Source organism: Adiantum capillus-veneris, chromosome 22 (genome assembly GCF_014529385.1).
Source record: "Adiantum capillus-veneris isolate H3 chromosome 22, ASM1452938v2, whole genome shotgun sequence".
NCBI classification, from domain to species: Eukaryota; Viridiplantae; Streptophyta; class Polypodiopsida; order Polypodiales; family Pteridaceae; genus Adiantum; species Adiantum capillus-veneris.
This window is the reverse complement of record NC_140952.1, coordinates 73,618,338-73,762,516: the sequence shown is the minus strand read 5'-3', so window position 1 is coordinate 73,762,516 and position 144,179 is coordinate 73,618,338. Positions and strand designations below refer to the sequence as shown.

Here is a 144,179-nt window from a genome sequence, read left to right as displayed (position 1 = left end):
GAATGTTTCCTTGTCTACCCATGAATGTACACTTTTCAGGATTTAAGCAAATCCTAGAAAGTCTACATTTTTCAAATACTTTTTTGAGGTGTTCCAAATGATCATCCCGGATTGATGAATGTACGCATAGATCATCCATATACACTTTAAAGAATTTCCTAAGATATTCTTTAAAAGCATGGCTCATCAATCTTTGAAAGGTGGCAGGAGCATTAGTTAACCCAAAGGGCATAACCCGATAGGCAAAAATACCCCATTCCATTGTAAAAGCAGTTTTATGCTGATCTTTTGGGTCAACCAACAGTTGATTGTATCCTGAAAATCAATCTAAGAAGCTGTAAGCTTTCTTTTCTGCAACTCATTCTAAAACATGCTCAGTGGTTGGAAGAGGAAAGTTGTCTCTAATGGTAGTTGTATTCACTTTTTTGAGGTTGTAACACTCTCGTAATTTTCCATTCTTCTTGGGTACTACCACAATTGGAGACACCCAATCTGTGTGTTAAATTTCATAAATAAATTTGGCTTCCTTTAGTTTCTCAATCTCTTCTTTGATCTTCCTGCAAAATGTTTCATTAAATGTGTATGGCCTTTGTCTACTTGGTTTTGCATCATCTAATCATGGATATGGTATGTTGACAGATTTTTGGATCAACACCCTTGAGATCCTTATAAGACCAAGCAAAAATATCGCGGATTTTTTTCAATAAGATTAACAAAATCTCTTCTTCTTCTTCTGTTAGGTCATTTGCAATGTAGGCACGCCTATGCTCTTCTCCTAGTTTAGCCAGATCTATCTTTTTTGCGTTTCTAGGTCCTTCGTAGGACTCACCTTGTTTTTGTAACTCCCTAACAGGTTGTTCGACTATGATTTTTTGATCTTGTAGAGTACATTTCTTGTAATTGGATGGAACACTCATTAGATGTTTACCATTCTGTTCTGTGGTTTCCATTTCGGTTTTATATATCTCCTTTAGAGCTTTTTTCAACTCTTGATATTTCTTTTTCCGTTCAATTTGTGTCATGGTTGGCTCCTTGTCCTGTTTGTTGGCTTTGCTTGAGTATCCTTCCTTGTTATTCTCAATGTTCTCGACATTTTTGGATTTTTGTTTGAAGGATATCTGCCAGTGATTTTGTCCTTGACACAATCATGTGCATCTATCTACATCAGGAATTGTGTTCTACTCGAGACTGATGGCATACGTCTTGTTTTCACATTTCTGGTGTCTCATTTTTGTCTATACCATTTTTGTATTCTCGATTTCTGGTTAGGAAAGTCAAGAAACTTTTCCTCCCCTCCTTTCAACAGTAGCTTAGCTCTCACATGTTCTTTTTTTGACCCCAAATCTTATGAGGTAGCTGAGTGTTCATCTAACTCATCTGTTGCATCGTAGTAGAGGTCTGAAAATACTTTTGATCTTTCATCAAGTCCTTGGGTTCCTCAATTTCATCTTCAATGTGAAGGGTTGAAATCATTTGGATGGGAATTATGTTGTAGCCATCCTTATTGCAAAATTGAGTAGGCATAGGCGTATTCACACATACATCCATTGTCACTAAAATTTGAGTCCACTCAAATGGCTCAAACAAATGTTCTGGAAAGGATTCAAGTACATAGGCTTCGTCTGTGCAATCCCTTTCTAAGGTACATTCTTCTCTTTTTAAGCTCCCATTTTTGAAACTCCACACATCCAAATAGGAGTGTCTTTGTTTAACCAAGAAGGAAGATTAGTTTCAGCCGAAGAGGATGAATCAAAATCTTGTATGCGTGTTTTCAAGACATCTCTATAAGTGTGATCTTTTAAATTAACCCTTATTATAGATCCCACTTGCTTCAAGTACAGATAGTTGTTTCCCCAATCTTGGATAAGATGTACCTATCGCATGAAAGGTCTTCCCAATATTATTTCGTAATTGAGTTTCTTCCTAATATGATTTCGTAATTGAGTTTCTTCCCAAATTCTACTATGGCAAAAGCCTATTGATATTCAATCCCATAATAACTATCACCTTTTCTAGCAGTCCTGAGGGTCTTTCAATATGTCCATCAGCCAATTGCAATTTCATTGGAGTTTGTCTAATGGCTAGTTGTCCCTAGGATTCCCATATTGTTTTTGTGGCTATGGCTATGCCTGATCCACTATCCAGTATTTCCATGGTTTCAATGTCATTATATTTCACTAGAAGGGTAGTGTTTCCTTCTTTGCCTTCATAGTATTCTCTGACTTTGTTCATTGAAACAGATCAAATCTCCTTGTTATCCATTTCGTGTTTCAATCTTTTGAATTTTTTTACGATGAGCCTCGTTATCTTCACCTTCTCTAGGGTTTTATGTAGGTCATTCCATAAATATGGTCTGATTTCTAATAGTTCTCCCAAAGTAAGAGTGCATTGGATGGGTGTAGACATGATTGAATGAATGTTGTCTACATCTAGGGTCTGTTCTGCTCTTTTTACTTGAGTGGTCTTACACACTATGGATTCATCTTCGTTATCTCCCAAGTAAGAGGGTAATGTTTTCAAGGTCAGTGGTTTTGAAATTCTTGAACCTTCAGATCCGCAGTCCCCATAGAAGGATCGTACATCCACATCCATATCAGGAGGTAGGTTGTCCAACCAAACTTCCTTTATAGGAGCTGAACTTAGAGTTAGGCTCACATCATTGATCTCTCAAAAATTTTCCCATAAGTGTCCTGGCCAGTCTTCCTCTACGAATGGAATTCCGTCTAAGGCATCTTCGCTGTCCAGCATTACAATTTCTGGTTCTTTTTTTTCAAGGTGGGGTTCTACCACTGCTTTGGATTTTCTTTAGTTTCTCTTACCACAAGCTCTTCAGGTTTTACGATACTTTTGAGCCTGGGTTTTTGTTTTTCCAGCATCTCTTGCGTGATTCTTACCAAGTTTCGATAAGCTTCAAGCTTAGATGCTTCCATGTCTAGAGAGGAATAATTTTTCCATTTGTTTGCCATGTTTTGGCATGCTTTAAGTCCTGCTTGGTAGGCTTCCAAGGTTGCATTAATAGGCTCAAAAATTTTATCAACTAAAATTGATCCTCCAGATTTCATGGTTGTTTCTTTGATTTCACTTCCAGTTTCTTTCACCTTTTCCTAGAATAGCTTTTTGCTTTATCCTCGATTTTAGCCCGTTGTTTTTGTTTTCTCATCTCATATCTTTTGCTTCTGTTTCTTTTGATCCCTTGAGAGTAATTTTTTATATTCTTCGAATCATCAAAGGAGTTGTGTTTCTTTTTCTTAGGCTAGGCTCTAGTGATTACCTTGATTGGAACAATCGGTTCACTCTCAGATGAGCTACTAGGTATCACTTGGACTACATTTACTATTATTTTACCCTTGTTTAAAGGATTTTTAGGACAATCTTTTGGAAAGTGTCCACCCTTTTTGCAACATTGTGCAATAAGCTTCAATTGGCTTGAGGTTCTTATCAAGATCTACGCATTCATTTTTCCAATGATCATCTGCACCACAGTTATGATAGTTCCCCGTTCTTGGCTTAATCATGGGTCTTACCATGGGAGGTCTGACACCTTAATTAACTATATAATACATTGGTGTGAGCTCTGGTGGAGCATAAGTCACAGGTTCTTCCATTGGTGGTGGATGTGAATTATACCAATCTCCTTCTAACATTACTGTAGATGGACTAGGAAATCAGCATAAGGTGTAACAGGCACAAGTGCTTGTTCATCTATGACTCCCTCATGATGCATGTACTTTACAGGCACTGCATTATGTCCTCGATACGGAGGTTGTTGACCCAACACAGGTTGAGGTCTTTCCATACCCATCGGTGTTCTTTGAGCTTGGGCCATATTAGGTTGGTATCTGTACATGGGTTGTCCTTGTGGCCTCATGGGCACATACTGAACATTCCCATCATACTTTGGTTGAAAATAGCATTCATTGATCTAATTGTCGGTCCATTTACCCTCGATTGCACACCATTTTTGCGGTCTAATTGGTTGGCCTTGTTGAGGTATCCCTTGCCCTGGTCCCCTCGTAGGTGCTTTCTGTTGGGGTATAAAGCCCAATGTGGTCGCCCAGGTAAGTGGGCGGGCCGCCAGGTATGTACACATATTCTTTTGTAAAAACCTAATAAGAACTCACTATGCTCTACACATTACAGTAGAGCGAGTTCACCATATCGTCGTGCTCTTCTTCTCGCACTCTCTCTCTCGCGTCGCACTTCCGCTCGTACTCCTTCAACTGGTATCAGAGCTCAGATCGAGGCTCGGGCAGCACTGCAGGAGGCTAGAGTCACCAGCTCAAATTGGAGTGAAATTCGACAGGCAAAGACACGGCCCCAAATCTTGTGGGAGAACCCGTAGGACTTGGTGTGCTCAGAATTTCATCCCGAGGTCATCTCGGTCACCGTTCGGCTTCGACAAAGTTCTGCGCAGGCCATTTTCGACTACGTGGTCTCAGCGGGTGCAGATCCGACTCTGCAAATTTGGGATTTTTGGCCTATGACTTTAGGTGCTGAGGATATCGACACTCCCAGAGTGTTGATTTGTGGTTATCTACACATCGAAGGACGGCTCACAGTTCTTGGAGGCGTGTCACATACGACACGGGCGCATCTACACACAGACTATAGGCGACATCCACTAGTTCATCAAGTAGCTTGTGTTTGCTGCTTGATATTCCAGATTTCATCCTGACATTGCAGGTACTTCCACATGGCATGTATTGTCAGAGATGATATATGTCTGTTGAGGGTTTGTTGGCTGTGAGTCACGCAGCAAACAACCGCCGTAGCGGTTACAGCATACAGTGGGAAATTTGTGGATGTATGACTTTGTGGGAAGTCTATGTACTGTCAGATTTACTGCAGCCTTTGTTGAGGGTCGAGTGAGGTTTTATTGAGCTGGGGGATTCTCGAATGTTGAGATCCTTTCGGTGATATAGGTCTTGGAGCGATCCCTCAAGCACCCTTAGATAGGCAGCTAGGATGTATTGACTGTGAGTTAGACAGTTGGGATTGCATATTTGCTTTACTGCAGTTGAGGCATTGTCACAGTCTATGCTTGCAGGACAGTGACAAGACAGTCAGAGACAGTACAGGTGCAGGACAAGTTTACCCACAGCTTACAGTGTTAGAGAGACAATGGTTTTTTGAGTTGTTTTTTGGTCTGTTTTTTAGTACACCAGAGCCATTTTACAAAGGAGACTCTGCCAAAATTTCTGCAGAATCTGAAGCTTTCTTGGTTCATTTGACAGGTTAATATTGGTTCAGAGGTCAAATTACAAGGGGAACTATGCCGAATTTTTCCCAGGAAAGTAAACTACTGTGAAGCGTAGCTATGGCTGGATCACAGGACACTGCTCTTTACAATATCAAGAAGCTGGATGGAACCAATTTCTCATTGTGGAAGAAGCAGATTTGGCACGTGTTGGTACAAAAGAAGCAGATAAAACCTATAAAGCTCAAGGGGATAAAACCAGAAGATATGGACGAAGATGAATGGAGCGAAATGGATGAATTGGCACTTTCTACCATTATGCTGACTTTGGCAGAAAGCGTTTACTTCAATGTAGCAGAGGAGATTTCGGCTTATCAACCATGGTTAAAGCTGAGTGATCTTTATGAGAAGCAGAGTGCAGCTTCACAGGTATACTGGCTTAAGAAGCTTGTTGACTTGAACATGAAAGAAGGGACACCTATGTCCAATCATCTGAATGAATTCAACACAATCTATAGTCAGTTGTCAGCTCAAGGTGTCAAGTTTGATGAACCTGTTAGAGCTATGTTCCTGTTGATCACATTGCCGGAAAGTTGGGACACTTTTCGCACAGCTTTGAGTAATTCTGCACCTCCAGATGGTTTCAACATAGCAGGTGTAGAAGGAAGTCTACTTACTGAAGAAACCAATAGAAAGACAATGGACAAAGGCAAAGGAACAGCCTTAGTTGTCAGGGGAAGGACCAAAGAAAAGTACAAAGGTGGAAAGAGGAATCAGTCTCGTAGCAAGTCCCGCAGTGCTAAAGGCAAGAGTGACATAGAATGCTACCATTGTGGCAAGAAGGGTCACATGAAAAGAGACTGCCGAGAATGGAAAGAAGAAAAAGGCAAAGAGAAAGCTGAAGACCATGGTGAGAAGAACAAGTCCTCAGTGCAGATTCAAGAAATAAATGTGACAAACACTGTTGCAGAGGATGACAGTCTAGTGTCAGGAGACATCTACTTCTTGAAGAATACAATGGACTCAGCTCTTCTTACAACATCTGATGGAAATGCACTAAGTGACTGGATTATAGACTCAGGGGCATCACTTCATGTATCTCCAAACAAGGAGTGTTTTACCTCTTATGTGACCACTAAAGATCATGTTCGGCTAGGCAATGGGCAGACATGTGAGATCTTAGGTGTTGGAGATGTTCAATTGAAGTTTTAGAATGGCTCTTCTTTCACGCTAAAGAATGTGAGACATGTTCCCGCAATTACAAAGAGCTTGATCAGCATAGGTTTACTTGATGATGCTGGCTACGTCACCACTTTTGGACAGAACATGTGGAAGATATCCAAGGGTTCTATGACAGTAGCACATGGACTAATGTCTGGAGGACTTTACATGATTTATGTATCAAATTTCTCTAAAATGTAATCAATGTAACCGAGCAGCCGAACGTTTCTTTGTGGCATAGTCAGTTAGGACATATGTCCAAGAAGGGAGTGGAAATCTTGTCTCGTTCTGGTTATTTGCCTGGCTTTTCATTTAATGATTTTGAATTCTGTGAACATTGTCTGTATGGTAATCAAACACAGTAGCCACATAACCATAGAAGCAGTAGAAGAGATACACAGTTGGCACTTGTTCATAGTGATTTGTGTGGACCTATGCCTAACCTATCTCTAGGGGGAGCTTCTTACTTTATGACATTTATAGATGATTACTCGAGGAAAGTATGGGTTTACTTTCTCAAGCACAAGGATGAAGCGTTTAGTGTTTTCAAAACGTTTGTGAAACTTGTGGAGAATCTGAGTGGCAAGAAGCTTAAATGCTTACGCACTGACAATGATGGAGAGTATGTTTCAAAGGCCTTTCAAGACTTTTGTGAGTCAAAAGGTATAAAACGTGAACTTACTGCTCCTTACAATCCTCCTCAAAATGGTGTTGCTGAGAGGATGAATAGGACCATACAAGAGAAGGTCAGAAGTATGTTGTCTAATGCACAGCTGCCAAATGGGTTTTGGGCTGAAGCTGTATCAACAGCTGTTCATCTTGTAAATAGATCTCCTAGAAAGGTTTTGCAGAAGGATTCAGTGCCAGAGATGGTATGGTCAGGCAAAATGCCCTCATACAAGCATCTCAGAGTCTTTGGCTGTGAGGCATATACTCACGTTCCAAAGGAATTTAGGAACAAACTTGAGCCAAAGAGTAGAAAGTGCATCTTTCTAGGCTATGGTAATTCTGGTGAGATGGGGTACAGACTTTGGGATCCCGAATCCAGAAAGGTTGTCCGCAGCAATGATGTTCACTTTAGTGAATCCAAATATCATTCTAAACCAGAGAGGGTTGAGGTGATTAGAAGATTTGTCTTCCAAGAAGATGGACCTGCACGTGCAAGACGAAATGTCAGGGCTCAAGAGGAGCAAGGACAGGATAGAGTGGAACCACAGGTTGTGGCTGAGCCTGAGCCACCTATCGTGCGTAGATCTGGACGTGTCACGCGACCTCCTGATAGGTTTGTTCCATCTATGAACTATGTCATGTTGACTGATTGCAATGAGCCTTCATGTTACAAGGAAGCAGTGCAAATGAAGGACTCCGGGAATTGGCAATTGGCCATGCAGTCAGAGATGACAGCTCTGCATAAAAACAAGACATGGAATCTAGTTAAATTACCACGGGGCAAAAAGGCTCTACCTTGTAAATGGGTTTACAGGTATAAGATCACCGCCCATGATAGTCAGCCAAAGTACAAAGCAAGGCTTCTTGCCAAGGGCTTTAAGCAAGAACAAGGCATTGACTTTGATGAATTCTTCTCTCTGTTGGTCAAGATGACTACATTGAGCTGCTTTCTTGCATTGGTTGCCATATTAGATTTGGTGTTGCACCAAATGGATGTCAAGACAGTGTTCTTGCATGGTGATTTAGATGTGGAAATTTACATGCAGTAGCCAGAAGGGTTTGTTGAGAAAGGCAAGGAAGATTGGGTATGCCAGTTGTTAAAGAGCCTTTATGGCTTAAAACAATCACCGAGGGCATGGTACCATAAATTCCACAAGTTTATGCTTTCTCAAGGCTACAAACGTAGTGAGTTCGATCATTGTCTATATACAAAGAAGGCTAAGGATGGCAGTTGGCTGATCCTTTTTTTGTATGTGGATGACATGTTGATTGCTGGCAAGCACTTGGAAGAAATTTCAGCTTTGAAGTCAAAGATGGCAAAATCGTTTGACATGAAAGACATGGTTGAGGCAAGTCATATACTTGGTATGCGTTGAGAGAGACAGATCAAAGAAGTTGATTTGGTTATCTCAAACAGAGTATATTGACAAGGTTTTGCAACGTTTCAATATGGAGAAGGGAAAGGCATTGAGTGTTCCATTGCCACCATATGCGAAACTTAGCAAACAAGATTGTCCTGTGTCTGAGGAAGAACAGGCTGAAATGGATAAGATTCCATATGCGTCTGCAGTGGGTAGTTTGATGTATGCAATGATTGCTACTCGCCCAGACATTGCATTTGCAGTGGGAGTAGTAAGTCGATACATGTCAAACCCAGGCAAGAAACATTGGGAGGCAGTGAAAGGAATATTGAGATACCTAAAAGCTACAAAGAGTATACGTATATGCTATGGGAGTCAGAAGCTAAGTGTAAAGGGTTTTACAGACTCAGATTATGCAGGTGACTTAGACAACCGAAGGTCTACGTCATGGTATGTCTTTACATTGGCTGGTGGAGCAGTATCATGGCGTTCTAGATTACAAGATTGTGTTACTCAGTCTACTACAGAGGTTGAATATGTTGCAGCATCAGAGGCATGCAAAGAATCAATTTGGCTTAATCGACTAGTAACAGATTTGGGAATCAAAGAAGAGATGCCTGTGTTATATTGTGATAGTCAAAGTGCTATACAATTGGCTCGCAATCCAGTTTATCACTCAAAGACAAAGCATGTGGATGTGAAGTATCATTTCATCAGGGAAATGCTCGAGGATAAACAACTTCAGCTTGTCAAAGTTCACACCACAGAAAATCCTGCTGATCTACTTACAAAAGGACTTCCCTCAGAGAGCTTTGCGCATTTTTGCAAGCAGTTAGGTGTAGGGTAGTACATCACTTCTCTACATCTCTTGTATATTAGCTTGTATAGTAGCTTCTCTCACACTTAAAGTACCACATTGGACTTTAAGTGGGAGGTTGTTGGGGTATAAAGCCCAATGTGGTCGCCCAGGTAAGTGGGCGGGCCGCAAGGTATGTACACATATTCTTTTGTAAAAACCTAATAAGAACTCACTATGCTCTACACATTATAATAGAGCGAGTTCACCATATCGTCGTGCTCTTCTTCTCGCACTCTCTCTCTCACGTCGCACTTCCGCTCGTACTCCTTCTCGTACTGCTTCACTTTCTGCATGTTATTCATCATGTCATTCATCCTTTTAAGCATGTCTTCTATGGCTAAAAGTGGTGCTGCGGCAGCCGTTCCCACTTGTAATGGTTTAGTGGATGTTGTTTTCTCACTTTGATTATCCCTAGAGACATCTTTTTTGTTGAAAATATCACAATTGTCTCCTACGTCAATAGCATCTGACCCACATGCTTCTAGGGTTTTATGCTTCTTGGTATACAGTATAGCATGAAGTTCTTTGTTTAGGAGTCCCTCTAGAAAAAATGATACTAGTCATTCTTCTACTGGTATCGCTAGCTCTGGGCATCTGGAAATGTATTGTTTCATTCAAGTTGCACAATCCCTAACAGACTCACCATGTTTCTGTTTAAAGCTGTAGATTTGAGCTACCATATTGTGTTTGATCCCTGTTTTGGAACAAGCAGCTACAAATCCTTGAGCTAATGTGTTTAAGTCCATGATTGACCTCGGTGGAATGTGTTGAAACCATGTACATTGAAATCTAATGGAGCTATCAAGGGACAAGACCTCTCAATTACTCCCTTAATTGGAAAATTGAGGCTTCATGTCCAAAGCCATGTGGCAAAAAGGATTTCTTCATCTCCCCTCTCAAACATGAGAATGTTAATCATTGGGGCACCATGGTTTAACCGCATGGCTTCCAACATGAATTTCCTTGAAGGAGAATCTACTTCACCTACACGGAAAAGAGCATGCACATAGATGCTAATGAGTCAGGGAACACCATATCCTTGCAATAAAGGGAATCAAGAGGAATTGGAGTTATCTAATTTCCTAAATGGATCTCAAGATGTTTTCATTGATGACATCCCTAGTGAGCTACCTCTAAAATGAGGGATGATGACCATGCAATTGATTAAAGTGGAGCTGCTACAAGTTAAAGAGAGGCTTTACACCGACATGCAAGTTGAGGGCGTAAATCAAGACCACCTGAAGTGAAGGTTGAGCTGGTTAACAAGAATCCAATGTACTTGATTCTGTTCACAAGAGCACCCGCAGCCCTGCAGAAGGATCCTACTTTCTGTCCTGTACCAAGAATAAGGACTTGGCAAGCACACAAGCCACTAGTAAAGAAGCGGCCAACTTGGTTGAATTATCACAGATTGCCTACTCCAACAAATGGACCACCAACGGAATTGACCAACGGCCATAGTTATCCTGATTCCTATATCAATTTGATAAAATTAGCTATTCTTTCACAAAGACGATATAATTTTTGCTAACTATGGTCGTTGGTCTATGTGTATCACTTCAAATCGAGCTATGGGAGTCAACAATTGACTTTCAATTCGAATTTGGCAAAAAATCAAAGGATTAATCTGCAACTTGGAAACTGAGTAAACATGTACCAATTTGGATCCGATTGAACACAAAACTGCCCGGTGACTTTGTATTATGTTGGTCTAACATTGTACAAGTTCAAAAGTCAAAACTGGTGTCACTGTGTAGCAGTAGTAAATAATCACAATTATTTACTTTCTGCCACTTTTTTGCAATTTTTGGATTGGTTTGCCAAGTATGTATACAACCTGTTAAAGTCCCTTGACAAGTTTCAACAAGTTTGGACAAAATCTGTTCAAGTTTATCAATTGTTTTGCGTCTGCAGACTCTGATTTTAAGAATCTGGTCTAAGTCTTACTTTTGTGATCCAAATTTCACCAAACTTGATTTTGAGGTCTACTTGCTATGCTTGACCCTGTGGTATGCTCAAATATGCAAATTGTCAATTTTTGAAGCAGATGTAAATAATCGCGATTATTTACTCCAGCTATATTTTTGCAAATTTTTGTCCCAACCTTAACACAGATATGTTAAGCACTTCAACTTGAGGTCTCTAGCCAAGTTTCATCAAGTTTGAACAAGTTTTGGTCAAAAGGTCATCAATTTTCTATCCGCAGACTAACTTTGCAAATTTGGTCACAATTTTCAATCCAATTATCCAAATCTTTTCAGATTTAATTTGTGGGCTTATAACAACATGATAAAGCTAGTGGTATGCCAACTTGGTCAAGAAAGTTGAAAAATGGGACAGATGTAAATAATTGTGATTATTTACAACAGGTCCAAAAATCTGCCTCCAAAAAGCCCTTCAACAGTATCAAGAATTGTCAGTCACTGACAATTCTTGACGAGGAATGGTAACTTTTTGCATCTTTTTGGTCAACTGAGCATGTACACATGTTTATCACATCAATATAAGCCTATGAATCAAATTTCACCAAGTTTGGATAAATGTTTTCCCAATTTACACTCAAGTTTCAGAAAGTCAGTACAAACTTTAGTTTTTACCCAGTTTTTTGCCAGTTTGGTGATCCAAATCTTTTGTGCCTTTACAAAAGTCATTTGTACACATGCAATGAGTCAATGGTATGAACCTTGGTCAAATCTGAGCTAAAAGTTAATAATCACGATTATTAGCTTCAGGCTTGAAATGAACCAATTTTTGCACTTTTTTCAAGGACAGTCCTTTTATGAGTTATTTTAAGCCTATGAATCAAGTCAAAACTTAATTTGGCCTAAAATGTCAAGAAAAAGTAAATAATCTGAGTTTTGGCCAACTCTTGAAATTTTTACCTCAAAGTGTCCTTGAGCTTACCCACTAGTTCAGACAATTTTTAAGCTTACTCTCCAGTCGGATTGAGTGGTTTGGAGTCTTTTTGTGCTATTTCTAGCCGTAAACCTAAAATTCTGTAACTTCAAATTCAACTCACAATGATTCTTTTGGAGAGAGCAATGTTCTGAAATCCACCTCGGATCCTACTTGCTTTACTCCCAGGTTCTTATACAATGGGGTTGTGGAAAGTGTCCACAAACACTTGTTTTCTTGTTTTTTATGGTTTTCTGAGCATTGATCTTAAGACTTGTCTCGTCTATTGATCATCCTCAAAATACTAATCTAGTTCTACAATCCTAAAGGCACTCAGCAAGTACAACTTACCTCCACGCTACCTCTACATATCAAAAGACAACAATATTAAGCTATGCAGTTTCTAAAAGAAAGTTTTTAACTCTAGGAGATCCTAGATGAAGTTAAAGGATAACTTCACAAGACGCTCGTGTTTTTCCCTAGTTTAGGTCTCTTCGATCTCCGACAGGGACGCCAAATGTGGGACACGTGTTTAACCTCACTATCCTATCTTGTTGCAGTTTTAGCGAGAACCACGATTAAATTGTCAATTCATGGGATGAAGCTAACTTGACTAGTGTCTAGAGGCTACAAGAGGTTGTCAATCTCTCAAAAACAACTAACAACTCGCATCTAACTCAAGCTACACTCAAGTGACTGAAATCACCAAAAGCCAATCGCTCTTCGACAAACAAATCACATTCGTTACAGCATCAAATTTTATCCAAATGTAATGAAACTTCTAGGTCATGTTTATAAGACCTAAGCACACATGCTTATGGTCTCAAACCCCACTTTAGGTCAAGTGCCAAAATCACAATTATTAACAGTAGTGGATTTTTGACCTAGTCGTTTTCGACCCAAAATGCATCTAAATGCTTAGCAATGCTACCCCAATACTCCGCCTATGCTTAGTTTTCGATTTTGAAGTATAAATTCCTACTTATGATGAAATTAGGGCGACGCCAAAATCTACGAAATACTGTGATGTGTTTACGTCAATGCGTAGAGCTCTTATCTACGGTTTCAATGCAACAAACGCGACTACAATGTGACAACCGGGGAGGGAGTAGGAAGTGCAAGAAGGAGAGAAGTGAGCGCCATTAGATCACGCTGTGTATTTCATTATCCAAAACTTACAAATAACTTACAAAAATTGGCTTTTATACCTTAGCCAAGGTTTTTGGTGGTCAAAACTAATAATCTGGGAGCTCTAACTAAAGATAGGCAATGACAGGTTGATACAATCTGGAAGCTTGTAGCTCCGACTCATCAATTACAAGATTTATCCAAAAAATAGGAGTTACAATATTCCCGATTTATCAAGAATAATAAGTGTTTTACATGGAAGCTCCGAAAAATGATATCCGTGTTAGCTTGCTGCTAACAATCGTAGACACATAATGCTTAAGTTTTTCAAACCTTTCTTGGTGTAAAGGTTCCCAATTTATCTTGACCCCTTTCTTCAAAGGTCAATGAAGGGTGAAGCTATCACTGCATAATCATTTATAAAGATTCTATACAAGCCTATGATTCCCAAGAATCCTCTAAGCTCACTTAAATTAGATGGTTGTGACCATTTAATAATGTCTTGAACTTTAGTAGGGTCCACTGAGATTCCTTCTTGTGAAACAATAAATCCCAAATATTAAATCCTTCGAGTGAAGAATGAACACTTTCTTATCTTTGCATATAGCTTGTGTTGTCGAAGAATATCTAGCACCTTCGTTGGCTGGGCTTCATGTTCTTGTTCATCCTTTGAGTAGATTAGAATATCATCAAAGAGGACAAGGACAAGATAGTCTAGGTAAGGTCTAAAGATATCTGGTATCAATCTATTGAATGTAGCCGGAGCATTAGTCAGACCAAACGACATTACTATAAATTCAAAATGGCCATATTGGGTGTTGAAAGTTGTTTTTGAAATATCTGATTCCTGTATTTTGATTTGATAGTAACCAGATCTTAGATTTATCTTTTGAGAAGACCCTATAACCATGTAGCATATCCATCAATTTGTCAATTCGTGGTATAGGATAGTTTTTATTGTTACCTGGTTTAGTCCTCTCTAGTCAATGCAGAGTTGTAGATTCTCATCTTTCTTCCTTTGGTAGAGTATCGGTTCTCCCCACCAACTTGATTTACTTGGTCTAACAAATCCATGTTTTAGAAGTTGACAAAATTTCTCCTTCAATTCAATGGCCTCTAGTAGCACCACTTTATAAGGTCTCTTCGACAGAGGTTCACTTCCTAGACGAATCTCTATCTCATGGTCAGTTTCTTGATTAGGAGGAAGAGAGGTGAGGTCTTCAAGAGAGACATCTGAATATTCATGAAGCTAAGAGGGTTTTGTATGGCTTGATTTTGGATTGACCTAATTCGGTTAAACCACAAATATTTATTGTCCATGTTTCATACTTTTGAGTAGATGGGTTGCTTTAACTAATTGAATCTTTGGAATCCCATTCTTCCCCTGTAATTCACTAACTATCTCCAAATCTCAAACCTCCTTGGCCATAGTTGATGCTAGCTTGATTTCTAGATAACCAATCCATCCCAAAAATTCCATCATACATTTCAAATGGTAGGTTCTAAAGTAGCTTGCCCACCTATTTCAAAAGCAAGGGTTCCCACAAAATATCAAGATAGCACGGTTTTCCCATTACCCAATTTTAATGTCATAGGTTTAGCTTGTTTTTTATTTAGGTTCAACTTTTGCAAGCATTTTAGGGATAGAAAAAAATAAGTACTTCCATAATCGATGAGGAGATTAAAACATTTACCTTGATGGGTAGCTAGTGTTTGTATAACAGCAAATTGTCTTTGTGCTCCGTGGTTGTCAATAGATGTATAAATAGTTTCTCCCTCTTCTTCTTCACCAAGGTTAGGCTCTCCTATGGCCGCATGTGCATGGGTGTTCCTACCTTGACCTCTTCCAAAGGCCCTGGCCGCTCTTCCTCACCCTCTACCTTGTCCAACGTTATGCCCAAAAGGGTTTTTTGTCTACTTCAGTTGCTAATGTTGCTCTATTAGTTAGACGTGGGCATCTAGTCCAATAATGTCTCAACTCTCCACATTCAAAGCATTGGATATCCAAGAGTAGAGGATTTTGGCCGTTAGCGGCATAAGTTCTTGCATTTGTCTATCATTGGAAAATCTTCTTGGTTGCCTAGCACCATTGAAGCTCTCAATCTGTTCAACTCTTCTTCTAATCTCTTGCTCCTTCATTAATTGTTTAGCTCAAAGTAGTAAGGCATCTTGTACAATGGTAGGTTTCATGGCTTCTAGTCGCGAGCTAATTGGTTCTCTTAAACCTTGATAGAGACCGGCTACCTGCTGCTCTATGGTCATTGGTGGTGCATAACGTCTAAGCCTTACAAGCTTTGAGTGATATTCTTCTAGGGATAAGCTGTATAGTTTCGAGCTAAAAAAACTCATTCATCTTTATCGCTCCATGGGCAGGAGGTAAGTACCTTTCCTTCACTGCTTGTTTAATTTTCCTCCAGCTCTGGTAGTTCTCCAATACTCCCATGTCATGACAATGTTGTTTCCACCATAGTTTTGCTTCCCCTCAGAGACAAAACATCCCTAGCATTGCTTGGTTTGCAAGTGCGATCTTCCCAACAGAGAAGTAATCATCCATAGCTTCAATCCATACTTTCGCATCCTTCTCAATATCATCATCTTCTTCTTCAAAAGAAGGTGGTTGCATTTGCTTGAGTAAAAATTTCTTCTTCTAAATTTTTGTGTAAATAGCATTGTTTCGAGGGTCTTCCAATATGGGAGTGATTCAAGGGTTCGCTTGAGTGTACGCATATATTCATATATTAACATCAATGTTTATACTATCTCAAAACACTAAGGTATTTTCTAAAGTTAGACTTATACAGTCCACTAAAAGTTCCATCACATGACTTAACCAATCATGACTTATCTAGCCCATTTAAACTCAATCACATGACTTAACCAGTCATGACTTATCTCAATCACACCAGTCATGAATTATCCAATTCATTAAAAACTCCATCACGTGATTTAACCAATCAAACAACTTTTTTGAAGAAAAATAAAACTACTTGATCTTCTTTTCAAAAAACCATCAAAATGTCATATAGGGGGGTCTATAAAGATCTCTTCATGAGCAACATATTAGAGGTTTCAAGTATAATTGTGATAAACATGAGCTAGCATGCTGTAATATTTTGGTGGATCGGGCCATGGATATAGAAAACAATACACACGAGGAAGCTCGAGGTAGCCGATGAAAACTTTTTTCTTCAAGGAGGTTGATCGAGTGCAATTGTCGATAACCACTCAATTGGCATGAATTATTGATGTCACTTTGTCATAAAGCCATCGATTACGGATTGTGATACCATCAGGGGCCATGATGGTGCTTCATAATATTGGAAGTATTGAGTCGGCTTCAAGTCTTCAACCCACTTGATTCAATGTAGGTCAATTTCCAAGTGTTCAATGTGACGTGCTTGAATGGAAAAGGTTGATCCACAAACCCAAAAACTTGTATATAACCATGTATTTGGTGGGTCAAAATTTATGTGAGGTGCAAAAAGATTTTCAAGAATGAGGAACACATTCTCTCAAAATTCAAAGCTTGGCGATTGGCAAGCAGTGTAGAACATTGCTTTAAAGACAGTTAAATAGTTGGTGTCCATAAATTTGTGCTACAAAATAAATTGAATAATAGTGTCAAGCTATGTACTTATGCATTCAACCCCAAGTATAGTGCATATTGTTTAGAATCCAAACATTTAACCTAACGCTTTGATACCAATTATGAGGTCCCCCACTCGAAAGATTGGGGCGACTTGATAGTTGGCCTTCCTTTATTCTCAAGTTTCATTGATGACACCCTACTCCAATTCCATGAAGCAATGATATGAGCAATATAAGAAAGGAATTCCTCTATCCATCACGATCGTGGTTGTAAGGGTCATACACTACAAGCCAGGTCAATAAATCAAGGATTTTGACGGAAGCTAATTCCTATATCACAAAGATAAAATCTCATTGACATACCTAAAATCTATAAATCAACGTCTTTTTTTCCACATTGAAAAGGCATGGCCGCCATTCATAAGTCTTAAATGTGATATGAGACTTATTTTTAAATAACTAGTAGTCTTGTGAAAAGTATCCGACTAATCGGGTCTACCCATCCATAGATATAGTTCCGTTTGGATACTAATTTCCCACTATCCACACCACACTTACTCGTTCCTCTTGTTTTTTAATTACTACCACATTGTTTTACATGTACAAATAGGGTTCTTTATTAGTTCAAGGCACAGGTTCTTTCATACAGCCCTTCAAATATCCCCCAAACAATTCTTTCTCAAACACGGTCTAATGAAGACAATCCTATATTTTAACATAAATGAATTTTTCAATTTTCTTATGAGTTTGTCACTACCTGTGGACTTTCTCTGTTCAACCAATAGAGACATTGCAAAGGATTTACTTATTTGCTAATCCCAAAATGCACATATTTCTTCAATTGCTAACCACAAGGAATATTATTGATCGCAAGGGACAAAAAGAGAGCTGATAACATCAAATTATTCCATGCTAATCGTGGGATCATGTCTCCAAATGTGAGTTCCATCTGGACAAAAAATATTCCTTCAGCAATTCTTCTCTTTAAGTGTTTCTTTAAACATGATCTACTAACTCCTAATATTGAGCAGTAACAATTTATCAAGAAATTCCTTCACTCCTCTACGAAATCATATGCTTGCTTCTTATGATACAATCATGTTCCTTGGACAATTCCTAGGCTTGACTTCTAGGTCAGCATGTATAACAATGCAAAATTATAAATTTGTCTTACCGAATTAGCAACATGTTCAACTACCTCCCATGTTGGAGGTTGAGCGGCTTCAGCTTCTTTCGCAGCTAATACCTCCACCTAAGCTATGATTGGAGTTGTTGATACCTTTATTTGTACCTTTCTTGGAGATGGAATGGTAGGAGCATCTTTGAAGCTTTGTGTCACTCGCTTCAGGGCCGTATCGCGGTAGAGAAGAGGGAGAGCATCTCCGTTAAAATCAGAGTTACTGCTTTTTTGCTTGTTGACAATATGTAAAAAGAGAGAGAAAGAGAGCTCTACGATCCAAGGGATAGCACGATGGTGGTAGAAGGGAGTTGGAGATGGAGATGGAGATGGGATGAGGTAGAGAGATTGAGGGAGAGAAGATACCTCCAATGTCAAGGCAAGAGAGCTTTTGCTTTTGAGAGTTTTTTGTGTGTGTGTTGAAAGTGAGGGAAGAGGGGCTTTTATATAGGATCTCAAGGGAAAAAGAAAAAGTGCAAAGAATAGTAAAATGTAAGAAAATAAATTTATACAATTTGCGGCTTTTTTTTGTGCACACGCGATTTGGAGACTCTAATTTTAGGAGAAGCTTGTCTACTTTGAGAAAAAACAAGCTCTAATCTTGACTTACCTATTTTGTTTCTTTAAAAATACTCTTCCTTTCCTAATAATACTCTTTCTTTCCTAAAAACACTCTTCCTTTCTTAGAAACATCCTTCCACCCACCGAAAAAAGATCATGGAGGAGGAGTTCCTCAAGGTGAAGGAGTTTGTTCCCTTGTCTCAGTAATGGAAGAGCTCACTATCCAATCGTGAAATATGAAAGGACTGAAAACCTGGAAGAAGAGCGTCCTTTTCTGGGATGAAGTTAGAAAAGTCAAGGAGGTCAATTGTTGGGCCATCCAAGAACATCACTTGGATGCTTCTAGCAAAGGAAAGCAAGTAGTGTGGAAGAAGTTGGTGTTCTATGGAGAAGGAGCTAATGGTTTCATATTCATCCTCTCAACTATGGATAGAGACCTAGAGCTACAGGTAGTTGTCAATCATCCACCTAGAAGAACTTTGAGAGTACAGGTCAAGTGGATTGATCAGCATATAACTATTTTCAACGTACATGGTCCTTGTATGGTGAAGGAAAGAAAAATTGTGGGAGAAACTCAAAGGATGCCCTATTGAAGGGAAATGGCTTCTGATTGGATACTTTAATATGGTAGAGAAGAGCAGGGATAGGACAGGAGCTGCAAGTATATTAGCTAGCTTTGAAAAAACAAATGGCTAAGTCTATGTGAGGAATGGGCGTTCGTGGACCTTTGGGATGTGGGTCCCTAGATTAACACGTCAGGCTTCACGTACACAAGCTTGCAATATGCATGGATGGCTTTGCAGCTTGATAGGTGCTACTACTCCCACCATGCCGAATGGATTCCATCATTGCTGGAAATGAAAATAGTACCTGCACAATATATGCCATACCACTTGCCCATCTTCATCAAGCTTAGGAAATCCAAAGGGGAAGTGCACCCTCAAGGGTCTAAGAAGCTGCTTCCTTTAGGAACGCACCTTTTCAGAAACCCTATTTTCATATGCTTGGCCAAAAAAGTAATGGACAAGCTTAACAAAGAATTTAATGCAAAATCTCCAAAATCTTGGGTCTCCTTTGCCAAGAGTATGCAGAAAGAGATCAAAAATGTAGTCCCTAGACTCAAGAAGCACCAAAATGAGGGTTGAGAGCAGTTGGAAAATGAAGTGGAACGACTGACAATTAAAAACCATGAAGGAACATCCTATGAAGTAAACCACAGAAGGTGGGCTGAAGCCAAAGCATACTTGACAAAAATCCATCTAGAAGAAATTTGAAAGGCTGTTCTTCTATCAAGGGAAACATACCTTCAACCCGAGGCCTCTAATCAAGCTCATTTTTTCAAGGCCTTGAAAGTCAAGAGGCCGAAACCTAGTCCACTCACTTATAGATAGGGAGTGGAAGGAAGTGAACGATCAATAATAAATGGTTAAGTTGATGCTTGACCATTTGAGCTAGGCCAGCCAAAAAATTTATATCCTGAGGTCGCTAAATCCAAAACCAACATCCTGAGGAACGTCAAGAATATGGTTCGCAGTCAGAAGTTGACCTCCTAGAGAAGACTTTTACTGAGGAGGAATTCTTCTTTGCACTAAATTCATTAGCCAAAGAGAAATATCTTAGATGGTGTTGGGGTATAAAGCCCAATGTGGTCGCCTAGGTAAGTGGGCGGGCCGCCAGGTATGTACACATATTCTTTTGTAAAAACCTAATAAGAACTCACTATGCTCTACACATTACAGTAGAGCGAGTTCACCATATCCTCATGCTCTTCTTCTCGCACTCTCTCTCTCGCGTCGCACTTCCGCTCGTACTCCTTCAATTGGTATCAGAGCTCAGATCGAGGCTCGGGGCAGCACTGCAGGAGGCTAGAGTCACCAGCTCAAATTGGAGTGAAATTCGACAGGCAAAGACACGGCCCCAAATCTTGTGGGAGAACCCGTAGGACTTGGTGTGCTCAGAATTTCATCCCGAGGTCATCTCGGTCACCGTTCGGCTTCGACAAAGTTCTGCGCAGGCCATTTTCGACTACGTGGTCTCAGCAGGTGCAGATCCGACTCTGCAAATTTGGGGTTTTTGGCCTACGACTTTAGGTGCTGAGGATATCGACACTCCCAGAGTGTTGATTTGTGGTTATCTACACATCGAAGGACGGCTCACAGACACGGGCGCATCTACACACAGACTATAGGCGACATCCACTAGTTCATCAAGTAGCTTGTGTTTGCTGCTTGATATTCCAGATTTCATCCTGACATTGCAGGTACTTCCACATGGCATGTATTGTCAGAGATGATATATGTCTGTTGAGGGTTTGTTGGCTGTGAGTCACGAGCCAAACAACCGCCGCAGCGGTTACAGCATACAGTGGGAAATTTGTGGATGTATGACTTTGTGGGAAGTCTATGTACTGTCAGATTTACTGCAGCCTTTGTTGAGGGTCGAGTGAGGTTTTATTGAGCTGGGGGATTCTCGAATGTTGAGATCCTTTCGGTGATACAGGTCTTGGAGCGATCCCTCGAGCACCCTTAGATAGGCAGCTAGGATGTATTGACTGTGAGTTAGACAGTTGGGATTGCATCTTTGCTTTACTGCAGTTGAGGCATTGTCACAGTCTATGCTTGCAGGACAGTGACAAGACAGTCAGAGATAGTACAGGTGCAGGACAGGTTTACCCACAGCTTACAGTGTTAGAGAGACAGTGTTTTTTTGAGCTGTTTCTTGGTCTGTTTTTTAGTACACCAGAGCCATTTTACAAAGGAGACTCTGCCAAAATTTATGCAAAATCTGAAGCTTTCTTGGTTCATTTGACAGGACGATATTGGTTCAGAGGTCAGTTTACAGGGGGAACTATGCCGAATTTTTCCCAGGAAAGTAAACTACTGTGAAGCGTAGCTATGGCTGGATCACAGGACACTGCTCTTTACAATATCAAGAAGCTGGATGGAACCAATTTCTCATTGTGGAAGAAGCAGATTTGGCACGTGTTGGTACAAAAGAAGCAGATAAAACCTATAAAGCTCAAGGGGATAAAACCAGAAGATATGGACGAAGATGAATGGAGCGAAATGGATGAATTGGCACTTTCTACCATTATGCTGACTTTGGCAGAAAGCGTTTACTTCAATGTAGCAGAGGAGATTTCGGCTTATCAACCATGGTTAAAGCTGAGTGATCTTTATGAGAAGCAGAGTGCAGCTTCACAGGTATACTGGCTTAAGAAGCTTGTTGACTTGAACATGAAAGAAGGGACACCTATGTCCAATCATCTGAATGAATTCAACACAATCTATAGTCAGTTGTCAGCTCAAGGTGTCAATTTTGATGAACCTATTAGAGCTATGTTCCTGTTGATCACATTGCCGGAAAGTTGGGACACTTTTCGCACAGCTTTGAGTAATTCTGCACCTCCAGATGGTTTCAACATAGCAGGTGTAGAAGGAAGTCTGCTTACTGAAGAAACCAATAGAAAGACAATGGACAAAGGCAAAGGAACAGCCTTAGTTGTCAGGGGAAGGACCAAAGAAAAGTACAAAGGTGGAAAGAGGAATCAGTCTCGTAGCAAGTCCCGCAGTGCTAAAGGAAAGAGTGACATAGAATGCTACCATTGTGGCAAGAAGGGTCACATGAAAAGAGACTGCAGAGAATGGAAACCAGAAAAAGGCAAAGAGAAAGCTAAAGACCATGGAGAAGAACAAGTCCTCAGTGAAGATTCAAGAAATAAATGTGACAAACACTGTTGCAGAGGATGACATTCTAGTGTCAGGAGACATATACTTCTTGAAGAATACAATGGACTCAGCTCTTCTTACAGCATCTGATGGAAATGCACTGAGTGACTGGATTATAGACTCAGGGGCATCACTTCCTGTGTCTCCAAACAAGGAGTGGTTTACCTCTTATGTGACCACTAAAGATCATGTTCGGCTAGGCAATGGGCAGACATGTGAGATCTTAGGTGTTGGAGATGTTCAATTGAAGTTTCAGAATGGTTCTTCTTTCACGCTAAAGAATGTGAGACATGTTCCCGCAATTACAAAGAGCTTGATCAGCACAGGTTTACTTGATGATGCTGGCTACGTCACCACTTTTGGACAGAACATGTGGAAGATATCCAAGGGTTCTATGACAGTAGCACATGGAGTAAAGTCTGGAGGACTTTACATGATTTATGTATCAAATGTCTCTAAAAATGTAATCAATGTAACCGAGCAGCCGAACGTTTCTTTGTGGCATAGCCGGTTAGGACATAAGTCCAAGAAGGGAATAGAAATCTTGTCTCGTTCTGGTTATTTTCGTGGATTTTCATTCAATGATTTTTATTTCTGTGAACATTGTCTGTATGGTAAGCAAACACAGCAGCCACATAAGCATAGAAGCAGTAGAAGAGATACACAGTTGGCACTTGTTCATAGTGATTTGTGTGGACCTATGCCTAACCTATCTCTAGGGGGAGCTTCTTACTTTATGACATTTATAGATGATTACTCGAGGAAAGTATGGGTTTACTTTCTCAAGCACAAGGATGAAGCGTTTAGTGTTTTCAAAACGTTTGTGAAACTTGTGGAGAATCTGAGTGGCAAGAAGCTTAAATGCTTACGCACTGACAATGGTGGAGAGTATGTTTCAAAGGCCTTTCAGGACTTTTGTGAGTCAAAAGGTATAAAACGTGAACTTACTGCTCCTTACAATCCTCCTCAAAATGGTGTTGCTGAGAGGATGAATAGGACCATACAAGAGAAGGTCAGAAGTATGTTGTCTAATGCACAGCTGCCAAATGGGTTTTGGGCTGAAGGTGTATCAACAGCTAATCATCTTGTAAATAGATCTCCTAGCAAGGTTTTGCAGAAGGATTCAGTGCCAGAGATGGTATGGTCAGACAAAATGCCCTCATACAAGCATCTCAGAGTCTTTGGCTGTGAGGCATATACTCACGTTCCAAAGGAATTTAGGAACAAACTTGAGCCAAAGATTAGAAAGTGCATCTTTCTAGGCTATGGTAATTCTGGTGAGATGGGGTACAGACTTTGGGATCCCGAATCCAGAAAGGTTGTCCGCAGCAATGATGTTCACTTCAATGAATCCAAATATCATTCTAAACCAGAGAGGGTTGAGGAGATTAGAAGAGTTGTCTTCCAAGAAGATGGACCTGCACGTGCAAGACAAAATGTCAGGGCTCAAGAGGAGCAAGGACAGGATAAAGTGGAACCACAGGTTGTGGCTGAGCCTGAGCCACCTATCGTGCGTAGATCTAGACGTGTCAGGCGACCTCCTGATAGGTTTGTTCCATCTATGAACTATGTCATGTTGACTGATTGCAATGAGCCTTCATGTTACAAGGAAGCAATGAAAATGAAGGACTCCGGGAATTGGCAATTGGCCATGCAGTTAGAGATGACAGCTCTGCATAAAAACAAGACATGGAATCTAGTTAAATTACCACGGGGCAAAAAGGCTCTACCTTGTAAATGGGTTTACAGGTATAAGATCACCGCTCATGATAGTCAGCCAAAGTACAAAGCAAGGCTTCTTGCCAAGGGCTTTAAGCAAGAACAAGGCATTGACTTTGATGAAGTCTTCTCTCCGTTGGTCAAGATGACTACATTAAGATGCTTTCTTGCATTGGTTGCCATATTAGATTTGGTGTTGCACCAAATGGATGTCAAGACAGCGTTCTTGCATGGTGATTTAGATGTGGAAATTTACATGCAGCAGCCAAAAGGGTTTGTTGAGAAAGGCAAGGAAGATTGGGTATGCCAGTTGTTAAAGATTCTTTACAGCTTAAAACAATCACCGAGGGCATGGTACCATAAATTCCACAAGTTTATGCTTTCTCAAGGCTACAAACGTAGTGAGTTCGATCACTGTCTATATACAAAGAAGGCTAAGGATGGTAGGTGGCGTATCCTTATTTTGTATGTGGATGACATGTTGATTGCTGGCAAGCACTTGGAAGAAATTTCAGCTTTGAAGTCAAAGATGGCAAAATCGTTTGACATGAAAGACATGGGTGAGGCAAGTCATATACTTGGTATGCGCATTGAGAGAGACAGATCAAAGAAGTTGATTTGGTTATCTCAAACAGAGTATATTGACAAGGTTTTGCAACGTTTCAATATGGAGAAGGGAAAGGCATTGAGTGTTCCATTGCCTCCATATGTGAAACTTAGCAAACAAGATTGTCCTGTGTCTGAGGAAGAACAGGCTGAAATGGATAAGATTCCATATGCGTCTGCAATGGGTAGTTTGATGTATGCAATGATTGCTACTCGCCCAGACATTGCATTTGCAGTGGGAGTAGTAAGTCGATACATTTCAAACCTAGGCAAGAAACATTGGGAGGCAGTGAAAGGAATATTGAGATACCTGAAAGCTACAAAGAGTATGCGTATATGGTATGGGAGTCAGGAGCTAAGTGTAAAGGGTTTTACAGACTCAGATTATGCAGGTGACTTAGACAACCGAAGGTCTAGGTCAGGGTATGTCTTTACATTGGCTGGTGGAGCAGTATCATGGCGTTCTAGATTACAAGATTGTGTTACTCAGTCTACTACAGAGGCTGAATATGTTGCAGCATCAGAGGCATGCAAAGAATCAATTTGGCTTAATCGACTAGTAACAAATTTGGGAATCAAAGAAGAGATGCCTGTGTTATATTGTGATAGTCAAAGTGCTATACAATTGGCTCGCAATCCAGTTTATCACTCAAAGACAAAGCATGTGGATGTGAAGTATCATTTCATCAGGGAAATGCTCGAGGATAAGCAACTTCAGCTTGTCAAAGTTCACACCACAGAAAATCCTGTTGATCTAGTTACAAAAGGACTTCCCTCAGAGAGCTTTGCGCATTTTCGCAAGCAGTTAGGTGTAGGGTAGTACATCACTTCTCTACATCTCTTGTATATTAGCTTGTATAGTAGCTTCTCTCACACTTAAAGTACCACATTGGACTTTAAGTGGGAGGTTGTTGGGGTATAAAGCCCAATGTGGTCGCCCAGGTAAGTGGGCGGGCCGCCAGGTATGTACACATATTCTTTTGTAGAAACCTAATAAGAACTCACTATGCTCTACACATTACAGTAGAACGAGTTCACCATATCGTCATGCTCTTCTTCTCGCACTCTCTCTCTCTCGCGTCGCACTTCCGCTCGTACTCCTTTAGATGGGATGGACTCACCACGGAATTCTTCATTGAATTTTGGGAGGATTTGAAATTCTCAATCACACAAATGGCTAACGAGATATTAGTCAATGGGATCCTTGATTTAGGCTTATAAGGGGCCTCATTGAACCCATCCCTAAGTAGATATGCTGCTCTCAATTGAAACACTAGCAACCTATAACTATGATGTCAGTGGCATACAAAATTATAGCCAAAGTAGTAGCCTTGAGGATCTCTCCTAGCCTGAAAAAGTGGTTACTCCCCACCAACACGTCTTCATCAAAGGAAGATCAATTCACGATAACATTCTGTCAGCCATGGTCAGAGTAGAATACGCCTCTTTCACCAAACAAGAGTGTGTATTATTGCAGTTGGATCTAGACAAGGCCTATGACAAAATCACATGGTCGTTCATTGAGGATATCATGAAAGCTATGGGCTTTGGTCCACAAATGTGTCGGCGAGTTCTCTCCCTCAGTGCTGGAAGTCATTCTGAGCTTTTGTTTAATAACAAAATTGTGGGGGCTTTTGAAGTGAAAATCGATAAATCAGTGCTTTCCATTAGCTTTTCCATTGGATCCCACCCTCTTGTTACAATGATGAAAGATAGTGTTGAGAGAGGGGAGATCCAAGGTCTCTCCCTTCCTAACAATGATCAATTGGTGAAGCTATTTCTAGATGACTCCCTTTTGTTCCTCAAAGCATACCTTCTTTACTGAAAAGAAGAATAAGAGGCTCTCACACATTGTGGTGAGAAGATCCACCACATCTTGTGTCTCTTGCTTCTCTCTCATCTTTTCCCTCTCCGCACACGCACCACATTTGTGCACTCTTCACTGAGAGGAAAAACAGGTCACTTACAAAGATGGCAAGATGTATAGTCAAGAGTCAAGCTTTACTACATTTTTTTTGTCTTGATATTGTCATGTGTGTTACCTATCTATTTAGCAAGTGTCCTAATAAATCTTTGTAGTTTAAGACTCCTTATGAAGCATGGCATGAAAAATGCCATATGTATTGATCACATACACGTTCTTGTTTGTTTAGCTTATAATTTGGTGCCATCCAAAATGTATTTTTTTTTGTAGCAATCATGAAATCAAAAGTTACAGGTTATACCATCCACAAACAAAATGTATCTAGGTTTCAGAAGATGTTGTGTTTGTGGAAGACTTTGTTTAGCCTTTGTTGTCATGTACCAGAGATAGTAACATAAGCTCAAAGGACATTTATGAAATAATGTTGCCTCTTTTTAATGGTGGAAAGTTGAATGTAAGTTCCAATGAGACAAATGTACAGCACATGGGGGTTTTGAAAAATGTTGCAAATCGGTCTATTATTAATGCAGATGTACATGATGTACTTGATGTGGAAAGGGTTGAGAATGAAGAGGCTAGGGGTATGCCAAAATGGTTGGTGCATACTTTGCATGACATTAGTTAGATGCACCTATAATTAGTCATACTCATAATTAATGTTCTTGCCATGCACATCATATACATCAGATTTTTATGCTGTCTGTTTCTAGTTTATGTGATGAAGAGAACCCTTTTTCTTTTGATGAAGCACACAATTTAGAACACTGGATGGATGCAATGCAAATCAGAATATGATGCACTCATAATTAATGTTCTTGCCATGCACATCATATACATCAGATTTTTATGCTTTGTCTATTTCTAGTTTATGTGATGAAGAGAACCCTCTTTCTTTTGATGAAGCACACAATTTAGAACATTGAATGGATGCAATGCAATCAAAATATGATGCACTTATAGAAACTAAAACATGGACTTTATGTGGTTTGCCTCCTAGAAAAAAGTACATGTTATGAAGTGGGTCTACAAGTTGAAATATAAGTCGGATGGTGAGATTGATTGCTACAATCTAGACTCGTTGCAAAGGTTATCACAGCAGAAACGCATTGAGTATGAAGAGAATTTTGTTTCCACTTTTTGTATGATAGTTGTTCGTCTTTTATGTGCTAGGAGATCATTTTGGATGGAATGTACACCAACCGGACATTGTTACTGCTTTCTTGAATGTTGATATATTTGAGGAAGTATATGTAATGCAACATTATGGTCTTGCCAAGAAAGGACAAGAAACAAAAGTGTGCAAATGCAAGAAAGATTTGTATGGGTTGAAGCAGTCTCCTTGTGCTTGGTATGAGAAATCAGACACTCATTTGGTTACATAAGGCTTTCATAATAGTACAACTAAAAGCACATTGAGGTACTCTATCATGGAGAGACTCTTAGCAGGAGAGATCAGCTTGGCTTATGTGGTGACATGACAACCTTGCAGATATGTTCACAAAGGCATTTCCTCATGAAAAGTCCAAAGCTTTTCGCAAATCTTTTGGCTTGCTTTCCTTTGTCAATTGATCATGTCCTTAGGTATGGCACTTCCCTATGCACTATGTGCCAGCTCTTGTTCACCACATCACTCCTAGGGGGATTTGTTACCATGTATGTGGTAGTGATGTGTGCAAAGAAACTTAGGACCTTTGGGACACTTTTTCCGTCACTAGGAGGTTTTTTCCCCTGCGCATTATATATACGCCCATCACTCTAGGCCTAACTTATCTTTCTATTTTTGCACTAAGCAATATACTCTCTCTTGTGTGCCTTGAGCTTCTTCATCTTCTCTAAGTTGTGTGTGTGTACCTACAATCCTAATTCTAACACTTTCAAAACATGGAAATCAAGGTTCATAAGTCATAAGTTTAACCCGTTTTGATCCCCAAAAGTCACGCTAAGTACCTTAAATTATTTCCCTCATCATAATGCATATTTCTTGAGCTTTTGAAACCTTTATACCCGTATCTCTATTCCACAAGGACTTCTTGGACATGGAAATATCATCTCAAGATCATTTTCAGTCATTTTGTTCTCGAAAACTTCCATCAGAACCCTAAGCCAAATCTTAGTGGCTTGTAAATGTTCTAAGGCTCTTTTAATACTCTACCCTTTTTCTTGCCATCTCATTCACTATGTATCCCATTTTAGGTTTGATACAAACATTTTCTTTGTCTATGCTAGAGAGAGAAAAGTACTCGTCAAACATTAGATTTTATTTCGATCCCTCTAAAACATTTGTAGGCTATTGAAATCACTTTTTATAACTTTCATACTACATTACACTTACCAAAAATTAAATTTGGTGACATTATCGTGCCTTTACATTCTAATCATCCTTGACTATGAATGTATGAAGTGAGAAGGTTACATGTTGCATCAGATCCACTTTTTGCATCTAAACACCATTCCAAAGTAGTTGTTTGAACTACTTGATTCTTGAGAGAATATGTTTGTTGCAAGCATGTTATTAGAGAAATAAGCATACACCATTCCATAATAGGATGTTACATTATTTTGTGTTCCACAATCGTTTAAACATTGTATGCATATTGAAATCATTGTACACAATGAAGATGACACAAAAGAAAGAGAAAAAAATTCAACTTCATTAAACATTTCTATTCATCAATATCTTGACCATTACCTAGCTCATTCGCAAGGTTAAAGTTTGAAACTAAGGAGAAAGAGTCTTTAAGTCGAGGTTTTGCCTTGGTATTCAGTCAAATCTAAGACTTAATCATTTGATCATGCAAAGTAGATAGTATCCATTGACTTTTGTCTCCTTGATGATCTTAAATGGTCCCTTCACTCCTTTTGAGAAGAAGGAGTACTTGGACTAGGACTAAGATGTTTATGCTTTGTTTAAATCTCCAAAGAGCATTTAACAAGTCTTCTTCCAAGAGCTACCACATTACCTGCTTGGGTGGTACACTCTAAAATCATGTAAATATATGATGTGAGTTAAGTAGGAGGCATTTTTTACTTTTGAAAATTTTAGCAATATATAATAGAGATATGTTAACAAGAATGGTCCTTTAAATCCATTTTGGAAAAAAACACATCAATTCATCAAAAAAGAGGAGTCAATCTATTAATGTCAACATTTTAGCAGAGGGTTTTCTTGAGTACCTATGAAAGCACATTATATAGGGCGTTTCTTAATACTGGACCCCCCAAGATCACTTGAGGAATATATGCTCTTGGTCTAATTGCTCTAGAATGTGTTGCATGATGGTTCTTTATCTTCCATGTATGAGATTTTTGCTTAGAAAGGGTTGTTTTCTCCTCTTTGATGACTTAAGGACTGCTCTCTATGCGGGAGGACTTCTTCTATGAGATGATACACTTTGTCTCTTGTCCAATTTAGGGGACTCCCAAGAGATAATTTTTCCTTTGGGTAGTCCTTGGAGAACCAAGGATTGTATCCTCTGGATTTGCATGTCTTCCATAGCTTGTACTCATCTTGCAGAAGAAAGTAAATTATTGACATCTAGTTGTGTCTGGATGACTAGTTGCAAGCTAGGATTACTTTGTGCTTTTTGCAATCATTATGCAAAGTGTTTAATTGCATGCATCCCTTGTGTGGAAACATCATCATCATCAAAAATTATTCCTAACAAGTCATGTCAATTTATGCATCAAAAAATCATCTTGTGAGTCAAGAAGGGTTCTTGTAGCACTCACACTCAGGTTTAAGTTTTTTTAATTAATCAAGATGGAATGGAGAATGATATCATTCGCTTTAAATTTCCACATCCTTCTAGGCTTCTTGATAGCTCAATAGTGGTTAATCCAAGGGAAAATGCTAAAATAGTCCACTATTAAGACTAAATCTCCCATGGTGTTAAGCTAAAAGGATAATACATTCATGTCTCCCTTATCTTGGTTAATCAGGCTCAACCTTTCATGGTCTCTACACTTGAACCATCATCTCTTCATAAGAAAGGAAGACCAAAATCTATGATATCAATGTAACCAAATTGTAACTTGCAATTGATAATTCGTGTGATAATTACTATACTACTTGATTATGATAATTAATTGATTTAAAAATCCAAGACAAGAAAAATCAGACATCAAGATAAAGTAGAGGGTCTAATTTTTTGAGGTCGATTCCCTCTCAAAAGGGATTTTCCATCATGATGAGAATTTTTTTTCCTAAGAAAAAGATCCTTCCCTTAGTTGATAGAGTTACCCATAGGGCTACAAACCACCTCTACTAGAGAGAGGGCTACATCAAAGGCATGGGGAGACTCTCCCAGTGAGTAAACAAAATATGTACAATGAGGCTAACTCACAAAATGGGAGGAGGAAAGAGCCACACAGGTGAGCGGTAGTGCCATCTGGCTGCACCCTGGACCATGGAGAAGAAGGGCCTTGGGCGCCAGAGTCGTAGAAAAGCCTCTTTGCACTCTCGCATGTGATTGAAGCTGCCATAAAGTCTCTTGAACTGACCCCTGAGAGTATGAATCGGCTCCAACCAAAAGTCATGAATAGTCTCCGTCGGTGGGACAAGACGAGCCTCAAAGATGCAGAAGCAGCGGGCCCACCAAATGAACCAAAGTGCCACGCCACAGATGAGCTCCCAGCACACCTCTCTTTCACTATACCACTCCTGGGGGGTAAGCTCTGTGGCAGGCTAAAGCGTAGGTCGATCCCCCCTAAATCACTATCATCCTGTTGGTGGAGGCTAACTCAAAATGGAGCGCAGGGCCCGTGAGGGTGGACCAGGCTACAGCATCCAAGTGAATTGTCACGCTGTGGAAAGAGCTCGAATCAATCAAAGAACTCGAAGCCAAACCTAATGTGCCATGGGGAAGTCCTACAGACAGTGACTCTCACTCTCCAAAGGATGACCACAAGCTGCATAGGTTGCCGAGACAAGCCACTATGTACTAGCCAGCTCCCCACTACTGTAGCTCTATGTGCAACTAGCCATTGGAACAAAGTAACTTTCCTCGGCTGTCTGGAGTCCCACAACCGCTCCCAAAAATCTCCCAAGAACTCAGCTGTGAAACCCTCCTCCTGCCAATGAGGTGTTGCAGCACGACGAGCCTCTCTTGGTGCGGCCAGTATGTGTTGCCCCAGGCGAACAGTGTCCTGAAAGAAGGGGATCCTAGGGTGATCGACTAAAGAGAAGGGGTCTCTTCAAAACCACTCTCCAGGGTCCCATTGCACTCATGCCAGGGGGAAGCTCTCCAAATCCCAAAGCCGCCAATGGCCTGTCTCAAGATCTACTAGGTTAGGATCTATGACACACATCCTCCCACACATTAGCACTACATATATCCTCTAAAAAAATCACTCTGCCACCTGTACAGCCTCTATTGAGACTCTGTATAGATGACCCTCTCCCTGGATCTCAAAGAACACGGGGGGTACAGACTCTGAGCAAGCACAAACTGTGATGAGAACCTTCAGACGCGGGAAGGCCCCCATCCATCTAGGAGCTACTGTCTCTAGAGGGGTGAGCCACTCAGTTGGTAAAGCCTCTCTAATGTCCTGGAACATGCTCTGCACCCCTCTCATGCCTCGTAGCTGGATGCTCTGTGTCTCCTTAGGCAGCCCTAAAAATTGAAGCCAGTAGTCAATATTGCGGGTCAGGCCCTCTGCCATGGTACCCAAGAAACATGAGGCCTACCACCAACCAAGTGGCCTCTCTGCATATGAACCATGGGGTTCCAAACAAGGGGTTGTCTCAAGAGATCCTCCATGCAGGTGGGCTGGTGTTTCTCCAGGTCACTCCTCAACTCCTCCTAAGACCAAAGAAGGCTTGCACAGCAAACCAATCCTCCAACCTCCTTCTCAAATCAACTTTGCGCATCTCTGTGAAGATCCACCTGATGGAAGGGCTCCAAGGGCCTCCTGCACGAGGCACATGAGCTTGAAGTTGGGGAAGCAACAACTCCTTCCAAGGCTACTCCCCTGGAATCAGTCCTCTAACAACAAACTTTCCAAGAAGGGCTCTGCTCTATTGTGTTGGGTCTATGATCCCAGTCCCCCCTAAGAACATGGTAAAGTGATGACCTTCCAGACTACTTTGGCCCAGGCTAACTGGGTGTTGTGCCCTGACCAAAGAAAGTTCTTGATCAGCCACTCTAGCTGGCTGATGCAGGAGCTCGAGAAGATCCAACAAGACGTGATGTACCACATAGTAGCCAACAACACCTAGTTGTCCACTATAACTCTGCCTGCCAAAGAAAGTTGTGCCAAACTCCAATGTAGCAACTTCCTCCTAATGGACAGGAGGAGGGAAGCACTCTGCTGCTCAGGGGACAAGTTCAGGCCAACCTGAAAACCCAAGTAAGGAACTGCAATCCCTTGGGGAATCCATCTGAAACCCTCACCTGGCTACCAATCATGCGTATGAGCATAGAAAGCAATTGTCTTCCTCCAGTTGATCAATGCTCTTGATGCACAACAAAACACCTCAAGAGACTACTCACACCTGTGAAGATTGGCCTCTTGGCCCTCCAAAAACAAAGCCGAGTCGTCGATAAACTTAGCGTCTAGTAGCTCATCTGCCCTAATAGGGAGCTCGAGACCACACAAGCGAACCTGCTGAGAAGTCAAGAACCTACTCATCGCCTCAGCATAGAATAGAAAAAGGAAGGGGGCTAGATGGCAACCCTGTCTCACCAAACATGTGACCATGAAGCATTCCCCTTGTCCCCCTACCAAGAACACCTGACTACGTGCACGCCTGTAGAGAACTGACACACCTCTAATCCAAGCATCTGAGAAACGCATCAGTGCCCTCCTGGAAGTCCCACTCAACTCTGTCATAGGCCTTCTCAAAATTTAGAATGAGTATCACCAAATCCTCTCCTCAGAGACGTGCAAGGCAGACGCCTCCCAAAGAGTGAAGTTGTTGTCAAGGATACTACGCTCCTTGACAAAACCTGACTGGGTCCCATGTATAATGCTCTCTAGTAGTGGTTGAATCCTCAAGCTCATAGCCTTTGCTAGAATTTTGTAGGATGAGTTGAGGATAGTGATGGGTCGCCACTGTCAAATCTCATCCGAGGAGCCTCCCTCCTTGGGAATAAGGTAGATCATGCCCTCACTCATGCTATCATGCATCTCGCCAATGTGCAAAATGTGTTGGAATGTGCTGCAAAGATCTGAACCAAGCAGGTCCCAGTACTCTAAGAAGAAGTTGGGAGTCAAACTATCCTCCCCTGGACAACTACCACGGGGGAGTGCTCTGAGGGCCTCATGGAGCTCCTCTTGGAGAGGAAGATCAAGTCTCTATCGCATCTCCTCAGTGACAAGGCAAGGCATCTGCACCCAAACCTGCTCTCTACATGCATCCTGACACTCTGATTGAGGTTCAGTTGACAACAAAATATGGTCCATTATGATGCGAATTATAGGTGCATGCAACAAGAAATCCAAATCCATTGAGCTCTTTGTTCATTATTGCGCTCTATGAAAGCTTAGAACTTCACAGGCTGGGCTATTAAAAGATCTGTTTGCCCCCTTTGTACTTGCAATATTGGCATCCCTCTCAAAGACATCCAATTACCCAAATCATGTTAGGAAATATGACGTAGCTAAATAGATATTTGAGTAGATTACTTAATGGAGAGAGATAGATTTCACACACAAGAGATTATAGAGTAGAGAGAGAGAGAGAGAGAGAGAGAGTACACTTGATATACGTGGTTCACCCAATGTGGGCTACGTCCACGGGAAAGCAGCCACTCAATGGCTTTAGTACTTCAAAACAAGAAGTAGGTTACAAAGGGATTATACCATTTTGGAGCTCCCGCCTTGCTTCACTCTCACCACCTCACACTCAGCTTGTTGCATCAGCTTCACACTATGAAATGTGTGTAGAAATGGCCTCCTTTTATAGGCCAAAAGGGCTGTCCTCTCTCATGAGAGCCAATCATGTGTAGCCGACCTTGTGTAGATAAGTCCAAATCGGACCCTTCAATCCGCCCATGTGTGGCCGCCCTTGAGAAGCCAAGTCCGCTTTTGAATTCGGCCACCAGCCATTGAATTCGGCCACCAGCCACCACCGGCCATTGACTTCCAACCACCGGCTAACCGGCCAACCGACCGGTTGTTTTCCGACCACTTTTCGACCGTCGTCCGGCCATAATATTCCGTCGAAAAGGAATATTCCAACGAAGGAAAAAAAAAGTCTCGGGGGCTTCCACCCCCGAGGCCCCTAAAGTTGCCCATGAATTTTGGCCATGAAAATTTTGGTTTCCGACAAGTGATTTTCCTTCACGCGCGATGGCTTCTCCTCATAATGGGGGCCTTACAAATGTGCGCTTTTACCACAAAAATTACAAGGGGTAAATCAGGCTCCATACTTAACAAATCAGGTATCCATGCAAAGAGGGAGAGTAGTCAAATTTGGAAATTGAAAATCATGATCATGTAATTTAAACGAGAATCTTTTGATATTTTAAAAAAAAGCCTTTTCTTCCATCAGGTCGTGATAGCTTAGCTGCTAAGTAATCATAAGAGATGCAAATAACTTGCATGACAAGTCATAATCTCTGCTTTTTGCTTCTTTTCCTGCTTTATGGGTTGACCGTCCCCCGTTTACGAACCTTGTGCAAGTGAACTACAACTCAAGTGTACCCTATGTATTTATCATAAGCTCCATTTCACATGATAGCTTCCCTATGCAGTTCTTCCGCTATTCCCAAAACATGAAAATGACTTTTGAACCTGTTTTCATCACAAAAAAGTATGCCAAGTTTCTTAAATGAGTTTCCACATCATAATGGATATATCTTGACTCTTGACCCTTCATACCCATTCCACAAAGCCTTCTCAGATAGAAAACATGGCGTCTTAGGGTCATTTCTTAGTCATTTTATTCCATGAAAAATCTATTGAACTCCTTAAAAATAAATGCTAGGGACTTGCAAATTTTCTAAGGATACTTTAATTCTTTAGCCTTATTCTTGCCATTCCTACTCACTTTGTGGCCATTTTAGGTTAGATATACAAATATTTTCCCTCTTCAGGCTAGAGAGAGAAAATTACTCCTCCAACCTTGGATTTTCATTTTTATCACCCAAACATATTTGGGTGATCAAAATGAAAGACAAATATTATTATCGAATCAAATAGAATCCATGATGTTCCTGACCTAGTATTGGAAGAAGGTTATTGGTGAGAAGAATGAAGACTAACTACAACACCTTTGACACCCCCAAATATGGATTCTAGTAATACTATCTATGTTTATTTTCATACAAAATAATGGAAATTTTTCACGACAAAAAACATGAACCCTAAAAATCATGCATTCCGATCAATATGATGTGAGAATGTGTCATAAACTGAGATGGAAGAAGCTTGTTGAACAAACGGTTTTCCCAACGTCTTTGTGGCTAAGGTAGAATACATTGTTGTGTATATCATAAAATATAGACACATACACCCCTCTACCTACTACTACTGGCTCTACTTTTGTTTTTCATTACATAGAATCTCCCCAAGATGCTTTAGCATCTCTAATTAGCATGTCCATGCACGTCACCATTTAAAATCAATCTTAATGAGTAGGATTTGAACACATCACATATATAGTATGAAATTCAACCTTAACCACTAGGCTATATGCCTACGATGGTCCTTGAGCCTCTTTGAGCCATAAAAAAAAAAATCCCCCCCCCCCCCCCCCCCCCCCCCCACAAACTAATTAATTAATGGCTTTTGAAAAATTCGTTTTGGGTGCCTACTAGAAATGAATTTTTTTTCATACCTTTAATAAGAAATTTTCAATGGTCACTTTAAATTTCTTGGAAGTGATTGCTATGTACATGTGCCAAACTAACTAGTTCCTTACAACCTTGATTATTGAAGAAGACAAAGGTATCAATACCAAAACCCATGAATAATATGTCAAATTATTTGCTTGCATGTCAGCAAAGACTAATAAATCAAATTTCACATTCAAGGGTTCGATCAAACAAATATTCGACTGAATATGATTCGATCAAACAATGCTTGCTTGTATGCTAGTGATCTTTGTATACAATCAAAGTGCAATTCTTGCAAAAAGCTAAAATTGGCTAGTCTAGCATTACCTGGTTGCTTCTTTTGTCTTATACAATTTCTAGTAATTCAATAAGGTTTTGGGTAGTATTTTATTAGTTTAAATTTGGGTGCGATTCAAGATCATATAAATTTTGCTATATAATTTGCATAAATACAATAATTCAAGATGAATAACACAAGGCAAGTGTCAAATGTTGCAGACTATTTGCAGGAAGATATATCTCTGTAAAGATCTGTCCATCAAATCGTGGCATGCCCATCAAATATTGATCAAGGTGGATAGGAGAGCTGTGTGTGTGGTGCTCGTCGCACACGAGTTGTAAAAAGAGAGACTCCTTCACCAACCTTCTCGAGGAAGCTTTGAAGGGAAGAAGACCCTCTCATGTCTGAACATTGCAGACAAAGTAAGTCCCTTGGTCAAAAATATCAGTCACTACGAAGCATAGATAATAATTTTATTAATGAGAATGGATAATCTTTTTGTTAATATTCCTCGTGTTGTACACCGGCATCCACTTCTTGATGAAAGGCTCCATCAACAATTTCTTTCCTAGGCACTAGTATACAATGACCCATAAGCAATCCATAATCTACTTGTCGATTGCAAGTGTCCATGCTCCTTCAGCTTGATCCACTCAATTATATCCAGCTGTTTCACAATATATTTCAAGGCCAGTAATCTTTGTCACAATCCAGGTGGCAACTTGGCAATAAGCGCATATAAGAAAAACTAATTTGAACTCCACAAAAGGGCTAGACATTAGAAGAAACATTTGAGAATATGATTTAATATAGCGATGTAAAGTACCTTGATCGATGTTTAACTGTTAAAATACAATCATTAGACACTAACTTACATTGGCCTCTGAACATAGCAAAATTTACAATTAGGTGGTCACCCAATACCGAGTTGTGCCGAAGTGACAAGTGCATTAGCAGATTACAACAAGCAAATCGTGATACCTAATAAAATAGGCGGCGCTTCAGCACGCGTATAACTTACTACGTAGACGCACAAACCCATTACCTTAGGGTTGAAGAATGGAACTCAATATGTTGACTACATATATCAATACATTTCAAAACGTTTCAGTGTTCCTCGGAAAACGCATGTTTGATACAAAACAGGCGGAGTAACAAGACAATATGTTGTTACCCAGCTCCAAGGAATCTCTTCACACCTGCTTTCTGCTCTGCAGTGAGCCTACTAGGAAACTTGACATCAAATTTGATCCGCAAGTTTCCTTTCTTTCCAGGTTCTTTGGCTATAGGCATCCCTTCTTTCGGGACAACCTTCTCATAACCTGGAGTGATGATTTCATTGCAAGGTATGGTTAAGGTCCGCCCATCGAGAGTAGTCAGAGTAATTGTTGTGCCTGTCAATGCCTCAACTAGTGAGACCTTTTGAGTAAAAATCAAGTCATTTCCATCTCGCTTGAAGACATTGTGGGGTTTCTCATCAATAACAAAGACCAGATCCGCAGGTACAACATTGGGTTGTCCATTCCCTTTCTCTGGGAATGTTATCTTCGTACCCTTTTTCCAGCCAGCTTTTACCTCGATGGTCAAAATCTCCTCTACTGGTATCGTTTTCCTGAAAAGCGGTCATTCCAAAAGACCTCAAATATTGTCGATTGAGCAGCTACAGCAAAAAATTAGTAGGCAAGGAAAAATGAGAAAAATCACATACCCAGTAGCATCAGCAACGCTCCTCGAGATCTTCATCTTTCTCGTCGATCCGCTATACAGCTCTTCTAATGTACAAGGAAGCTTATTTTCAACCGCGGCTGCTTTTCTTGGCCCTGCCGGAGCCCCGGACTCATTGAACGACCGAAAAACATTCTCTGTACCACCAAAACCTCCAAACATGCTGTCACTAAAAGGGCTCCGCCCACCCCTTCCACCCATGCCACCCATTCCGCCCATGCTGAAAGGGCTAGATCCTCCAAAAAACTCTGCAAAGATGTCCTCAGCATTTCTTGGGTTAAACCTAAACACGTTGGGTCCGTCAGCACTGGTAAAACCACCTCCACCAGCGCCAGGAGGTGGTACCTGCCCTTTCAAACCTTCTTCACCGTACTGGTCAAATATAGCACGCTTTTGAGGGTCACTAAGAACCTGGAAAAGGGCCATTCACTTGTACAAAATTAAACACTGAAAGCAATGGCAAACTTTCTACTCACAAATGGATACACAATCGTAACAAGAGCCCACCCTTTACCCGGCAGCTTCATACCTCATCCAGAAGGACCAAAACTGTTATCAGATGAATCGAAGACGAGTAATAAAACGACGTTCCCACACGCATTCAGGATTTGGAAAATCAAAACACAGATCCATTCAACTGACCAGAATGAGGATTCAGGTGGTGCAGGTAGGCTGCAGTTTGACTGCACATATTAAAGTTTTGACTGGGCTATTCAATTAGTTCTAGGGCTTGTGTAAGACGGGGGGGAGAGATTTCACAATGAATTCCTTAACCTCCCTTCAGCTATGCATGCATTCACAAAACACCCAGAAAATGCAACCTTTTCTTCATAGAAGCAATGGCCTCTCATTGATTAACATGAACTCCTCTTACAATAGCTTCCTTACGATAGCACAAGATACAGTAGCTGTGACCGGCTGGCCTAGTGCCCAAGGGATGTTGGACAGCATAAACAGTAATTTTCAGCTTGTAAAGCCATAAATTCAGCACTTAGATAATGGAGATATAAGACAGAGTAATTACGAGAGAGAGAGAGAGAGAGAGAGAGAGATGGGATCAAGAGAAATGCTACACAATACTGGCCCCTAAATAGGCACCCCTCTCGGTATTTGTTTTATTTATGTAAAAGTCAGCAGCACAATTGTCACAAAGTGATGCCATGGCATGACGTGGCTAAAGAACGAACTCCGGACAGAAAGGGGTCAAAACCCTAGTGAAAAAGGACCGACGAAGTTTTACCGAACTTTCAAGTCTTGCCAAGTGGCCTATTTTAAAGTTCAGTTCCACCAACTTATGGGATCATGTCTGATGGGGCCTAGGGACACAAGGAATTAAAAATAAAGCAGGCCCACTCTCTCACCCCCATTACGTAGCAAACTGATGATGTGGCAGCTATACGGACGCCTGCGATTTGCGTTGTTGACGTGGCAAGGCCGTACAATTTGTTCTGGGTGTCACAAACTGGTGACGTGGCTGGCCCCTGGACACACTTTGAGTGGGGCAGCAGATACACACACGGCCCCCGGCTGGCAGCACCAAGAAATGCGGGCAGGTTGCTAACGTGGCTGTTCCGCGTTTCGCGCCATGATTCCCACTGTCAGGCTGACGTGGCATGCATACAGAAATTCCATGATTTGCGGGCAGCTGTACGAAAAATGCTTTTTACGCCAACTGAATTCTACGCAATATTTTGAGAAGCTTTTGGGGTCAAATTGCTTTATTTTGCAAGGCTTTTCACTGAAAGCTTTTGGGGCTCTGCTTTTGGACATCCCTTGTAAACTAATAAATAAGAGGGCAGGGCCCTCACAACTCAGAGCATCTAGACGCAAAGTCTGAGAGTGAGAACCCTCCCACTCTCTTGTACTTTGAACACAGACTAAGATTAATACAAAAAGAAATACCAAAAGGGGCGCCAGTCTTTGGGGCCAATATCTCTAGGCACGGAACTCAGTCGGGCCGTGTCGAATCAATTGTGAGCTGTGAACTGTTTTGAAGTGAATCTCTGCTGTGTCGCGACAGAATCTTGACTTGGAGTGTCCAAGTTTGTTACTTCGAGGATGTTTATAGAGCAAGAATTGGAAGAGGTGGTTGATACACGGATTACTCAGCTTTTTGACGCGAACAATAAAGCCAAAAAGCACAACAAAAAGCAGAAGAAAGGAACTGACTTCCGGGGTTATTTGGGTCGTCGATCTACTTTTGCCTCGGCAAGAAAGCAGAAGAAGCATGTGCGATTTTAAGGAGTATCTTCTTCTTATTCTTCTGACGGTTCTTCTAGCTCTTCGAACTCGAGCGAAGAAGACAGGAAAGGGAAAAAGCGAAGCGAAAAGCAAAGCTTCGGAAAGGGCAAGAAAAAGGCAAAGAAGCCTAAGTTCCGCCCAAACTATCTGCTTCTTTTTGGCGTAAAATTTGTGATCTTCAGATAGTTCGGACTCCGACGATCACAAATTTTACGCCAAAAAGAAGCATTTTTATAAAGCCAACCAATATGAATTTCTCAAGGATAAAAGCAAGAAAGTTCGAGAATTTAAAGGTGGACAGTCAATTAAGTTTGACACTTTTTCTGGATTCCGAGATGCTTCGAGGGCTTTGGCCTTCATACAGCAGTTTGATAGGCTACCTCTTACTCCAAGGGAAATGCTCGAACATGGTGGTCCACTCTTCTATTGAACAAGAAAGCACCAATTAAATGGTTGAAATTTAAAAGGCTTTTTATTTCTTGGCTGACTCGGGAGTACGAACGCAATATACGAACTGCTTGGAATCATCTTCGGATGACCAAGAGAAATTCTTTGGACGCATATTGCGAGAGATTTTGGAGCTCTTTGAACTGATGAGATGCGAAACGGGGCTTTGCCATACATTCAAGCAATCTAACTTACCCCACAGATGAGATCATGACGCAGAGAAACAAACAAACTTCTAATAATGAAAGTAGAAAGAAGAAGAGCCCCCAAGACAAGAAAGATAAGGATGCACGACCCCGGCTCACTCTTCGAGAGAAAGCTGTCACAAGACAAGTACCACGTGCCAATAGAAAAGAGCAAACTCAACAGACTTTTAGCACTTCAATAACAACTGAACTGAAAGAGAGGCGACACGCGACACAGTGGCGAAATTCCACCCCAGAGAGTATTAGCCCCAAACCTTGGCGCCCCTTTCGGTATTTCTTTATATTGCATCATCAAAGTACAAGCCGGTACTCCAAACTCTGCACCTTCTCCATGAAGCATGCCAGAGAATGAGCCCTAACCTCATATTGAAAGGCCCTTGGCCTGAAAAGCAATTACAATAAAAAGCCTTTAAAACTCAAAAGCTTCTGGTCCAAAAGCAAAGCCAAAAAGCTGCCAGCGCAATTTACGAAAATCCGTACAACCTGCCACGTCATCAGCCAGCGCAAAACGCGAAAATCCGTACAGCATGCCACGTCATCATGCCATCACAATTTTTGAAAATCTGCCACGTCATCAATTTTTGTGTGTGTGCAGGTCCTGCTTCATTTGAATCGTTTATGTCACTTGGGGGCCCATCGAACGGGGCCCCCATAAGTCGGTAGGACTTCTTCTTCTTCTTCTACTTGTTCTTCTTAGGGTTTAGGCCCCTCGGCCGGCTTCTGTAAGTTGAATCCATTCTTTAGGATTTGACACGTAGCAGTTTGTTACATCTCCCCTTCTTGAAAGAGAGTAATCGTCCTCGATTACAGCATGTCTGCAAAACAACTCAAGTTAGCTCAAAAATTTCCGAGGGACAATCAATTTGCTCTTTTTATTAAGGAGTTAGCTTTCTCCTTTCTGCTCTTTTGATCAAGGAGTTAGCTTCTCCTTTCGGCTGTTTTGATCAAGGAGTTAGCTTCTCCTTTTTGCTCTTTTGATCAAGGAGTTAGCTTCTCCTTTCAGCTGTTTTGATCAAGGAGTTAGTTTCTCCTTTCTGCTCTTTTGATCAAGGAGTTAGCTTCTCCTTTCGTCCAGATTGGAACTCTCGATATATCGGCGTAGTAAAATTAGCCATCACACCCAGACCGTACTGATCTTCCATGGGTGTCTTGATGCACTAAAATTACATACCCAGGCAATCTCATCCAATTAGGAATATTCAATAATTGGCACATCACAATGCAACACAAATGCTTACATATGCATGTTACAAGACACAACAAACAGCGCCGCTGAGCACTCCCCCGAGACAAACGGTCTGCGGTATGAAGCTACTCAACGACTACCTCGTCACTCCCCCCGCAAATAACCTAAAAAGGCCCGGGCCATGAGCTCAGAAAACTATACAACCAAACGCTCCCCAGACTGCAATCTGCGTCGCTTGGAGGTTCAAGCATACAACCAAACGCTCCCCAAGCATCGACCTGCGTCGTTCGGAGGTTTTCTAGCATACAACGGAACGCTCCTAGGCATCGGCCTCCGTCGTTCCAAGGTTCAAACAATACGAAAACAGTATTTCTCACTTCTCCATCCCGGAGTAAAATCATCAATCAATGAAACCAGTATTAAAACCAAAATCAAACATTTCAAATCGGCACCAAAACAAGTTCAAAACAGATACCATCCATTTCAAACAAATTCCAAACAGGATCACCAAACAAGTTCTTAAACACATTTCAAACTTAAAAAGCAATCTCGACATCAATCGAGCTCGAAAAGTCAATTGACTTTCCATCCTGAAACAGTGTTTCTTTGGCGACAATGGTAGTCCCAAGATAGCAATCGCATCGAGCCTCCAGGTTATCAACTCGAGAAGAGACATCTATTGAGAGATGTCGAGAAATTTCAAGATCTAATCTGCTAGGTTTTCCATGGCAAGCATTTCACGATACCCCACTCTGCCAGAAGTTGCACTCCGAAGGAAGATGTCAGAAACCATATAACTTCGGGCAAATTTTTTTCTTGAAAGCTTGCCAAGTACTTGGAGTATGTTGCTTGGTAGCTGTAGACATCAACATCTGCATGGCACTGCTTCTTAGAAAAACGACGACTTAAAACAAATCTGGATCCTTCTCTTGCAAGTGATCTTAATTTGCTTATGCCTTGTAAGACATGAGCGGTGAAGACGGAAGCACGCCCAATGCGCGATGAAGTAAGGGAGGGAGTGGCTAATAAGTCCGGGATGGAGGGCGAAGATCCCTCAAATAAAATTCCAATAACTCTGTCTTCTCTTTTGTAGGACACGTATGCTTTCAGAAAAGCACACGCCTGATGGTCTGATACCACTGTCACAAGACGGGCACCACGTGCCAATAGAAAAGAGCAGACTGAACAGACTTTTAGCACTTCAATAACAACTGAACTCAAAGAGAGAGACGACACGCGACACGGAGTGGCGAAATTCCACACCAGAGAGTATTTGCCCCAAACCTTGGCACCCCTTTCGGTATTTCTTTATATTGCATCATCAAAGTACAAGCCGGTACTCCAGACTCTACACCTTCTCCAAGAAGCCAGAGAATGAGCCCTAACCTCATATTTAAAGACCCTTGGCTTGAAAAGCAGTTACAATAAAAAGCCTTTAAAACTCAAAAGTTTCTGGTCCAAAAGCAAAGCCAAAAAGCTGCCAGTGCAATTTACGAAAATTCGTACAACCTGCCACATCATCAGCAACCGGCGCAAAACGCGAAAACCCGTACAACCTGCCACGTCATCATGTCAGTGCAATTTTTGGAAATCTGCCACGTCATCAATTTTTGCGTGTGTGCGGGTCCTGCTTTATTTGAATCCTTTATGTCACTTGGGGCCCCATCGAACGGGGTCCCTATAAGTCGGTAGGACTTCTTCTTCTTCTGCTACTTGTTCTTCTTAGGGTTTAGGCCCCTCAGCCGGCTTCTGTAAGTTGACTCCATTCTTTAGGCTTTGATACATCAGCAATTTGTTACAAAAGCCAACTACATCAAAGAGGGGAAGTGTTTTGGATGCAGGGAACATGGGTACATCTCCGCAAAGTGCCCTAAAAAGACACGGAAAGGACAAGATAAAGAAAGGCCCGAGAGTTCGAAAGCAGCTGAGGAACGTGGACAGGTTCCAGATTGCATGGGTACTGATCCAAGCATGATTGATGAAAGTAAAAAACTTTGCCGAGCTTGGGGCAAAGTGAAAGATCAAGAAGCCTTGATTTTCTTTGATGGAGGAGCAAGACCGGCTTCATTTCATCTGAAGTGGCGGTGCGGCTCGAGATTACACCTGATCGGATGGGACCACAAGCAAGGAAATTGTAGCGGCACCCGGCAGGGACGTGGCCATTACACCTATCATTGGCAAACTTCGGTTGCATTGTCAGGGGTATTGGACAAGAAGACTTCTACATAATGCCCTTTAAGGTTGTGATGTTCTCCTGGGAGTCCCTTGGTACCATAAGAACAACGTCGTGGTCGATTATCGGCTGAAGAAAGCGACTTTGACTACTAAAAAGGACCGAACCATTGTACTTGATGTGAAACTTAAGGGCAAGTCTATCCCTGTTGTATCGGCTTCGGCCATTGCAAAATTAATGACATCCAGTCTGTCTGTTTACTCTATCTTTTTGAAAGAGTTGAATGATGATGTAGGACAAATATGTCTGACCTAGAAAAAGAACGCCAAGATTTTATCCACACTCATGCCGATTGCTTTTCTCAGGGCCTGCCAGACAAGTTGCCACCAGCTCGTCCTGAGAATCATACCATTCATATGATACCTGGAAGCATACCACCGAACCGGCCACCTTACCGTGTGAGTCGAGTCCAGAATGAAGAGATTATGAACCAAGTAAAAGACCTCTTGAAAAAGGGTCGTATCTAGCCGAATACTTCACCTTACTGCCCTCCGGTGTTGTTGGTTTTGAAGAAAGACGGATTATAGAGCTCTCAACAAAATCACCATCAAGAACAGATTTCCGATTCTTAGGATCGATGATATTCTAGACAGACTACAGGGATCCTCTTGTTTCAACAGGATGGATTTGAAGAGCGGATATCATCATATCTAAATCGCGTCGGGAGATGTCTAGAAGACAGCTTTTCAGACGACCTTCGATTTATTTGAATTTTTGGTGATGCCTTTTGGCCTTACCAATGCTCCAACGACCTTTAACCGAATGATGTACAGAATTTTCAGAGCGTACAGATCTTTGTTTGGCACTTTCTTCGATGACATTATTGTCTTCTCCAAGGATGAGGCAAAACATAGAGAACATCTGCTACAGGTCTTTCAGGCATTGAGAGATCACAAGTTGGTGATTAATGCAAAAAAGAGTGAATTTTTCCTACTAGAGATGCACTTTTTGGGACAGATCATCTCAGCAGCAGGAGTGCAGATGGACCCAGCCAAGATTGAGACTATACGTGATTGGCCTGATTTGAAGAATGTCCATGAAGTTGGAAGCTTCTTGGGCTTATGTGTTTACTACTGGCGGTTCATTAGAAAGTTTGCAGAGGTTGCTTCCCCTTTGCATATCTTGACACAAAAAGGAGTCCCTTTCTCATGGGGACTCACAGAGGTGACTGTCTTTCAGACATTGAAAGAGAAATTGACTACAAGACCAGTTTTGATTTTGCAGGATTTGCAGAAGTCAAACGAAGTATATTGTGATGCTTGTGGTCGTAGTCTGGGTGCGGTCTTAATGCAAGAAGGCCATGTCATTGCGTATGAGAGCCGATTGTTTTCAAGGCCAATATTGACAGCACAGATATATGAGAAAGAGCTTTTGGCAGTTATTTATGCTCTTACTCAATGGCGACATTACCTACTTGGACAGATCACCAGAGTTTACACTTCTCCTTGTCACAAAAGCAGCTATCGGAAAAGCAGATGCGGTGGGCAAACATCTTGTCACAGTTTCACTTCCAGATTGTCCATGTATAGGGACAAAAGAACCTGATGGCAGATGCTTTGTCCCGGAAGCCATTGGTTCTAGCTATTTCCGCGATACACCATAGAAGCTTTGAGGATATGGTCGATCAATATACCACAGAAGATTTTGCAGATATATTCAGCTGAATACAGAATGGGGAGATAGTAGCAGGATATTCCATTCGGGATGGCTACTTGACAAAGAAAACCATGTTGTGCGTTACACAGCCGTTGAGGAAAAAGATTTTTAACAGAATGCCATTGTCCACCATTTACGGGTCACCGCGGCATTGATACGGTCACCTTCAAAGATGTGGAGAAATACTTCTTTTGGCTGAGACTCAAGAAGGATGTGGACGATTTTGTACGCAGTTGCTTGGTATGCCAGAAGGTCAAGTTTGACAGGCATAAAGCACAGGGATTGTTACAGCCTTTACACCTTGCTACTCGCCCCTGAGAAAGTAGTGCTATGGATTTCATTTTTTATCTCCCGAAGACACAGAGTGGGCACGAAGGTATCTGGACTGTCATTGACAAATTTAGCAAGCAAGCTCATTTCATTCCAGTGAAGAAAACAGTCAAGCCGGATCACTTAGCGAGACTGATCATTGCCCAGATATTCAGATTACATGGCATGCCTGAGACAATTGTCTCTGACAGAGATCCCCGATTCACGAGTTCGTTTTGGAAGGCGATTTGAGAGAACATTGGCACACGATTGTAGTTCTCGTCATCTTTCCACCCGCAGACAGATGGGTAATCTGAGATTGCAAGTCGTACTGGATTTATTGAAGTCTTACATTTCGAATCACAGACTCAATGGGAAAAGTATTTGCCCTTGGTAGAATTTACCTACAATAACACGAGACACTCTTCAACGGGGAAGGCGCCATTTGAGATTATTGAAGGTGCTACGAAGGTTCCACCCTTCCTAAGCACGAAAGATAAGATTTTTTAAGCCGACCAATACACGAGGGACTTGGACACTGCTTTTGCCAAGGTCCGAGAGGCTTTATAGAAATCTCAAGAAAGACAAAAAGGCAGTTGTTATGTCCCGCTCACAAGAGAGGGAATCTAGCCCAGATGCCGTCGGAATGAGCGTCCAGTGTTCGAGCGGACGTAGTGTGAACCCAGCCAGTGTGGCCGGCCATTATTATAAAAGGGAGGCCAACGCCTCCTTTGCAGTTATCGACGGGCTAGGAGTGCACCAGGTCACCTCGAGGAGGTGAGGCCGGGTGGTATGGGACGCTCGGTCTTACAGGTGCACGCCTACGTCCTCAAACGTTGGCCCCAACACGGGGGAGCTGCCGGATGGTGACTATGGTCAGGTTGTTCGTCCAACGTGTATCTGTAGGCAGTCTGTGTAGCTGGGATATCCTCCCTCATCGTTCGTTTCATGGTATCAGAGCCGGCTTGGCTGCACAAGAGACTGTGTGCACACCTACGGATAGGTTGGAGTCGGATAGTCTTTGTTTCATGCAATTTTCGACGAAATGGTTATTTAATTAATCATTTTTCTTCTCATAACTGTGGGTGTAGGTGAAATTTAAAGTGTGTTTTGCTGATTTTTTACAAATTTCAGCAATTTAGCAGACGGAAAGGCTGGAAAGTGCAAGTTCTTCATTACATCTACTAATTTTTGACAAAAATTAGTGAATTTCTTATTGAATGCTGATTCTAGCTTAAAATTCAGCATATGGTATACTTTGTAAATCCCTCTCTCTGTAAGTCTCTCTGTGCGAAGCACAGAGAGAGAGAGAGAGAGAGAGAGAGAGAGAGAGAGACCTCTCTGTGTGTGTTTCTTTCGATCTGCAGGGAACAATACAGGGCTCTTGAGTCCTTGCGTTGCAGAGAGAGAGAGAGAGAGAGAGAGAGAGAGAGAGAGAGAGAGAGTATTTGTGCAAGAAGAGAGAGAGGGCCAGCGTGGCCTCTCTCACGTGGGTTGCACAAGCGGGCACAAGCCCTTTCTCTCTCCACGCGTCGCTTCTTCTCTGTACGGCGTGCGATTTTTTTGATATCACTGGCAGCCTTGCGTTGAAGTTTTTTAACGCCATGTATTTGGTGCTTTATTAAGTGGCCCCTTTTATTTTAAAAGGGCCCGGACACTTACATTTTTTTTTTGAAGTATGGTCTGGACACTTCATTTTTTTTAAGTTAAATGTGAACCCTGCATATTGTTAATAACTCACTTACAGAGTTGCAGAAACTTACAGAGACCTTATTTCTTCAGTCTCCTGCTTCTTCCTCGAGCTGTGAGCAGGATGAAAACACACACAACGCCTCTATAATGACCCGACACACACTCTTGGAAAGATACACACACACACTATGGGGCACCACTCGGCTTACACAACACACCTGGCCGAGACAGGGAACACACCTATGGAGTGAGAGGAGAGAGACTATCCGTTTGCCCACTCCACACAGAGAGAGACACACACACACACACCCAAAAAACTCGGCTCAAAAGAGGAGAACTTCTGATATTTAGATACAAATGAGCTTGGGCCAACACCAAGGGGGCAAACAGCTCACACAGTATGCGTAAAATAAGCCAGATACAATCACAAACTAGAGCAGAAGCTTCGCTCATAGAAGAAACTTACACAGCCAACACAACAGAAAAACAGTGAGGAATTTGGCAAAATGGACAGCGCCATCGCGTCTGGAACAGCCCAAAACCCCAGTCTACATTGTCAAAGTGCTCAAATCCGACCTCGGATGATGAGCAATTTTTGGCCAAAACAAGCTCCAAAAACAGCAAAAACACAGTTGCGGCTGTTCCTCCTCTTCTCTCCACGTTTTTTCTGGTCTTCTCTCTGTTTTTTCAGTTTCCACACTTAGCTTTATCACTTGGGCACCCTTGGCCTTTTAGTTGACCTCAAACGGATCCCGAACAGGCCAAAAACTGACCTCGCAGTGCATAGTTGTCACCTTTTTGCATCATCCGCACACTTGGCACTCAACTTTTTTCAATAATGCATCCCGCCACCACATGAAGTGGCCCCAAAAGATGGTCCTCATGATGACCTTTCTGCATAATTACCACAAAAAAACATCCACGTTGCGTCCGTACTTATCTACGTGCAAGTATTGACCCATTCGACCTCCTGACGCCACTAGATGTCATCTGACGCACCTGCTTACCTCATGTCGTCGGCCCGCGGATAGCTTCCTCGAGAAGTTTTAAGCGCTACCAACTCCTCATTATTATAGAAAAAACGCACTGGTACTGGTAATAGTAAAAATCGATGCACTATGTACACCCTGTCCTACCTGTACACATGTGGGCCCCACGTAACCAAACAACTGACCCATCGGGTCTCCTCAATTGATTGACCTTGGCATGCGAGTGCCGAGGTCCCACTGTCTCAAAGAAAGCACCTGTCACTCTGTCACCCACCTGAGTCCACTGAGACGCATGTTAGTGAAAGGCAAACTCATGACGCCTGTCCTCTGTGCAAGCAAGCTCCTGTCGAGCCTGCTGTAAGTGCTCCTCCAACCATGGACTGTCTGGATGCTTCTCCTGCATCCTCTGTAGTGAAGCAATGCCTCATCAAAGACACTGCTCCTCCTCTCTCGCTGCAGCTCGTCGAGCCAGAGACTCCTGGAGAAAAAGGTGGCTAAGCTGAGCTAGGCCTAAGGCCACTCTGTCTGCTGGTAGAGCTTGGCTGTCCATGCCCTCTGTCCGGAGAGCCTCTACCCTCTCTCTGAGTGCTGAGTCTAACAAGACCCGCTCTGGGATACGAAGCTGGCTTTGGAAAATGGGCAATCCTTTATTCGATGCACCATGCATGGGTATGTACATATGCGCAATCCCTTGCTCCAAAAAACTCCTGACATAATTTGCCCATCCCCTAGCCTGCTAGATCATTCATGATCAGCAGCAGCAAAAAGCGATATGAGACTCGCAACGTCACGAGTCTCCTCATCCTTCACCAACACTGCTTGATCCACAGATAGCTCATCTTGCTCCACCATCATCAACCTGGCATGATATAATTTAAGACGCAAACCATTTACCCTTGACTTATGTAAAATCCCATCCAGGTTAGCCAGCTGATATGTACCATTCGGAAAACACTCCACTATCTTGAAAGGGCCTTCCCACTTAGCTTGAAACTTCTTTTGGAAGGTGTTGTCCAGCTTACTGTTGTAGCGCAAAACCAAGTCATGCTTCTTAATACCCTTACTTTTGACCTTTTCATTTATCTTTGCCAAAGCCTTAACCTGCATATGCCTATAATGTTCCAATGCACTCATCCTATCCAGTTGAACCTCTTGTAATTGTAAGAGCCTCTCTTTGAACGCATCACTAGGTGGCCCAAGCAACTTCTCTAACATCTTTACTGCGGGCAACTCTACTTCCACAGGCAATAGTGCTTCCCTTCCATATACCAAATGAAATGGAGTAAACCCTGTACCTGTTTCACCGACGTACGGTAAGCCCATAATGCACTAGGCAATTCCAAGTCCCAATTCTTTCCTTGGTGCTCTGTCACTTTTGAAAGAATTTGTACCAACTCACCATTGAACCTTTCATTCAAGCCATTACACTGCGGGTAATAAGGAGTGGTATGCTGGTGCCTAATCTTCATCTTTGCGCATAAAAAATCTGGCAGTTTAGCTCTAAATCCTGGCCCCTTGTCTGAAAGTAGCTCCAGTGGCACCCCAAACTTGCGACATATTTCATCATACACAAACTTTGCCACATCCTTTGCAGTGATCTGTTTTACTGCTATAGCCTCTACCCATCTAGAGAGATAGTCCACTGCAGTCAAAATATAGCTTTTGCCCCTGCTTGTGATAGGTAACGGGTCTATTGTATCAATCCCCCACTTTTCAAACACATCAAACGCCATAATGGTTTTCTGTAGCTATGGCTTCAACGCTCTCTTCCCAAATGCTTGATACCTATTGCAAGACCTACACCAATGGTGAACATCCTTGTGCAAACTAGGCCATACGTACCCCTCTTGCAAGATCTTATGCAAGGTGATCTTTAGAGCAAAATGGCTGCCACATGCGACTTCATGATTCTCTTCCAACACTCTATAAAGCTCCTCCCGCCAAGGTACACATCTCAACACGAGATCAACCCCTTTCATGTATAAGACATCACCAATCAATTTGTACCTGTATGCTCTACGCACAAAACCATACTTCTTAGACTTCTGAATCTCCTTTGGAAGGATTCCTGTTAGCAAAAACTCTTCTTCTTGAGCCAAACTTTCCCGGCCATGATAAAGAGGTAAAGTGGTCCTCAACACAAATAGATCCCCAATCATCCTTTGACCTGCTTCATGTGCCTCTCCATTTAGAGCACGTTCAATGTGTCTAATGCTCCATGCTTCAAACCTTTTTTAACATGCCTTTAATTCCGAAACACATTTCCTTCAATGAGGTGTTCTTGCTCTTCCACACACCCAACACTAACAAGGCATCACCTTTTATGCTCAACCTTCGAACCCCATGCTTCAAACAAATGTGTAATCCAGCTTCCAAAGTAGCATATTCAGCCTCATTGTTACTATGAGCATCCAATTTGAACCCTCTCTTGCACACTAGCTTCCCCTCTGGATCGTAAAGTGCTATACCCCATGAAGCCGCATCATGGCTCTTTCTGTATGAACAATCAAAGAACAACACATGTGCATTGCTGATCTGTGGCACTTCTTCAACTACCTTTCTCACCACCTCTTCCTTAACAATAAGGGGATTCTCCGTGTAGGTCAACAAATCCGCTAAGGTAGCCCTTGTACTGTCTTCCACTAGAAAAGAGAACTCAAACTCTTGCAGCTCAATTACCCATTTCTTCACCACATTTGACATGTTAGTACCATTAATTAACTGTGGCAAAAAGGCATAACTCGTCAAGAAAACAAAAGGTCGTGGTAGCAAGTAATGACGAAATCGTCGACAAGCAAATATTACACTGGCCATCACTAGCTCTACTTCCGAGAACTTTCTCTCCGCTACCAACTTCACTCGGCTTGCACAATACACTGGCCTCATATAATGGCTGCCCTTCCCCTTTTGCAATAGCATGGCTCCAATGGCATCATCCCCTACTGATGGATTTACATAAAACACTTTCTCCCAATCAAGAGCCTGCATGGCTGACAACCCCCCTAACACCTCTTTGACCTCTTGAAACACTTCTTCACACTTGTCGTCCCATTGCAATGGATCATGCTTTGCCACTTGCTGTAATGGATAAAGAAGCTGCGAAGACAATGGAATAAACCGTGCCATGTACTTCACTTTGTGTATAAAGGTTGCCAATTGCTTTGTACTCGTAGGTGATGAAAGAAGAATAATAGACTTAACCTTGTCAGGATCAGCCTCAATGCCATCTTCTGACACCATGTGGCCCAATAACTTCACCCTTGGCTGTGCTAGATGACATTTCTTTGGATTTAGTTGTCCTCCACATTCATCATATCGAGCCAATACCATCTGCAACTTCTCATGGTGTTCAGCCCTACTGCTGTAGACACAGAAGTCGTTCATAAAAGCTTTAACATAATTACCAATGAATGGTTCCAACACCCAATTTGCTCTCTCTTGATAGAAAGATGGTCCATTTGACAAACCAAATGGCAATACTGTGTAGCAATAACAACCCCATGGCGTAATAAAAGTTGTCTTTGTTCGGTCTTTAAGAGCAATCTTCAATTGAAAATAGCTTAAAAAACCATCACACACACTGTACCTCTCATAGCCTACCACTGAATCCAAGATCTGATCAATAAATAGAAGAGGATATGGGTTCTTCTTAGTGGCTGCATTTAAGGGTTTAAAATCTACACAAATCCTCCACTTTCCATCCTTCTTTGGACTGACTACTACTGGACTCACCCATTCTGTGGTCTCCACAGAGACTATGAACCCTGCCTTCAATAACTTGTCCACCTCTTCTCGCAATGCTTCCATTTGCTCTTGACCATCCTTCTTAGCCTTTGCCGCACTAGCTTAGCACCTTCTTTCAGCTCTATATGCATCTCTTCGCCCTTGAACCCTCTGATCTCTTCATATGAAGTAATGAACAAATCAGGAAAACTAGCTAACATGTGCAAATATATCTCCTTCTCCATAGCTGAGAGGTCTCCACTAATCATTTGTGTCATCAATTCCTGCTTCTTTGACAATTCAACCTTGATTTGCATCAGCCCTTCAATCACTTCATAAGGCCCTTCACATTCATCTTCAACTTCATTCGCAAATGCAACTAAACCAGACTCCTGGATTTCTTTGTCCATCAAAAGAAATGCAACATCAGCATCCTCATCGCTACTGGTAGTACTATCACTGTCCTCATCAGTCACTGTGGAATAGTCTTCATCACTAGACTCATCCTCATCTTCATAAAGCTCCTCCAATCGTTTCCTTGTGTCCATATTATAAAGCTTCTTGGCACCTGTCTTTCCATAGAGGCTAATCGTACCACGTCGCCAATCTTGAACAGCTCCCACTGCACGTAACCATGGTCTGCCCAGTATAATAGGATATGCTCCGAACCCCGCTGGCATCACATGAAAATCAACCACCGCCTTTGCATCATATGCCTCCACTTCTAAGCTCTTTACAACACCCAAACATTTTACTTTCTGATGGTTTGCCAATCTGATCCGGAAACCTGACACCCCAGTCACTGTGAGACCCATCTTCTCAACACATGAGTGTGTTATGACGCATATTTGGGCTCCACCATCCACATAACCTTGTCCCAAATTTTTTCTTTTGTGCCACACATCTACTATTGGGCAAATGTCAGGTAGCTCATCCATTGCCAACACCTTCACTGAACCTCCTCTAGTTCTTTCTCCATGGGTTAACCATCCTCTTCCACTGTTGCTTTAACTTTGGCACCATCTCTATATTGCCCTAGAGTAACATCTGCCTTCCTGCTTGTCAGATCCTCCTTTAAGTCATAGCTTAATTGCCCATCCCCTAGTGGAAAATCTGAAACATGAAACTTGCGACGAACCCTCCTTTTCCTCTTGGCCTTGACATCCTCGCCTTCATGGCTTTTTTCCTTCTTCTTACTAGAACATGGGGCACTTCTTCCTTCCTTGTCCTCTGTGGTCCTCTTCCCAATAGGCATCACTAATGTATCCTCTAGCTTTGATACCTTCTCCAAAGTGACTACACTTATCACTTTTGTCTTTCCCTTTTCCTCCTGGTTAATCCATTGGTTCCTTCATCTCCCTTAATTTCGATGCCATAATCATACGATCTAGTTAACACCTGTTTTGGCAATGGATATATGTCTCCCCCCATCCTTGGTGGCTTATCACATTGTGGGCTAATGTGGCCCAACTCTCCGCAATTATAACATGTGGGTGTCTGCCTCCAGAACCTACCATTGATTTGTCCAACACCATTCCTGGTTCTTTCTTCATCTCCTGGCTGATTTGCAAACCTCCCTCGACCTCGATTATTTCCCACTTGACCTAGCATATTTAGGCTGAGATTCTTCATTAAATCTACCACTTGCCTCATGTCTTGCCTCAGCCCATCATCTTGCACTGCTGTAATAACCACTGCTGGCATAACCTGAGGAGTAACAGAAACCACTGGTTCATGATGAACCCCTGACATGCGACCTTGTGAAGAATCCATAGGCTGAAATTCAGACCTCATGGGCAAAGACTCCACCCCTAACTGGCTCATTTTCCTCAGCTTCCACTCTTTGTTCCTTGCTACCTCTAGTGCATCTTCATATGTCCAAGGCTTCTTTAGCTCCACTCTCCAACATATATTCTTCCAAAGACCAGCCAAGAACCTGTCCTTCATCATCATGTCAAGTGAAGATACCTGTGGTGCTAAGGCCTTGCACATCCGCTCCCATGCCAATGAAAACTTACGTATGTACGCATCTACTGGCTCACCTTTCTTTTGCACTAAAGCCTGTACTTCTTTGCCACACTTTGTCAGGATCTTCTATCTTCACAAACTCCACTTCCAACCCATGCCGTAGATTGTCCCAACTCAATCTTACAGGTGGATCAGTTGTACGCAACTCCTCTTCAAATGCTTTGAACCAAACTCGTGCATCACTCTTCAAACAAATTTGGAGAAGGCGTAACATCTGCGCCGGGTCATGAATTTGGTTGCTAATGCAGGTAACCTCCATCTTTTCTAAAAAGTCTTCCGCATCTTCATCACTTCTTCCATGAAACTCCGGATAAGAGAAAGCCATGGCTACCCAAGTTTAATGCTTTAAGAACCCCTTCGAACACACGTGCAAGAACCCAAAACTTTTGACTGACTCAATTCCCAGAAACTTCAATGGAGCTTGTCTTTAGATAAGGACAAACACATGCACATCAAATGAGTTTTCATAGTTAATCATCGGAATTACAACAGACAAAGGACATTCTAGGATCTCTCTTAATCTTCTTGGCCCGAACATAAAGACTATGCGCTGCTGGAAAAAAATCTTCCTGGACACATGAAGATTTATCTGGATTCTTTGAGTTAAATGAAAAGGAGTGAATTGAGGGCCATTTTGATCATCCATTAAAAGCCAACCATGAAGCTCCCAAGAAGGCACACCTGACTTATCCTCTGATTTTGCCAAAATTTCAGCAACATAACAACATAAATGACTCAAAAGACCAAAAAACCAGCCATTATATCTTGGAAAAATTTTGACAGAGTTTCCCCAGAAGTAGAGCAGTGTGAACCCAAAATATAGATTATATATGTATGCATAAACTGCCAACAATAGAACCCGAGCATCAATTAGGAATCACTAATACATAGCCTATGGCGAGGTCACGAAAAGGGTGCTCTAGCTACCTGTATCACGGAAAGAATCTCCACATTTGAGAATCCCCCAGCTCAATAAAACCTCACGCTATTGACCCTCGCACGAAGGCCAATGCAACTCGCGTATAGTCAAGTCTCAGAAATGACTATCTTCCAGACCAAGTCTCAGAAATGGCTAGACCAAGTCTCAGAAATGGCTGGGACTGCCAAATAAAACCAAGTATGGCTCCACAAATGCGTACAATGGCAGTTTCCACAAGTAACGTACAATCCAGCAGACAATGCGCTCAAACAGGCGCCAAGTGATACATACCCACAACAACTGCAAGTGACATCACTGCTAGTATATCACTGTACTCCAGCTACCTGTACCTGTGAGAATCACCTGTACCTGTACATGTCCCTGTAACCTGTAACCTGTAATCTGCAACCTGCAACCTGTAATCCCGAATCTCGAAGCTTGAAGCTCGAAGCAGAAGGTACTCGAAGAAGATCCTCAATGGGGCACCAAAAGAATGTGAGCGGGATGAAAACACACACGCCTCTATAATGACCCGACACACACTCTTGGAAAGATACACACACACACTATGGGGCACCACTCGGCTTACACAACACACCTTGCCGAGACAAGGAACACACCTATGGCGTGAGAGAAGAGAGACTATCCGTTTGCCCACTCCACACAGAGACACACACACACCCAAAAAACTCAGCTCAAAAGAGGAGAACTTCTGATATTTAGATACAAATGAGCTTGGGCCAACACCAAGGGGACAAACAGCTCACACAGTATACGTAAAATAAGCCAGATACAATCACAAACTGGAGCAGAAGCTTCGCTCATAGGAGAAACTTACACAGCCAAAACAACAGAAAAACAGTGAGGAATTTGGCAAAATGGACAGCGCCATCGCGTCCGGAACAGCCCAAAACCCCAGTCTACAATGTCAAAGTGCTCAAATCCGACCTCGGATGAGCAATTTTTGGCCAAAACAGGCTCCAAAAACAACAAAAACACAGTTGCGGCTGTTCTTTCTCTTCTCTCCACGTTTTTTCTTGTCTTCTCTCTGTTTTTTCAGTTCCCACACTTAGCTTTATCACTTGGGCACCCTTGGCCTTTTAGTTGACCTCAAACGGATCCCGAACTGGCCAAAAACTGACCTCGCAATGCATAGTTGTCACCTTTTTGCATCATCCGCACACCTTGCACTCAACTTTTTTCAATAATGCATCCCGCCACCACGTGAAGTGGCCCCAAAAGATGGTCCTCATGATGACCTTTCTGCATAATTACCACAGAAAACATCCACGTTGTGTCCGTACTTATCTACGTGCAAGTATTGACCCATTCGACCTCCTGATGCCACTAGATGCCATCTGACGCACCTGCTTACCTCATGTCGTCGGCTCGCGGATAGCTTCCTTGAGAAGTTTTAGGCGCTACCAACTCCTCATTATTATAGAAAAAACACACTGGTACTGGTAATAGTGAAAATCGATGCACTATGTATACACTGTCCTACCTGTACACATGTGGGCCCCACGTAACCACCTGGCTTTGGAAAATGGGCAATCCTTTATTCGATGCACCATGCATGGGTATGTACATATGCGCAATCCCATGCTCCAAAAAACTCCTGACGGCGCTTCCTCTCACCTGCTCGCCCTCTCGCGCTCCCGCCATCACCTGCTCACGTTCAGACGCTCACGCCGACGCATAGAGCTCTTCAAACTTCAACTTTTCACGACCGAAAAGTGCAGAAAAGACTCGGTTTCGCGTGAATTTTTCAGTTTTTCACGCACTTCGCCATGGATTCCTCTAGCTCAGATGTGCAATGTGACGACGCGCCAGGCAATATCCAAATTCCATTCACGCATGCTCTTTACACATGGATTACAAGTACTTTCCAGAGTTTCGACCAACGTATCACCGCTCTGGAAAAAGAGAATGTTCAGACGAACCTTCGCTTGGCCTCTCTCGAAGGGGTCGTACAAGGGCTCAGTTCCCGACTTTCTACTCTCGAAAATATGACTCAGTCGACGAATGCGCATATTTCCGAGGAGGAAATCCATCTCCAACAATTGCAGATGCAGATTGCTGCTTTTGGGCGTTCGCTGGGTGGTCCAACTGCCACAATTCCGTACAAAACTACAAATTTCTCAGGTGAAGAGAAGGAGTGTACGGAATTGGCCATAAATAACTGGCTGCATTAGTGGACCACATACTTTGATCTCCATGGGGAGCATGATGACCGGAGGATTTAGACGATTCCTCTCTTTCTGCGCAGTAAGGCGCTTACCTGGTGGCGTGACATGGCAGAGAAGCCTACGACGTGGGCTGACTTTTGTTTGAAATTCAAGAGGGATTTCGCCAAAATGGACCCTTTGAAAGCTTATGCCAAACTGCAGAGTCTTTCGATGAAAACTGTGTCTTTTGATAAATATACGACAGCTTTCAAAGAGGCGCTCACCTTCTACAAGGTGGATTCTACGCAGGTCGTGCACATGTATGTGCTGGGATTGCATGAGGACTACCGTTGGGCCTTAATTAAGGATAAAGCCCCGACTGACGTCGAGGATGCAGTGGCAAAGGCCGGGACGTTTCATTTGATAAATAAAGCGAATTATGAGAAGAAAAGAACTGCAAACCATCAATCCAATGAGGGTGAAGCGACCCCGATTCCAGCATCAGTCCAAATCACCGCCGAGATCTTCTCAGGAAAAGAAGGAAGCCAGAAATGCTTCAATTGCTGATGCAGTGAAGAAGGGGGCTTGCTTCGGATGTGGCTAGACGGGTCACCAAATCAAGGACTGTCCCAAGAAGAAATAGATGCAGAAACCGCAAGGCCGTCCTTCGGTTCAAATCCACGAGATCTCAGGTAACTCTGATGTTGTTCAAGTTGAAATCCATCATTTAGCGCACAGTTCATGCACTAATTGTACTTTTAGCACCAAAGTGTTTGGTACACACGATCTTCTCCGTTTCCCCGAGAAGATCAATGGTCACGACGTGATCGTACTCCTTGTAATGGAAGCTCGCACAATTTTGTGGATGCAAAATTGGTGCAGAAACTGAGCCTGCAGACGCGGGACAGTGACCATGGGTATCGCGTGAAGATGGCTCGTGGCGTGGATACGGATGTATGGAATCGGATGGTTCCAGACTTGTCGCTCGAGCTGGCTGATTACAAAAAGAACCTGGATTTCCACATCATGCGCCTGGACAGAGCAGATGTTATTTTAGGAATTCCATGGTTTTATGATAAACAAGACTCATTGTATATAGACTATGTACATCACTCTCTTGTTTTTGTTAAGCAGAACATGCCTCATATATCTGTGTCGCTTTGTAATCAGAAGTCTGTAAATAATGGTTTTGCAATACCAATTGTTACCGCTTTGGAAATGTATAAAGAAATAAAGTCTTCTGATGTTGACTTTTATCAATGTGTACCATTTGCTTGGTTTGATTCATTAGTGCTTGGTACTTCTGTCACTGAATTTCGTAAAAGTGTTCTTCTGTTGAACTTGGGAATTCCGACGAATCCAACCTTATCCGAGGAATCATGACTGATTTCGAGGATGTTTTTCTTGATGATCTACCTCCTGGCTTGCCGCCTTTGAGAGGAGTAGATCATGGCATTGAGTTGGTGGCTGGTAGTCAACCCTTCTCAAAGCAACCCTATCGGTTTAGTAAAACCGAGGAGGACGAGATTCAGCGACAGCTGAAGGATTATCTCGACAGGGGTTGTCACAAAACAGGAGCGTACACGAGCACTTAGAAAATCTGAAAATTATAATTCTTTGAAAACATGAGAGAAGGGAGAAGATCGACACAGTATTGGGGACCAGAAGATGGGCTGGTCCCCCCCCCATTAAGAGTATTCTTTTATTCAAGGAGAATTCTTATACAAGCACGAGAACCCGAGGAAACCCCTCCGTTCTGTAGTCTAGACCCGAAGGTCGTGCTTTCCCGTAAAGGGCTTGGGCACAAGGCCGTTCCTTCCCGTGAGGGACTTAGGCGCGAAGCCGTACTTTCCCGTAAGGGACTTAGGCGTGAAGCCGTACTTCCCGTGAAGGGCCTTCCCGTGAGACGGGAGATTCCTGCAAAACAAACCACACAAAGCAGCAATTTTCAATGCGTATCAACACCTTATACCTGTCGCTCCTTGCTCGGAGAATCAACCTCCGTACTCAGTCGTCACGCAAGGACTTGCAAATTCCGTCGCCAGTCTCTGCTCCAGAATCCCAGCGCTTGCACTTCCTACTGCTTCCGGCTCTTCCAAATTGAAACACTGGCTACCCTTTTATAGGGTCTGACACCCGGCAGGAATAGGGGTCCAAAAGCAAAGCTTGGCGCTCCTAGAGAGAGGACAGAGAAAATCCTGTTTTCTAGAGAGAGGAGAGAGAGAGAGAGAGAGAGAGAGAGAGAGATCGCAATTCAGCCCCCCCCTACATTGGTTTTAGCGCTGGCTTTTTCTATAACAGCCTTGCCTGCTTTATTTTATTGATAAAGGGGCCGGTCACTTAAAAGTGAATGGTAACTTTATAAAATAAAGTGTGAACCTGTTCAAACTTTAAAAACTCACTCAGTTCGTGAACACAATGCTACACGGACACATTCCAGGCGTCCCCGGGTGAAGGACACGACACAGATGCAATGAAGACATAGATTCCTCGCAGGAAAGCGTCTGCCTTCCTGCGATTGTTCTTGCTTTTTGTAAAAAGCTTCATTGAACCCATCTTTATTCTTGTGCTTGCGTTCTTACACGTATTTTCTGACTCAGTTCGGATTTCCTCCTTAGCCTTCGGGATGCCCCCTTACTGATGCACCCGTCACCCATCATGTGACGCATCAGAGGCACTCGTAACCCGGCCCTTTCCACCAAACTTACGGAAACTCCTTCGCGATGTTTACTGTCACCCATCAAATGACACATCAGAGTTGTCCGTTCCTTATGGCAGTTCCTGTAGCTACAATCTTTTTAACAGTTCTTAGTGCACATAATAAAATATCCTAAAAAAGAGATTTAATCATTAAAAAATTAAGAAAATAGTCCAAATAGCAACATCCCTCTGGCTTCTAAACAGTTGACCTCAACTGTAGTGCTTGGACATATACCTCCAGTATCTCGGGATAAGTTGCTAATTCCTCCTACGTCATCCACTGAGCATCTAGATTCGAATAGTTCTTAAACTTAACCAAATACTTCTGTGTTATCTTTCCGGATTTGAGAGACCGCTCCTGATGACTTACTATCTGCTCCGGTTGGAGTATTTCTTCTGTTTCCTCAACCTCAGGAGGTTCCTTAGCACTAGGCTCGCTTGGAGGCGGTCCCACATACGGCCGGAGTAAACTGACATGGAAAGCATTATGGATCTTCCAATTAGGCGGTAGCTCTAATCGGAAAGCGACATCATTCACTCGCTCAGTGATCTTAAACGGCCCATAATAACGGGTAAAAAGTTTTACCACTTTCCCCTTATGAGACGCTTGTTTCTTAAGTCTTGCCTTCTCAAACTTAAGTAAGACTAACTGTCCGACTGTTAAGTCTAGATTCCTTCTGTGCTTGTCTGCAGCTTTCTTATGCTTTTCCTGAGAGCGTAGAATAGCTCTTCTAACTTGCCCGTAGGCAGTGTCCTAATCTCGGACAAATTCATCGGCTGCAAAGATCTTATCCTTAGTTAAAAGGATCGGTGGAAGCAAAGGCTTACCATAGAGAATCTCAAAAGGTGCTTTCCCCGTCGATGAGTGTATGGTATTGTTATACGCATACTCAACAAGAGGCAAATATTTCTCCCAGTCAGATTGCCAGTCTGACACATAAGCTTTTAACATATCCAATACTGTGGAATTGGCTATCTCACATTGCTCGTCCGTTTGAGGATGGTAGGCAGATGAAAAATTCAGCTTTGTACCAAGATTATCCATCAAGGCATGCTAAAAAATTCCTGTCATGCGAGGATCTCGATCACTCACAATTGACTTAGGCATTCCATGATGCTTAAAGATCTATGCCAGGAAGACCCTAGCCATATGATCTGCTTTTATCGTTTTCTTCACTGGTATAAAGTGTGCTTGCTTGCTAAACCTGTCCACAATGGTCCAGATCGCGTCATTTCCGGTCTGAGTTCTAGGGAGGTCCATGATGAAGTCCATGGCAATACTTTCCCAAGGTTCATTAGGCACAGGCAAAGGTTGTAGCAACCCAACCGTCTTATGCCGATCATACTTCACTTTTTGGCAAACCAAGCATTCCCTGACATACTTATCAATGTCAGTTTTAAGGCTAGGCCAAAAGAAATATCTTCCCATTGCTAAGGTCGTAGGGAGAATCCCCTGATGACCCGCATAAGGCGAAGCGTGTGCTTCATCCATGATCTTCTTTCTTAATGGTTCCGCCACACATATGGCCTGATGGTGGTAGAGATAACCGTCCCGAATGGAATAGGGAAACTCATTCTCTCCACGATGTAGCTTTCCCCAGATGGTGGAGAAGTCTGGATCATTCGGATATAAATCCGGTAGTGCTTCTAATTCTTGGTGATACACCGAAGTGATAGCGTTCACCCTTGGCCGCCTAGACAGTGCGTCTGCGACTACATTCTTACTCCCAGCCGTGTGAAGGATCTGGAAGTGAAACATAGACAAAAAGTTTGCCCACCTCATCTGCTTCTCAGAGAGTTTCCTTTGCGTAAGAAAATACCGCAAACTCTGGTGATCAGTCTTGATCACAAAATCCGCTCCTAGAAGATAGTGCTTCCAGTTGGATAAGGCGTGAATCACAGCTGTGAGTTCCTTTTCGTAGATTGATGCATGCAACTCTACATCCTTAAGCCGTCTGCTTTCATAAGCCACTGCATGGCCTTCTTGGTTTAACACTGCTCCGATGCAATCACCTGAAGCATCGCAGTGAACCTCAAATGGTTTCCTTAAGTCAGGCACTATCAAAATAGGTCCATGGCTTAGCAAGTACTTGAGCCGATCAAAAGCTCCTTGTTGTCTCGATCCCCATCTGAAAGGAATCTTCTTCTTTGTCAAATCATGAAGTGGTCCTGCTACATGAGCAAATCCTCGGACAAACCTTCGATAATATGAACATAATCCCAGAAAGCTACGTACATCATGTACCGTAGTGGGAATAGGCCAATCTTCGACCACTCGGATCTTGGCAGGATCCATACTCACTTGATTGTGAGAGACTATATGGCCGAGATAGTGTATCTCTGAGAGAAAGAACTCGCTCTTCTTTGCATTCACATGCAACTCATGCTTTCGCAATTCTTGAAACACTAAGTCCAAGTGCTTCCGATGTTCCTCTTCTGACTTAGAGAAGATGAGTATGTCGTCAAAGAATACTCTCGTAAAAGCTCGATACGAGCTGAAAATGCGGTCCATCATGCGATTGAACGTCGCAGGAGCGTTGGTCAAGCCGAAAGGCATTACCAAAAATTCATATAGTCCAAAGGTCGTGTGGAAAGCAGTCTTATGGACATCCTCAGGGGCGATCCGTATCTGATGATACCCACTCTTTAAGTCTATGTGACTAAAGACACTTGCACCCTGCAACTTATCAAGTATATCATCAATCCGAGGGATCGGAAAGCGATTCTTGATTGTGATCTTGTTTAAAGACCGGTAGTCTATGCACATTCGAAACGTGCCATCTTTCTTCTGCACCAGTAGAACTGGAGAGCAGTAGGGTGAAGCACTGGGCCGTACTAACCCTTTCTCTAGAAGCTCGTTGACTTGCTTCAAAATTTCCTCTTGCTGAGCAAGACTCACCCGATAAGGGGGTTGATTGGGAGACGAGCTACCCGATATGAGATCTATGCGGTGATCTTCCGGGGGTACCGGAGGGAGTTCATCAGGAAGTGTTTCCGTGAAACAATCCTTGTACTTTTCAATAAATTGAAGATGCTTAATTTCCAGACTAGAGAGAGAGTCCCTACTAGTTTTATCCTTTGCAAAAATCAAGTAAGCAGAAACACACTTCTTCATTTCTTTCTTAATGGAGATATGGCTTACAATTGGGAACTACCAATCTCCTGCATCAGCTTGAATCTTTATTTTCTTACCCCCATGATCAAAAGTGAGGGTCTTTTCCACATAATCGGGAATAGGGGTCATGTGAAAGTGCCATGGCATACCCAAGATGATATCACATCCCTCAATGGGTGCCATCAAAAATGATTCGCGGTCCTTGTACTCGCCAATCCGAAGATTGAGCTGTCCTTGCACGGGAGTTGCATTGGTTGTCAACCCCTCGAATGCCGATCCGGATGTAACCGGTGTGCGGGATTTCCTCCTTAGCCTACGGGATGCCCCCTTACTGATGCACCCGTCACCCATCATGTGACGCATCAGAGGCACTCGTAACCCGGCCCTTTCCACCGAACTTACGGAAACTCCTTCGCGATGTTTACCGTCACCCATCAAATGACACATCAGAGTTGTCCGTTCCTGATGGCAATTCCTATAGCTACAATCTTTTTAACAGTTCTTAGTGCACATAATAAAATATCCTAAAAACGAGATTTAATCATTAAAAAAATAAGAAAATAGTCCAATTAGCAACAGGGGTTTTGTTCGGCCTAGCAAATCTCCGTGGGAAGCGCCAGTGCTACTTTCTCGAAAGAAGGATAACGCTATGTGCTTTTACATGGATTACAAGGGGTTGAATAAGCTCACTGTCAAGAACAAGTATGCGCTCCCGCGCATGGACGATATGATAGATCGGTTCCACGGAGCGTTGTATTTTACGAAGATAGACCTGCGATCAGACTCTCATTAGATACGGATCAAACTGGAAGATATTCCTAAGACAGGCTTCCATACGCGTTATGGTCACTACGAGTTTTTGGTCTTGCCTTTTGGTTTTGACCAATGCTACAACTACATTCCAATAGATGATGAATGATCTGTTGAGACCATTTTTAGGCAACTTCGTTGTTGTATTTCTCGATGATATCTTGATCTACAACCGAAGTTTGTCTGAGCACCTAGTGCATATACGCACTGTTCTCGAAGTACTGAGAACTGAGAAGCTTTACGCTAAGGCTTCTAATTGTCAATTCTTAAAGAAAGAGCTTCTGTACTTGGTTCACATCATTACTCGCGATGGAATTCGCGTTGACCCTGAAAAATTGGATAAAGTGCGAAATTGGCCCATTCTGAAGAATGTACGCCAAGTAAAGTCCTTTTTAGGCTTCACTGGATTCTTTCGCAAGTTTATCAAGGATTACTCTAAAGTTGCTGCTCCGCTTACGCAACTTTTAAAAGAAGGGGTGAAAGGGCCGAAGACTTCGAGTCCTTATCGTAAAGGTAATCCCCCTGTTGTATGGAATGAGCGTCTCGATGAGAGCTTTCGGACACTAAAGCACTTGGTGACTACTGCGCCAATATTACACATTGTGGATCCTAGCAAACCGTTTGTGGTTGAAACGGATGCTACTGATTAAGCTATTGGTGCGGCATTATATCAGGATGGGACGTCCTATTGTGTTTGAAAGTAAGAAGCTTTCTGACGCTGAGATGCGTTATCCAATGTATGAGAAGGAGCTTTACGCCGCAATCCACGCCCTGAGAAAATGGCGGCACTACTTGTATGGCTCTACGTTTGTTGCATGGACAGATCATCACTCCTTGCGCTATATCTGTGATCAGGGTGATCTCAGAGGCCGGAAGGCTAGATGGGTTGAGCTTATGCAAGAGTTTGACTTTGAGATCCGTTATAGAAAAGGATCCAGCAATCGAGTTGCCGATGCACTCAGCAGGATTCTTGAGGTTAATGCCTTGTCTATGGCTGAAATCTCAACGGATTTCTATCTCTCTCTCCGAGGGCTATGTCGTTCTGATGGCCATTTTGGCAAGATATGGAACGAGGTCGAAGCGGGGTATGACTCGCATACAGGCTTGGGTGGTCCGGAGACCCAAGTGAGTCGTGCTGGAGAGACGAGACAGCGACAATACTCCATTAGAGGTGGACTATTGTTCAGAAATGGTAAAGTCTGCCTGCCGGAAATCAACGAGATTCGACAAAGGATTTTGTGTGAATGCCACGATGTTCCTGGCATTGGGCATTGGGCACCCAGGCATCCAGAGAACTTTGGCTTTGGTCAAGCGATATTTCTATTGGCCAAGAATGCGCTCCTACATAGAGAGCTATGTGAAGAGATGCGCTCAGGTCAATAAGGCAGAGCGCCTTAGGAAAGCTGGCCTGCTACACCCATTGGAAATCCCAGATGCCAAGTGGCAAAGTATTTCCATGGACTTCATCGTTGGTTCGCCAAATACTAGTCAGGGCAATGACGCTATTTGGGTTGTGGTCGATAGACTCACAAAAATGGCGAAGTTTATACCAACGAAGTCGACAGTAAAAAGCCATGAGTTGGCGGTTTTATTTGTCGATCAGCTTTATAAGCTGTATGGTCTCCCAGAAGATATCGTCAGTGATCGAGATACTAAGTTCACTGGCCGATTTTGGTGAGATGTCTTTGATCACCTTAAGATGAAGTTGAGTATGTCGTCTTCTGACCATCTTGAGTCCGACGGACAAACTGAGAGGATGAATCAGACGTTAGAGGACATGTTGAGAGCCTGTCTCTCACAGGCAGTGTCACCAGCGTGTGACTACTATCTATCCTTTTTATTGATTTCTTTCTTATTATCTATTTACTTTCACTTTTTGGAAACACCCCTCGGGAAATCTAATTACCCTGCATTGCATAGCTAGTGTGACACTGTCTAGAGGGAGTCCAGGCCTGAGGGCAAGAGAGCACTAAGGTTCGACAAGGACTATGGTTAGCCAAAGTGGGGTCATTGACTAGCCAAAGTGGAATCCTTTGCTACAGAGGCTACATTTCAGTTATGGATGTGGCCGCAGTGTACAAAGAGGGTCGGATGACCTAGAAAGATACAATGGCAGCATCTCCTAAAATTTAGGAAACTGCTATTTTGGGACCTGAAAATGTGTTGGCGTCATTACCTCCGGAATCACAAAGGGAACATTTTCTTACTCTGCCGTGAAGTCAACTGGGCAACCGGTTGGGAGATTTTTAGGCGGCAACCCCGAAACGAGAAAATGCTTATAAATGTGCCAAGTGGCACCTTCTGGTGCACTTTCCTCATGCAAGAGAAGGGGGCGCTGAATTTTAAGCTCGGAGAGGCTCTTCAGATTTTGTCACAAGTTAAGAGCTATGGAGTGCTTGCTTTCCCTCTTATGCACAGTGCGGTGCCAGGAGTGATGCCCTACACGCTACGCACTGCCCTCTCTCTCCCCTTTGGCAGTATGTTATGCCCCACTAGTGGCCTTTTCAATTGACCAATGTACAGTTGTGTGGGTTCATGCGCGATTGCCGAGGCAAGAGCCTCTTGCACAGGTACTGGATTAGCTAGCGGCTAATCCCCCGCAGGTACAGGTGCTTCGGAGAGGTTTCACGCTCGAAATCTCCTCCAATTCAAAGGGCAAGTAGCCCTACATGTGCGGGAGCTCGAGGACTTGCTACGGATGCGACCGGCACGCGAAATGGAGCCCGAAATAGTAAATTACAGCCTGCTGTGTATTTTTGCAGGTTTAGGGTTTTGACCCTAAACGGACCCTAATACCCCCAGGAGGTTCGGGGACGCAAGGGGACCGCTGTACAGGCGATCTGGCGCATTTTCAGGGCTGAAAACAGAGAATTCAGCGTGCTGCAGATTCTCGCCAGGTTTTGCAAAGTGCCCGTATGCGTCAGGAAAGTCAGTCAATGCGTGGGAATACTGACTGTGAAGGGTCCTAGTACAGTTATGCTGCCGAAATCGGGCCGGAACAGTTGGAATTCAGCCAAGTGTGTGCAGGGCAACTTGTAGGGATCCACAGCGTTTATTCCCTCTTTTGAACAATAAAGAAATACCGAGAGGGGCGCCTAAGTTAGGGGCCAATATGGTGTCGGTCTACTCATACAGGTGCAATCTAGCAGCCTATATCCCTCTCCCCTTTGTTGTGTCTTGAAAGTACAGGTAAAATAGACGACTAATAATGGGTGAAAGCTAAATCAAGGTTTAAAGTAAAGTCTACCGCCCTTTTTGGATTGAACAGGCCGGTTTCATGGTTCCATTGTCGTCTAGTCCGGTTAGGATACCTGGCTTTCACCCCGGGCATGATGTAAAATTCTTCAGCATCTACATAGGACTGGATATGTAGACGCAACTTTCCAATGATGGGTGTCACAGCCTCTGTATGGCCAGGACATGCCAAACCTGCCTCTGCTGTATACCCCATCTCTTCAGGTCTGATTCCCAACTTTGAAGCCAATTCTGGGGAAATGAAGTTGGCTTTGGCACCTGGATCAAAGAAGATAAGCACTGTTTGATCCCTGACCTTTCCCCATGCTCTGCAAAGCTCACTTGCATCTGAATTTGGCTTGTCGCCCACCATATCTGGCACTAGACCAACCATGGGCTTCTTTCCTTTCCTGTCCTCCTTGTCTTCAGAATCAGCTGTCCTTTTCTTTGTAGGACAATGCTCACAGATAAAGCATTTGTTCTCTGACCTCAAGACCTTCTTTTGCTCTTCCGACTTGTGAGGAAAACGTCTTTTCCATTTTTTCGTTGGTCCCTTTTCTGATTCAGTTGAAGCTTTGCCTTTCCCTGCGTTGGCTGGCTCCTGAGTCACTTTAGGAACCTCCTTGGAAACATACTTCTTCGCTGAATTTTTCTTGGCTGATCCTTCCTTGATGTCAGTATTGAATTCACAATCTTCTCCCTTGAGCAAACCATTGCCAGTGTTTGCTACCTCGATGACCTGCGTCAAAGTAGTGACTTTTGTCTTCGTACAGTACTTTCTCAATCCTTTAGGTAGGCCACAACAGCATTTTTCAATCTGTTCTGTCAATGGCACAAACCTATAGGAAGTTACTGGAAGTAGAGCTTTCCAAAACTTCTGATTGTAGTCATCCAGATTCTTGCAAGTGGCAGCATTAAGCTGGTGCCATTCTGTCATGACATTTGCTTCAAAGTCATCAGATAACCATGCTGCTGCAAAAATCTGCTTGAAGTAAATCCATGTGGACGGAGCTTGCCCTTGAAGCAATAAAGTTGTCCACCATTGTCCCGCATTCCCTGTCAAGAAAGTGGCTGCCTTACGGACCTTTGAAGCCTCTATAAAGTTTCCCCCTGCATAGGCCTTGTCAAACTGCTGGAGGAATGAGAGAGCCTTCTTCCTGTCATCAAACCCTGTAAAGGTCGTGAATGACACCTTTGCCACCTTCTTTGTACGGAGTTGGACTCTCCAGCGGCGTCAAATTGTCATATGGAAGTGACTGAAACATGGGAACACTGTTAGGGTTCATTTGTGTTCCCTGACCGCAATTAAGTTGACCTGGAAACGCCATATTTGGCTGCTTATTTGTAATTCCAGCCATACCAAAATTTGCTTGTGGCATCCCAAATTGGCCCTGAGTGCTCTGAAACCCTGGTAGCATGCCCGTGACACCATACATGGGGTTGGGCATCATCGTTTGAGCACCCCCAAACACTGTTCCTGGCGTGTAAAACTGATTTCCAGGTGCATGACCAGCCATGCTCTGGAATACCGATCCACCACCAAAATAGCCAGGGTGTACTGAAGGTGGTGGGAAGACCTGATGCATAGCCTGTAGGTTGCTTCCCTGCCCATTAGAACCAGCTATAGGCTGCTGAAAGGTGGCGGGCTGAACTGGTACAGCTTGAAAGACTGGCATCTCAGCCACCTGTTCTTGCAGCTTAGGCACAGGTTGTGGAGACTGCATGTTCTCCGTCAAGTGTACAAGTGTTTCCATTGACTGTGCAGTATGAATCACCTGTGCTTGAGCCTTAACAGGCTTTTGACTATGATCCAGTGACCCAACTTACTGAGACGGAACAAGAGGTTGCAAAAAGACTAAAAACCTCGGATTCTGCATTAGATCAGAGGATGTGCACAAGACTGCTTTTAGAACGACATTTGGCCTTTACGAATTTTTAGTGATCCCCTTTGGTCTCACAAATGCTCATGCTACGTTCAATAGAATGATGGACACAATTTTCCGTCCACACCAACAGTTTGTTGGTACATTCTTTGATGACATGATAGTCTACTCAAAGAATGAAGAGGAGCATAGGCATCACTTGGCCATTGTGTTCGAAGAGCTACGCAGTCATAGGTTGCTCATCAATGCAAAGAAAAGTGAATTTTTTCTGGAAGAGATTCACATTCTGGGACACATTGTCTCAAAGGATGGTGTCAGAATGGATCCTGCAAAAGTTGAAGCGATCAAGTCATGGCCAAATTTGAAGACGGTGCACGATGTCCGAAGTTTCTTGGGACTATGCTCCTATTACAGACGGTTTATCCGAAATTTCGTTGAGATTGCTTCACCTTTACATGCTCTTCAAAAGAAGGCAGTCACCTTTAGATGGACACAGAAAGAGATTTCAGCTTTTAATCTCTTAAAGGAAAAGATGACTTCAGATCCAGTCATTGTGTTGCCAGATCTTAGGAAGTCATTTGTGGTCCAGTGTGATGCCTGTGGTAGTAGCATTGGTGCTGTGCTAATGTAAGATGGCAGGGTAGTAGCCTATGAGAGCAGAATTTTGCAAGGGCCAGAGATGACCATGCAGGTCTATGAGAAAGAGTTACTGGCTGTGATTCATGCGCTCTTAAGTTGGAAACACTACCTGCTAGGTGCAGATTTCGTTGTCCAAACGGACCATCAGACCTTGCGATACTTCTTGACACAAACAAAGTTATCTGAGAAGCATATGCAATGGGCAAATACTTTGTCTATGTTCCATTTTCAGATTGTGCATGTAGAAGGCAAGAAGAACGTTGTGGTTGATGCCTTGTCAAGGAAGCCACAAATTTCAGCTGTGTCAATTCCTTATCATCATGAACTTGATGATATGAGGGAACAATATGCAAATGATGAAGATTTTGCAAGGGTCTTCGAGCAGCTAATGGATGGACAACGTCATGAACACTATCTTCTTAAAGACGGGTTCATGATGATGCATGGCAGATTGTGTCACAAAGCCATTGCGACGCAAAGTTATGGAAGAGAGTCGTGTCCCACCGTATGCAGGGCATCGTGGTATCGATGCTACAGTTAAAGCGGTTGAGACATTCTTCTATTGGCCTACATTGAGAAGAGATGTGGATGCCTTTGTGCGAGAGTGCCTAATTTGTTAGAAGGTCAAGTTTGACAGGCAAAAGGCACCAGGGTTATTGCAACCACTACCTATTCCAGATAAACCATGGGAAAGTATTGCTATGGATTTTATCTTTGATCTTCCGAGAACGCAGACAGGAAACGATGGTATTTGGACCATTATTTGCAGATTCAGCAAACAGGCTCATTTTATTCCTGTCAGGAAGAAGATAAAGCCAGATCAGATGGCACGCTTGTTTATGAGCAATATTTTCAAGTATCATGGCATGCCACAGTCGATTGTTAGCGACCGTGATCCATGCATGACAAGTTTGTTCTGGAGAGGCTTGTTTGAGAATATGGGCACCACGCTCAAATTCTCTTCGTCATTTCATCCTCAAACAGATGGGCAGTTAGAAGAGGCAAATTCTACTGTCCTAGATCTGCTGAAGTGCTATGTGTCAGAGCATAAAGGAAAGTGGGAGCAGTATTTGCCATTGGTGGAGTATGCATACAATAATACAGTGCATTCATCAATTGGCAAGGCACCTTTTGAGATAGTTGAAGGTGGCAAGAAAGTTCCTCCCATATTGCATACAAAGGACAAGATATTTGAAGCAGATAAGTATGTTCAGGACATGGATGAAATGTACAAGAAGGTCGAAGTGGCCTTAGAGAAGACTCAGGCAAAGCAAAAGAAAGCAATATGCCGGTTGATGATCAGCCGGAAGTCGAGGAACTTGACGAGATCTTGGTCCCTGAACAGATTTTGGCACACAAAGAAAGGAAAGTGAAAGGCAAGGTTGCTAGGCGTTACTTAGTAAAGTTCAGAAACTATCCACCAATGGATGCTAAGTGGATGGAAGAAGGTGAACTTGCAGAGTCACCAACTGTGTTATCACTTTACCTTGAAGCCTTCGATTTGCAACCTACCTTGACCCCTTGAGTTTCAAAGCTACATGGATTGTCAGTGTGACAATGGCTTCTGAAACAAATGATGTACATGGTATTTAAAGTGAGCTCAAATGAAATACCTATTACATGAATGTTAGAGCTGTATAGATTGTCAGTTTGGCAATTGCTCTTATGGAATGTCCAAAAGTTTGGTTAGTGCTATAGAAGTGAGTATTTCTTGTCAGTTTGTCAAGGATACAGTAATTGCTTCTATTAAAGAGTACATGTGTAACTGCATTCTTAAACTGTCGGTTTGGGTATGCTCGAAAGTGTTACGGGATACAACGTGTACTATAAGACAGTGGCAAAATGTGCAGCTATCATTTTGTCATTGGAAAGTTAGTGACTCAAAGCAATGGCACAGTGCGAAGCTACCACTATGTCATTGGGACAGGGTTCACACGCAGGCAATATATGAGTCGATGAGGTGTTGAATACACCAGGGTTGACAATGAGCATGTATGTGTCGTACATGTGTCGACAGGTGTTGAATACATCAGTGTTGACCGCGGCATAGATGCAAACGAGGACGTTTGAGATTTCAAGAGGGGGGTATGTCACCAGCATGTGACTACTATCTATCCTTTTTGTTGATTTCTTTCTTATTATCTATTTACTTTCACTTTTTGGAAACACCCCTCAAAAAATCTAACTGCCCTGCATTGCATAGCTAGTGTGGAACTGTCTAGAGGGAGTCCAGGCCTAAGGGCAAGAGAGCACTAAGGTTGGACAAGGACTATGGTTAGCCAAAGTGGGGTCATTGACTAGCCAAAGTGGAATCCTTTGCTACAGAGGCTACATTTCAGTTCTGGATGTGGCTGCAGTGTACAAAGAGGGTTGGATGACCTAGAAAGATACAATGGCAGCATCTCCTAAAATTTAGGGAACTGCTATTTTGGGACCTGAAAATGTGTTGGCGTCATTACCTCCGGAATCACAAAGGGAACATTTTCTTACTCTGCCGTGAAGTCAACTGGGCAACCGGTTGGGAGATTTTTAGGCGGCAACCCGGAAACGGGAAAATGCTTATAGATGTGCCAAGTGGCACCTTCTGGTGCACTTTCCTCATGCAAGAGAAGGGGGCGCTGAATTTTAAGCTGGGAGAGGCTCATTTTCAGATTTTGTCACAGGTTAAGAGCTATGGAGTGCTTGCTTTCCCTCTTATGCACAGTGCGGTGCCAGGAGTGATGCCCTGCACGCTACGCACTGCCCTCTCTCTCCCCTTTGGCAGTATGTTATGCCCCACTAGTGGGCTTTTCAATTGACCAATGTACAGTTGTGTGGGTTCATGCGCGATTGCCGAGGCAAGAGCCTCTTGCACAGGTACTGGATTAGCTAGCGGCTAATCCCCCACAGATACAGGTGATTCGGAGAGGTTTCACGCTCGAAATCTCCTCCGATTCAAAGGGCAAGTAGCCCTACAAGTGCGGGAGCTCGAGGACTTGCTACGGATGCGACCGGCACGCGAAACGGAGCCCGAAACAGTAAATTACAGCCTGCTGTGTATTTTTGCAGGTTTAGGGTTTTGACCCTAAACGGACCCTAATACCCCCAGGAGGTTCGGGGACGCAAGGGGACCGCTGTACAGGCGATCTGGCGCATTTTCGGGGTAGAAAACAGAGAATTCAGCGTGCTGCAGATTCTCGCCAGGTTTTGCAAAGTGCCCGTATGCGTCAAGAAAGTCAGTCAATGCGTGGGAATACTGACTGTGAAGGGTCCTAGTACAGTTATGCTGCCGAAATCGGGCCGGAACAGTTGAAATTCAGCCAAGTGTGTGCGGGGCAGCTTGTAGGGATCCACAGCGTTTATTCCCTCTTTTAAACAATAAAGAAATACCGAAAGGGGCGCCTAAGTTAGGGGCCAATCTGGTGTCGGTCTACTCATACAGGTGCAATCTAGCAGCCTATATCCCTCTCCCCTTTGTTGTGTCTTGAAAGTACAGGTAAAATAGACGACTAATAATGGGTGAAAGCTAAATCAAGGTTTAAAGTAAAGTCTACCGCCCTTTTTGGATTGAATAGGCCGGTTTCAGGCAGTCTGAGTGGGAAAGGTATCTTCCACAGTTAGAGTTTGCCTATAATAGTAGCAAGCATTCTACTACTGGATTTAGCCCGTTCATGCTGATGTATGGATTTGAGCCTAAATCCCCAATTGCTATTGGCTTAGAGAAAGTCAAGGAACGCCAAGCTTGTGATTTCCTGTATGACATGCCCGAAATGCTCGAATTGGCTAAGGATAGTATAAGAACGGCTCGTGATCGAGTCACTACTTATGCTAATCAAAAGAGATCTCCAAGGACTCTACAATGAGTCTTTCTGAAGATACCCAAGGATTCCAAGACTATGCGAACAGGAAAGCATTATAAGCTTTCAGCTAGATATTGTGGTCCGTCCTTGATCACAAAGAAGATTGGCCAAGTTGCCTACAAGCTGGCTCTTCCTTCGGATGTTAGTGTACATCCGGCGTTTCATGTCAGCCGCCTTAAAGTGAAACTGGGCAAAGCCGATGTTGTGTTGTGCTTTGAAATTAAAGGAGAACGATTGGGTGCTCTTATGTTTTGAGAAGGAACGCCTGAGAAAGAAAAAGGGAAAGGAGCGGCTTTTTCCAAGTTTAGCATGAGATACTATGGACCTTTCTAGATAAAAGAAAAGATAAATGATGTCTCCTTTAGACTGAAGCTGCCCGATACTTGGAGAATTCACAATGCTTTTCATGTGAATCTCCTGAAGCCTTTTAAAGGCGATGTGCTCGAAGATGGGGAGCCAGATGAGCAACCCGAAGTGGAGGAAAAGGAGGAGATACTCCTTCCAGAACAGATATTGGCACATAAAGATAGAAAGATAAAAGGTAAAGCGATAAGACGGTTCTCGCATTGGATGCGAAGTGGATGGACAAGGAGGACCTGGCAGATACTCCTCAGATTGTGAACCTTTATCTTGAAGCATTCGATTTAGCATAGTCTACTCCGATAAAGCCCCGATTTAAGCTTGGGTGGAATTTGGTGCAGCAGGCTAGCACAACACGGGAATCGCTCCGCTCCTTTGTCAACAGATTGCCCCAATTTTTGATAATAGAGTCACTGATGTCCCTATTGGGTTTCAGGGATACTGTGAGCTGACAGTATTCTGTTGTAATGCCTTTAAGACTTGGAATTCCTAATAATATGATACTGATTTGTACTTGACTTGTTTAAGTGCAGGAAATGATAGACGAAATGACTACAGCATTTCGGTCTGATAAATCTCTATAGACATGATTGCAATAAGGATTAGTCAATCGGGCATCTGCGAGGTCCCGACTGGATCTAGATGTGATTGCTAAATACATTGCCGATTAATCATGGTCTGAGATTGGAATGCATGTTGAATGTGAATTGTCATGTGATGTCCTATGATGTTAAGTAATGTCATGTGATGTGACTGTCGATTGGTACATGTGCTAGATGTGTTGTTCCTAGTGCGTCGGTACTAGCAGTCAATGTCTGCTAAGACAGTTTATGGCCTCTGTCTGTTTTGCAGGCGTAATCGAGGACGATTACAATGCTTTCAAGAGGGAGGTATGTCACAAACTGGTGACGTGGCTGGCCCCTGGACACACTTTGAGTGGGACAGCAAATACACACACACCCCGGCTGGCAGCACCAAGAAATGCGGGCAAGATGCTGACGTGGCAGTTCCGGGTTTCGTGTCATGATTCCCTCTGACAGGCTGACGTGGCATGTGTACGGAAATTCCATGATTTGCGAGCAGCTAAACGGAAAATGCTTTTAATGCCTGCCTGCTGAGTTCTACGCAATATTTTGAGAAGCTTTTGGGGTCAAATTGCTTTATTTTGCAAGGCTTTTCACTGAAAGCTTTTGGGGCTCTGCTTTTGAGCATCCCTTGTAAACTTATAAATAAGTGGGCAGGGCCCTCACAACTCAGAGCATCTGGACGCAGAGTCTGAGAGTGAGAACCCTCCCACTCTCTTGTACTGTGAACATAGATTAATACAAAAAGAAATACCGAAAGGGGCGCCAGTCTTTGGGGCCAATATCTCTAGGCACGGAACTCCGTCAGGCCGTGTCAAATCAATTGTGAGCTGTGAACTGTTTTGAAGTGAATCTCTGCTATGTTGCGGTAGGATCTTGACTTGGAGTGTCCAAGTTTGTTACACTGACGCCAGCTTTTGGGATAGGATGCTTTTTGGAAGGCCCAGTGCCGATAAATAATTTGAGGGCCTCTCCCTCGCAGATTAGCTTAGGAGCATTGCGGAGAGAAAAGGACCCTCGAACATTGTACTTTGTGAAGCATAACAATAAAGAAATACCAAGAAGGGGTGCTAGTCTTTGGGGCCAATCTCTCTAGGCACGGAACTTCGCCGTGCCGCATCATCTCTCTCTCGGTTTTGTTCAGTTCTTTCAATTTTCTTGCGTGTGCTGCATTAGATCTTTGGCTTGGAGTGTCCAAGTCTATTACAACAATGCTCATGATAGAGATGGCCCCCTGCTTCTTTGAGAGCAGACCAAGAGAGAGACTTGAACTTACAATTGGCTAAATCAGCCCTTTAAATCGAGATGTGTGAATGTGTGTGTTCAAATATGGCCCAAGAGCCAAGTGTTTGCAATTTCTTCTTGCAATTGAGCCGCTAATGGGCTATTTTGGGCAAGTGGCCAGTTCCTCAACTTCAAGTGCGTGTGTTTTGGTCCTCATTTCAATAATTGATCCAATCAACAATTGCCAATTCCCCACCAAATTGCCACGTCGGCTCCCATCCGTACTACCACATGACCTCTTGAAATTCCACCGCTTATTCTGCCACAAATGGTGGGCAACCGTACAAGGTTTCGGGTCGACTATTCCGGTTCGACTCTCATGCACTCAATGCTCTCCTCATATCAATCCGTACGCTCATGCCACATCGTCACTTGGGAACAGAGAGTCTATGACAGGCATACGAGCCCAATGATTAGTTGAGTCTTTGACCTCAACACAAAAACCCTACCTGTCACCAGCCAGTGGCAATTCCATTTTTGTTTATTTTCTCTTTCTTTGGGGAATTTCGTTTGTTTTACCTTTTGGAAACACCCCTCTGGAAATCTAACTGCCTTGCATTGCATAGCCAGTGTGGAACTGTTCAGAGAGAGTCCAGGCCTGAGGGCTAAAGAGCACTAAGGTTGGACAAGGACTATGGTTAGCCAAAGTGGGGTCATTGGCCAGCCAAAGCGGAATCCTTTGCTACATAGGCTACATTTCAGTTTTGGGTGTGGCTCCAGTGTACAAAGAGGGTCAGATGACCTAGAAGAATGTAATGGCAGAAACTCCTAAATTTTAGGGACTGCTATTTTTGGACAGCAAAATGTCTTCGCGTCATTACATGCAGTTTGACATGGGGATCATTTTGTTACTCTATGGCCAAGTCAACAGGGGCTGCAGGTGAGATACTTTTAGACCCGAGGGTCTAAAGCGGGAAAATGCACAAATGAGTGACACTTGGCACTCTAAGGCCAGTTTACTACTTAAAGAGAAGGCAAAAACGTGATTTTCAGCTGTGAGCTCGTTTTTGAGTGGTCACAAGTGGGAGAGCTTCAATGGAGTGCTGGCTTACCCTCTATGTACAGTGAGGTGCAGGATGTCATGACCTGCACACCTCTCACTGCTCTCTCTCTCTCCCCTATTCTTTATGGTTATGCCCCTCTAGTGGGCTCATCAAATTGACCATGTACAGTTGTGTGGGTTCATGCGCGATTGCCGAGGCAAGAGCCTCTTGCACACGTACTGGATTAGCTAGCGGCTAATCCCCCGCAGGTACAGGTAGTTCGGAGAGGTTTCACGTGCGAAATCTCGTTCGATTCAAAGGGCAAGTAGCCCTACAGGTGCGGGAGCTTGAGGACTTGCTACGGATGCGACCGGCACGCGAAACGGAGCCCGAAACAGTGAATTACAGCCTGCTGTGTATTTTTGCAGGTTTAGGGTTTTGGCCCTAAACGGACCCTAATACCCCCAAGAGGTTCGGGGACGCAAGGGGACCGTTGTACAGGTGATCTCGTGCATTTTCGGGGTAGAAAACAGAGGATTCAGCGTGCTGCAGATTCTCACCAGGTTTTGCAAAGTATCCGTATGCGTCGGGAAAGTCATCCAATGCGTGGGAACACCGACTGTGAAGGGTCCTAGTACAGTTATGCTGCCGAAATCAGGCCAGAACAGTTGAAATTCAGCCAATATTGTGTGGGGCAGCTGGTAGGGAACCACAGCTTTTATTCCCTCTGTTAAAGAATAAAGAAATACCGAAAGGGGCGCCTAATTTAGGGGCCAGTCTGGTGTCGGTCTTCGCATACACATGCATTCTAGCGTCTGTATCCCATTCCCCTCTCTTGTGTCATTATAGCATAGGTAGAATAGACGACTAATAATGGGTGAAAGCTAAATCAAGGTTTGAAGTAAAGTCTACCGCCCTTTTTGAAGTTAACAAGCCAGTTACATGGTTCCATCGACGGGATTAAATCACTTTTTCCTCAAAAAGTGAGCCTTGGTCAGTTTGGGTTAAAGACACAGAGAGAGTTTGGGATGACCTTGAAAACACAGAGAATTTGAAAGTAGATCGAGTGGATTTACAGGTGAGAAAGGCTACGAGAGTCTTTCTTTGGATACAGGTGAGAAAGGCTACGAGTCTTTCTTTGGATTTACAGGTGAGAAAGGCTACGAGAGTCTTTCTTTGGATACAGGTGAGAAAGGCTACGAGTCTTTCTTTGGATACAGGATGGATGGCAACAAGGAAGAGGGTTCCCCCTCAGAGGATAGACAGCCTATTCCAATTGCACATGAAATTGGCGAGAGTTCAGGCCAAGCAGAGAAAACTTTGCAAGTTGTTACTGCTGTGACCATGTTCAAGCAATTGATGGAGAATCCCAGATTTATGGAATTCATACAATCTTCATCAATAGCACATCAAGTTCAAGGCAGTTTTGGCATGCCAAGAAGAGTGTTTAGGGGTATGCAAGGCATGGTGCCCAACCCCATGTATGCAAACATTGGTTTGCACATAGGATTTCAGGGCACACAAGGTCAATTTGGGGTGTCACAAGGCAACTTGGGTATGGCTGGTTTTTCAATCCCATCAGTGAATATGACACCTGGACATCAACATGTTACTGGCCAAGGAGTACAGGTAGGTGTACCCATTATGCAAACTGTCTCTTTTGACAATTTGGAGTCAATGGATAAGCTAAAGCCATACAAAGAAAATGATCAGTGAGTCCATTGACACATTCAATGGCTTTGATGAGAGGACAAAGGTTTTCTCTTTCCTCGAACAGTTTGACAAAGCATTTGTTGGAAGGAGCATTTAAAGTCAGGAAAGTTGCCACTTTACTGGAAAAGAAAATGCAAGTCAGTGGTGGAATACACTGTTGTTACAAGGACAGACTCCTTCCACTTGGAATGATTTCATACAGGTACCGAATTAGCTGAAGGCTAATTCAAAACAGGTACAGGATGATTTAACAAGAAATCTCGTGTAAATCAAAGGGCAAGTAGTCCTACTGATGCAGAAGATCAAAGGCTACGAATTGGTGCGATAGGCACGCAAAACAGAGCCCAAAGAAGAAAATACAGCTTGCTGTATTTTTCTGCAAATTTAGGGTTTTGACCCTATTTAATGCCTTTTTGTCCCAAGAGCTTCGGGGAAGCTAGAGGACAGTAATACAAGTGATCTGGAGCATTTTAGGAGCTAAAAACAGAGAATTCAGCGTGCTGAATTCCAAGGACAGGTTTGCAAAAGTGCTCTATTATGCGTGGATAATCACTTGGATATGTGGATTTTTGGTTGTGAATGTTTCTACTATAGTTATGCTGCCAAAATTGGGTCAAAAAGAGAATTCTCAGCCCAATAAAAGTGACAGCATAAGGGTAGATCACAGGTTAATCTCCAAAGATCAAGATGAAGAGCAGAGAAAGATTGTCTTCGATGCTCAGTATGCAAATCAGTGATATTGCATAAAGGCTGAAATTGCCTGAGAGTTGGAAGATTCACAATGCGTTTCACGTGAGTCTTCTCAGACCCTATGTGGGTGATGTGCCAGAAGATATGCCAACTGAAGATCAGCCGGAAGTCGAGGAACCTGACGAGATCTTGGTCCCAGAACAGATTTTGGCACATACAGAAAGAAAAGAAAAGGCAAGGTTGCAAGGTGCTGTTTGGTAAAGTTCAAAAGCTAATCACCTTTGGATGTCAAGTGGATAGAAAAAAGTGAACTTGCAAAGTCACTAAAAGTATGGGAACTTAAAACCTTGGTTTGCAACCTACTTTGACCCCTTGAGATTCAGAGCTACATGGATTGTCAGTGTGACAGTGGCTTCTGAAAGAAATGATGTACATGTTACTTACAGTGAGCTCAAATGAAGTGCATGTTACATGAATGTTAGAGCTGTACAGATTGTCAGTTTGGCAATTGCTCTTATGGAATGTCCAAAAGTTTGGTTAGTGCTATAGAAGTGAGTATTTCTTGTCAGTCTGTCAAGGATACAGTAAATGCTTCTATTAAAGGGTACATGTGTAACTGCATTCTTGAACTGTCGGTTTGGGTATGCTCGAAAGTGTTACTGGATCCAACGTGTACTAAAAGACAATGGCAAAATGCGACGCTTCCATTTTGTCATTGGAAAGTTATGGACTCAAAGCAATGGCAGAGTGTGACGCTTCCACTATGTCATTGGGACAGGGTTCACACGCAAGCAATACATGTGTCGATGAGGTGTTGAATACACCAGGGTTGACAATGAGCATGTATGTGTCGTGCATGTGTCGACAGGTGTTGAATACACCCGAATGTTGACTTTAAGCATGTACGACATAGGTGCAAACGAGGACGTTTGAGATTTCAAGAGGGGGGTAAGTCACCAGCCAATGGCAATTCCATTTTCATTTATTTTCTCTTTCTTTGGGGAATTTTGTTTGTTTTACCTTTTGGAAACACCCCTCTGGAAATCTAACTGTCCTGCATTGCATAGCCAGTGTGGAACTGTTCAAAGAGAGTCCAGGCCTGAGGGCTAAAGAGCACTAAGGTTGGACAAGGACTATGGTTAGCCAGAGTGGAGTCATTGGCCAGCCAAAGCGGAATCCTTTGCTACATAGGCTACATTTCAGTTTTGGGTGTGGCTGCAGTGTACAAAGAGGGTCAGATGACCTAGAAGAATGTAATGGAAGAAACTCCTAAATTTTAGGGACTGCTATTTTTGGACGGCAAAATGTCTTCGCGTCATTACGTGCAGTTTGACATGGGGATCATTTTGTTACTCTGTGGCCAAGTCAACAGGGGCTGCAGGTGAGATACTTTTAGACCCGAGGGTCTAAAACGGGAAAATGCACAAATGAGTGACACTTGGCACTCTAAGGCCAGTTTACTACTTAAAGAGAAGGCAAAAACGTGATTTTCAGCTGTGAGCTCGTTTTTGAGTGGTCACAAGTGGGAGAGCTTCAATGGAGTGCTGGCTTACCCTCTATGTATAGTGAGGTGCAGGATGTCACGACCTGCACACCTCTCACTGCTCTCTCTCTCTCCCCTATTCTTTATGGTTATGCCCCTCTAGTGGGCTCATCAAATTGACCATGTACAGTTGTGTGGGTTCATGCACGATTGCCGAGGCAAGAGCCTCTTGCACACGTACTGGATTAGCTAGCGGCTAATCCCCCGCAGGTACAGGAGGTTCGGAGAGGTTTCACGTGCGAAATCTCGTCCGATTCAAAGAGCAAGTAGCCCTACAGGTGCGGGAGCTTGAGGACTTGCTACGGATGCGACCGGCACGCAAAACGGAGCCCGAAACAGTGAATTACAGCCTGCTGTGTATTTTTGCAGGTTTAGGGTTTTGGCCCTAAACGGACCCTAATACCCCCAGGAGGTTCGGGGACGCAAGGGGACCACCGTACAGGTGATCTGGCGCATTTTCGGGGTAGAAAACAGAGAATTCAACGTGCTGCAGATTCTCGCCAGGTTTTGCAAAGTATCCGTATGCGTCGGGAAAGTCATCCAATGCGTGGGAACACCGACTGTGAAGGGTCCTGGTCCTGGTACAGTTATGCTGCCGAAATCAGGCCAGAACAGTTGAAATTCAGCCAAGATTGTGTGGGGCAGCTTGTAGGGAACCACAGCTTTTATTCCCTCTGTTAAAGACCAAAGAAATACCGAAAGGGGCGCCTAATTTAGGGGCCAGTCTGGTGTCGGTCTTCGCATACAGATGCATTCTAGCATCTGTATCCCATTCCCCTCTCTTGTGTCATTATAGCACAGGTAGAATAGACGATTAATAATGGGTGAAAGCTAAATCAAGGTTTGAAGTAAAGTCTACCGCCCTTTTTGAAGTTAACAAGCCGGTTGCACTACCCCTTAAACCCGTCACAAGGAGATAGATGCCTATATTTTGGGGCTTGGTGGTGGGTTCTTGAACTCATTGATGATTGCTTTTTCTCTTCCTCCTACCCACTTTCCATGTTGTTGGCTCTATTCTTCAATTGACACTACAACGATGGGCCTTGGTGTTATCTTAGTTGCTTCATCACCTTTGTCTTCTCACTAACATCTTCGTGGTATACCTTCGCTTGTTTATCTTTGACTTCAATAAGCATGGGGTCCTTGATATCAACACACGGCACGACCTTGGTCAACCTCTATTTGAGCATCTATGATATAATTTGGATGTCTTCCTCTCGTTCCCCTTTCAACAAATCTTCAAGAAGGCACCCAATCCTAGTGTGAGTTTGTACATTGTTAACGTTTACCTTTGATTGCTTGTTGCCAAGCTTTGTGTTGAATAACTCTTCATCTTGTTGCCCTTGCTTTTCTACCTCCTATAATTGCTACTATACTGCCATTGTTTGCAAATTGCAATAGTGCTTCAAGTTAACAAATCCTGGCTTCTTAGCTGATAACTTCTTCTTGTAATTTCTTCATCTCATTGAGCAAATAGGCCTCCGAGAAGGTTTGATTCATCAAGGGCACTAATTGGGGTGTACTCAAAGCCAAAACCGCTACAAAGTTCATCCTTGTACCTATAACCATGATGAACTAAATATGTTAGGTGCAACGGAAGTGAATGTTGAACTTTGCTCAAGATGAGTGCTCCGAACTGTGCTCAAGGGTTCCTTTTACATACGGAAGGGAGAGCCTTCCGTTCCTTTAGTGAGAGAGTGCAATGGACATGGACACAAACAAAGTGGGTGAACACATGAATCATCCGCATACATCCATGCTCATTCATGAGTGAATCGTGTTCAGCGTACAATATGCCATGCCTACAGAAAGGGGTCACATAAGGACGGTGACTAAAATACAGGAAAGCATCACGAATGAAACACTCAAACAATGCATGCTGACTAAACACTCGTACACATAATACTTCCTGTAGGAGTTCTTTGGACCTAGGCTCGAGAGCCAAGATCGGTTCTCCGTGATCGAACGAATCTTGCTGTGGGGGTTTTGTGGACCTCGACTCGAGAGCCAAGATTGGTTCTTGGTGATTGATCGAATCTGCAATGAGATTAGCTTCACTAGAAAAAGTATCCACTAAACCATCATCCTTGTGAACAATCACATCTTTTTCCGACAAATCATCATGCTTGAAAGTAATCACATCTTGATCATGCAAATCATCATACTCCTGAGAAATCACATCTTGATCATGCAAACCATCATGCTTATCATTATCATGCAAATCATGTGTGTCATGCTTTGGAAAAGAAGAGACTGAGAGAGTCTCTTCTCCTTATTCTGTTCAAACTGCGCCTGCATAATAGAAAAAAGTCCCAATAACTCTTTCATGTATTGGTCGTTCATCTCTTTTCTTGCTTTGTTCTCCCGACAAATTCTACTTGTCTTTCTTTGTTCTCGCAATCAAATTCTGTTAATCTTTCTTTGCGCTCACGATCCAATTCAGCTAGTCTTACTTTGGCTTACAAGCGTGCTTGCTCGCGCTCACGGGCTATGGCTTCCATTCTTTCTTGGTACTTACGATCAATTTCTGCCTTTCTTTCTGTTGTTCTTTCTTCGCGTTCTAACTTCCTGTCCATCATCGTCTTGTCGAAAGCCTCCATAGGAGTTAGTGCAATCCTTGGCGTAGATGGGGAAGGGGGAGGGTCGAAAAACCTCCAGGTGGGGAAGACTCTTCTTTGCCACTCCCACGCTCACCACCTCCATGTGAAGTATCCATTCCACTTCGGGTGATGACCATCCACTGAAGTCTTGGGTTCTTAAGTTCACGAGGAACTTGGGTTCTTGTGGGTTTTGGGTTCTTGGGTTCTTGGGGGTCTTGAGGTTCTTGAGGTTCTGGAGTCTTGAGTTTCTTTTGGTTCTTCTTTAGCTTGCAATCTGTATTAGAGAAGGATCTTCTCTTCACCCGAGTTCTGCTCTTTTCCGCGGGCGCACCCCTTGGCGGCCTTGCGCTCACACCAAGGTTGCTTTTCCCACCTCACGTCGATTGGCCGGTTGCTAAGTGCACGGTCCGCTCTCAATGAGTAAAAAGAGGCACAAGGAGAGGTTGGACAAGCCCTTCTTTCTTGGGTTTCCTGTCACTCTTCAAAAACACGATTAGGAATCGACACGCCCAAGAGGACTTGGGTTACGTGCGACCTCAACAAGCAAAAAAAATTATGTGGTTCTTGTGGTTCTTGTGGTTCTTTCCTTGAGTGATACAGGCTCTGATACCAATGTAAGGTGCAGCAGAAGTGAATGTTGAACTTTGCTCAAGATGAGTGCTCTAAACTGTGCTCAAGGGTTCCTTTTACTTCCGGAAGGGAGAGAATTCCGTTCCTTTAGTGAGAGAGTGCAATGGACACAAACAAAGTGGGTGAACACTGTGAATGAAGGTGCTGAGACAGAGATAGAGAGAGAAAAATACAACACCAAAATGTTGTCAAAACCCTCCTCCGAAGGCCCCTCTCTCTATGGCGAGAGTGGTCTACCATTGAGTGCACAAATCTCTACGATGCTTTGGACTTGCCAACGATGTCGACGACGATGAGGACGACGACCAGACGAGCTGAAATCTAAAAATGCTAATGGTTGAAATCTGCAAATCTTTGTCTGCTGAATTCTGACTCTATATGTCAGTGACGATGTCGATGACGACGATGCAACGACAACGCGCTGAAAATGCACATGCTAAAATCTGCGTTTTCCGGGCTGAATCTGCAAACTTCGCGGGGCCTAACCGTGCGGCGAGGAACTGCTGTGGGAAGGCGAGATCTGCGAGGTTCGGGACTTCTACTGGGGTGTCTTGATGCTGAAAACTGAAAAACGCTGATGCTTCTTGGTGTTCCATCGCGGTGAATCTGCAAAACGCTGAAGTGTTATGCTGATGCAAAAACGCTATGGCTGGTTCTGTCCTTGCGGTGGAAATCTGCTAACGCTAGGGCTGATCTGCTGTCTACTGGGGCACGCTAGGGCTGATTTGTCTTCTTGCTGTCGCCGGGCTGATCTGCACTGCAAAAACGCCAGGGGCTGAATTGCATGCAAAAACGATGGGCTGTCTATAGCAAAAACGCTAGGTTCTTGCTGTGATGCAAAAACGCTAGGCTTTGCAGATGGTGCAAAAACGCTAGGTCTGCTCAGGGGTTCCTGCTGAGAAGTTGCCTGTTGAACCGAAGTTCTTGCTGCCCCTTCTGCTAGAAATGCTAGTGCTAGGGTTTCTTTATGCTGAGAAGTTGCCTGTTGAACCGAAGTTCTTGCTGCCCCTTCTGCTAGAAATGCTAGTGCTAGGCTTTCTAAAATTGCCCTACCCAGTTCCCAACAAAAGTCGCTTAAAAATAATAAGTGAAAAATGTCAAAAATAGGGAAAATAGGTCTATGCACTGTAAAAATGCTCCTAATGGGTGTCACAAAACGGGAGCGTACACGAGCACTTGAAAATCTGAAAATTAAAATACTTTGCAAATGTGAGAGAAGGGAGAAGATCGACACAGTATTGGGGACCAGAAGATGGGCTGGTCCCCCCCCACCGTTAAGAGTATTCTTTTATTCAGGGAGAATTCGTATACAAGGACGAAAACCCGAGGAAACTCCTCCGTTCTATAATCTTAGACCCGAAGGTCGTGCTTTCCCGTAAAGGGCTTGGGCACAAGGCCGTTCCTTCCCGTAAGGGACTTAGGCGCGAAGCCGTACTTTTCCGTAAGGGACTTAGGCGTGAAGCCGTACTTCCTGTGAAGGGCCTTCCCGTAAGATGGGAGATTCCTGCAAAACAAACACACAAACCCGCGACAACAATTCGTATGGCGAATCCACAATAGATACCTGTCGCTCTTGCGCGGGAAAAACGACTTCAGTGCTTCGTAGTCTCGCGATCTCTTGCGGCAGAGTCTTCTCTTGCTGATGTTGGTACCTCCCGTGAGTGAGGGCATGTGGTGCTTTTATAGCTCCCTGGCCACGGCACGAATAACTGCTCGCGTAGAGATGGCGGCCATTTTTTTTTTTTTTTTTTTTGGCGCTTTTCTACCCGTAGGAAGAGAGAATTCGCTGGCTGGTTTTGTTGCTTTATCTTCTAAGTGGCTGCCCACTTATTAAGTGGGCGGCCGGCATATTTTAAAATTGGTCTGAACCTGCCCAAAAACTCAATAAAACCTTATAAGTTAAAACCAATGCATTTAACAACACTTCCCACGCATCCCTGGATGCAACCACATGCACGAATGCAATGCAAACATAGATTCCTCGCGGGAAAGCGTCTACCTTCCCGCGATTGTTCTTGCTTTTCGTAAAAAGCTTCATTGAACCCATCTTTATTCTTGTTATTGCGTTCTTACGCGTATTTTCTTACTCAGTTCGGATTTCCTCCTTAGCCTACGGGATGCCCTCTTACTGATGCACCCGTCACCCATCATGTGACGCATCAGAGGCACATGTAACCCGGCCCTTTCCACCGAACTTACGGAAACTCCTTCGCGATGTTTACCGTCACCCATCAAATGACACATCAGAGTTGTCCGTTCCTTATGGCAGTTCCTGTAGCTACAATCTTTTTAACAGTTCTTAGTGCACATAATAAAATATCCTAAAAAAAAGAGATTAATCATTAAAAATAAGAAAATAGTCCAATTAGCAACATCCCTCTGGCTTCTAAACAGTTGACCTCAACTGTAGTGCTTGGACATATACCTCCAGTATCTCGGGATAAGCTGCTAATTCCTCCTACGTCATCCACTGAGCATCTAGATTCAAATCGTTCTTAAACTTAACCAAATACTTCCGTGTTATCTTTCCGGATTTGAGAGACCGCTCCTGATGACTTACTATCTGCTCCGGTTGGAGTATTTCTTCCATTTCCTCAACCTCAGGAGGTTCCTTAGCACTAGGCTCGCTTGGAGGCGGTCCCACATACGGCCGGAGTAAACTGACATGGAAAGCATTATGGATCTTCCAATTAGGCGGTAGCGCTAATCGGAACGTGACATCATTTACTCGCTCAGTGATCTTAAACGGCCCATAATAACGGGTAGAAAGTTTTACCACCTTCCCCTTATGAGACGCTTGTTTCTTAAGTCTTGCCTTCTCAAACTTAAGTAAGACTAACTGTCCAACTGTTAAGTCTAGATTCCTTCTGTGCTTGTCTGCAGCTTTCTTATGCTTTTCCTGAGAGCGTAGAATAGCTCTCCTAACTTGCCCGTAGGCGGTGTTCAAAATCCCGAACAAATTCATCTGCTGCAAAGATCTTATCCTTTGTTAAAAGGATGGGTGGAAGCAAACGCTTACCATAAAGAATCTCAAAAGGTGCTTTCCCCATCGATGAGTGTATGGTATTGTTATACGCATACTCGACAAGAGGCAAATATTTCTCCCAGTCTGATTGCCGGTCTAGCACATAAGCTTTTAACATATCCAATACTGTGGAATTGGCTATCTCACTTTGCCCGTCCCTTTGAGGATGGTAGGCAGATGAAAAATTCAGCTTTGTACCAAGATTATCCATCAAGGCATGCCAAAAATTTCCTGTCATGCGAGGATCTCGATCACTCACAATAGACTTAGGCATTCCATGATGTCTGTGCCAGAAAGACCCTAGCCATATGATCTGCTTTTATCGTTTTTTTCACTGGTATAAAGTGTGCTTGCTTGCTAAACCTGTCCACACTGATCCAGATCGCGTCATTTCCAGTCTGAGTTCTAGGGAGGTCCATGATGAAGTCCATGGCAATACTTTCCCAAGGTTCATTAGGCACAGGCAAAGGTTGTAGCAACCCAGCCATCTTATGCCGATCATACTTCACTTTTTGGCAAACCAAACATTCCCTGACATACTTATCAATGTCTGCTTTAAGGCTAGGCCAAAAGAAATATCTTTCCATTGCTAAGGTCGTAGGGAGAATACCCCGATGACCCGCATAAGGCGAAGCGTGTGCTTCATCCATGATCTTCTTTCTTAATGGTTCCGCCACACATATGGCCTGATGGTGGTAGAGATAACCGTCCCGAATGGAATAGGGAAACTCATTCTCTCCACGATGTAGCTTTCCCCAAACGGTGGAGAAGTCTGGATCATTCGGATACAAATCCGGTAGTGCTTCTAATTCTTGATGATACACCGAAGTGATAGCGTTCACCCTTGGCCGCCTAGACAATGCGTCCGCGACCACATTCTTACTCCTAGCCGTGTGAAGGATCTGGAAGTGAAACATAGACAAAAAGTTTGCCCATCTCATCTGCTTCTCAGATAGTTTCCTTTGCGTAAGAAAATACCGCAAACTCTGGTGATCAGTCTTGATCACAAAATCCACTCCTAGAAGATAGTGCTTCCAGTTGGATAAGGCGTGAATCACAGCTGTGAGTTCCTTTCCGTAGATTGATGCATGCAACTCTGCATCCTTAAGCCGTCTGCTTTCGTAGGCCACTGCATCGCCTTCTTGGTTTAGCACTACTCCGATGCAATCGCCTGAAGCATCACAGTGAACCTCAAATGGTTTTCTTACGTCAGGCACTATCAGAATAGGTCCATGGCTTAGCAAGTACTTGAGCCGATCAAAAGCTCCTTGTTGTCTCGATCCCCATCTGAAAGGAATCTTCTTCTTTGTCAAATCATAAAGTGGTCCTGCTACATGAGCAAATCCTCGGACAAACCTTCGATAATACGAACATAATCCCAGGAAGCTACGTACAACATGTACCGTAGTGGGAATAGGCCAATCTTCGACCACTCGGATCTTGGCAAGATCCATACTCACTTGATTGTGAGAGACTATATGGTCGAGATAGTGTATCTCTAAGAGAAAGAACTCGCTCTTCTTTGCATTCACATGCAACTCATGCTTTCGCAATTCTTGAAACACTAAGTCCAAGTGCTTCCCTTTCTCTGATTCTGTGTTTCCTTGAACATCTGGAATGGAGTTCGAGCTTGGTGGTGCGGGTTCCTTCCTTGCTTTCTCTTGCCTCGTAGAGGCTTACTCTTGCCGTTGCCGCTTTAGCGGGCAGTCCGGTTTCATATGTCCTTTCTCGCCACAATAGAAGCATCTTCCTTCCTCTCTGAAAGTTTGAAGTTGAGTAGGAGAAAGGTACTTAGTTTGCTTGCCAGTGCCCTCTGGCTTCTTAGAATGATCATCGTCTCTAGATGGAGGACATTTTCTTCCTTGGCCCCCTTGGTCATCCTAGACCCCTCTTTGTCTTGCACAGTAAGTGCTATGCTCCATCTTTCTGGGCGTCCCAGTTGAGTGCAAATCCTCAATAATGATTGTTGACTCCATCATCCTCTAAAGAGTATCATGCGGATACACCTTCATACTCTTTCGAAGCTGCGGTTGGAGACCCGCTTCGAACTTTCGTTTCTTTTCCTCGTCGGCAATCTTCATGAAGGGAGTGACCTTCAGAAGAACCGACCAATACTAGTCCACATAAGTCGTTACTCTTTCATGTTCCTTCTGGGCAAGCCAATCCCATTCCTTCCATATGTCCTGCTCGAAGTCAGGCCGAAGAAATTGTTCACAAAATTCAGACTTAATGCTCTCCCAAGTTCTGGCCTGAGAACCTTCCAGAATCTTGGCTAACCACCAATTACTTGCCGTTTCCTTGAGGTGCATCCCCACATGGCGTAATTTGGATTTTTCTGTGAAGTGCCCATTGGTAAAGGCGACTTCAAACTGTCTAATGAAGGACGGTGCTTTGGAGATGTCTCTCCGTCCGTTGTAGGTTTCTAACTTGATGTCCTTGTCGCCTGATTTGAAGACTCTCATGCGATGTTGAGACTTGCGACCTTGCTTCTTCAATCGAGGTTTATCTTTAGGTTGATGTATGGTAGTGGCGGTAGTAGCTGCTTCCTTCTTCTGACGAGATGATCGAGAAGTAGAAGTATAATCAGGAGAGTAAGATGGAGATGAGATAGAGATGTCCTTGCTCTCGTCTAGCAGAGAGAGCGCTTTTTCCTGGCCTTTCCTTGAAGTAGGCCGTTCATTCCGATCCGAAGATCCTTTCTGCACCTCGGCACGTGCTTCTTCTCTTGCCTCCTGTGGTCTCACGCCAACAGTGTTGTCTGGATGCTTGGCTGCATCAGTTCCATTCGTTTTCTTCATTCCGCCCAAAAGCTTTTGGACGTCTGGCAACAGTAAAATTTGTTGCAACTCCGCAAGCTAAGCTTGCACTTGTTGAAGCTCCTCTTCAACGCTTCTCCCTTGGCTCGACATGGTTCTTCCCGGAATCGTCCTGCTTTGCAGAGAAAGAGAGGAGTCCGAGCTCTGATACCACTGTCACAAAACGGGAGCGTACACGAGCACTTGAAAATCTGAAAATTAAAATACTTTGCAAATGTGAGAGAAGGGAGAAGATCGACACAGTATTGGGAACCAAAAGATGGGCTGGTCCCCCCCCATTAAGAGTATTCTTTTATTCAGGGAGAATTCGTATACAAGCACGAGAACCCGAGGAAACTCCTCCGTTCTGTAATCTTAGACCCGAAGGTCGTGCTTTCCCGTAAAGGACTTGGGCACAAGGCCGTTCCTTCCCGTAAGGGACTTAGGTGCGAAGCCGTACTTTCCCGTAAGGGACTTAGGCGTGAAGCCGTACTTCCCGTGAAGGGCCTTTCCGTAAGACGGGAGATTCCTACAAAACAAACCACACAAACACGCGACAACAATTCGTATGGCGAATCCACAATAGATACCTGTCGCTCTTGCGCGGAAAAAGCGACTTCCGTGCTTCGTAGTCTCGCGATCTCTTGCGGCAGAGTCTTCTCTTGCTGATGTTGGTACCTCCCGTGAGTGAGGGCATGTGGTGCTTTTATAGCTCCCTGGCCACGGCACGAATAACTGCTCGCGTAGAGATGGCGGCCGTTTTTTTTTTTTTTTTTTTTGGCGCTTTTCTATCCGTAGGGAGAGAGAATTCGCTGGCTGGTTTTGTTGCTTTATCTTCTAAGTGGCTGTCCACTTATTAAGTGGGCGGCCGGCATATTTTAAAATTGGTCTGAACCTGCCCAAAAACTCAATAAAACCTTATAAGTTAAAACCAATGCATTTAACAACACTTCCCAGGCATCCCTGGATGCAACCACATGCACGAATGCAATGCAAACATAGATTCCTCGCGGGAAAGCGTCTGGACTCTGCCTTCCCGCGATTGTTCTTGCTTTTCGTAAAAAGCTTCATTGAACCCATCTTTATTCTTGTTATTGCGTTCTTACACGTATTTTCTTACTCAGTTCGGATTTCCTCCTTAGCCTACGGGATGCCCCCTTACTGATGCACCCGTCACCAATCATGTGACGCATTAGAGGCACTCGTAACCCAGCCCTTTCCACCGAACTTACGGAAACTCCTTCGCGATGTTTACCGTCACCCATCAAATGACACATCAGAGTTGTCCGTTCCTGATGGCAGTTCCTGTAGCTACAATCTTTTTAACAGTTCTTAGTGCACATAATAAAATATCCTTAAAAAAAGAGATTAATCATTAAAAATAAGAAAATAGTCCAGTTAGCAACAATGGGTTCTGATAGAAATCTGATGATCATGTTGTGTGCAACCAGAGGATATGTATCTATTCTAAGTGTCTGGACATGCACGATCTGCGAACAGACTCACAAAAGTTGTCGTGAAGTAGCTTGTCCACGTACACATAGGGTTAGATGTGCACGTGACAAAATAAGAGGGGATTAGCCAAAACCACCACAAAGCTCATCATTGTACTTGTAGCCATGATGAACTTAGAGGGGATGTGTAGGATTTTTGCTAGTCAAAGTCAACAATGGGTTAGAGATAGAATGCATCACACACACACACACACACACACACACACACACAGAGTTGCTCAAACAAACCAACTTGGCTATGAATTACATGATTATACAATAGGGCTAGAGTGCTCTTTGTATCCTACCTTGGGGGACCTTAAGTACCCCCCCTCAAAAATTGCATGACCAAGTACCATGTCATTAGTAAACAAATACCTAAAAGACAAAATAACTAATGGGATCACACTAGGCATTTGAACTCCTCTCTATCGTTTTGATGCCTCTCTCTGGTTGAAGCATGTTGTGGCAACCACCAATGACCTAGAAAGCTGAAGCTTTGCCAGGGTCATTTGTGCCACACAGGTAGACTCCGTTGACTCCTTGGTAGAATCACTCACTGTTGTCCTCATCCACCTTGCCCTTGCCTTTGTCTCACTAAAGGGCGGTAAACTTTGGCTTTCACCCTATCTATACATTGTTTATCTTTAGTTATACTTTACGACACAAAGCAATTGCACGAATAAACTTGTGTCTGGAATTCAACACTTCAAAACAAATCACGACTTGGAAGCTAGAGTGCTCCCGAGTAGATGGTGACACCTTGTTGGCCCCAAAGGTTGCACCCCTTTCGGTATTTCTTTATTCCAATTAAACTTGGAAGAAACCTGTAAACATCTATGAGCTGTCCCACTTCTATTGGGCTAAAAATTGCCTACTCTAGCCCAATTTCGGTAACATAGCGACAATACAAGGCTTCATAGACAAAATCCCCATGTCTCTATTGCTAAATAGATTATTTTCTTATTTTTATGAGTAATTTCTTTTTTTTGAAATTAGAATATTTAAATGTGTGGACTTGAACCGTAAGGTTAGGAAGGTTAGGAACGGACAACTCTAATGTGTCATAGGATGAGCATTGCGAAGGGGTTGTACCATTAGTTCGATAGGAGAGACCTGGAAACGGATATTCTTGATGCGTCACATGATGGGTAACAGGAGCATCAGAAAGGGAATATTCTGTTGGTCTAGCAAAAAACCCAAACTGGAAAACGGAATACGCGTAAAGACGCAAGCGCAAGAATAAAGATGGGTTCCGAGCTAAAAAGCGGAATATTTTTAAGTGTTTTCCAGGAAAAGCGGATGCTTTCCTGCAAGGAATCTGTGTTTGCATTGCATTTGAGCCTGAGAATTGCACCCAGTGACGCAAAAAACCCAAACTGAATACGCGTAAAGACGCAAGCACAAGAATAAAGATGGGTTCTGAGCTAAAAAGCGGAATATTTTTAAGTGTTTTCCCGGAAAAGCGGATGCTTTCCCGCAAGGAATCTGTGTTTGCATTGCATCTGAGCCTGAGAACTGCACCCAAGGACGCTTGGAATGTGATTGCATAGCATCGATTTTCAGCTCACTGAGTTTTATGGAGTTTTGACCGGCCGCCCACTTAATAAGTGGGCAGCCCTCTTAAATTAAAGCATGGCTTAATAAAAAAACTAAGCGCTGGCTGGCTGGCTGCAAATCATACGATCTCTCTCTCCAAGCGTTGCCAAACCAGCCTGCAGCCCTCCCTCTCTTTTAGCGCTTCTTGCAAGTAATTTGGCCGGCACCGCACCGGCTATTCCTGCCGGGTGCGGGAGCCTATAAAAGCAATACACGCTCTCTCTCTCTACACAAAGTTGCCAACGCTAGCAACAAGGAGCACGTCCGGCGGAGAATCTGCAAGTGATCGAGAGAAGCCAATACACGGAGTTCGCTTTCTCGTACTCAGAGCGACAGGTACCGATTGCGAATTCGCAATACGAGTTGTTGTTTCGTATTTGTGCTTACGAAACCTATCTAAATTGTCATGTATAAGCATCCAAGGCTTCCCTAATGCTCCCTTGGTGTTATCTTGCAATTTAGGTGTGAATCCCTAAACCTGCAAATAAATACAGCAGGCTGTAATTCACTGTTTTGCATCATTTTGACCTACGCATGTCTAGAAGCTCCCGCACCTAATTGGACAGTTCCCCTTTGAATTCGCGAGTTTTCATGCGAGAAAACTCTCTTCTTCCCATTAACCACCGATCGATGTTGACGCAGTGCCTAGAAAACCTGTAACAGATTGTGTCAATGCTCTGCCTCACTCTTGGAGAATATGATGATGTCGTTGAGAAAGGTGCCCACAAATGACCAATACTTTAGAAAAATCCTATTCATCATCCTATTGAACGTTGCAAGAGCATTTGTGAGACCGAAAAGCATCACCAAATACTCGTACAATCCAAAGGACGTCCTGAAAGCGGTCTTGTATACATCTCCAACAGCGATCCTAATCTGATGATAGCCACTTTTCAAGTCGATTCTACTGAAACATGTAGAACCTTGTAGCCTGTCCAGTATATCATCGATCCAAGGTATTGAAAACCTGTTCTTGATGGTGATTTTGTTGAGAGCCCTATAGTCAAGGCACATTCTCCAAAATCCATTTTTCTTTAAAACTAACAACTTCGTGCTACCCCGGACTTATTAGCCACTCCCAACCTTACTTCATCGCGCATGGGCGCGCTCCCATCTTCACCGCTCATGTCTTACACGGCATAAGCCAAAAAGATCATTTGCAAAAGAAGGATCCAAGATTTGTTTCGAGTCATTGTTTTTCTCAAAAGCAGTGCCATGCAGATGTTGATGTCCATTGTCTATAGCTACCAAGCCGCACACTCCAAGGACTTGGCAAGCTTTGAAGAAAATTTTTGCCCGAAGTTGTATGGTTTCTAACATCTTCCTTTGGAGTGCAACTCCTGGCAGAGTGGGATATCCTGAAATGCTTGCCATGGAAACCCTTGCAGATTATATCTTGAAATTTCTCAACATCTCTCAGTAGGTGTCTCTTTTCGAGCTGACAACCTTGGAGGTCCAGTGGAATTGCTACGACTTCGGACTACCATCGTTGCCAAAGGAACATTGTCTGTCCAAGAATTGATGGACCATGTTGTGGTCGGCTACAACCTTATGGAAAGAACCTAACCCTAATTTTTGGTGCAAGTTTCAAGATGGAAAGTCAGTCGACTTTTCAAGCTCGATTGATGTCGAGATTGCTTTTTAAGTTTGAAGTTTGTTTGAGTTCTGTTTGAGAACTTGTTTGGTGATCTTGTTTGAAATGGATGGTATCTTTTTTGAACCTGTCTTGGTGCCGATTTGAATTGTTTGACTCTGGTTTTAATATTGGTTTCATTGATTGGTGATTTTACTCCCCAGTGGATTGTTTTGGTATTGTTCGAACCTCGGAACGACGCAGGCCCATGATTGGGGAGCGTTTCCTTGTATGTTTGAAAACCTCGGAACGACACAAGCCGATGTCCTCGGAACGACGCAGGCCAATGCTTGAGGAGCGTTCAGTTGTATGCTTGTAAAATAATTGTTGTTGTGACTCTCGGCCCGGACTTGGATGGTTATGCGGGAGGAGTATTAAGAAGTCTGAGCAGTGGTTACTAGTATTAAGAAGTCTGAGCAGTGGTTACTCTCAGCACCTCCAAACGACGCAAGCTGCAGTCTTGGGGGCGTTTGGTTGTAAAAGGCCTCTATATCTCCCGGCCCGGACCTTTTTAGGTTATGCGGCAGGAGTGATGAGGGAGTCGTTGAATATCTCCTGGCCCGGACTTTGTAAGGTTATGCCGGAGGAGTGTTCACCGACGGCTTTATGTTTCTATGTCTTGTAACATGCATATGTGAGCATTTGTGTTGCATTGTGATGTGCCAACCACTGAATATTCCTAATTGGATAAGTGTCACAAACTACTGACGTGTCAAAGCCCGGAAGAAGGGAGCCAACTTGCAGATGCTAGCCGAGGGGCCTAAACCCTAAGAAGAACAAGTAACAGAAGAAGAAGTCCTACCAACTTACGGGGACCCTGTCCGATTGGGGCCCCAAGTGACATAAAGAATTAAAATAAAGCAAGATCCACACACACAGGAAAAACTGATGACATGGCAGATTTCTGAAAATTGCGTTGACATGATGACGTGGCAGGCTATACGAATTTCCGCGTTTTGCGCTGGCTGATAACATGGCAGGCTGTACGGATTTCTGTGATTTACGCTGGCAGCTTTTTGGCTTTGCTTTTGGACTAGATGCTTTTGAGTTTGATGGCTTTTCATGTAAAGTGCTTTTCAAGCCAAGGGTCTCTAAATATGAGGTTAGGGCTCATTCTCTGGCATGCTTCCAAGAGAAGGTGCAGAGTCTGGAGTACCGGCTTGTACTGTGTTGATGCAATATAAAGAAATACCGAAAGGAGTATACCTAGATGAATCCAGGATAAGCCCAGACTCACCCTTAAAGGAAAGTGCAAGGTATAGACCCATGGTAGTCACCCACAAGACAATATAACCATCAGCTCCATCATAAAGAAATACCGAAAGGAGTGCCAAGGTTTGGGGCCAATACTCTCTGGGGTGGAATTCCGCCACTCCATGTCGCATGTCGTCTCTCTCTCTCTCTCTCTCTCTCTCTCTCTCTCTCTCTCTCTCTCTCTCTCTCTCTCTCTCTCTCTCAATTCAATTGTTAATTAAGTGCTAAAAGTCTGTTCAGTCTGTTCTTTTCTATTGGCACGTGGTGTCCGTCTTGTGACAATAAGATTGCCTGGGTATGTAATTTTAGTGCATCAAGACACCCGGGGAGATCGTGCAGTCTGGGTGTGATGGCTAATTTTACTACATCGGAATATCAAGAGTTCCGATCTGGACGAAAGGAGAAGCCAACTCCTTGATCAAAAGAGCGAAAGGAGAAGCTAACTCCTTAACAAAAAGAGCAAACTGATTGTCCCTCGGAATGACCCTCGAAAATTTTTGAGCTAGCTTGAGTTGTTTTGCAGTTATGCTGTAATCGAGGATGATTACTCTCTTTCAAGAAGGGGAGATGTCACAAACTGCTGACGTATCAAGCCTTGAAGAATGGAGCCAACTTGCAGATCATGGCCGAGAAGCCTAAACCCTAAGTGAAGAGGCAGAAGCAGTGGAAGATGAACCCGCAATTCACGTTGGCTTGCTGACGTGGTAGATTGTACGGATTTCCGAAAATTGCGCTGACATGATGACGTGGCAAACTGTACGGATTTCCGCGTTTTGCGTTGATTGTTGACGTGGCAGTTGTACGAAATTCCGTGATTTACGCTGGTAGCTTTTTGGCATTGCTTTTGGACCAGAAGCTTTTGAGTTTTGAAGGCTTTTCATGTAAACTGCTTTTGGGGCCTAGGGCAAATATGAGGCCATGGGCTCATTCTCCAGCATGCTTCCTGGAGAAGGTGCAGAGTCTGGAGTACCGGCTTGTACTGTGTTGATGCAATATAAAGAAATACCGAAAGGGGCGCCAAGGTTTGGGGCCAATACTCTTTGGGATGGAATTCCGCCACTCCATGTCGCGTGCCGTCTCTCTTTCAGTTCAGTTGTTATTGAAGTGCTAAAAGTCTCTTCAGTCTGTTCTTTTCTATTGGCACATGGTGCCCGTCTTGTGACACTAACATCTGAAGATATATTCAAAGTTGTCTTTTTGAAGGACTTTTTTCAAGATCAATATTGATATGTTTTTAGAAATTTGTGCTTATTTCAAATTTTTAAAACAAACTCTAAAGAGGCATTTTGGTTCCAAAATAACTTCAAAAAAGTAGGGCTCTCAACTAATCACCTTTCAAGATTTTGCACTTTTATTGAAACAAGGAGTGCTTAATGATAGGCCTCACACACTTCGCCATTGATGCGTGCCTCCTTACTAGCTCATCTACCCTACTGTAACAACGAATATTTGTGGCTTGCAAAGCAAAGTATCTGTAGCTTCATCTTTCTTCACCTTCAAGTACACTATCTGAAAGTGAAACTGAGACAAAATGTTCCCATCTCATCTATTTCTTTGAAAACTTCGTCTGAAACAATAAATTAATTTTATCATCCTATATATTGTAAATTTTGCGCCAAGCAAGCGATGCTTCCTCTAACTAAGTATGAATCACTGCTAAGAGTTTTTGTCACGTGACACATCCTACCCCATGTGTCCATGGACAAGCTGCAGCATGACCAGGGTTCAGTTCAGTCAAGTCAGTCTAGAATAGGAAGTGATTTGGCACTTTTGTGAGTCTATTCGCAGACCGTGCATGTCTAGACACTTAGAGTAGATGCATATCCTCTGGTTGCACACAGCATGATCGTCAGATTTCTATCAGAACCCATCAGGAGCATTTTTACAGTGCATAGACCTATTTTCCCTTTTTTGACATTTTTCACTTATTATTTTTAAGTGACTTGTTGGGAACTAGGTAGGGCAATTTTGCTAATAAAATATATAAGCAAACCAGTTACCAGAGCTAGCACTTTCTGGCAGAAGAGGCAGCAGGAGAATTGCTCAACAGGCACCTTCTCAAGCAAGACCAACCGCAAGAAGCCTTGGCATTCTCTCTCTACAGCAAAGCCAGCGTTTTTAGCAAAGAACCACCAGCGTTTCCATTCCCAGAAGGCCTGGCGATTTCAACCCATAGATCAACAATTCCCCCATGCATGCTAGCGTTTTGGACAACCTCAAGCCAGCGTTTTCAGCAGCGATTTCAGCCATAGAAGACCAGCAAAGTCAGCCTATGATCAGCGTTTTTGTAGCAGCATCAGCCAACGTTTTATACCTGCACAGCAGTTAGCGTTTTGAGGACCAGCAAGGGGCAGCGTTGCGAGAAAAGTCAGTTCAGCCCATCACAGTCATTGTCCCGTCGTCTATACAGCATTCAGTTTTCAGCAATAGACTCGTCCTCGTCGTCCACACCGTCGACCTCGACATCGCAGCATTTAGACTCATTGCATCAGCCTTGTATCAAATTGTGCAATCCATAGTAGACCACTCTCGCCATCGAGAGTGGGGCCCTTGGAGGAGGGTTTGACAACTTCCCGGTGTCGTATTCTCTTCTCTCTTTATCTCTCAGTCTCAACACCTTCTTGCACAATGTCTATTCACTTTATTTGTGATCACTTGCATTCTCTCATTAAAAGCACGGAAGGCTCTTCCTTCCCTAAGAAAAGGAACCTTGAGGACAGTTTGGAGCACTCATCTTGAGCAAAGTTCAACAATTCACATCCGCTGCACCTTACATTGGTATCAGAGCTTTGGCAGTGTTCTGTATCACTCAAGGAAAGAACCACAAGAACCACATATTTTTTTTTGCTTGTTGCGGTCGCACATAACCCAAGTTTTCTTGGGCGTGTCGATTCCTAATCGTGTTTTGAAGAGTGATAGGAAATTCAAGAAAGAAGGGCTTGTCCAGCCTCCCCTTGTGCCTCTTTACACTCATTGAGAGTGGACCGCGCACTTAGCAGCCAGCCAATCAACACGAGGTGGGAAAAGGCAACCTTGGTGTGAGCGCAAGGCCGTCAAAGGGTGCGCCTGCGGAAAAGAGTAGAACTCGGGTGAAGAGAAGATCCTTCTCTAACACAGATTGCAAGCGAAAGAAGAACGTCCAGAACCTCAAGACACTCAAGAAACTCAAGACCCTCAAGAACCCAAGACCCAAGACCCACAAGAACCCAAGTTCCTCGTGAACTTAAGAACCCACGACTTCAGTGGATGGTCATCACCCGAAGCGGCATGGATACTTCGCATGGAGGTGATGAGCATGAGGGTGGTGAAGAAGAATTTTCCCCACCAGGAGGTTTTTCCGACCCTCCCCCTTCCCCATCTACGCCAAGGATTGCACTAACTCCTATGGAGGAGTTGAAGCAGTTGTTTATGGAAAGGAAGTTAGAACGTGAAGCAAGAACAACAGAAAGAACGGTAGAAATTGATCGTAAGTACCAAGAAAGAAGGGCAGCCATAGAGCGTGAGCGCGAGCAAGCACGCTTGGAAGCCAAAGAACGACAAGCCAAATTAGATCGTGAGCTCGAAAAAGGACAACAAAGAAAAAGAAGCAGAATTTGATCGCGAGAATAAAGCAAGAAAAGCAATGAACGATTGACACATGGAAGAGATGTTGCGACTCTTTTCTCAAGTGCAGGCACAGATGCAAGAGATCGTGAGCTCGAAAAAGGACAAGCAAAGAACAAAGAAAAAGAAGCAGAATTTGATCGCGAGAATAAAGCAAGAAAAGCAATGAACGACTGACACATGGAAGAGATGTTGCGACTCTTTTCTCAAGTGCAGGCACAGATGCAAGAGACTCAGGAAAAGGAGACTCTCTCCGTCTCTTCTTCTCCCAAGCATGACACACATGATTTGCATGATTATGATAAGCATGAAGAATTGTATGACAATGACAAGCATGATGATTTGCATGATCAAGATGTGATTTTTCCCAAGCATGATGATTTGCATGAAGATGGTGTGATTGTTTACAAGGATGATGTGTTAGCTGATATTGTCTCTAGTGAAGCTAACCTCATTGCAGAGACGATCAATCACGAAGAATCGATCTTGGCCTTCGAGTCGAGGTCCACAGCAAACCCAACCCACCCCCCCCCCCCCCCAAGGCAGATTCGATCAAACACAACAAACCGATCTTGGCTCTCGAGCCTAGGTCCAAAGAACCCTTACAGGAAGTATTATGTGTTTGAATGATTTGTCAGCACGCATTGTTCGAGTGTGTCATTCGTGATCGTTTCCTGTATTTTAGTCAGCGTCTTTACGTGATCCCTTTTCCTAGGCATGACATATTGTACATTGAGCACGTTTCACTCATGAATAAGCACGGATGTATGCGGATTATTCATGAAAAGCTAAAAAGTATGCATTCAAGGAAGTCACATTCCATGTCTCTTCCTTGGCACGACACAGTTGTAGAAAGAGCACAAGAAAGTATGAGCACCAAGTATGGGCATTTCCGTTGTGAATTGCCACAATTGATTAAGTTAAGATTCGATCTCATTGTTTGCGTGTCTGGTGAACGGTTTGGCACTCCGTCTCTATGTTCATCTACATTGCATGCACAGTCTTTGCAGAAGACTATAATTTTTCCACTCATGGAATGGGTATGTTTATGTTTTTGTGTTGGAAGTGGTTTCAAGAATTTTCAGCCATGGAGATTCTTGAAGAAGGTAGACGCATGACTATAGACGAAGCGAAAGCATTGAAAGAGCCACAGAAGACTGTGTCGCTTTCGGCGCGGCCCAAAGAAGCAAGCGTTGCAGACCTTTATGAAGCTCAAGTATTGCACGACCCACACCTCAGAGTGGGCCAACGAAAAGTCCTTTCGAGGATTTCGGAGGTACCAGTACCTCACTTTGAAAAGGAGGGGATGCCACGTGACACATCCAACCCTATGTGTCCGTGGACAAGCTACAGCATGACCAAGGTTCAATTCACTCAAGTCAGTCTAGAATAGGAAGTGATCTGACACTTTTGTGAGTTTGTTCGCAGACCGAGCATGTCCAGACACTTAGACTAGATGCATATCCTCTGGTTGCACACAGCATGATCATCAGATTTCCATCAGAATCCATCAGGAGCATTTTTACAGTGCATAGACCTATTTTCCCTATGTTTGACATTTTTCACTTATTATTTTTACAGTGCGTAGACCTATTTTTCCTATTTTTGACATTTTTCACTTGTTATTGTTAAGTGACTTTTGTTGGGAACTAGGTAGGACAATTTCGCTAATGAAATATATAAGCAAACCAGAGCTAGCACTTTCTGGCAGTAGAGGCAGCAGGAGCATTGCTCAACAGACACCTTCTCAAGCAAGACCAACCGCAAGAAGCCCTGGCATTTTCTCTCTACAGCAAAGCCAGCGTTTTTAGCAAAGAAACACCAGCGTTTTCATTCCCTAAAGGCCTGGCGATTTCAGCCCACAGATTAGCGATTCCCTCATGCATGCTAGCGTTTTGGACAACCTCAGGCCAGCGTTTTCAGCAGCGATTTTAACCATGGAAAACCAGCAAAGTCAGCCTATGATCAGCGTTCTTGTAGCAGCATGAGCCAGTGTTTTATACCTGCACCAATTAGCGCTTTGGGGACCAGCAAGGGACAGCGTTGCGACAGCAAAACAGCCCATAAGAAGTAGCAGAAGGAAAGTCAGTTCAGCCCATCACAATCGTCGTCCCGTCGTCTATACAGCATTCAGTTTTCAGCATTAGACTCGTCCTCGTCGTCCACACCGTCGACCTCGACATCGCAACATTTAGGCTCATTGCATCAGCCTAGTGTCGTATTCTCTTCTCTCTCTATCTCTCAGTCTCAGCACCTTCTTGCACAGTGTCTATTCACTTTATTTGTGATCACTTGCACTCTCTCATTAAAAGCACGGAAGGCTCTTCCTTTCCTAAGAAAAGGAACCTTGAGCACAGTTCGGAGCACTCATCTTGAGCAAAGTTCAACATTCACTTCCGCTCCACCTTACAATATTATTTCATAAATCTATGCAACTCTCTCAGCCTTCAAAAGCATCCCACTCCAATAAGCTACTACATGGTCATCCTACATCAAGACAGTATCCAAACTGCTCCCACAAGCATCGCAGTAACCTATAAAGATGTTGGCAAGTCTAGTAGAATCAAAACTAACCCCATAGTCAATTTCTACTTGAGCCGTTTAAATGCAATAATATGTGAAGGTCTCCACGTGCATGGAACCCCTTTCAAAGTAAGAGTGTGCAACGGTAAAAGCTATCTTTGTAAAATGTCCGATGAACTCCCGATAGTAAGAACATAAGCCAAAGAAGCTCCTCACATCATGCACACTCCGCAATCTAGGCCAATTGCGAATAGCCTTAATTTTTGTTGGATCCATGGTAACACCCTTGGACAAAATAATGTGTCCCAAGAAGTGTGATGTCTTCAAAGAATGTGTCCACGTTCTGTCTATGCTCTTGAAAGATCATGTTCTCATCCTGATGAACGTTGTAGGAGCATTAGTGAGCCCAAACGGCATCACCCAAAACTCATACAATCGAAAGACCGTCTTGAACACAATTTTGAATACATCTCCAAGAGCGGTCCTAATTTGATAATAGGCACTTTTCATATCAATTCTATGGGAACAAGTAAGAATCATGTATCAAGTACATCTCTAGCCTACCTTTGGCTGCCTATGTGATGTAGCACTGGCCTCAATTAACAATACGTACTCAATGCACAAGTGTCCACAATTGACATGAAGGATCAAAAGATGTTTTGTACGGAAAAATTAATCAAAGCCTTATGATGCGTTATTTACATCAGTTTCTTCTTGAAGCAATCCCCTCGTGCACAACAGATGTTGCTCTAAATTTGAGCTAGTTACTGGCACCGACAAGCCAAAAATCTCAACTGTTCCACAACCATCCCCTACAGAAACTTTGCCAGTCGAGGAGGCTCACAAGCCACCGACCCTCAGTCAGCTGTTGGTTTGTTCTAGTCTTTCAAACGTAGAAGATTCAGTAATAACAACCTAGCTAAACCAATCCTTAACACGAAAAATTCAGAACTCTGGCGCATCTAATCTTGTGCATGACTAAAGGCAAATGCCAGATGTGCATGATTCTGCTTTATTAAATATCTTACCTCGTAGGCCTCAGAGATTTGTTTGAACTTCGCTTCTGCTTCCTTCTTGTTGTTGGGGTTCTTGTCAGGATGCCATTTCATGGCGAGCTTGCGATAAGCTTTCTTCAAATCATCATCAGAAGCACTTTTGGGGACGGTAAGCACGGTGTAGTAGTCGACCCCCATCGCAGGGTCCTCAGAACAACACCTAGGGTTTGCACGACAGTCGCGGCGTATGCAGATCAATAGTCATTAAGGTTGTCCCTATGCCAATTAAGCGTTTGGTAATACACATGAATTTTTCAACCACAAAATTTCATTTTTGTGTGTATATGTGTGTGTATCAACAAATAGTAGTCTTGCTTGGTGGGCGTCGCTATAAAAAATCTATAGAATATGACATGACATACGCAAATTGACATCAAGCATCTAGCAATGAAGCAAATAAGTACAAAGTGCATTGGAGAACTTTTAAAAAAGAAGTGCATGTGTATTTATTAAACATAAATGATGATTGAGTAATACCTCTATAGTTGTCTATAAAATGGTCCAATTTCACTGCTTTCTCTACAACTGTTTGAGCATTGAGACCAAGGGGCTCCTCTTTGTCGTGCGTGTTTCGATAGATTTGGAGCGAATTGGTTACTTGGTTAGTTGATTTTGATTGTCACCTTGAAGGTTTTCAAGAAGTCAATGCAGGCATCAACAAGAGGTTGTTGTGCAGAAGATAGTGCATATTAGAGTCGCTGTAGAAAACGTGATTAAAAAGCAGGTGCTATCGCAAGAGCTTTGTAACACGGTGTTTTTTTTTAACCCTACATAACCTCATTACTTTGCGAGGCTCTCGGCCGTGGGATTCAATCTTGGGGAATGGCCTGGATCATGCCAAGCGGCCGCTTGTAGGATCAGGAACACAAAATAGTCTTGTTTGGTGGATGTTGCTATAGAACATCTATATAACATAAATAGGACATACACAAATTGACATCAAGCATGTATTTACTAAACGTATATGATGATTGATTTCTTCAATAACTCTCTATAAAATGGTCCAATTTCACAGATTTCTCTACTCTACAATTGTTTGAGCAGTGAGATCAAGGCACTCCTCTTTGTCGTACATGATCTGATAAAATTTGGAGCGCAATAGCTTACTTGGTTGGTGGTGATTGTTGTTGTCTCGGCTTTTGTTGTGGAACACGAGCGGATGAGAAGAACTAGTTGATAGGAAACAACAATGGCTTACATTGGGACTTGATGGCATTGGGAAAGAAGCAAGTTGTGTCCCATAGAGCTCACTATACAGCAGAGGGCTAATAAAGGGGATAATTGAATCGAGCAAAGAGTTGCTGCTTAATCATTCTGCTTAAACCCTACTCCTTAACCTGGTATTTCAATAGTTTATTTGTAGATTTCCATTAAGCCTGGTAATATCGTCGGTCATTTAGTCTGTAGAGGAAATGGCCTATGAACTTTGAGAGTAGCGAAAATTAGAGAAAGTACTTTTGTAGAATTACTTTGTGAGCATAGAGGGTGAACTTAATTGATGGTAGCAACATAAACATAGCATTTAGTTGACTTGGCATGAAAATTACTTTTGCAAGAGAGAGAGTTTAGAGAACATGACAAAAGTTGAGGACCGGATTTATGTGGAGTCGGCGGTCCCCCCTCCAATAGCCATTTGTATTATAGTTTCTCCCATCAAGAGAGACTTGGTACAATACAATCTTTGTGTTCCTTGTGACCTAGGTGATGCAATGAAGATGGAAAGCTTCATGCATCACGAGCATAACATTTTTGTAGAAAGCATTAACTATCCCAAGCCTCAGTCCCAAGGCCTCAAACACCTTCGAAGGTGGAGAGAGCTAGCGGGGAATGAGGATAGGGAAGAGGATCCCTTTTTACCCTACGACAACTTTCCAAGATGGATGACTAATCCATTTGGTGCTTGGGAGGCATAACTGCAACAAGCATGTCTACTCTTTAGTCCATTTCATTCTCCCAAGTAGAGAGACAAATTCTACTTGGTGTTTGAGAGACGTCGTCATCACAAACATGAATCTAAGCATGCATACGATTTAGATTTGTGCACAATATAAGACAAAAATATTGGTAATTTAAAAGAAATTAAGCATTGTAATCATTGACAAGGTTCATACCATCCTTAAGTTGTATTCCTTGCATCCATCTAGCATCTTCAAAAGGATAATTTTTCAGCTTAATAAGATACCGTCGGATAATCTTACCATGTCGTAGTACCTTGTCTTCATGCCGAAGGATATCTTCGGGTTGTAGCACCTCTTCTTGGTCTTCGATTTCAGGAGGGTCTTCAATATTTGGTTCACCTGGTGGCTCTCCTTTGTAGGGCTTAAGTAGGCTCGCATGAAAAGCATTGTGTATGAGCCAATGGTTGGGCAACTTGAGTTGATAAGCCATTTCATTGATTGGCTTCAAGATTTGAAAAGGACCATAGTATATTTTTGCTAGTTTAGCATATTACTTTTGATGGCCCGTAGGCTTTTTGCCCGTTGTTTGCCTCAATCGAGCCTTAGGAAACTTAAGCAAGACCCAATAATTTTCTTTGAATGGTAAGGCCCTTTTGTGCTTATCAACAACAACTTTTTGCCTTTGTTGAGACATGGATATAGCCTCCTTAATCTTTTGAAAAGATTCTTGTAGGTCACAGCTATACTCATCGGCAGCAAAGATCTTCCCATGTACTTTGAGTAGCAAGGACTTTTAGGTCTTCCCTCAATGATTTTGGAAGGTGCTTTTTTTGTAGAAGTATGTACATTATTATTGTACACATACTCTACAAGATGTAAGTACTTTTCCCATTGTGAGAGTTGATCTACTTCAGTAACATAAGTCTTTAGTAGATCGAGTATCGTTGGATTGGCTATCTCACTTTGGCCATCCGTTTGTGGGTGATAGGCCAAAGAGAAATTCAATCTTGTTCCTAGATATTCAGAGAGAAATTATTGGTCATTCTAGGATCTCTATTTGGCACGATGGATGTTGGCGATCCATGGTGTTTGAAAATCTGTGATATGAAGAGAGTTGCCATTTGTTGTGTCTTAATAGCCTTTTTGACAGGAATAAAGTGTGCTTTCTTGCTAAAGTTGTCGACTATTGTCCATATTCCCGTATTCCCATGGATAGACTCGGATAATCCAAAGATAAAATCAATGAATATACTCTCCCATGGTGAATTTGGGATAGGCAATGGTTGGAGTAATCCAGGTTGCTTCTCTCTATCATACTTGGTCTTTTGGCATACCACACATTTTGAAACATACTCATGTATGTCCACTTTCATGGTGGGCCAATAGAAATACATCTCTACTCCTCAAAGAGTAGGTTGAATGTCCATATGCCCCGCATAGGGAGGAGCATGGGATTCATACATGACTTTCTCGCGAAGGGAGTGGGTAACACATAGCCTATTGCCGTGGAGAAGATAACCATCCGGCAAGGTGAATTGTTCATCTTTCTTCCCCAAAGCAAGGGCTAACATTATGTCTCTATAGTCAGGGTCAATAGCATACTCATCTATCATAGAAGATAGATCATCATGAATAGCTATAGACACCTCACTAACTTTTGGTCATCGTGAAAGTGCATTGGCCACTTGATTGTGCTTACCAGTAATGTGAGAAATATGGAAATTAAATTGTGAAAGAAAATTTGCCCACCTCATTTGTTTTTTAGAAAGCTTGGTTTGCGTCACAAAGTACTTGAGACTTTGGTGGTTGGTTCGTAGAATAAATGGAGTCCCCAATAAGTAGTGCTTCCATGTGTCTAGGGCATGTAGAACAGCTAAAAGCTCTTTCTCATAAATGTCTAAGACACGCTCATCTGTATTGAGCCTTCGGCTCTCATATGCTATGGCATGCCCTTCTTGAAGCAAGACTGCTCCAAGGCAATCACCACAAGCATCACATTGGACCTCAAATGGCTTTGAGAGATCCGAAAGCATGAGGACTGGTTGGGAGGAGGTAAGCTTCTCTTTGAGCATGTCAAAAGAATTTTTCTCCTTAGAAGTCCATAAATACTTAACGTTCTTCTTTGTTAAGTCATCTAATGGTCGTGCTATTTGAGAAAATTTAGCTATGAAGCGTCTATAGTATGCACACATACCAATAAATCTTCTTAGCTCATGTAGATTCGTTGGATTAGGCCATGCTTTTATCACCTCTAACTTCAATGAATCCATCTACCATCTTGAGAGGTAATATGACCTAAGTATTGAATCTCTTGAAGGAAAAATTCACTTTTCTCTTGGTTGAGAAAAATCTTGTTCTCCCTCAATGCTTGGAGCAAATACTTGGAGTAGATGATGATATCATCAAAGAACACTCCAATAAATTTTTGGTAGGGTCTAAAGATTTTTCTCCATTAGACAATTGAACATGGAATGTCATAAAATCTAATATCTAACCAACCCAAATGATTTTCTCATATTAAATTGATCACTTAATGTGGGAGAATAAACGGGAACAAGTGTTAAGATATAGATATGTGCTTATAGATCTATCTCAACACGGGGCCAATAGTAAAGGGGCCCAAATGGGAAATGGTCTATCAAGAGCAAGGCTAACCAATGGGGCATAAGACCTTAGGGTTAGCTTCATTGAAGACCTCCAATAATGTGTGTAAAAGTCCTTTGACCTTAGGTAAGCTAGGGCTGAGCTTGAGGTGGGAACCCGGCCCAAGCTCGAGGTGCTTGACCTGCTTGAGGTGCTTGTCGTGCTTGAGGTGTTTGTCCTGCTTGAGGTGCTTGAGGTGCTTGACTTACTCCATGCTTGAGGTGCTTGACTTGCCGCTTGATTAAGGTGCTTGAGGTGCCTTGACATGCTTGCCTGAGATGCTTGTGGGAATACCCCCTAGTCCAAGTGCTTTGTCATGCTTGATGACTAAGGTGCTTGAGCTCCTAAAGTCATAAGCATCCCTACAAGAGGGGGGGCGAGCCCTTTTCCTAGGGATTAGAGAGAGAACACACACTCACACTCACACTCACAAGGGAAGCCCCAGCTTGAAGAGGCAGCAAGGACACATGTCAGGTCCCTACCCATGTTACCTTCATGTGTTGCTTGAAGCCTATTGGCTAGGCTTCAAAGGGGTCCAATGATAAATTACTTGAATTATCTAATTGTTTTTGCATTTATCAAGTCCTCTCTCTCAAAGGGGAAAGGGGGACACTTGTCCCAAGGCTATCCATGTTGCTTGTAATGGCTTCTCCTTGTGATTGGCTAGGCCTGGAGGGGTCCAATGAGCTTCAAGCATGAGCTACAAGGGGGGGTCGACCCAAGCAAGCTAGGGGGGTGCTTAGGGGGTATACTCACCCACACACACTCACAAGCACTCTCATTGTGTGCTACGCAAAGTGGAAGAGCTCCCTCTCCAAGCAAGTAAAGGTTGAGAGCCTACACCAACACTCTTGGCTATGGAGTGCAAATCCAACCAAGAGCCATGCTTCAATGCTTAAGCTTGTCATCTCCTTCTTCTTCATTACTATGCTATTATGTATGCTAGCAACAAGAGTATGATAAGTGAGGAACTAATTCTTTCTCCTACGAAATGTTTCTTCTTCCTCTTCCCTACCCTCATTCCCTGCTAGCTCTCTCCACCTTCGAAGGTGTTTGAGGTCTTGGGACTGAGGCTTGGTATAGTTAAAGCTTTCTTCAAGTTTAGGTTATGCTATGATGGTGATGCATGAAGCTTTCCATCTTCATTGCTTCACCTAGGTCACAAGGAACACAAAGAATGTATTGTAACAAGTCTCTCTTTATGGGAGAAATCATAATACAAATTCCTATTGGAGGGGGGATCGACTCCACATAAATCCGGTCCTCAACTGTTGTCATGTTCTCTAAATTCTCTCTCTTGCAAAAGTATTGTCTATGCCAAGTTAACTAATTGCTATGATTATGTTGCTATCTTCAATTATGTCAACCCGCTATGCTCACAAAATCATTTCTTGAAAGTACTCTCATTAAATTCCGCTACTCTCAAATTGAATAGGCAAATTCCATTACATGGCTAGTGCATTAGTCAAGCCAAAAGGCATGACTAGATATTCATAAAGACCAAACGTTGTACGAACTGTGGTCTTTAGGATATCCTCATCCGCTATCCTTATTTGATGATAGCCACTTTCAATGTGAATCCTACTAAAGTAGGTAGAGCCTTGTAGCTTATCAAACAGATCTTCTACCCGAGGCACGAAAATTCTATTTTTGATAGTGATATGCTTGATAGTCCACACACATACTGTACGTACCATTTTTCTTTTGCACTAAAAAGACTAGAGAACAAAAGGGAGAGGAGCTAGGCCTCACCGTCCCTTTGTCAACCAATTCTTGTACTTGCCTCATGATCTTATCTTCTTGATCTTGAGAAACTCGATAAGGAGGCTTGTTAGGTGGTGAGCTTCCTGGTAGGAGCTCAATTCGATGGTCATCATTCCCTCGTTTTGGAGGTAAGTCCATAGGGATATCATTGATGAACACATCTAGGAATCCTTTTAGAAAACTAGACAAGTCTAAATTTTCTTGATTCCTACCATTTACATTTGATGAAACATTAGGACCTTTTAGGGACTCTTTGACAAAGATCATGTATGCAAAAAATGAGCTCTTCATTGATTTATCAAAAGCAGGTGAATTTACAAGCTGTATAGTATGACCAAACTCACTGGCATCTATATACATGTTCTTTCCCCTGTAGGTGAAGTAGATTCTCCTTTTAGGGAACTTCATATTGGCAGCCATGCGGTTGAACCATGGTGCCCCTAGGATAGCATCCTCATGTTGGAGAGGAGAGATGAAAAAGTCTTCTTTGTCGACATAGCTTTGGACATAAAGCTTCAACTTCCCAATCAAGGGTGTAATGGAGGTTGTTGTCCCTTGAAAGCAGGGTCGGCCGTTACAGCATCTCCCATCTCCAAAGCTTGAATGCCCAATTTGGTGGCCAACTCCGTTGATATGAAGTTGTCAGTAGAGCTAGGGTGAAACAAGATGAATGCATCATGCTCTCTTACCTTTCCCCAAGCATAGGAGAGAGGTGCACCTTTGCAATGAGCATCCTCTTTTGGAGCTTCAATGATGGAAGCCCTAGGAGTCTCATTGTGCGAGCATTTCTCTTGGGGCAAGAACGATAGCCATGTCCTTGCTCCCCATACTTAAAACACTTATGGTCCTTGCAAAAAGATTCAAGCTCTTCAGGAGAGAGTTTGTTTTTACCTTTGTAAACTCCCTTCTCCTTGGACCGATTATTTTGTTGTTGTTATATGGAATTGCCTTGGGAAGAATTTTGGACATTGGTTTCCCCTTGGCATCACTTTTGTCTTTATTTTCCATGGGCTTGACATTTCGTCTAGCCCCTTGTTGGAAATTGATGCGCGAAGCAACCATGGTGTGGTGGATTACTTTGGTGATAGAACAAGGTTGTTGAGAGTTGACATACTCGGCCATCTCTTCAGGTCATCCCGCACAAAATTGTTGCTTTTGCTTGACAAAGTCTATCTTTTGGAAGACGATAGCCTTGATATGTAAATCCCAAAACTTGTCTACATATTTGTGAATAGACTCATGGGAGAGAAGCTTCAAACTGCACCATTCGATGAGCACTTTGTCCTTTGCATCTCTTGCAAGGAATTGCTTTATGATGGAAACTCGTAGAGTTTTCCATGTCTTTGGGGCTTCGTCGTTGCCACGAAGGCTAGCCCACCATTGGCGAGCTGATTTTTGGAAGTGCATAGCTACATGGTGTAGCTTGGAGGACTCCATGAAGCCCTCATCTCCAAAGGCCGCATCAAATTGCTGGATAAAAGCCAATACTTTGTCGGTGGCACCAAAGGTGCCATCATAGGTGAGAAAAGAGATGCTCTTTCCTCCCTCTTTGAACTTCTTGAGCTTTTGTGACCTTTGCCATACAGGGTATGATTTGCGATGTCCTCCCCCCTTGTATTCTCTAGGAGAATAGCCATAGCTTTCGTTGGAAGGGGAGGAAGGTGAAGAAGAAGGAGAAGAGGACCTCTTTCTTGCCTTTTTCTTCCTTTGTTTCCTCTCTTTCCTTTCGGAGCGACGAGGAGAAGGATTGTAGGTTGAACCTTTCCTATTGGGAGGACTTGGCGATCATCTAGACCGCCTTCTTCATGGCGCTACATCTTCATAGGAACTTAAAGTTTCATTACTTTCTTGCTCTTTGGATTCCTCCTCTCGTATGGGAGAGAGTCTTCGTTTAGGGGTCTCTTCAAGAGGCCTCCTATGCTCTCTCTTATCTTTGAGAGGAAGGGAAACCCATAAGCACAAATTTGTTGCTTCGACTTGCAAAGCAGGGTTGCCCATAGCTTGCTGCAACCTAGTAACAAGATAATTGACAAACATGGGGGCATCATCATTAGCACCTTCATGTGCAAAATCAAATTTATCAATGTTCATTCAACTCTCTTGGTTATTGTCGGTCATGTTAACAAGATTTGTGTACTTACTTAGTGTATGCTTTGGTAATTCAAAACCTTAGTTGCCACTCCTCTTAGCCTTTGAAAATCGGCACTTAAGTATCTACACCCACGGCTCGAAATAGTTAACTATAGAGAGTAGTGGAGTGGGTCTAATATTGCAGAATTGCGAAGGGCTAGCTCCTTTTGGACTTCTTATGCCTCAATAATGGTAAATCCGTAGGCAAGTCTAAAAAGACCCCATTATTAAGTCCAAAGCTCCCGAGGTGTGCACCAAATCCCACATAGTGGGCTCAACAAAACCGACTATTCCCATATTCCCATGGATAGACTTGGGTAATCCAAAGATAAAATCCATCGATATACTCTCCCATAGTGAATTTAGGATAGGCAATGGCTTGAGTAATCTAGGTTGCTTCTCTCTATCATACTTGGTCTTTTGGCATACCAGACATTTTGAAACATACTCTTGTATGTACACTTTCATGGTGGGCCGATAGAAATACGTCTCTACTCCTCAAAGAGTAGGTTGAATGACCCTATACCCCGCATAGGGAGGAGCATGGGATTCATACATGAATTTTTCACGAAGGGAGTGGGTAACACATAGCCTATTGTTGTGGAGAAGATAACCATCCTGCAAGGTGAATGGTTCTGTTTCTTTCCCAAAGAAAGTGCTGACATTATGTCTCTATAGTCTGGGTCAATAGCATACTCATGTATCATAAAAGATAGATCATTGTGAGTAGCTATAGACACCTCACTAACTTTTGTTCATCGTGAAAGTGCATTGGCCACTTGATTGTGCTTACCAGTAATGTGAGAAATATGGAAATTAAATTGTGAAAGAAAATTTGCCTACCTCATTTGTTTTTTAGAAAGCTTGGTTTGCGTCACAAAGTACTTGAGACTTGGTGGTTGGTTCGTAGAATAAATGGAGTCCCCAATAAGTAGTGCTTCCATGTGTCTAGGGCATGTAGAACAGCTAAAAGCTCTTTCTCATAAATGTCTAAGACACGCTCATCTGTATTGAGCCTTCGGCTCTCATATGCTATGGCATGCCCTTCTTGAAGCAAGACTGCTCCAAGGCAATCACCACAAGCATCACATTGGACCTCAAATGGCTTTGAGAGATCCGAAAGCATGAGGACTGGTTGGGAGGAGGTAAGCTTCTCTTTGAGCATGTCAAAAGAATTTTTCTCCTTAGAAGTCCATAAATACTTAACGTTCTTCTTTGTTAAGTCATCTAATGGTCGTGCTATTTGAGAAAATTTAGCTATGAAGCGTCTATAGTATGCACACATACCAATAAATCTTGTTAGCTCATGTAGATTCGTTGGATTAGGCCATGCTTTTATCACCTCTAACTTTGATGGATCCATCTACCATCTTGAGAGGTAATATGACCTAAGTATTGAATCTCTTCAAGGATAAATTCGCTTTTCTCTCGGTTGAGAAAAGGCTTGTTCTCCCTCAATTCTTGGAAAATCACTTGAAGATGTTGCTTATGTTCCTCCAAAGACTTGGAGTAGATGATGATATCATCAAAGAACACTCCAATAAATTTTTGGTAGGGTCTAAAGATTTTCTTCATTAGACAATTGAACAAGGCTGGTGCATTAGTCAAGCCAAAAGGCATGACTAGATATTCATAAAGACCAAACGTTGTACGAACTGTGGTCTTTAGGATATCTTCATCCACTATCCTTATTTGATGATAGCCACTTTTAAGGTCAATCCTACTAAAGTAGGTAGAGCCTTGTAGCTTATCAAACAGATCTTCTACCCGAGGCACGGGAATTCTACTTTTGATAGTGATATGGTTTAGTGCATAGTCCACACTTGGTGGCCAACTTGTTGATATGAAGTTGTGAGTAGAGCCAGAGTCAAACAAGATGAATGCGTCATGCTCTCTTACCTTTCCCAAAGCATCACCTTTGCAATGAGCATCCTCTTTTGGAGCTTCAATGGTGGAAGCCCTATGAGTCTCATTGCGAGCATTTCTCTTGGGGCAAGAACGATAGCCATGTCCTTGCTCCCCACACTTAAAACACTTATGGTACTTACGAAAAGCTTCAAGCTCTTCGGGAGAGAGTTTGTTTTTACGTTTGTAAAGTCCCTTCTCCTTGGACTAATTGTTGTTGTTGGAATTGTCTTAGGAAGAATTTTGGGCATAAGTTTTCCCCTTGGCATCACTTTTGTCTTTATTTTCCATGGGCTTGACATTCCATCTAGACCCTTGTTGGAAATTGATGAGAAAAGCAACCATGGTGTGGTGGATTACTTTGGTGATAGAACCAGGCCGTTGAGAGTTGACATACTCGGCCATCTCTTCATGTAATCCCTCACAAAACTGTTGCTTTTGTTTAGTAAAGTCTATCTTTTGGAAGATAGTAGCCTTGAGATGTAAATCCCAAAACTTGTTCACATATTTGTGAATAGACTCATGGAGAGAAGCTTCAAACTGCACCATTCGGTGAGCACTTTGTCCTTTGCATCGCTTGCAAGGGATTGCTTCATGATGGAAACTCGTAGAGTTTTCCATGTCTTTGGGGCTTTGCCGTTGTCACGAAGGCTAGCCCACCATTGACGAGCCGATTTTTGGAAGTGCATAGCTACATGGTGTAGCTTGGAGGACTTCGTGAAGCCCTCGTCTCCAAAGGCCGCATCAAATTGCTGGATGAAGGCCAATACTTTGTCAGTGGCACCAAAGGTGCCATCGTAGGTGAGAAAAGAGATGCTCTTTTCTCCCTCTTTGAACTTCTTGAGCTTTTGTGACCTTTGCCATGCAGGGTATGATTTGCGATGTCCTCCCCTCTTGTATTCTCTAGGAGAATAGCCATAGCTTTCGTTGGAAGAGGAGGAAGGTGAATAAGAAGGAGAAGAGGGTGACCGCTTTCTTGCCCCTTTCTTCCTTTGTTTCCCCTCTTCCCTTTCGGAGTGACGAGGAGAAGGACTGTGGGTTGAACGTTTCCTCTTGGGTGACGTTGGAAATCATCTAGACCGCCTTCTTCGTTGTTATGGATATGGTATATGTACATTTATTACTCAAGTGCTCATTAGGAGCTATGGTCATTTATGCCGGCCGGCCAATGTGTATCATTTTTTAGCATTGAAGAGTCTATAAATAAAATACGTGCAAGAGGGAAATGATCTCTCTTGCAATGGGGGAGATTGTACCCAATGCTTGTGTGTTTCTTCTCTCCTCTCCTCTCTTCTCTCTTGCCATGCCGATGTGGCACTCTGCTCTAGGAGGCGCATTTGCATGTGCTCTTCTACTCTCTCACGTGCTCTATATCTCTCTGTTGGTGTACGACTTCTATTCTGTGCTCACAATATTTGCCACGTATGCAGATTAGTCTGTTTTATGGATTGCAATATGTTGTCTTTGGTATTCGCTGGGTCTTTCATGCATCCGTTTGTAGCAGTGGTATCAGAGCATAGGCTATGCTCCTGGTTAGAACATAGATCTGTGCAATTCTATATCAAAGTTAAGTGTTGAATTCTTTTCTATTTTTGTTTAATATTCTTGTCTTACTTTAGTTTGATATAATTAGTTGTTCCTTGCAAAGTTTAGAGTATTTTTAGTGCTAGCCTTTCGATAATTGTAATCCATGAAAGAGATTTGACTAGCTGGATACCAAAAATGTCAATTTTCATATCATTAGCAAAGATCAAATAGTATTAGTATATGTACATAAGTATCGATATAGCTCGTTAACAAAGTGGTAGTCCAATTGTATATGATCAAGAGGAATACCTAATTATGTAGAAAATGATGTAGGAGAAGAGGAGAAAACCTATACACACACACACACACACACACACACACATCCCATTTTGCGACTAAATGCGATCTATCGACCTTGAGCTTTAGAGGATGTCCTCAAAGCAAGGATAAGCCCACTCAAACTGCGATCACACACAAGATTACAAATCGCAAGCGTACCGAGTTTCTTCCTCGTGGGAACTACCCATTGCATGAAATATACATATAATAGTTTATATATATAATAATAATGCAGTTGAAGCCTTCACAAATTAGCACTGGTTGCAGCGAATCCATATCGCCAACCCACTGTCGATATTCCATGGCGCATGCGGTGTAGAGGAGTTGGGCGTGACATCTGTTGGGATTACGTCAGGACACGGTCTCCCTCGCTCTCTCTCTTTCTCTCGTAGTTTCCGAGCCACCACCTCTCGATGCCCATGAAGAGGCTCCAGTTTCCCCCCCAACCACCCAATCTCTCTCTTTCTTTATCTGTCTCTCTCTGGCCGCCATACGCCATCGACCTCTCTTTATCTCTCTTTTGCTGACGACAGTTCAACTGCATCTCTCTCTTACCAGGGCCAACCAGCTCTTTGTGGTGCACATCACATCCATCCTTCCCTCTCTTGTTCACCAACTCCCAGGGCATGCAGACTCTCTCTCTCTCTCTCTCTCTCTCTCTAACATTGCACGTGAGCAGTTAACTCTCTCTCCCTCACACAATCGTGGGCCTTTCAGCTCTGCAGTCCAACTTACTCTCTCTCTCTCTCTCTCTCTCTCTCTCTCTCTCTCTCTCTCTCTCTCTCTCTCTCTCTCTCTCTCTCTCTCTCTCTCTCTCTCTCTCTCTCTCTCTCTCTCTCTCTCTCTCTCTCTCTCTCTCTCTCTGCCCCTCGTTGCTGCAATACAAGTGCGCGTGCACACACACACACACACACACACACAGAGGGCATGCGACTTCTTCCCCCCCCCCCCCCCCCCCCCCCCCCCCCCCCCCCCCTACACCACCACCACCTTGAGGCTGCATAGTCTATCAACCCATGCAAGTGGCTTTCTGTCGTTCGACTACATCTCTCTCTCTCTCTCTCTCTCTCTCTCTCTCTCTCTCTCTCTCTCTCTCTCTCTCTCTCTCTCTCACCATGGCTATCTGACTATCTCTTTCTCTCTCTCCTTCCCTGTGCGAGCAGCACGTAGTCGAACTCTCTCTGTGTGTGTGTGTGTGTGTGTGTGTGTGTCAAGTTCACGGACCGCCCTCTGCATCCGTGCCTACCCCAACCAATTCGTAGCTCCTATGCTGCAGTCGAAAGCATAGCCAAAAGCAACTCACGGCTTGCCCATAAAGTTATTTTTTTTCATTGTATTCCACTTAGGCTACTTTCTCCAACATGCAGTGGTCTTTCTCCCTTGTTTATAGTTATAGACACACATATCTACACAATTGCCAAACTATATCACACTCCCTCTTTGTGAACGCAACAGCCGTATGGGGTACCCTCTACCATTCACTTCACATTCAATTTCAGTAGCCCTTGTTTTTCACTCACATGCTCTTGTATCTGCACCATGTGTCGCCGCTTGAGCTGCAGCAAAGGCTCTCTCTCCCCCTTGCCTGCTGAATTTGACGACCACAACATAGTGATCGGCCCCCGAATACTCATAGAGGTGACCATTGAGCAAGCTCTTTAGCGAATGGTGCAACTTGTGCTACCTTATCACCCTTGGAAGCTTTTGCAGCGGGTCTCGACTCCCCAGACGACGGTATTGGGCATCGACGCAGATCTTTTAAGTGCCCGCCTCCCCGATCATCACGTGTTGCTATTGTCGGCACTCGACAAGCCGATCTCTTTCCAAGTGCTTCGGTTGTGTGTGTACTCTTGCCACCCCCTTTTGTGGCCGCTATAGACTACCTCGCTTGCCCTCTTCCGGTTACGCAACTACAACAATTCCTTGACTTTGAAATAAATTTCTCATGGCACTACATGACATTCAAATTTCCATTTTGCAGGATTGTGCCATCGACAATGACATCTACCGGGGTATCGAAGTCTGTTCAATATTTTCCCAATGGTCGATCAACTATAGACTATTTGGTACCCAACACCCTCCGTGCCTGGCATGAATACATCGAAGGGAAACCAGAATTTGTGGCTTTTTGGACCTCGGCACACCCCACCCAAAGTGGGCTATAGCAAAACTTCACACGGGGGAAATATGCATCACAAATAAATTTCTTTACATTAATGCCTTTCACCTACTGCACTCACCGATGATCGAAACCACTTGGGCTCGTAAAGCACTCACCCTCAACCAAAGGTGGGGCTGCTTTCCCATTGTTATGTTTAAAGTTTGGGACATGTCTGTCAAGCATAATGTCTATGAGTCTTTTCATTGTGTACCACCTAGCCACTTTCACAATGTATTTGGTAAATTCTATGCAATAACCCCCACCATACCCTCATCATGTATGATAATTACCACAAACCACGTATGTCTGCGGACTTTCAGGACGTTTGCATTGGAAATCGATGGGATGACCATTCACCCTATCTATCTGATCATCTATCGGAGGAAAGGACCGAAATCACGTGAACACATCCCAGCTACAAATCTTACCTTACCTGATGCTTGGTACGAAGACCATAAACCTTACTTTTATCACCTCGAATATGGCCCATTGCTAGAACCACAACACAACAGCTCTGACTGGAAAAAAATGACTCCAATTGCTGCAAGTTACATCTGGGAGGTAGAGGTTTACCGTATCTATGGTGACAAAAAGCTCATCTAATTTTTTTTCAAATACCATTTTTCTAGCATTTTGTCTATGACTATAGTATAATAGACATAAAATTTCAATTTTAACCTCGACATCGCCAGCTCATGGCAAATGCTTACATCTTGTGATTGATTCTTTTACCACGTAGTTGAGTGTAAAAAGCTGTACAAGAGAAAGCGTCATTGTGGTCATTAGTATTAGCACTTTGAGTATATTCATCGTCTGTGTCTCTATGTTGATTGACCTTAAACAACTATTTTTTTAAAATCATGATCCTCATCTGTTTTTGTTATACTTCTCTAACTTGTTTACGATTCACAAAAAATTATGCAGCCATAATGCGAGGCACTCAAATAATTCGTCTCCTTACTTTATTTTGCAAACTCATTTTAAAAGCTTTAGTGATAATATATTAACCATGTTCTCTCAGCTTTTCCAATACCTACCTTCCTAGTTAATCACTCGAATCTCTTAATTAATCCATATCTTCCTACTTACTGGTTGACTATACTAACACTGTCGTACATGCTTGTGCCAAAATCCTAGATGTGTTTGCTTATACCATTCAATGAGAGAACAGAACTCTCTTGACACGCATACATACCCATTCACTATCCTGATGAGTTAGAGAAGTTTTGATCGTTGACTAAAAGGCGTCCTTCTTCCACTATACATATTACAACATGAAACATTTGTAGTACTCCTCCATAGCTGATTAAGGTAACCCATGATGAATATAGGTCATATAGTCGGAATGCATTTGGTATCTCCTCCGTAGCTGATTAAGGTAACCCATGATAAATATAGGTCATATAGTTGGAATGCATTTTATACCAATTTACAATTACTGTATGCTTCCATTAGTTTTCCAATTGACAAGAAGTCATTTTTCCTGCTTTGTCTTTGAGAATTACTATTGTAGATAATGCTACGTGCACTGGTTTCCCATCAGAGAACCTCCAGGTATAGATTTCTCCACAAACCCTTGGTCACATTACCTACCACACTGGTTGCGACATTGCGCATTGTTCTGGCAAAGAGCTTATTGGTTATATTGAATGGGAATGGCAACATTTCTACACATGTTAGAGCTCCTAGGCCTGAATAGGGCAGGACTCTCTGCTCCACACCTTGTTATGGAAACTTATGGTTATTGACACGTGTCTTAGAGTGCCTATGCCTCGTGAGGCAGGACTCTCCGCTTTGCAATATTGTTATGAAATTTTTTGGATGTCCATACATATGTCGTAGAGTGCCTACGCCTGGTGAGTCAGGGCTCTCAGCTTTGCAATAATGTTATGGAATGATTGTTGATACATGTGTACTAGAGTGCCTACCCCTGGTAAAGCAGGACTCTTCGTGGTTACATTATATGTGGAATTGGCCCACCACATTTGGTATGGATTGATATGAACGGATATGATGAATTGGTCGGCAAGGTGGAAGGGTGACATATGGTGGTCTATTTGCAACAAAATTTATGCCCACTGTTGCATTCCGCAACTATGCACATTTACTTTATTTTTTTGAAGTCCCATCACACCATACACATGTTCCCGCATTTTTTCAGTTTTAAATTGCTTCCTACTAATCATTGTTGCTCTTTTGGTTTTTCGTTACTCATTGTGCTTTACAGGAATGTAACTAATGTCTTGTACCTTGCACTCGACTCCACCATTTATGTACCTCGCAACTGTGAGTGTAGTTGCTTTATCAACCCCGGAGTATGTTATGGATATAGGATCTCTACATTTATTACTCAAGTGCTCATTAGGAGCTATGTCATTTATGTTGGCCGGCCAATGTCTATTCATTTTTTAGCATTGAAGAATCTATAAATGAAATACGTGCAAAAGGGAAATTCTCACTCTTGGATGGGGGAGATTGTACCCAATGCTTGCGTGTTTCTTCTCTCCTTTCCTCTCTTTTCTCTTGCCATGCTGGTGTGGCACTCCGCTCTAGGAGGCACATCTGTATGTGCTCTTTTGCTCTCTCACGTGCTCTATATCTCTCTGTTGGCATACAAATTCTATATTGTGCTCATGGTATTTGCCAGGTATGCAAGTTAGTTTGTTTTATGGGTTGCAGTATGTTATCTTTGGTATTTTGCAGGGTCTTCCGCGGATCCGTTTGTAGCATTTGTGGAGCCACATCTTCAGAGGAACTTAAAGTTTCATTACTTTCTTGCTCTTTGGATTCCTCCTCTTGTATGGGAGAGAGTCTTCTTTTGGGGGTCTCTTCAAGAGGCCTCCTAAGCTCCCTCTCCTCTTGGAGAGGAAGGAAAATCCCAATAGTGCGAAGTTTTTGAGTAACTTTGGCTTGCAAAGTAGGGTTGCCTATAGCTTGTTGCGACCTAGAAACAAGATAATTGACAAACATGGGGGCATTATCATTAGCACCTTCATGTGCAAAATCAAAGTTATCCATGTTCATTCTACTCTCTTGGTTATTGTCAGCCATGTTAACAAAATTTGTGTACTTACTTAGTGTATTCTTTGGCAATTCAAAACCTTATTTGCCACTCCTCTTAGCCTTTGAAAATCGTCACTTAAGTATCTACACCCACGGCTCGAAGTGGTTAATTTAGAGAGTAGTGGAGTGGGTCTAATATTGCAGAATTGCCAAGGGCTAGCTCCTTTTAGACTTCTTATGGCTCAATAATGGTAAAGCCGTAGGCAAGTCTAAAAAGACCCCATTATTAAGTCCAAAGCTCCTGAGGTGTGCACCAAATCCCACATAGTGGGCTCAAAAAAATTGATAATAGATCCCAGTCCACTTACCCTAATATAATTAACAAAATCAACCATTTATAGGCTACTTAAGGACCTTTATTCTTAAGCAAGAAAAGAGAAACCAAATGCTCTAATACCAATGTAATGGAAATGGCCTATATACTTTGAGAGTAGCAAAAATTAGAGAAAGTACTTTTGTGGAATTACTTTGTGAGCATAGAGGGTGAATTTAATTGATGGTAGCAACATAAACATAGCATTTAGTTAACTTGGCATGAAAAATAGTTTTGCAAGAGAGAGTTTAGAGAACATGACTACAATTGAGGAACATATTTATGTGGAGCCGGTCCCCCCTCCAATAGGCATTTGTATTATAGTTTCTCCCATCAAGAAAGACTTGGTACAATACAATCTTTGTGTTCCTTGGTGTGACATAGGTGATGCAATGAAGATGGAAAGCTTCATGCATCACGAGCATAACATAAACTTTGTAGAAAGCATTAACTATCCCAAGCCTTAGTCCCAAGGCCTCAAATACCTTCAAAGGTGGAGAGAGCTAGCGGGGAATGAGGATAGGGAAGAGGAATAAGAAACATTTCATAGGAGAAAGAACTAGTTCCTCACTTATCATCACTCTTCTTGCTAGCATACATAATAGCATAGTAATGGAGATGGAGAAGATGGCAAGATTAAGCATTGAAGCAATGGCTCTTGGTTGGATTTGCATTCCACAGCCAAGAGTGTTTGGTGAAGGCTCTCAACTTCTCTACTAGCTTGGAGAAGGAGATGGAGCTCTTGCACTTTGCACTTCACACAATGAGTGTGAGTGTGAGTGTGCGTGGGAGAGTATACCCCGCAAGCATGCCCCTAGCTTCCTTGGTCGGACCCCCCCACTTGTAGAGAGAGAAAGAGAGAGAAGAGAAGAATGACACCCAATCGGGTCCCAACCAACCCTCTCAAGAGCTCCCCACACCATTGCCAATGTGGTATTTTTTTTTGATTGTGTAAATGGAATATACATACATGCAATACCTCAAGTGTAGACTCTTACGACTTGAATGATGACTGTCGCCGCGGTAACTCCTCAAGATAAGGCACCTCCGGGGCTGATTTGATGCACCTTTGGATCCTTCTTGATGTGGGATTGCAGATGGCCACCAAGGGGTAGATCTGGGGCTGATTTGCACTCTTGATGTGAGAGAAATGAAGGATTGAAAGCTGGCTGAAAAAATGCAAATCTGCAACGTAAAATGCAACAAATCTCTCGCACAAAGCAGGGCTGAAAACGCAGATCTCAATGACAACGATGATGGACATCAATGGAGCACTAGATGTCGGCGAGGGAATGGCGGAGGGGTGGGTTGTCAAAGTACCGGAACGCATTTGAGAAGGACCATCACTTGTAGATCTTGCACGCTATCGTGACTGAAGGGCTGCAAATTGAAAACGCTAGGGCTGATCTGTAGTTAGGCCAAATGCAGCACTAGGGCTGAGAATGAAAAACGATGGCTGATCTTGGCAAAAACGCTAGGTTGAATCTATCTTCTCCCAAAATGCTAAGCTCTCCAAAGGAGTCTAGCACTTCCTCAATCTACCACAAACGCTAGCTCTTTGCCTCCCTTTATAGATAAGAATATTGACTTATTAACCAACTAGGGTTTAGGTAGGGAAAAGCATCCACAAGATCCAAAAAATAGATCAATAAATTGATTTATTAACAAGTTAGGTCAGAGGGTGTAAGTTCTGGTGAAACTGTCACACATCCACCCACTAGGGAATCGGATCAATGTGGGGAATGGCTCGTTGGATTCCTCTAATTGAGGACTACATGCTCGTCATGCCAAATGCCCACCGTAGTGTGATAACATTTGTCAACACGTAAAACAAACCATTTATGCAAGAGGGTTCCAAAATTGGAGACCCTAATCTAATAGACTCATCCGGACATGCAGGTCCTTCGAACAGGCTCACAAAATTGCTGGTAGTAATTCTAGGATTCTAGACACTCCTATCTAGGAAGAAGGGGAAAACTGGCTCTGGAAGTCAATGAAGCATGTCTATGTGGCATGGGGAGAGAGTGAATACCACTCTTACCTTGAACAAGGACTGATTGTAACACATTATCTTTGATGAGCAACATGAGCTTCTCCCAATCGATAATGGGCTTGAACCTGCAAAACCACTTAATGCCCAAAATGGTATCACATCGTGCAAGTTTAGAGACTACAAAACGATGAGTGAATGGGGTTTGTCGAATGATCAATTTGACATCTCACATTCTTAAAAGATCAAAGCATCCACGCCTTTAGTGAACCCCTGCATCGGGAGGGTGGGAATGGGAGAAGTCTGAAGGCGTACATGTTTTACAAGAGATTCACTTATGACATCTTGCGAACTTCCTGTGTCAAATAACACAAGGACCCTTTGACCATTAACATGTCCATAACATTTTATGAGTTCATCCTCTTCAAAATCCCCCTCCTGCTTAGCTTCTTGCTCTACCACACTCAAAGCATTCATTTGAGGGATAGAGTTAGAAGTTTACGCAGTAGAGGTTTCCTTTTAAGATTCCTTCTTAGGACACTCCCTTTTCATGTGACCTACTATATGACAATGAAAACACCTATGTTCCTTTGCATACAATGCTTGTTCTTCCTCACTTAATTGACCACCTAAAACTCCTTGAGAAATCTTTTCATCATGTGTGAGTTGAGGTTTATCAGATTTTCCTTTACCCTTCTTCTTAGATTTATCGCTCTTTGCTTAAGATTGAGATGGAGAATTAGATTGAGAAGAAGAACTCGAAGAATTCTTTTTATTGTTTCCATTCCCATTAGAATTCTTGTCCTTAGATGAGTTATGAGACTAAGAGTTACCATTGCCTAAGGACTTCTTGAGCTTACCCTTGTTGTGCTTTATCTTGTTGAGCCAAGCGTATAGCTTCTTGCAATGTCTTTGGATTACCAGCTTCCACATCAAACTTGATCGAGTGGTCTAATCCAAAGAGAAAAGCCTCCAACCTTTCCTCATCCGATTTTTGCAATTGTCTACGTAACTGAGACACACGATTAGCACATAACATCACAGGTTTCCCTTAATGAGACTATTGGGGTGTATGCCAGGTGGCCGTGGGAAACCACCCTTGTATACTTAATTTCACCTAATCAATATAGGGAGAAAAAGAGAGAGGGTTGACTCTTCTCTTTCTTCTCCACTAACCCAACACAGAGGCTATCTGTGTATTATCCCCTTCCCCATTCTCTTCTTCCCCTCTCTTGCACACACCCCGTACACGCGCTACACACGCACAACAATTGGTATCAGAGCTCAGGAAGCTCGCCGGCATCCCCAGCTACACCATGTGTGTGCAGCCCATCTTGGGGAAAGGTGAGCACAAGGCATCATGTAAGAGAGCACGAATCTCTGCAGAAGCAGCCCAAGACAATGAGCAAAGGGGCAATTTAAGTCGAGAAGATTCGAGCTGAAATCAAAGGCTTGAAGAGCAATTTGAGCTTTAATAGAATGAGGGCTTGCTCAGAATCTAGAGCAGCATTTTAAAGCTTGGGATCATTGCATTTAATTGCACCTATAGGTCAGAGCCACACACACATTCGCTAGTGAGCAGGGTTTGAAACTCTCTGCAGCAAATCGGGCAGGAGAACAGGCTTGAAGCAAGACACCACCAGGAAATCGAGCCAAACATTTTTGGCTCGAGTTGGAAAGGAATTGAAGCCATTGAGAGCACGGGGAGTCAGAGAACCTCGGCAGGTTGCAGTAGGTGCTTATGCAAGCAATAGAAGCTATGCAGGCAATTGAGGGGGATCAAACCAGGTGGGTCGACAGAGCTTGGGGGGATTGAAGTAGGAAACCAGGCTACAGAACCGAGTGCAAATCGGGGGCAATTGCAATTGCAAGCAAAGCAAGGCTGGTTCGACATTGAGCTAATTCGGGCAGCGAGAGCAGTGGATCAAGCAAAGGAGAGCCTTGACACAAAGATTGGAAGCAAATCTCGAGCAACACAAACACTCAGGCAGGAGCATTTGAGCAGGTGTGTCCCCACACACACACAATCAAATCGAGAAGCCAGGCAATCCAACAGATGGGTAATCAGAGCAGCCGAGCAATACACAGGCTTCATGAGTAGGAGAAGCTTGAGATAACATTGGCAAGCAGCAGCAAGGGCATTCAAAAGGGAATCGAGTTGTGTTATAACACACACACACACACACACAGTCTCATCGTCTGGTTCGTCGGGCTGGCACATGAAGTAATCGACAGAGAGCAGTGAAATCGATTTTTTTAAATTTCAAACTTCATAGTGTGTGTGCAAGGGCTCATTCCCACCGAGCATGTGAGTCAATCCCCCGATCCCTCTCCTCGAGCTCGTGAAAAGAACGACAATTTTCAAAAAATTGCAGTTGTGAAAGAGAGAGAGACAACTTGATTAAGAGATTGGAAGATACTTTCTCGAACAAAACCAAAAAAAAAAAGCATGCATTAACACCGAGTCCGACGAGCTTGAGAGCCATCTCGACATATCGACTTCAAGCCTTAGCGTTTTACGGCTACTCAGCTAGCCACTTCCGCCCCCGACGGCGGAAGGCGACATCGACATCGACACCGCTCATGCGCATCGGCTCGACACTGCTCATTACGGCGGATCTCCGACATCCGACCTAGACACCGGGCGTTTCCCCAAACGAGCACGTTCCCGCGATCGACGACCGTGCTTACAACATGCGCGGGTGAGGTACCTCTATCATAGAGGAGTGACACCCGACATCGGCATCGAGCTCATCGATCGCACTGTATGACACAGTTTACGGATACGACACCTTTGGCGGCTATTCAACTAGCATATTTCTGCGCGGTGGCAAAAATTGGCACATAGCGACATCGACACACAGGTTACAGGTTACAGGGGGTTTTTCAGCCCATTCACTCACAGATTCTCCAGGTTACCAGACACAGTGCTTTCACAGGCAATTTGGCAGTCATTTCGATACCAGATTCTCTACAGACAGATGTGTTGACATATGCATTTTGTAGTGAGCACACATAGTGCTACTGAGCTCTTTTGAGAGTAGATATCCCCGCAGGGATCACTTTCACTGTATACAGCAGTTCTTGGCGCCTGTTTGAGCGCGTTTTTACTCATGTACATTGAGTTGCGGACACTGCCCAGTGTACTACGTGTGGAGCCATTTTTGGCTAATTTGGCAGTTTTTCCCAGCCATTTCTGAGACTCGGATCGGAAGAGCCCTTTCTGAGAGTATGGCTAGTCTATTTGTGTCTGCATTAGCCTTTTGGAGGGTCGATAGCATGAGGTTTTCTTTGAGCTGGGGTGTGCTCGAATGTTGAGACACCTTCGATGATATAGGTAGCTGGAGTTCCGCTTTACGGTACCCTCGCCATAGGATATGTATCTCGACGGTTATTTATGCTTTTGACGCCGAGTTGGCAGTCGCACAACAGTGGTTTTGTGCAGTCAGATGCCCAGTTAGTGCAATTGGCACATTTATGTGTATTTTGAGTTGAGTTTTGACTCCTCATACAAAGGAGACTCTGCAGGATTTACTTCTCACGAGTCGTGACTTCGATTGTTGGCACTTTTGAGTCTATTTCGGTTGAGATTTTACTCCCGTTACAAAGGTTACTCTGCCCAAATTTCTACAGCTTCTCGCCATAGTTTGACACCTCTCAAACCCTCTTGTCAGCGATGGCTTCTTCTTCAGAAAAGGAGGAGTAGTTCATTAGGAAGTTCGATGGCAGCAACTTCACCGTGTGGAAAGAGCGCATGAAAGATGTTTTGATAAACAAACTCCGAACCGTTGAAAGAGCGCGCAGAGGATGATGATTATACACAAGCTCAATGGGAGCTTTTGGATGCAAAAGCCATGGCTCCGATATGTCTACATCTAGCCGAGTCAGTATTCTTCGGAAGAAAACAATCAAGGAACTTTGGGATAACTTATGTTCAGCATGGGAGAGCAAAAGTGCATCCAACAAAGTTTTTCTCATAAAAAAGCTTACGAAGCTCAACATGAAAGAAGGTAGCACAATTTGCGGTCACTTAAACGAGTTCAACTCCTTGTTCAGTCAGCTGACATATCAGGGCTTTAAGGAGTTTGACGATGAACTCAAGTATATCTTCTTGTTATGCTTCTTGTTCAGTCAGCTGACATCTCAGGGCTTTAAGGAGTTTGACAATGAACTCAAGTATATCTTCTTGTTATGCTCTCTGCCCAGTTCATGGGATATCTTTTGCACAGCCATTAGCAATTCAGCTCCGAATGGCAAGTTAGAGTTCAATGCTGTCACAGATGCGTTGCTCATTGAAGAGATTCGTCGTAAATCTCTCGATAATGCTAGTCATGGAGATGCATATATGGCTGGAAGTTCAACAAAGGCAAGAGGCCGTGATAGGAACAAATACAAAAGCAAAAGTAGAGAGCGAAATCCTCGTAGTCCTAGCAGACACAGGAACCAAAGTAGAGACCGCAATGCCAGAAATGTCGAGTGTTACTATTGCCACAAGAAGGGTCATTACAAAAAGGATTGTCGTAGTTTCCTAAGAGATCAGAAAAACATGCAAAAGGATAATTATGGCAAAGGCAAAAGTACAGTAAAGATTGAGGAGCTCAATATTGTTGAGTCTCCCATACCTACCACTGCAGTAGAGGATGCTCCTCCTCCAGTGATGCTCATTATGCCCACAGAGATTCATGCCGAGGTGATAACAGATGCCTCAGATGTTCTCATTTTCACTTCAGATCTCACTCCAGATGCTTTGGTTGCACAGGATGAGGGTTATGCACAGAATTGGATTCTTGATTCTGGTGCAAGTTTTCATGTCACACAGCATAGAGAGTGGTTTTCCTCTTATGCATCCATGCATGGAATAGTCAATCTTGGTGATTCCTACGAGCTTGACATTATTGCCATTGGTGATGTGAAACTTCAGATGCACAATGGCACTACTTTTGTGCTACAAAATGTCAGACATGTGCCCAAGCTTATGAAAAGCTTGCTTTCTATAGGGCAATTGGATGATCTTGGCGACACTATAGTTTTTGGTAATCGTTCTTGGATGATCCGCAAGAACAACCTTATCATGATGAAAGGTAATAAAAAGGGATCCCTGTACTCTTTGTTTGTTTCGAGTGTCGACGAACACTCTATCTATGTTGCCGAGCTGCCGTCTCCTGAGTTGTGGCATAGTCGGCTAGGGCATATTAGCCAAAAGGGAATGAAAACACTTCAGCGTTTTGGCTACTTACCTATGTTAGATTACACGGACTTTCCATTGTGTGAGCATTGTCTATATGGCAAATAGACTTGATTGACATCTTCGCCATTGAATAAGAAACTAGGCGAACCTCTAGACTTGGTGCACAGTGATTTGTGTGGTCCAATGCCACATAAAACTCTAGGGGGGACGAACTACTTTCTCACGTTCATAGATGATTCTACCAGAAAGGAGTGGGTGTATCTCCTTAAGCGTAAGGAAGAAGTCTTTTCAACATTCCAAAAATTCCTCGCCATGGTTGAGAACCAATCAAGAAAAAAGCTCAAAGCTTTTCGCATGGACAATGGTGGAGAATACGTCTCCACAGAGTTCAAGGATTTTTGCAATAGAAGAGGCATTCGGTGGCAATTTACTGCTCCATACACACCTGACAAAATGGGATAGTTGAAAGAATGAATCGTACAATTCAAGAGCGAGTTGTTTCTATGATGTCTATGGCGAAGCTTACTCCAGAGTTTTGGGGGGAAGCTGTTCTGACAGCAGTGCACATCATCAACAGGTCACCTAGTTCTCCTTTGAATTTCCAGAGGAATTATGGACTGGCAAAAGGCCAAGCTATGAGCATTTACATGTATTTGGATGTGAGGCATATGCACATGTGCCCACAGAACTTCGTCGAAAGTTAGATCCCAGATCACACAAATGCATTTTTATTGGCTACGGTGCAAATGGAGAGATGGGGTATCGTCTCTGGCACCCAGAATCAAACAATGTTATTCGTAGCTCACGTGTGATTTTCAATGAATAAAAAATGCACAAGCAGCCCATCAAATAAGTTGAGTACATACGTGTTCGTTTTGAGGATGTAGCCTCCGAACCAATTTAGTTCAATAGTGTTGCACCTACTCCTCAAGTGCAAGATACTACTATTGCTCTGGAGAGAGCAGAGTCCAGTAGTCAGGCACTGAGACGCTCTGAGAGAATATCACCTGCGCCCGAGCGGTTTGAGCCGGGTATACACCACATTTTGTTCACTGACAGTGGAGAGCCAACCTGCTATAAAGAAGCTATACAAATGGATGATAGCGTTAAGTGGGAGCAGACTATGCAATCAGAATACAATTCGATTTTTGCTAATGAGACATGGGATTTGGTTGAATTACCAAAAATAAAAAATGCTTTACCTTGCAAGTGGGTATACAAGAAGAAGTATATAGCAGAAGATCCCGAGCCTAGATATAAGGCTCGTCTAGTTGCCAAGGGTTTCAAGCAACAAAAAGGTGCGGATTTCGATGAGATTTTCTCTCCAGTAGTCAAGATGACTACACTTTGCACTGTGCTTGGCTTGGTTGCTATTCAGGACATGGAACTTGTCCAAATGGACGTGAACACAACATTTCTTCACGGGGATCTAGATGAAGATGTCTACATGAAACAACCAGAGGGCTTCATATGTGAAACCCAAAAACCAACGAGGACAGAATTGGTTTGTAGACTTAAAAAGGCACTCTATGGCCTCAAGCAAGGTTCAAGGCAATGGTGTCAAAAATTCGACAAATTCATGCAGTCTCAGGGTTACATAAGAAGTCAAGAATATCACTGCTTATACACAAAAAGATTGAACGATGGTTCTTTAATCATCTTGATCTTGTATGTAGATAATATGCTTTTCCCAAGAAAATCAATTGATGAGATCAATCAGTTGAAAAAGATGCTAAGCACTCAGTTTTACATGAAGGATTTGGGAGATGCCAATCACTTTCTTGGTATGCACATCAAGAGAGACAGGCAACGTGGAATTCTTGAATTATCTCAAGAAAAGTACATTCACAAAGTCTTGCAACATTTTAGTATGCAGGGGGGGAAGTCATTGAGTACCCCAATGCAAGCATACTCCAAACTTAGCAAGGAAGACTCTCCCAAGATAGTGGCTGAGAAAGAGGAAATGGCGAAAGTACCATATTCTTCAGCAGCTGGCAGTTTGATGTACGCTATGGTAGCCACAAGACCAGACATTGCACATGCAGTGGGAGTGGTTAGTAGGTACATGGCAAACCCTGGCAAGAAGCATTGGGAAGCAGTGAAGAAAATCCTCAGATATTTGAAAAGTACAGCTAGCAACTGTTTACGCTTCGGAAATAGTGATGCATCTATTGTAGGTTACACAGATGCGGATTATGCGGGTTGCGTGGACTGTCATAAAATCTAATATCTAATATCTAACCAACCCAAATGATTTTCTCATATTAAATTGATCACTTAATGTGGGAGAATAAACGGGAACAAGTGTTAAGATATAGACATGTGCTTATAGATCTATCTCAACACGGGGCCAATGGTAAAGGGGCCCAAATGAGAGATGGTCTATCAAAGAGCAAGGCTAACAAATGGAGCATAAGACCTTAGGGTTAGCTTCATTGAAGACCTCCAATAATGTGTGTAAAAGTCCTTTGACCTTAGGTAAGCTAGGGCTGAGCTTGAGGCTTGGGAACCCGACCCAGCTCAAGGTGCTTGTCCTGCTTCTCATGCTTGATGACTAAGGTGCTTGATGATTGAGGTGCTTGAGGTGCTTGACATGCTTGAGATGCTAGGGTTGCACTTGAGGTGAGAACCCAGTCCAAGCTTAAAGTGCTTATGAGCCAAGCTTGTGGTGGGAACTGGGCCTATGCATGAGGGGTTGATGTGTCAAAAAGTCAAAGATTCAATCCCTACAAGGAGGGGGCGAGCCCTACATGAGGGAGGATGAGAGAGAACACCCACACACTCACACAAGGCATGCATGGTACAAAGAAAGCAAAAGGGACACTTGTCAAGTTCCTCCTCATGTTGCCCTCATGGTGTGCCTGAAGCCTATTGGTTGGCCACCCAAGGGGTCCAATAATAATTTAGGAGATTTAATTAATTGATTTATCATTTATCTAGCCCTCTCTCACAAAGGGTAAAGGGGGACACTTGTCTCAAGGCTACCCTTGCTGCTTGTAATGCCTCCTGCTTGTGATTAGCTAGGCTTGGAGGGGTCCAATGAGCTTCAAGCATGAGTTACAAGGGGGGGTCGACCCAAGCAAGCTAGGGGGTTGCTTAGGGGGTATACTCACCCACACACACTCACAAACACTCTCATTGTGTGCTATGCAAAGTGCAAGAGCTCCCTCTCCTTGTCCAAGCAAGTAGAGGTTGAGAGCCTACACCAACACTCTTGGATATGGAGTGCAAATCCAACCAAGAGCCATGCTTCAATGCTTAAGCTTGCCAACTCCTTCTTCTTCATTACTATGCTATTATATATGCTAGAAACAAGAGTTATGATAAGTGAGGAACTAATTCTTTCTCCTACGAAATGTTGCTTCTTCCTCTTCCCTACCCTCATTCCCTGCTAGCTCTCTCCACCTTCGAAGGTGTTTGAGGTCTTGGGACTGAGGCTTGGGATAGATAAAGCTTTCTTCAAGTTTATGTTATGTTTGTGATGCATGAAGCTTTCCATCTTCATTGCATCACCTAGGTCACAAGGAACACAAAGATTGTATTGTAACAAGTCTCTCTTAATGGGAGAAATCATAATACAAATGCCTATTGGAGGGGGGACCAGCTCCACATAAATCCGATCCTCAACTATTGTCATGTTCTCTAAATTCTCTCTCTTGCAAAAGTATTGTTCATGCCAAGTTAACTAATTGCTATGATTATGTTGCTATCTTCAATTATGTTGTACTCTCATTAATTTCCGCCACTCTCAAATTAAATAGGCCAATTCCATTACACGTGGATCGTAGAAGATCCACATCTGGCTATGTGTTCATGTTTGTTAGAGCAGCTATCTCTTGGAGATCGTGTCTCCAAGATTGCACGTCTTCATCTACTATGTGGGGGATGGTGCACACCTCGGGAGCTTTGGACTTAATAATGGAGTCTTTTTAGACTTGCCTACGGCTTTACCATTATTGAGCCATAAGAAGTCCGAAAGGAGCTAGCCCTTGGCAACTCTGCTATGTTAGACCTACTCCTCTACTCTCTATAATTAACCACTTCGACCCGTGGGTGTAGATACTTAAGAGCCGATTTTCAAAGGCTAAGAGAAGTGTCAACTAAGGTTTTGAATTGCCAAAGCATACACTAAGTACATACATAAATTTTGTTAACATGGCTAACAATAATCAAGAGAGTAGAATGAACATTGATAGCTTTGATTTTGCACATGAAGGTGCTAATGATGATGCTCCCATGTTTGTGAATTATCTCGTCACTAGGTTACAACAAGCTATGGGCAACCCTACTTTGCAAGCCGAAGTTACTCAACAACTTCGTGCTTATCGAATTTCCCTTCCTCTCCAAGAGGAGAGAGAGCTTAGGAGGCCTCTTGAAGAGACCCCCAAAAGAAGACTCTCTCCCATTCGAGAGGAGGAATCCAAAGAGCAAGAAAGCAATGAAAGTTTAAGTTCCTCTGAAGATGTGGCTCCACGAAGATGGTGGTCTAGACGATCGCCCACTCCTCCCAAGAGGAAAATATCAACACATAGTCCTTCTCCTCATCACTCTGAAAGGCAAGAGAGGAAACAAAGGAAGAAAAGGGTTAGGAAGAGGTCACCCTCTTCTCCTTCTTCTTCACCTTTCTCCTCTTCTGATGAAAGTTATGGTTATTCTCCTAGAGAATACAAGAGGGGAGGACATCGCAAATCATTTCCTGCATGGCGAAGGTCACAAAAGCTAAAGAAGTTCAAGGAGGCAGGAAAGAGTATCTCTTTTCTCACCTATGATGGCACCTTCGGTGCTACCGACAAAGTGTTGGCCTTCAACCAGCAATTTGATGCGGCCTTTGGAGATGAGGGCTTCACAGAGTTCTCTAAGCTACGCCATATAGCTATGCACTTCCCAAAATCAGCTCGTCAATGGTGGGCTAGCCTTCGTGGAAATGGTGAAGCCCCAAAGACATGGAAAACTCTACGAGTTTCCATCATGAAGCAATTCCTTGCAAGCGATGCAAAGGACAAAGTGCTTACCGAATGGCGCAGCTTGAAGCTCCTCTCCCATGAGTCTATCCACAAATATTTACATCTCAAGGGTACTGTCTTTCAAAAGATAGACTTTGCCGAGCAAAGGCAGCAATTCTGTGAGGGATTACCTGAAGAGATGGCCGAATACATCAACTCTCAACGGCCTGGTACTATTAGCGAAGTAATCCATCACACCATGGTTGCTTCACGCATCAATTTCCATCAAGGGGCTAGACGCAATGTCAAGCCCATGGAAAACAAAGACAAAAATGATGCAAAGGGGAAAACCAATGTTCAAAATACTTCCCAAGTTAATTCCAACAACAACAATAATCGGTCCAAGGAGAAGGGAGTTTACAAAGGTAAAAACAAACTCTCTTCTGAAGAGCTTGAAGCTTTTCGCAAGGACCATAAGTGTTTCAAGTGTGGGGAGCAAGGACATGGAAATCGTTCTTGCCCCAAGAAGAATACTCGCAATGAGACTCCTAGGGCTTCCACCTTCGAAGCTCCAAAAGAGGATGCTCATTGCAAAGGATCATCACTTTCCTATGCTTGGGGAAAGGTAAGAGAGCATGATGCCTTCATCTTGTTTGATCCTGGCTCTACTCTTAACTTCATATCAATGGAGTTGGCCACCAAGTTGGGCATTCAAGCTTTTGAGATGGGAGATATAGTAACAACCGATGCAGCTTTCAAGGGACAACAAGCCTCCATTACTCCCTTGATTGGGACGTTGAGGCTTCATGTCCAAAGCTATGTCGACAAAGAATACTTCTTCATCTCTCCTCTCCAACATGAGGATGTTATCCTAGTGGCACCATGGTTTGATCGCATGGCTGCCAACATGAAGTTCCGTGAAAGGAGAATCTACTTCACCTACAGGGGAAAGAACATGTATATAGATGCTAGTGAGCATGGTCGTACTATTCCACTTGTAAATCCTCTTGCTTTTGATAAGTCAATGAAGAGCTCAGTTTCTGCGTACATAATTTTTGTCAAAGAGTCTCTAAAAGATACTAATGTTTCATCAAATGTAAATGGTAGGAATCAAGATGAGTTAGACTTGTGTAATTTTCTAAAAGGATTCCAAGATGTGTTCATCGATGATATCCCTATGGACATATCTCCAAAACGAGGGGATGATGACCATCGCATTGAGCTCCTTCCTGGAAGCTCACCACCTAACAAGCCTCCTTATTGAGTCTCACAAGCTCAACATGATGAGATCATGAGGCAAGTACAAGAGCTGGTAGACAAAGGGATGGTGAGGCCTAGTTCCTCTCCCTTTTGTTCTCCAGTCCTTTTAGTGAAAAAGAAAGATGGTACATACCGTATGTGTGTGGACTATCGAGCACTAAACCATATCACTATCAAAAACATATTTCCCGTACCTCGGGTAGAAGATCTGTTTGATAAGCTACAAGGCTCGACCTACTTCAGTAGGATTGACCTTAAGAGTGGCTATCATCAAATAAGGATAGTGGATGAAGATATCTTAAAGACCGCGTTTCGCACAACGTTTGGTCTTTATGAATATCTAGTCATGCCTTTTGGCTTGACTAATGCACCAGCTACGCTCAATCGTTTGATGGAGAACATTTTTAGACCATACCGTAAATTCACTGGAGTGTTCTTTGATGATATCATCATCTACTCCAAGTCTTTGGAGGAACATAAGCAACATCTCCAAGTGATTTTTCAAGCATTGATGGAGAACAAGCTTTTTCTCAACCAAAAGAAAAGCGAATTCTTCCTACAAGAGATTCAATACCTAGGTCATATTATCTCTAAAGATGGTATCCAAATGGATCCATCAAAGTTAGAGGTAATAAAAGCATGGCCTAACCCAAGAAATCTACATGAGCTAAGAAGCTTTGTTGGTATGTGCGCATACTATAGACGCTTCATAGCAAAATTCTCTCAAGTAGCAGGACCACTACACGACTTAACTAAGAAGAACGTTAAGTTTGTGTGGACTACTAAGGAGCAAAATGCTTTTGAAAAGCTCAAAGAGAAGCTTACTTCCCAACCAGATCCGGATCTCTCAAAGCCATTTGAGGTCCAATGTGATGCTTGTGGTGATTGCCTTGGAGCAGTTTTGCTTCAAGAAGGGCATGCCATAGCATATGAGAGCCGAAGGCTCAATATTGATGAACGAGTCTTGGGCATTTATGAGAAAGAGCTTTTAGCTGTTCTACATGCCCTAGACACATGGAAGCACTACCTATTGGGGACTCCATTTATCCTACGAACCGACCACCAAAGTCTCAAGTATTTCATGACGCAAACCAAGCTTTCTGACAAACAAAGGAGGTGGGAAAATTTTCTTTCGCAATTTAATTTCCATATTGCTCACATAGCTGGTAAGCACAATCAAGTGGCCGATGCACTTTCACAATGACCCAAAGTAAATGCGGTGTCTATAGCTACTCACAATGATCTATCCTCTATGATAGATGAGTATGCTACTGACCCTGACTTTAGAGACATAATGTCAGCCCTTGCTTTGAGGAAGAAAGAGGAACCATTCACCTTGCAGGATGGTTATCTTCTCCACGAAAATAGGCTATGTGTTACCCATTCCCTTTGTGAGAAATTTATGTATGAATCCCATGCTCCTCCATATGCAGGGCATAGAGGTATTCAACCTACTCTCCGAGGAGTAGAGACATACTTCTATTGCCCTACCATGAAAGTGGACATACAAGAGTATGTTTCAAAATGTGTAGTATGCCAAAAGACCAAGTATGATAGAGGGAAGCAACCTGGATTACTCCAGCCATTGCCTATTCCAAATTCACCATGGGAGAGTATATCCATGGATTTCATCTTTGGATTACCCAAGTCTATCCATGGGAATACAGGAATATGGACAATAGTTGACAGGTTTAGGAAGCAAGCACATTTTATTCCTGTCAAAAAGACTATTAAGGCACATCAAATGGCAACTCTCTTCATATCTCAGATTTTCAAGCACCATGGATTACCCACATCCATCGTGTCAGATAGAGATCCTAGAATGACCAGTAATTTCTGGAAAGGTCTCTTTGAAAATCTAGGAACAAGATTGAATTTCTCTTTGGCCTATCACCCACAAACGGATGGCCAAAGTGAGATAGCCAATCTCACGATACTCGATCTACTCAAGACTTATGTTACCGAAGTAGATCAACGCTCACAATGGGAAAAGTACTTACCTCTTGTAGAGTATGCCTACAATAATACTGTACATACTTCTACGGGAAAAACACCTTTTGAGATCATTTAGGGAAGACCTAAAAGTCCCTTGCTACTCAAAGTACATGGGAAGATCTTCGCCGCCGATGAGTATAGCCGTGACCTACAAGAATCTTTTCAAAAGATTAGGGAGGCTATATCCATCTCTCAACAAAGGCAAAAAGCTGCTGCTGATAAGCACAGAAGAGCCTTAATGTTCAAAGAAAATGATTGGGTCTTACTCAAGTTTCCTAAGGCTCGATTAAGGCAAACGACGGGCAAAAATCCTACGGGCCATCAAAAGTATTATGCTAAACTAGCAAAAAGATACTATGGTCCTTTCCAAATCTTGAAGCCCATCAATGAGACGGCTTATCAACTCAAGTTGCCCAACCATTGGCTCATACACAATGCCTATCATGTAAGCCTACTTAAGCCCTACAAAGGAGAGCCACCAACTGAACCAATTATTGAAGACCCTCTCGAAGTTGAAGACCAAGAAGAGGTGCTACAACCCGAAGCTGTTCTTCGGCATGACGACAAGTTACTACGACATGGTAAGATTATCCGATGGTATCTTATTAAGTTCAAAAATTATCCTTTTGAAGATGCTAGATGGATGCAAGAAATACAGCTTAAGGATAGTATGAACCTTGTCAATGCTTACAATGCTACATTAGAGTAAGCAAATGTACAAATTTCTTTTAAATGACTCATGTTTTTGTCTTATAAGACTAGTCCTCTTTTTAATTGTGCACAAATTTAACTAGTATGCATGCTTAGAATCATGTTTGTGCTGACGACGTCTCTCAAACACCGAGTAGAATTTGTCACTCTACTTTGGGAGAATGAAATGGACTAAAGAGCAGACATGCTTGCGGCAGCTATGTCTCCCAAGCACCAAATGGATTAGTCATCCATCTTGGAAAGATGTCGTACGGTAAAAAGGGATCCTCTACCCGCTAAGTAAAATTGACTAATGACTAAGGCTTTATCTCTTCTACGTCATAGTCGAGGACGACTATGATTTCAAGAGAGAGGTAATGTCATAAAACCTAATATCTAATATCTAACCAACCCAAATGATTTTCTCATATTAAATTGATCACTTAATGTGGGAGGATAAACGGGAACAAGTGTTAAGATATAGACATGTGCTTATAGATCTATCTCAACACGGGGCCAATGGTAAAGGGGCCCAAATGAGAGATGGTCTATCAAAGAGCAAGGCTAACAAATGGAGCATAAGACCTTAGGGTTAGCTTCATTGAAGACCTCCAGTAATGTGTGTAAAAGTCCTTTGACCTTAGGTAAGCTAGGGCTGAGCTTGAGGCTCGGGAACCTGACCCAGCTCGAGGTGCTTGTCCTGCTTCTCATGCTTGATGACTAAGGTGCTTGATGATTGAGGTGCTTGAGGTGCTTGACATGCTTGAGATGCTAGGGTTGCACTTGAGGTGAGAACCCAGTCCAAGCTTAAAGTGCTTATGAGCCAAGCTTGTGGTGGGAACTGGGCCTATGCATGAGGGGTTGATGTGTCAAAAAGTCAAAGATTCAATCCCTACAAGGAGGGGGCGAGCCCTACACGAGGGAGGATGAGAGAGAACACCCACACACTCACACAAGGCATGCATGGTACAAAGAAAGCAAAAGGGACACTTGTCAAGTTCCTCCTCATGTTGCCCTCATGGTGTGCCTGAAGCCTATTGGTTGGCCACCCAAGGGGTCCAATAATAATTTAGGAGATTTAATTAATTTATTTATCATTTATCTAGCCCTCTCTCACAAAGGGTAAAGGGGGACACTTGTCTCAAGGCTACCCTTGCTGCTTGTAATGCCTCCTGCTTGTGATTAGCTAGGCTTGGAGGGGTCCAATGAGCTTCAAGCATGAGTTACAAGGGGGGGTCGACCCAAGCAAGCTAGGGGGTTGCTTAGGGGGTATACTCACCCACACACACTCACAAACACTCTCATTGTGTGCTATGCAAAGTGCAAGAGCTCCCTCTCCTTGTCCAAGCAAGTAGAGGTTGAGAGCCTACACCAACACTCTTGGATATGGAGTGCAAATCCAACCAAGAGCCATGCTTCAATGCTTAAGCTTGCCAACTCCTTCTTCTTCATTACTATGCTATTATATATGCTAGAAACAAGAGTTATGATAAGTGAGGAACTAATTCTTTCTCGTACGAAATGTTTCTCCTTCCTCTTCCCTACCCTCATTCCCTACTAGCTCTCTCCACCTTCGAAGGTGTTTGAGGTCTTGGGACTGATGCTTGGGATAGATAAAGATTTCTTCAAGTTTATGTTATGTTTGTGATGCATGAAGCTTTCCATCTTCATTGCATCACCTAGGTCACAAGGAACACAAAGATTGTATTGTAACAAGTCTCTCTTAATGGGAGAAATCATAATACAAATGCTATTGAAGGGGGGACCGGCTCCACATAATCCGGTCCTCAACTGTTGTCATGTTCTCTAAATTCTCTCTCTTGCAAAAGTATTGTTCATGCCAAGTTAACTAATTGCTATGATTATGTTGCTATCTTCAATTATGTTCACCCGCTATGCTCACAAAGTCATTTCTCAAAAGTACTCTCATTATTTTCCACCACTCTCAAATTAAATAGGCCAATTCCATTACACGTGGATTGTAGAAGATCCACATTTGGCTATGTGTTCATGTTTGTTGGAGCAGCTATCTCTTGGAGATCGTGTCTCCAAGATTGCACGTCTTCATCTACCACTGAGGCAGAATATGTTGTTGCGTATGACGCCAACAAGGAAGCCATATGGTTGGCTCGTCTAGTGGGAGATTTGGGCATTCACGAGGTTCCAGTACTACATTGTGATAGTTAGAGTGCCATTGCTTTGGCAAAGAATCCAGTGTTTCACTCAAAGTTGAAACACATAGAGGTCAGATACCATGTCATATGAGATGCATTGGCTGGCAAGCGTATCGAGCTTGTCAAGGTTCACACTGACGACAACCCCGCAGATGCTCTCACAAAGAGCCTAGCCTCGGAGCGATTTACACATTGTATAGAACTTATGGGTGTAGGATGAAGCCTCAACAAAGCTTCATCAACTTTGTATAGACTAACTATACTAATGCCACTATTGGCCACCATGACCTTCAAGTGGGAGGTTGTTGGGGTGTAGGCCAGGTGGCCATGGGAAACCACCCTTGTATACTTGATTTCACCTAATCAATATAGGGAGAAAAAGAGAGAGGGTTGACTCTTCTCTTTCTTCTCCACTAACACAACACAGAGGCTGTCTGTGTATTATCCCCTTCCCCATTCTCTTCTTCCCCTCTCTTGCACACACCCCGTACACGCACTACACACGCACAACAGAGACAAACCTTGAAAATCCTATTTTGATTGCCTCAAGTATTATGGAGGTAAGAATGGGTTCATTGGTCGTCAGTGTAGCATCGGTCGCCTCCACGATGGTCTTGGAAAGTTTTCATAATCGGGCTCCAAAGAAGGGGTATTGAATTGCACTGCCAAAGTGGTTATGAGATCATGCATGGTTGCCCTCTCCGGCCTATGAGACTTAATTTCGATTGCCAAACGACACTCCTTACGCTCCACCACTTCCACCCGCTCTTGTCAACGTGTCTCTTCTTGACTATCATCATCTCCATCATAATCTGCATCGTAGCATCCATGGGACTTGGTGGCAAAGATTGAGGGGTAGGACGAGGGCTAACAGGAGGATCCGCTGGTGGGACTTGCTCGCCTTCTTGATTGGAGGAGGTTTCCATACCACTACGAGTCTTGATCATGCAAGGATTTTCACTCTTGGTTCAAGGAAGGTCGCAGACTAATCTTTGGGAGACTATCTACCCCCTTGTCGATACACCCCGCATGCAACACCCAATATACAATTGGTTGCTATTTTTTGACGCTCAAGGTTCACTGTTCTACACGCAATGGTAGGCCTGCCGTTCCAAGAGTGGGAGGAGTATACACCGAAGGGCTGCCAACACAACCAAAAACATGAATGAAAGAAAAACTTTTTGGGGATTAGCGGATTAGTGCAAAATCTTCAAAGATCTGATACCGATGTCAAGTGCAGTGAAATTGAAAGGGTGAAGATCTAGGTTTTACACTTTCACAAATCCTTTTCCTTGAGTTAGTGATTAGCTTGAATGATGGTTCCTTTTTCTTTTCCTTGAAGAGAGGGAACGAGAGTGCGGTAGAGATGTGTAGAGGGAGAGAGAAAGAAGAGGAGAATGGCACCCGATGGAGTGCAAAATCTTCAAAGCTCAATGTCAGGTGTAGCGGAATTGAAACGGTGAAGATCTAGGTTTTACACTTCCACAAATCCTTTACTTATTTTCCTTGCGTTAGTGATTAGCTTGAATGATGGTTCCTTTTTCTTTTCCTTGAAGAGAGGGAATGAGAGTGCGGTAGAGATGTGTACGGGGAGAGAGAAAGAGAGAGAAGAGAAGAATGACACCCGATGGGGTCCCAACTAATCGTCTCAAGGGCCCCCACATTGTTGCCAATGTGGTATTTGCTTTTGATTGCGTAAATGGAATGTACACACATGCAATACCTCAAGTGCAGACTCTAACGACCCGAATGATGACTGTTGCCGTCGTGGTAACTCCTCAAGACAAGGCATCTCCGGGGTTGATTTGATGCACCTTCAGATCCTTCTCGATGTGGGATTGAGGATGGCCGTCAAGGGGTAGATATGGGACTGATTTGTGCTCCTAATATGAGAGGAATGAAGGGCTGAAATTTGGCTGCAAAAACGTAGATCTGCGACATAAAACGCAGCAGATCTCTCACTCTAAGCAGGGCTGGAAATGCAGACCTCCATGATGGCGATGATGGATAGCAATGGAGCACTCAATGCTGGCGAGGGAATGGGAAAGAGGAGACTCAATGGGCTGCTGAAGTACCGAATCGCATCTAAGAAGGACTAGCACTTGTAGATCTTGCACGCTCCTGCGACAAAAGGGTTGCAAATTGAAAACACTGGGGCTGATCTATAGTTAGGCCGAACGTACTGCTAGGCTGAGAATGGAAAATGTTGGTTGATCCTATCAAAAGCACTCGGCTGAATCTGTCTTCTCCCAAAATGCTAAGCTCTCCAAAGTTCTAGTGCTTCCTCAATCTTCCACAGATGCTAGCTCTCTGCCCCCCTTTATAGGTAAGAATATTGACTTATTAACTTGCTAGGGGTTAGGTAGGAAATACGCTAGCTCTTTGCCTCCCTCTATAGGTAAGAATGTTGACTTATTAAAGTGCTAGGGATTAGGTAGGAAAAACAGTCCAAGAGACCCAACAAATAAATCAATAAATTGATTTATTAATAAGTTTGGTCAGGGGGTGTAAGTTTTGGTGAAATTGTTGCACATTTGCCACTCGGGAATCCGATCGACGCGGGGAATGGCTTGTTGGATACCTCTAACCTAGAACTACATGCTCGTCATGCCAGATGCCCAGTGAGATGCCCACTGTAGTGTAATAACATCTGTCAAAACATGTATACAAATCATTTATGCAAGAGGGTTCCAAAAATGGAAAACCTAATCTAATGGACTTGTTTGAACATGCAAGTCCTGCAAAGAGGCTCACAAAATTGCCGATAGTAATCCTCCCACAATTCTAGACACTCCTATCTAGGAAGAAGGGGAAAACTGGCTCTGGAGGTCGATGAAGCATGTCCATGTGGCACATAGAGCCTTGTGCACATGACACTGCAAGCTTTTCTTGAAGGACTTAGGGTTCCGCTTGCTTACTTCTCTCTTGTCTTGTCATGGCTTCTTCCCATATCTAGAGTCGTCTTCCTTTACAGAGAAAGAGAGGAGACCATGGTTTGATACCACTATCACAAACGGAAGTGCATAACAATATAAAATATACTCAGATAAATAGAATTTATCAATTAATACTGAAGCCAGAGAGAGAGAGAGAGAGAGAGAGAGAGAGAGAGAGAGAGAGAGAGAGAGAGAGAGAGGTAATAGGGACCAGAAGATGGGTTGGTCCCCCCTGTAAAAGTATCTTTATTATTGGGGAGAAGTCTATACAAGCACTTGAACCGAACATATTACCATGTTTGTTCTAGAATTAGACTTGATGGTGCTCAGAAGCCTTGACTCCCTATTCCTAGGGCAAAACCCTATTTGAAGGAACCTCCATTCCTTATTCTGAATCCTCAAGAATCAAGGTTCTCGCCTTTGGATCTCACCTCCAGACTCATATGACATCCCTGCAACTCTTTTGTGACTCCGTTCCTAGAGTCCTCTTCGTGTAGAACAACTATGCTTTCTTGGACACGAAGTCCTTCCTTGGGAATCTCTACTTCTGGATCCCAGAGTCTATCACTCTCAAATTAGTGGATCTACTCCCAAACTCAGGGTGTGAAACCCTTGGGCTGGTCTAGCTCTAGTTCCTCATAGCGCTTTTTCTCTTTAAGAGGCTCATGCCTCTCTTTGTTCCTACTCCCTCGCGAAGAGGAAGTACCCCTGCAAACAAATAGTTAGAGTTCAAAACATGAAAACATAACCTTTGATATTCGACACTAGGAATGCAACTCGGTTCTCAAAAAGAAACTCCTTGAAAGAGATCTACAGAGAGAAGCCTCCCTTCCAATCCTACACATAGAATGTTAGGTGAAGGTGGTGTGCCTCACTATGATTTTCCCGTGTCTGTCGGCTAGTGTCCGGCCGCCCACATTTATCTCGTTATTCTTTATACATACAAAGAATAAGGATCTCTCACTCATTCTCACATGGTGCCCATACAGTGAGATTTGGGAGCTCCACCCACATCCTGTGTTCTCTCTCTCTCTCTCTCTCTCTCTCTCTCTCTCTCTCTCTCTCTCTCTCTCTCTCTCTCTCTCTCTCTCTCTCTCTCTCTCCGCACACGCACCGCATTCGCGCACTCACAACTGGTATCAAAGATTTGGCGGCGACCCGTGTGCGACGGCTTCCCGACGAGATGGAAGCGATAGAGCTCGGCTATGGAGGCTTGAGCTCGGCGGAGGTGGGTACGGCTCGATGGTGTCAGATCTCAGCTTAGGCATGTATATTCAGCTTGTGTATCAATCCATTGCTGAATTTTGCGGAAAAAGGCAGGAACAAGAAGTGTTGCAGCTCGTTTTTGCTGTTTTTGGCTCCCGAAACAGTGTTTTTTGCATATCTCCGTCACACGGAGTCGGATGAATATGATCCGGGAGTCTAGATTAGAGTTTTGGCACATTTTGGACGTGATGGT

General features: G+C 43.1%; 1 protein-coding gene across 1 annotated transcript; it reads right to left on the bottom strand.

Annotated features, from left to right (window-relative positions):
• Positions 1 to 37,719: 37,719 nt before the first annotated feature.
• Positions 37,720 to 104,035, bottom strand: LOC147429589 (uncharacterized). The gene is made up of 3 exons (XM_086495841.1): positions 103,775 to 104,035; positions 38,401 to 38,828; positions 37,720 to 38,304 (listed from the first exon to the last, which is right to left on the bottom strand). Exons 1-3 carry the CDS (start codon positions 103,937 to 103,939, stop codon positions 37,863 to 37,865), a joined length of 1,035 nt encoding a protein of 344 aa, XP_086351967.1. The 5' UTR covers positions 103,940 to 104,035; the 3' UTR covers positions 37,720 to 37,862.
• Between the last annotated feature and the right edge of the window lie 40,144 nt (positions 104,036 to 144,179).

Coding starts and splice junctions, on each gene's coding strand:
- LOC147429589 (XM_086495841.1), bottom strand. CDS start 103,939: ATGGGGGTCGACTACTACACCGTGCTTACCGTCCCCAAAAGTGCTTCT. Junction 38,829..103,774: donor AAATCTCTGAGGCCTACGAG/GTAAGATATTTA, acceptor GCCCTTTTCCAG/GTTCTTAGTGACCCTCAAAA. Junction 38,305..38,400: donor AGCGTTGCTGATGCTACTGG/GTATGTGATTTT, acceptor ACCGCTTTTCAG/GAAAACGATACCAGTAGAGG.